Source organism: Haematobia irritans, chromosome 3, assembly GCF_050003625.1.
Source record: "Haematobia irritans isolate KBUSLIRL chromosome 3, ASM5000362v1, whole genome shotgun sequence".
NCBI classification, from domain to species: domain Eukaryota; kingdom Metazoa; phylum Arthropoda; class Insecta; order Diptera; family Muscidae; genus Haematobia; species Haematobia irritans.
In genome coordinates, this window is record NC_134399.1 from 163,793,202 (window position 1) to 163,915,097 (window position 121,896).

At 30.1% G+C, this 121,896-nt stretch overlaps 3 protein-coding genes and 2 long non-coding RNA genes across 13 annotated transcripts in view; 3 read left to right on the forward strand and 2 right to left on the reverse strand.

Moving 5' to 3' along the window:
• Positions 1–5,303, forward strand: part of Traf-like (TNF-receptor-associated factor-like) — a 17,184-nt gene extending 11,881 nt beyond the window's left edge. The window contains exons 5-6 of the mRNA XM_075300261.1: positions 4,787–4,902; positions 4,967–5,303. Of these exons, the coding sequence (XP_075156376.1) occupies positions 4,787–4,902; positions 4,967–5,275 (425 nt within the window). The 3' untranslated portion in view covers positions 5,276–5,303. The remainder of the gene's footprint in view (positions 1–4,786; positions 4,903–4,966) is intronic.
• A 2,556-nt stretch (positions 5,304–7,859) lies between these two features.
• Positions 7,860–9,440, forward strand: LOC142227928 (uncharacterized). The gene is made up of 2 exons (XR_012720016.1): positions 7,860–9,145; positions 9,205–9,440. It is a non-coding gene; the product is annotated as an uncharacterized LOC142227928 (long non-coding RNA).
• On the reverse strand, positions 9,167–10,656 carry LOC142227927 (uncharacterized). Its single transcript, XR_012720015.1, has 2 exons — positions 9,594–10,656; positions 9,167–9,538 (listed from the first exon to the last, which is right to left on the reverse strand). It is a non-coding gene; the product is annotated as an uncharacterized LOC142227927 (long non-coding RNA).
• A 142-nt stretch (positions 10,657–10,798) lies between these two features.
• AnxB11 (Annexin B11) lies at positions 10,799–117,361 on the reverse strand. 9 transcript variants are annotated; one of them, XM_075298160.1, is made up of 9 exons: positions 117,172–117,361; positions 33,925–34,011; positions 29,817–30,440; positions 24,569–24,700; positions 16,421–16,561; positions 16,106–16,346; positions 15,818–16,047; positions 11,626–11,835; positions 10,799–11,559 (listed from the first exon to the last, which is right to left on the reverse strand). In XM_075298160.1, exons 2-9 carry the CDS (start codon positions 33,934–33,936, stop codon positions 11,422–11,424), a joined length of 1,728 nt encoding a protein of 575 aa, XP_075154275.1. In that variant the 5' UTR covers positions 33,937–34,011; positions 117,172–117,361; the 3' UTR covers positions 10,799–11,421. The 9 variants fall into 9 exon arrangements, with proteins under 9 accessions (XP_075154275.1, XP_075154274.1, XP_075154272.1 ...); XM_075298159.1 differs by lacking the exon at positions 117,172–117,361 and adding an exon at positions 89,039–89,172; XM_075298157.1 differs by lacking the exon at positions 117,172–117,361 and adding an exon at positions 88,749–89,165.
• LOC142231264 (pickpocket protein 28-like) lies at positions 96,352–107,258 on the forward strand. Its single transcript, XM_075301879.1, has 13 exons — positions 96,352–96,477; positions 96,565–96,578; positions 96,889–97,044; positions 97,111–97,311; positions 97,610–97,727; positions 97,854–98,002; positions 98,143–98,321; positions 98,386–98,438; positions 104,852–104,880; positions 105,063–105,184; positions 105,247–105,335; positions 105,409–105,994; positions 107,149–107,258. The coding sequence occupies exons 1-13, from the start codon at positions 96,352–96,354 to the stop codon at positions 107,256–107,258; spliced, it is 1,932 nt and encodes a 643-aa protein (XP_075157994.1).
• Positions 117,362–121,896: the final 4,535 nt, after the last annotated feature.

The following is a 121,896-nucleotide window of genomic DNA, read 5'->3' on the forward strand; positions in this document are numbered from 1 at the left end:
TTCTGTAGAACATTTGGTCAAAAGTTTGTTTCTATAAAAAAGTTTGTTAAAATTTTATTTCTATAGAAAATTTTGTCAAAATTGTATTTCTGTAGAAAATTTTGTCAAAATTTTATTTTTATAGAAAATTTTGTCAAAATTTTATTTTTATAGAAAATTTTGTCAAAATTTTATTTCTACAGAAAATTTTAAATCTATAGAATATTTTATTAAAATTTTATTTCTAAAGAAAATTTGGTCAAAAGTTTATTTCTATAAAAAAGTTTGTTAAAATTTTATTTCTGTAGAAAATTTTGTCAAAATTGTTTTTCTGTAGAAAATTTTGTCAAAATTGTTTTTCTGTAGAAAATTTTGTCAAAATTTTATTTTTATAGAATTTTTTTTTCAAAATTTTATTTCATATTTGTTGTTTTGATTTTAACTTAAAACTATTGCATTGACAAATACAAGAGACTAAAATACAGAAGAAAAGTGTATTTGTCAAATTTTGAAATTTTAACTACCTTTTCAATAGAAATAACTTTTTGTCTATCTCTTGTATAGGAATAAAATGTTGACAACATTTTCTATAGAAATAAAATTTTGATAAAATTTTCTATAGATATAAAATTTTGACATAACTTTCTATAGATATAAAATTTTGCAAAATATTTTTTTGTTTGGTAGTTTTTTGGTATAATATTCTCCAAATTTTGGTAGATTACACTAGTTTACACTCAAAATGTATACTTGATGAAAATCAACATTTCTTATGTATTTTGGCCTGCTGAATTCGAAAAAAAATGTTTACAAATTTTGTATGGAACAGTTGATATATCCCGTTATCAATAGAAAATAATTAATCAAGCTTGAGATCGTTTTTTGTATGTATTGGTTTCTTTATTTTTCAATATTTCGCAATTACATTGAATTGCTTCATCAGGAGTCGATCTATAATAAAAGTGGTTTGATAATTTTTAATCAAGACATGTAAAATTCTTTCTCAAAATTGTTTTTCAAATCGCAAATAATTTTAGTGGTTTATGCTAATAACAGCTATTGGTTTTAGTTTACAAATTTTTTATAAATAATTAAAGATTTTAATAATTGTAATTAACAAGTATCAGGAGACCAGGTAAAACAAAAGGAATTACATTATACACTTACGTATGCAAAACATTCAAGTGTAACACAACAACAACACATAAAGCTTAAAACTAGAGTAGTATCACTACGTTCGTCTATTACTTTTATTGCACTGATTTCCCTCTTGCTTTCTCTGATGCTGAGTACTTGCATATCTAGTTGTCTTGTCTATGATGTGTCTGTATATGTGAGCAATGTTATCTGTATCTGATTTGTAGTTCATTCTCTTCTCTGTGGGTACATTGTTAATGTACAACATTTCTAATGTTAATCTTTTGCTGTTGCTACTCTCTCTCTCCAATACTCTCACATCGTCAAAGTTCGGGTGATGTTTCGTTGTCGCACAGTGTGTTGCAAGCGCGGTTTTTTGGAGTTTGTTGTTATTGCGGAGTTTTATGTCTGATTTGTGTCCCGACAGTCTTGTTTTTAATTTATTTTTCGTAGTTCCAATATACATTTTGTCACATGGTTCTTTGTTATCTCCATTGCATGTTATTTGATAGATAACATTAGATGTTTCCATAATAGGCGTCTTGTCTTTAGTTTTTGTGAAAATGTTTTTTAGTGTATTGTAATTTTTATGGGCAATATTGACTTTATTTTTGTCTACTATGTTAGAGTTTGTTATCCTTTCCGAAATTCCTTTAACATAGGATAAGGATCTGTAAATTTTGGGTTCTTTCTCTATTTTTTCTTTGTCCAAGTAAGGTTTGTAAGATGAAATTAGTTCTTTTATTAGTTTTGGTGGAAAATTATTTTCCTGAAGTATATTTTGCAGCTTTTTTCTGTTGTTTTTATGAAATTTATTATCGCTTATTGTCAGTACTCTGTTTACTAAGTTTTTGGCCGTATTTATTAGCATGGACCTTGGATGATTGGAAAAGAAGTTCATTATTCTTCCTGATGCTGTATCTTTCTGATACCAGTCTGTAATAAGTTTTCCATTTTCTTTTATTAGTAGTATGTCCAAGTAAGGCAGTTTATTATCCGTTTCTATTTCCATCGTAAAACTTATGCTTTTATGAAATTCATTAAGGCATTTTAATGTGTTATCTATTTCGTCCTCTTTTAATATCGCAAATAGGTCGTCAACGTACTTAGTCATAATTTTGGGTTTTTCTTTTAACTTGTCCATAGATGTGTCTAACAATTTTTCCATTAAAATGTCTGCTATGACCGGAGATGCCATTGCTATGACCGGAGATTCCATTTTAATGGAAAAATTGTTAGACACATCTATGGACAAGTTAAAAGAAAAACCCAAAATTATGACTAAGTACGTTGACGACCTATTTGCGATATTAAAAGAGGACGAAATAGATAACACATTAAAATGCCTTAATGAATTTCATAAAAGCATAAGTTTTACGATGGAAATAGAAACGGATAATAAACTGCCTTACTTGGACATACTACTAATAAAAGAAAATGGAAAACTTATTACAGACTGGTATCAGAAAGATACAGCATCAGGAAGAATAATGAACTTCTTTTCCAATCATCCAAGGTCCATGCTAATAAATACGGCCAAAAACTTAGTAAACAGAGTACTGACAATAAGCGATAATAAATTTCATAAAAACAACAGAAAAAAGCTGCAAAATATACTTCAGGAAAATAATTTTCCACCAAAACTAATAAAAGAACTAATTTCATCTTACAAACCTTACTTGGACAAAGAAAAAATAGAGAAAGAACCCAAAATTTACAGATCCTTATCCTATGTTAAAGGAATTTCGGAAAGGATAACAAACTCTAACATAGTAGACAAAAATAAAGTCAATATTGCCCATAAAAATTACAATACACTAAAAAACATTTTCACAAAAACTAAAGACAAGACGCCTATTATGGAAACATCTAATGTTATCTATCAAATAACATGCAATGGAGATAACAAAGAACCATGTGACAAAATGTATATTGGAACTACGAAAAATAAATTAAAAACAAGACTGTCGGGACACAAATCAGACATAAAACTCCGCAATAACAACAAACTCCAAAAAACCGCGCTTGCAACACACTGTGCGACAACGAAACATCACCCGAACTTTGACGATGTGAGAGTATTGGAGAGAGAGAGAGTAGCAACAGCAAAAGATTAACATTAGAAATGTTGTACATTAACAATGTACCCACAGAGAAGAGAATGAACTACAAATCAGATACAGATAACATTGCTCACATATACAGACACATCATAGACAAGACAACTAGATATGCAAGTACTCAGCATCAGAGAAAGCAAGAGGGAAATCAGTGCAATAAAAGTAATAGACGAACGTAGTGATACTACTCTAGTTTTAAGCTTTATGTGTTGTTGTTGTGTTACACTTGAATGTTTTGCATACGTAAGTGTATAATGTAATTCCTTTTGTTTTACCTGGTCTCCTGATACTTGTTAATTACAATTATTAAAATCTTTAATTATTTATAAAAAATTTGTAAACTAAAACCAATAGCTGTTATTAGCATAAACCACTAAAATTATTTGCGATTTGAAAAACAATTTTGAGAAAGAATTTTACATGTCTTGATTAAAAATTATCAAACCACTTTTATTATAGATCGACTCCTGATGAAGCAATTCAATGTAATTGCGAAATATTGAAAAATAAAGAAACCAATACATACAAAAAACGATCTCAAGCTTGATTAATTATTTTCTATTGGAAAAAAGAAAGATCGAATAAAATCAAAATTTCTAATTATATCCCGTTATTTTTAAATTTTCGCCTTTTTTCACTAAGTACCAACAACGTTATAATCGGACATTTCTAACTCGAGATATATTGTGTTTAGTTTAAAAAGAGCGAAAATTTAAAAATAACGGGATATCTCAAAAACTATTCCATATTTTTTTTTGATTTTTTTTTTTTAATTCAGCAGCTCAAAATACATAAGAAAAGTTGTTTTTCATCAAGTGTACATGATATTTTTTTAACTAGTGTTATTTTTTGCCTGCAACCGTGGTTACAATGCATTAAAATCATAAAGAATTATCAAAATTATTTATGTGGCAAAATATCACAATTTTTTTGAATTCACATACAAAATATTGAATTCGGATTACACCTAAAGAAGTGATGCAAATTCAGTGCAATGGCTGTGGAAATGGTGGACATCCGTCCTATGATAAGCCCATGTTAAACTCATCGTTTTTGCACCACTTCTGAATGCCAATGGAATAGTTTCACTACTTTTTTGGCGACGCTTTTTTGCTGGGTTGTTAAAAAAGCTTCATTGTTTTGTAATTTGTCTCTCTGGCTATATGCCTATCTGAGCTATAGTCCTGAAATGTGGCACAGATTCGGTTTTTTGTCTGTAGTCAGAATAACTTCGAAGGTGAGCTACATCGATACCCGTTTTGGGGTCTTGAGCTTTTAGAAACCTTAGGTTTTATTCGAATATACCTGAAATGACAAATCAAAAGGCATTTAAGGAGCACAAACATGGGTGCTAAAGTTGATGTACATGTTTTAGTATAGGCCGCATATATACCGATCTATCGATTTGACTTTTTGGGCTTCTAGAAACCTATTTTTCATCATATAGCCAAATTTCTTGCAGTATTTACTTGTTTTATTTTTTAATTTTTTAACTTTTTGAATTCTGATTGGTCATACAAGTAAATCCAAATATTTTTCTCATGTTTCAGGCCATTTGCTTTGGAGAATAAAGAATTTCTCCAAAAAACTGGAAGAAGCCAGACAATACGATACAATACTTCATAGTGCCATGTTTTCAAATAAACCTTTTGGTTATGCCCTTAGAGTAAGTAATAAAACATGCCATTTTTATGTCAAAAAAAAAATGTAATCAATTGTTTCCTCTTTAGCTCGACATCTACCTCAATGGTAAGGGTTCATGGAAAGGTCGCAATATGATTGCCTGCCTTAATGTCATTGCTGGTGAATATGATCCTCTATTGCCTTGGCCTTGCCGTTTGCAAGCGGATGTTATCATACGAGATCAAACCCTAAATCATCCAGAGCCAGAGGATTATGTGAAGACAGTAATGGTTCGCAAGAAGAGTGATGATTATATACAGACCAAACAATTCTTTCATATACCCCACAGCATACTAACCCAGAGTAGATATGTTAAAAATGATTCCTTATTTGTGGAAGTCCGAATTGTAAAATAGTCTAGTAAATGAAAATATTTCTTGGAGAGTTCATGTTTTTGAGGAATTACTTTTTTATTTTGGTACAGTGAGAATTGGTTATTTGTTGTTAGTCAATTCAATCTTCCATATTGGTAAAAATTAACTAACCGGCCAATATACTTTTGTTATCGAATTGAACTCATCGACTTGGAACATAAAAATCGTAAAATGAAAAACCAAATTAGATATTCGATATAGAACTTTAAGGGTAGCCTATCAGTGGTGGGCGAAAAAAAAACTTACAGACATACATGAAAACGTCAATACTTTTTTAAAAATGTCTGTTATTTATTTTTCAAAACAGTTTCGTTTGAACTCGACATAATTTTTTCCGGGACGATTCTATTTCTCTAAGCCGTCTGAAAATACATTTTCTCCATTCCTTCGTGGGGATAATATCCTCCACCTTTAATTGATATTTGTGCCTACTAAGTAAGTTTTTAATTTTGGAGTCCTAACTGGTCGTATTGAGCTAAAACAGAGTCTGACTTTTGATTTCGCAGCTTTCGATTTTTTAATGAGTTAACAGTATAAACTCAATAACTCGAAAAAAGGCGAAAAAGTCGCCTCCACCATAGAATGGGGGTATATTAACTTTGTCATTCCGTTTGTAACACATCGAAATATTGTTCTAAGACCCCATAAAGTATATATATATATATATATATATATATATATATATATATATATATATATATATATATATATATATATATATATATATATATATATATATATATATATATATATATATTCTGGGTCGTGGTGAAATTCTGAGTCGATCTAAGCATGTCTGTCCGTCCGTCCGTCTGTTGAAATCACGATAACTTCTGAACGAAACAATCTATCGACTTGAAACTCGGCACAAGTAGTTATTATTGATGTAGGTCGGATGGTATTGCAAATGGCCCATATCGGACCACTTTTACGTATAGCCCCCATATAAACCGACGCTCAGATTTGGCTTGCGGAGCCTCTTGGAGGAGCAAAATTCATCCGTTCTGGTTGAAATTTGGTACATGGTGTTAGTATATGCACGCAAAAAAATAATTATTTCCTCCCAAACGAAATTTTAGCAAACAAAGTTCGTTTCTCATTTGCTTTTCGCTGTAAGGAAGTGTATTTGGAAGAAAAGTATATACTTTTTGTGATAAACGTTTATTCTTTTCCAGGATTTCATAAAGACAAACTCAAAAAAAAAACATTGTTTTCTTGCTAATTGCATTTTCCCTCACATCTTTCTCACATCCACGAGGTTTTTTAGTTCTTAACACCTTTTCCTGTAATACCAACAATGTAGAAGAAATTATACGATTTTATACATTTTTAAAATTTTTTTACCTTTCGCCTGGACGGAGAATCGAACCGCCGACCATGCACTTTGTAAGCCAACACACTAACCACTGAGCTATGTACCTGTTATGGTCATCCATAGATAAATATCCATATAAGTTATATTTATATAGCATAGCTTGCGGCGCCCACGAATCGAATAAACAAAGTTTATTTAACAGAAACAAACATTTAGTTTGGCACCGTGGAGCAGTGGTTGCTACGTCCGACTTGTATGCCAAGGGTCGTGGGTTCGATCCCTGCTTCGACCAAAGTTTTTGTTTTTTGTTTTTTTTTTACGTATATTCCAGATATGTTCGGAAGATTCCGAAAAAATTTTCATTATTACATTGTAGTATATTAAATTTTGAACTGTAAAATGTGTCTTATTAAAGACTAAAAGTGAGAAAAGAACAGTGTTTGATATAAACGAAATGGACTGCGTTGTTGTTTCAAAAATAACTTTTTTTATTGAAAAAATAAAAATTTTGTAACAAACGATTTTTTTTGGTGATAAAAGTTTAAAATTTTCGAAGCAATTCAAAAAACTCTAACAAAAGAAAAACGTTTTCGGTACACGTTTTCCAAACGTTTTTGGTCCACATCGGTCCATAATTATATATAGCCCCCATATAAACCAACGCTCAGATTTGGCTTGCGGAGCCTCTTGGAGGAGCAAAATTCATCCATTCCGGTTGAAATTTGGTACGTGGTGTTAGTATATGGTCTCTAAAAGCCATGCAGGAATTGGTCCATATCGGTCCATAATTATATGTAGCTCCCATATAAAGCGATCCCCAGATTTGAACACTGGAGCCCCTTGGAAGAGCAAACTTCACCCGATCCGGTTGAAATTTGGTACGTGGTGTTAGTATATGGTCTCTAAAAGCCATGCAAAAATTGGTCCATACCGGTCTTAATTATATATAACCCCCATATAAACCGATCCCCAGATTTAACCTCCGGAGCTCTTGAAGGAGCGAAATTCATCCAAGCCGGTTGAAATTTAGTACGTGGTGAAATTTGGTACAAGATTTTATTTCTATAGAAAATTTTGTGAAAATTTCATTTCTATAGAAAATTTTGTCAAAATATTATTACTATACAAAAGTTTATTTCTATAGAAAATTTTGTCAAAATTTTATTTCTATAGAAAATTTTTTCAAAATTTAATTACTATACAAAATTTTAACAAAATTTTATTTCTATAGAAAATTTTGTCAAAATTTTATTTCTATAGAAAATTTTGTCAAACTGAATTATATACATAGTTAATCGGCTTTTTTTTTTTTTTTTGTTTAATATATACCCCGTAACTAACTTACAATTGAGAAGACGGTGTTAAGAAGTTTTAAGATACCTTGCCATCGGCAAGTATTACAGCAAACCAAGTAATTCGATTGTGGATGACTGTATTTAGTACAAAATCGGTCTATATGGAGGCCTTAGCAAATGGTCCAATAAAACTAAATCATATACACTTTGTTATGGGTCTAAAATGTCAGTATATTTTCACTTTGCGGCAACTCGGATAAAAACTACAATTTTTAGAACCCCTAGAAGATAAATCGGGAGTTCGGTGTAATGGGGGCTGAAGAAAGTAGTATGAGACTTTCTGCAAAAAAGAGAAAACTAAAACCTTGGCAGAAAGTGGCAGGGCACTTTCTTTTAACAAAAAAAGGGAGAAGTCATAGCTAATGACTTCTTAGGCGCGTAGATTTCAGAGAGTAGAAATCTACTACAAATCCTATCGAGCAGTGTAGGAAATGATTACCTATAGCGGGGAGAAAAATAAAGCGGGACCAAGTTCAGTTCTATAAGTACAATTTATTTTACCATCCTTTGAGCGATATTGATACTTCGGCTGACGTTGACAAAAGAGAAAGTTACATTTTGTATTTTAATTGAGAAACTTCGCATTGTTCGCAAAATTGACAGATAAAAATACTACCAAATTTATATTACATTTTTAGTATTTAAGAGCTTATACTAAGTAAAGTGTATCACATATATTATTGTTAAACAAGGTTTAACAGGGCTATATCAAAACATGGAAAGATACACACAGTATTCTGCACATTTAATTGTAGTTCTAGAACCTAGACCCCAAATCAGGGGGGTTACTCTGTATTGCGATACGAAAGCAAATGCGATGCGATAGTTAAATGCGTTAAGAGTACAATTCGGTACTCTGTATCACTTGCGCAAACGCTTTCGCAAAGTAAACTGAAAATATGGTAACGCTTTAGCAAAATAAAGCGAAAATATGACAACGCTGGCTGCACAATGTAAACAATAACGAAAATGATAAAAAGAAATGTCAAAAAATTGTAAATAAAAACATTTTAAACAATCTTCCGTTTGGTGCGTGTTCTTTTAAAACTTGCTAATCGTTTATAACAAAAAAGTAATAATTATGGATTCGATAGCGTTATGGTTTGAAGAAAATTAACATGAACGAATTACAAGAAGAATTTTGCGAGATCGGTCAAATATACTCTCCCTAAGTGACCACGGGTAAGAAAATGGAAACTCAAATTATGTGACAAACGTTTTCGAATATTTCATTTTTATAGATTTCGTCTTAATAAAGATGCGTTTATGTATGTATTAAACGCTATTAAAGACGACCTTGTCGTTCCAAATAAATCCACAGCCATTCCAACTCCAATAAAAGTGGCCGCTGCTTTGAAATTGCTTGGACAAGGTGGCTATCTACAAATCGGTCAAGACCATCTTTTAGGACTATCAGAGCAATCTATGTCGCGCTGCTTAAAAGAAGTTTGCGAGGTGATTGAACGAATACTTTGTCCCAAGCACATACAATTTGAGGTAACTGCGGAAGAGACCATAAAGTCTACCAAAGTTTGGAACTGACGTTGCTGTGTCTGTAACTTTTTTGGTTTTTCCCTAAAACAATAAACAATTTAGATACAAATATAAAAATTTAATTGTGCTTACTTACATATTTGTTACTTTGCGATTGCTATTTTGTTTGCGCACGATTTTTGCGATCAACGAACGAGTTTGACATACGCTTTCGCATTATAGAGTGCGGTGATGCCAGATTTGCGAAAACTAGATGCGCAAGGTAGATACGAAAACGAATTACTGAGTACCAATTACTAGATTCGCGACAATTTTTCTTACGCATCGCAATACAGAGTAACCCCCCAGAGGGCCGGTTTAAAAGGGGGCTATATCAAAAACTGTACCGATACTCAATATATTCGGCACACCCCTTTAAGGTCATAAAATACCTCTAGATTTCCAATTTCAAGCAAATTTGGCAAAAACTACGGATTCTAGAAGCCCAAGAAGTAAATCTGGAGATCGGCCTATATGGGGGCTATATCAAAACATGGTCCGACAATCACCATTTTCGACACGAGTCTTTATGGTCCAAGAATACCTCTAGATTTCAAATTTCAGGCAAAGTGGATAAAAACTACGGATTCTAGAAGCCCGAGAACTAAAATCGGGAGATCGGTCTATATGGGGGCTATATCAAAACATGGACCGATACACCCCATTTTCGGCACATCTCTTTATGGTCCTAGAATACCTCTAGAATTCCTATTTCAGGCAAATTGGATAAAAACTGCAATTTTTATAAGCCCAAGACCCCAAATCGGGAGGTCGGTTTATATGGGGACTATATCAAAACTTGGACCAATATATCCCAACTTCGAACTTGACCTGTCTGCAAACAAAAGACGAATCTGTGCGAAATTTCAGGACGATAGCGCCATTACTGAAGACTGTAGCGTGATTACAACAGACAGACTGACAGACGGACATGCTTATATCGTCTTAGAATTTCTCCCTGATCAAGAATATATATACTTTAAATAGTCGGAAATCGATATTTCGATGTGTTACAAACGGAATGACAAACTTATTATACCCCCGTCACCATTCTATGGTGGTAGGTATAAAAATTTAATTAAAAGAACTTCCAGTATAGTTAAAATAAATAACATCTTTGGGAGGACATTTTTGGAGGTGCTTTTAAATTGTACCTTTGGAACAACATCCAATTTTTTTTGCTGGTTTCCTAAATATTTTGTCTTAAATATTTTTTTTAATAAAAAGAAATTGTTGGTATAACATTTTATTCCAGAAAGAAAAGAAAAACTCTTCTTCCAATGTACGTGAACAACCCATAGCTATGTAGTAATTGTTACATTTATTTTGAAACATTTATTTTTGTTTTGTATTTATTTTTTAATTGTAGATATATAATATTTATGTAGTATGCAAGGACAGTATGACAATAATAGTAAAACCACTTGTTAAAAAAAAACAACTTTCTTTTCAACAGTTTTTAACTGTATATTTTATATAATAATTAATTAAGGAATTAATCGATATAATTTTGCAAAAACGACACTAATTTGAGATTTCATTTCAATCAGAGGGGAGTAGCGGAAGTTTGTGAGTGAACGAAAAAATGACATTAAATGCATTTTCTTTGTATTATTGATGTCAAAGTTATAATATTTCATAGAAGACTATTTGTGTGTAATTGCATTGCAATATTTTTGTTGTTTTGATTTTGGTTTTTCCAAAAAGGCCAATTTTTGTTCAATATCCATATTTTTGTTTTGTTTTGTAAAACAATGTAGCAAATATTTGTTTTTATAATACTTAATATCAGTAATTGAATTTAAAAAAAATTGTATAGAAAATATTCGATTAAATTTAATAAAATTTAGTTTTTCTTTCGAGAAAAATTTTCCTGGTTTTCTTTTTCTCTCTCGTTAAAATATTTTATGAATTCAATTGATCATTTAAGAATTTGAACGTTGTTCACCCACTAAAGCGTATAAAGCATGTTTGTAGTGTCCTGAGGTATCACCCTTAATCCAGCTTTTCAAGCTTTTGCCATACATGCGTTCAAAGGCGGCTTTAATATCACCCATATCGATCTGTTGGAATAAACAAATATTTTAATTAATTACTGGCTTATATGTTTTTTAATAAATCTACTTTACCTCACATCTTGTAATTATCACACGTATCAATTGTTTGTCATTAGTTCCTATACCAGCCATGCTTTTGTGTAGACGTGAAGCAAAGTATTCGGCCTTATTATTGACACAACGACAAATTGCAATGAGACCTTCCATTATATCCCCAGAGAATTCCTTTTTGATGGCCTTTTCCAATGAATGACCTGTCATTGTCTCATATTCTTGGAAGATCTGTAAGAAGATACAAAATAGTATTTATTGTAGATGTACTATAAATAGTACCATTATAGAATACAATTCAATACCGCGTTTGATACTATTTCTTTATTAGTTTCCTTACAAATTTATCGATGTCGAATAAACCGTGTATCAAAATTCGGTAGGAAATTACTCTCGGACAGTATACCATTTTGTGACCCGTTTTATAATATATTTTAGACTATTCAGCAAATTGCGGTACCATAGATGGTGAACCTCTTTCTTATCAATGAATGCTGACCGATTCTATGCTTAGTTCAAGGATCTCATTTTTATAACCGACTACTTCTACAAAAAGGGAAAACTTACTCACGGTGGATTTTGTATGATCTAACAAGAAAATTAAAAATTTTAAAAATCTTAAATTTATAAAAAAAATTTAACAGTATTTTATTGCTATAGAAAATTTTGTAAAATTTTTATTTCTATAGAAAATTTTGCAAAAATTTTATTTCTATAGAAAATTTAACAAGAAAATTAAAAATTTTGAAAATCTTCAATTTATAAAAAAAATTTAACAGTACTTTATTGCTATAGATTATTTTGTCAAAATTTTATTTCTATGGAAAATTTTGCCAAAATTTTATGTCCATAGAATTTTTTGTCAAAATTTTATTTCCATAGAAATTTTTATCAAAATTTTATTTCTATAAAAATTTTGGTCAAAATTTTATTTCTAGAGAATACTTTGTCAAATTTTCAATTCTATAGAAAATTTTATTAAAATTTAATTCTATAGAAAATTCTGTCGATATCTTATTTCTATAGATAATTTTGTCAAAAATTTATGTCTATAGAAAATTTTGTCAAAATTTTATTTCTTTAGAAAACTTTATCCAAATTTTAATTCTCTAGAAAATTTTCTCCAAATTTTATTTCTCTAGAAAATGTTGTCAAAATTTTATTTCTATAGAAAATTGTGTCAAAATTTTATTTCTATAGAAACATTTGTCAAAATTTTATTTCTTTAGAAAATTTTGTCAAAAGTTTATTTCTATAGAAAATTTTGTGAAAATTTTATTTGTATAGAAAATTTTGTCAACATTTTATTTCTATAGAAACTTTTCTCAAAATTTTATTTCTAAAGAAAATTTTGTCAAAATTTTCTTTAGAAATAAAATTTTATCAAAATCTTACTTCTATAGAAAATTTTGTCAACATTTCATTTTATTTTCATTTCACATATTTTTATTTCATAATCGAGAAGCCAAGTACAAGCCAAATATGATTATGCATAGCTACAATTTCTATAGAAAATGTCAAAAATTTATTTCCATAGAAAACTTTGTCAAAATGAATTTCTATGGAAAATGTTGCAAAATTTTATTTCTATGGAAAATGTTGTCAACATTTTATTTCTATAGAAAATTTTGTTAAAATTTTATTTGTATAGAAAATTTTGTCAAAATTTTATTTCTATCGAAAATTTTGTCAAAATTTTATTTCTATAGAAAATTAGGCCAAAAATTTATTTCTATAGAAAACTTTGCCAAAATTTTATTTCTATAAAAAATTTGGTCAAAATTTTATTTCTATAGAAAACTTTGTCAATATTTTATTTCTATAGAAAATTTTGTTAAAATTTTATTTCCATAGAAAATTTTGTTAAAATTTTATTTCTATAGAAAATTTTGTCAATATTTTATTTCTATAGATAATTTTGTCAAAAATTTATTTCTATAGAAAATTTTGTCAAAATTTTATTTCTAAAGAAAATTTTATCAAAATCTTACTTCTATAGAAAATTTTGTCAACATTTCATTTTATTTTCATTTCACATATTTTTATTTCATAATCGAGAAGCCAAGTACAAGCCAAATATGATTATGCATAGCTACAATTTCTATAGAATATGTCAAAAATTTATTTCCATAGAAAACTTTGTCAAAATGTATTTCTATGGAAAATGTTGTCAAAATTTTATTTCTATGGAAAATGTTGTCAACATTTTATTTCTATAGAAAATTTTGTTAAAATTTTATTTCCATAGAAAACTTTGTCAAAATGAATTTCTATGGAAAATATTGTCAAAATTTTATTTCTATGGAAAAAAATGTTGTCAAAATTTTATTTCAATGGAAAATGTTGTTAAAATTTTATTTCTATAGAAAATTTTGTCAAAATTTTATTTCTATAGAAAATTAGGCCAAAAATTTATTTCTATAGAAAACTTTGCCGAAATTTTATTTCTATAAAAATGTTGGTCAAAATTTTATTTCTATAGAAAACTTTGTCAATATTTTATTTCTATAGAAAATTTTGTTAAAATGTTATTTCTATAGAAAATTTTGTAAAATTTTATTTCTATAGAAAATTTTGTCAATATCTTATTTCTATAGATAATTTTGTCAAAAATTTATTTCTATAGAAAATTTTGTCAAAATTTTATTTCTAAACAAAATTTTATCAAAATCTTACTTCTATAGAAAATTTTGTCAATATTTCACATATTTTTATTTCATAATCGAGAAGCCAAGTACAAGCCAAATATGATTATGCATAGCTACAATTTCTACAGAATATGTCAAAAATTTATTTCCATAGAAAACTTTGTCAAAATGTATTTCTATGGAAAATGTTGTCAAAATTTTATTTCTATGGAAAATGTTGTCAACTTTTATTTCTATAGAAAATTTTGTTAAAAATTTATTTCCATAGAAAACTTTGTCAAAATGAATTTCTATGGAAAATATTGTCAAAATTTTATTTCTATGGAATAAAATGTTGTCAAAATTTTATTTCTATGGAAAATGTTGTCAACATTTTAATTCTACAGAAAATTTTGTTAAAATTTTATTTCTATAGAAAATTTTGTCAAAATTTTATTTCTATAGAAAACTTTGTCAAAATTATATTTCTATAGAAAATTATGTCAAATTTTTATTTCTATTGAAAATTTTATTTCGGTAGAAAATTTTCTCAAAATTAGATTTCTATAGAAAATTTCGTCAAAATTTTAGATTTATGGAATTTTCAAATTTTCAAAATTTTCAAATTTTCTTTCTATTGAAAATTTTGCCAAATTTTATTTCTGTGGATGGTTTTATTAAAATTTTATTTCTACAGAAAATTTTAGCAAAATTTTATTTCTATAGAAATTTTGTCAAAATTGTATTTCTGTAGAAAATTTTCTCAAAATTTTATTTGAGAAAATTTGATTTCTATAGAAAATTTTCTCCAAATTATATTTCTATAGAAAATTTTCTTAAAATTTATTTCCTATAGTTTTTTTTTTCAAAATTTATTGCTATAGCTTATTTTCAAAATTTCCTTTTTACAGAAATTTTTCTCAAAATTTTATTTCTATTTCTATTTTTTTTAATTTTATTTCTATAGAAAATTTTCTTAAAATGTTATTTCTACAGAAAATTTCCTTTTAGGAAATGAATATTTTGCCAAATCTATTGATCTTCAAGAATTCTGCCAATCTACCAAACAGCAAAAAATCTACTATTGTTGGTGTATGCCATATGGGCTTCACTCTGATTTTAGCAAAATTCGCATATTCATGATTAGCATCATCTACTAATTTGGTGGCATACATAGTTTTTCATGATTGTGAACGATTAATGGAAGGAATATGGCTTGGAGAATTACTTTTTTGAAGACGATTGAGTACCATTTCAACTACGCTAGTTATCATCCCTGGTAACGAGATGCCACTATACCTAATCTAACATAACCTTTATAAAATTATGAACCGATATAGACCAATGTTTGCATAGTAATTAAAAACCATAATCGCGCTTTTTTTAATCCAGAACATTATATAGCCTCCTTATGTGGAAACTTTAACTTCGGAAGCGTACCATTTGAACCGATCTTCATTAAAACCATCTGAAATTCTATGTATCTTCAATTAACACCCAACGATGAGATTATATTATTGTATGCGATTCATGGTTCGGCCCGGCTGAACTTACTGTTGTATATACTTGTTTTCCCATTATCTTACCAATTTCAATTGTTGGTAATTACGTTGACACAAAATCATATTGAACATGCTCTCATCTGTGCCGACACGCAATTCACCAGCCTTAAGAAGTTCACGAGCATCACTTTGAGCGGCTGTGCGATCAGTCAATCCACTTTCATTGCGTGCAGCTGTGCATAGGGAAACCAGCAAGCGTTTAAAATTACCGGAAGTTTCAGATTTCAATTCCGATTCCAAATGAGCACCATACACTGTAAAAAAATTGTTTTAGTCAAATAAAATGCATCAAAGCTAAATCCACAATCTTACATCTCAAATATTGATTTTTAATTGTATGAATTTCCTGATTTGATAGAGTACAAAGAATTTCAATGAGGACATCTTCATCGGTTCCAATACCAGCCATGGCATCATTTAACTCATGACAATAAAAATCCACTATAGGTCTTAGAAGACCCACTAGTAATTTTTCAAAATTTCCACTTGTCTCGGAACGTATATCCTCAATAAGATCTTTCCCAAAATGGGTTTTATATTGACGTTGTATTTCCTTAGAAAGAAAAGAAAACAAAATAAAGGAGGTTAAGAATTTTTTTTGGGGGATTTAAATAGTTTATTACTCACTTGTCTTTGCTCATTGGATCTCCGACATATGATGTTAATCAGAGCATCTTCATCTGTGCCAAAACCTTTCATGGCCTTTCGCAAATCGTGGGCATCTTTAACAGGATCAAAATTTTGAGCTGGAAATACAGTTGGAGTACCCTGAAAGTGATAACAAATATTTTAGTTTGATTTGGATAATTTTATATAAAATCTTATTCTATGGGAATTCACTAAACTATTTTAAAATCTAAATAAAATATGTTCTTATACAAATAGCAATATTTTGGGCCAGGGAAGAATATAGGAGCGAATGAAAAGTATACGAAATTTTAGACTTGCATAATTTTTTGATTGTAATTTTCAGCTAATTTTTTTTATTTAAATTTATTTATTTTATAACGTCATGTCAACAACAATATCTAAGATTTCTAGCTGCAATATTGCTACTTCAATACATTTGTCATATGAACATTTTTAGGGTTTGATAAATATTTTTTTTTTAATATCAATATTTAATATTAAATAAAATTTGTCTATATCTAAGTATGAACTGATATGAATTTCATATAAGGGTGAGTACTATGTTCGAGTTTTCCACCAAAACACTAACCCCCATATTCATAAAAGTTAAATAAACTTTAAACCTACTATTACCATAAAAATTCCTTCGATAAATCTACAGTAAATTATTATGAATATAGGCATAAATTAAAATAACTAAAATATATATGAAGACGATTGTATTTTTATCAAGCCTTGTCACACTATGGATGCAAAATATCCAAGGCATTGATTGCGAAACATTTAATATTTCTAAATTAGTTGAATCAAAAAAGTAACCATGAATATAATGCATGCCTTAAAAGCGAAATAAAAAACTTGGGAAACATTTAAATAAAATCGCCAAGGGATGGTATGGCATAATATGGCATTATGTATGCCGATCGCATACATAAATATGGTATTTTACAAAAAACGAATAGATTGGCAGAGCCAATGGAGGACATACAGAGCAATATATATTAACCCTTTGAGGACGAATGGGACACATATGTTCCATTTCGCATTTCCTTTGTAAAATCTACATTTATCAACCAATTTTATTTCTATAGAAGTTTTTTTCAAAATTTTATATCTATAGAAAATTTGTCAACACTTTATTTCTATAGAAAATTTTATCAAAATTTTTTTTATAGAAAATTTTGTGAAAACTTTATTTCTATTGAACATTTTGTCAAAACTTTATTTCTATTGAAAATTTTGTCAAAATTTTATTTTTTTTATAGAAAATTTTGTCAAAACTTCATCTCTATTGAAAATGTTGTCAAAATTTTATTTCTGTAGCAAATTTTGTCAAAATTTTAGGTAAGGTTAGGTGTCAGCCCGATGTGTCAGGCTCACTTAGACTATTCAGTCCATTGTGATACCACATTGGTGAACTTCTCTCTTGTATATTTCTATATATAATTTTTTTCAAAATTTTATTTCTATAGAACATTTTGTCAAAATTTTTATCAAAATTGTATTTCTATAGAAAATTTTGTCAAAATTGTATTTCTATAGAAAATTTTGTCAAGCGTTTATTTCCATAGAAAATTTGGTCAAAATTTTATTTCTATAGAAAATTTTGTCAACATTTATTTGTATAGCAAATTTCTAAATTTTATCTCTATAGAAAATTTTGTCAAAAATTTTATATCTATAGAAAATTTTTTCTAAATTTTATATCTACAGAAAATTTTGTCAAAATTTTATTTCTATAAAAAATTTTATAAAATTTTTTTATAGAAAATTTTGTCAAAACGTTATTTCTATGGAACATTTTTTTTAAATTTTATTTCTGTCGAAGATAATAGCAGAATTTTATTTCTGTAGCAAATTTTTTCAAAATATTATTTCTATAGACAAATTTGCCAAAATTTTATTTCTATAAAAAATTTTGTCAAATTTTTTTCTATAGAAAATTTTGTCGAAATGTTTACTTTTATAGAGTATTTTATCCAAATTTTATTTCTGTAGAAAATTTTGTCAAAATTTTATTTTTATAGAAAATGTTGTCAAACATTTTTTTATATCAAATTTTGTCAAAATTTTATTTCTACAGGAAATTTTGTCAACATTTTATTTCTATAGAAAATTTTTTCAAAATTTTATTTCTACAGAAAATTGTGTCAAACATTTTTTTCTATAGAAGACTTTGTCGCAATTTTAACTTTTATAGAGTATTTTTTCCAAATTTTATTTCAATAGAACATTTTGTCAAAATTTTATAAATATTTTATTTCTTCTAACTATACAATTATTCTTCGAGCTTTATGGACAGATATAGATTAAGGAACATGGTTAATAGAGCCATTGAAAAGAAAACGCCAGATACAAATTTATACACGCCTGGACTGTACATGTTTCGGTACGGGCGAATGAACCTTTCCACAGCTTTTAGTATAGATCTGGCTGGGAGAGATAACTCAATTTTGGGCCCTTTATGCTAACTCCTTATGAAGAAAACATTTGGGAAATTTCCTCTTACAAATTGAATCATCTTTTCTCCCACTGTACATCATCTTTTCATATAACTTACAAGTCTAAAGGCTGTGGAAAGGTTCATTCGCCCGAACCGAAACACACTGAAAAAAAAATTGTCGTGAGGTCAAAGATTTCATGTCTTTAAAATACGAATGCAAATTTAGCTTAGCATAGAAGACGAATTTCTCTAACATAAAGTTTTTTTCCTTTTCCAAAAGTCGATAAACTTTTCACTTAAGTCGTATTGTCCTTATAATTAAGTGATTTGACATAAAAATGGGTATCATAACATGAAAGAAAATATGTTTGGGCTAAGGCCAACTTGACTCTAATAATTCAGAAAAATTTAAAGACATTTTTTAATTGAAAACAAGTAAGGAAAGTCTAAAGTCGGGCGGGGCCGACTATATTATACCCTGCACCACTTTGTAGATCTAAATTTTCGATACCATATCACATCTGTCAAATGTGTTGGGGGCTATGTATAAAGGTTTGTCCCAAATATAACATTTAAATATCACTCGATCTGGACAGAATTTGATAGACTCTACAAAATCTATAGACTTAAAATTTAAGTCGGCTAATGCACTAGGGTGGAACACAATGTTAGTAAAAAAATATGGGAAACATATAAATCTGAAGCAATTTTAAGGAAATTTCGCAAAAGTTTATTTATGATTTATCGCTCGATAAATATGTATTAGAAGTTTGAGAAAATTAGGGTCATTTTTTCAACTATTCGACTAAGCAGTGGCGATTTTACAAGGAAAATGTTGGTAGTTTGACCATTTTTGTCGAAATCAGAAAAACATATATATGGGAGCTATATCTAAATCTGAACCGATTTCAACCAAATTTGGCACGCTTAGCTACAATGCTCATTCTACTCTCTGTGCAAAATTTCAACTAAATCGGAGCAAAAAATTGGCCTCTGTGGACAAAGGAGTGTAAATCGGGCGAAAGCTATATATGGGAGCTATATCTAAATCTGAACCGATTTGGATGATATTTTGCAAGTTTTTCGAGACTCATAAAATATTGAGATGTACGGAATTTGAGGAAGATCGGTTGATATACACGCCAATTATGACCAGATCGGTGAAAAATATATATGGCAGCTATATCTAAATCTGAACCGATTTTTTCCAAAATCAATAGGGATCGTCTTTGAGCCGAAACAGGACCCCATACCAAATTTTAGGACAATCGGACTAAAAGTGCGAGCTGTATTTTGCACACAAAAATACATCAACAGACAGACAGACAGACGGACAGACAGACAGACAGACAGACAGACAGACAGACAGACAGACAGACAGACAGACGGACATCGCTAAATCGACTCAGAATTTAATTCTAAGACGATCGGTATACTAAACGATGGGTCTCAGACTTTTCCTTCTTGGCGTTACATACAAATGCACAAACTTATTATACCCTGTACCACAGTAGTGGTGAAGGGTATAAATAGCATAATTTCTACTGGAAGTCGAGTCTTAATTTGCAAAATAAAGTTGTCGTTAACTCGTTTTTAAAGGACTTTCATAGCATATGAAGAAAAAAAGCTGAAAAAGCGAAAAATTAAAATTTGCTTCCTAGAACCCAAATTTAAAAGAGAATTGTATCTTAAAAGTATCCTTACTTGTATTCTCCGCTTCTTTGGCTCGGAATCAATACCAAAATTGTTAAAGTAAAGACAAAATCTTTGGAACCGGGCATGCTTTTTTTTCAGTGCATGTACAGTCCAGGCGTGTATAGATTTGTATCTGGCGTTTTCTTTTCAATGGCTCTATTAACCATGTTCCTTAATCTATATCTGTCCATAAAGCTCGAAGAATAATTGTATAATTAGATATAATGCATTTGGACGTCAATTGCCTGTTTCGGTATCAGGCTAATATGAAATATAAAAATTTTATTTCTATAAAGAATTTTGTCAAAATTTTATTTTTATAGAAAATTTTGTCAAAATTTTATTTCTATAGAAAATTTTGTCAACATTTTATTTCTATAGAACATTTTCTTAAAATTTTATTTCTATAAAAAATTCTGTCAAAATTTTATTTCCATAAAAAATTTTTGTCAATTTTTTTTTCTATAGAAAATTTTGTCGAAATTTTTATTTTTATAGAGTATTTTGTCCAAATTTTATTTCCATAGAAAATTTTGTCAAAACTTTATTTCTATAGAACATTTTGTTAAAATTTTATTTCTATAAAAAATTTTGTCAACATTTTATTTTCACGGCAAATTTTGTCAACATTTTATTTCAATATAAAATGTTGTCAAAATTTTATTTCTACAGAAAAATTTGTCAACATTTTATTTCTATAGAATGTTTTTTCAAAATTTTATTTCTGTCGAAGATAATAGCAGAATTTTATTTCTTTAGAAACTTTTTTCAAAATTTTATTTATATAGAAAATTGTGTCAAAATTTTATTTATATAGAAAATTTTGTCAAAATTTTATTTCTGCAAAAAACTTTGTCAACATTTTATTTCTATAGAAATTTTTGACAAATTTTTATTTCTGTCGAAGATAATAGCCGAATTTTATTTCTTTAGAATTTTGTTTTTTTTTTTAAATTTATTTATATAGAAAATTTTGTCAAAATTTTATTTCTATAGAACATTTTTTTCAAAATTTTATTTCTGTCGAAGATAATAGCAGAATTTTATTTCGTTAGAATTTTTTTTGAAAATTTTATTTACATAGAAAACTTTGTCAAAATTTTACTTCAATAGAAAATTTGGTGAAAATTGTATTTCTATAGAAAATTTTGTCAAATTGTATTTCTATAGAAAATTTTGTCAAAATTGTATTTCTATAGAAAATTTTCTCAAAATTGTATTTCTATAGAAAATTTTGTTAAAATTGTATTTCTATAGAAAATTTTGTCAACATTTTATTTCTATAGAAAATTTTGTCAAAATTTTATATCTATAGAATTTTTTTCTAAATTTAATATCTACAGAAAATTGTATTTCTGTAGAAAATTTTGTCAAAATTTTATTTCTACAGAAAATTTTGTTAACATTTTACTTCTATAGAAAATTTTTTCAAAATTTTATTTCAATAGAAAATATTGTCAAAATTTCATTTCCATAGAAAATTTGGTCAAAATTTTATTTCTATAGAAAATTTTGTCAAAATTTTATTTCTATAGAAAATTTTATAAATATTTTTTTTATATCAAATTTTGTCAAACTTTTATTTCTACAGAAAAATTTGTCAACATTTTATTTCTATAGAATGTTTTTTCAAAATATTATTTCTGTCGAAGATAATAGCAGAATTTTATTTCTTTAGAAACTTTTTTCAAAATTTTATTTATATAGAAAATTGTGTCAAAATTTTATTTCTGCAAAAAACTTTGTCAACATTTTATTTCTACGTAAAATTTTGTCAATATTTTATTTCTATAGAAATTTTTGTCAAATTTTTATTTCTGTCGAAGATAATAGCCGAATTTTATTTCTTTAGAATTTTTTTTTTTTTTAATTTATTTATATAGAAAATTTTGTCAAAATTTTATTTCTGTCGAAGATAATAGCAGAATTTTTTTGCGTTAGATTTTTTTTCAAAATTTTATTTACATAGAAAACTTTGTCAGAATTTTATTTCTATAGAAAATTTTGTCAAAATTGTATTTCTATAGAAAATTTTGTCAAAATGTTACTTCAATAGAAAATTTTGTGAAAATTGTATTTCTATAAAAATTTTTGTCAAATTGTATTTCTATAGAAAATTTTGTCAAAATTGTATTTCTATAGAAAATTTTGTCAAAATTGTATTTCTATTGAAAATTTTGTCAAAATTGTATTTCTATAGAAAATTTTGTTAAAATTGTATTTCTATAGAAAATTTTGTCAACATTGTATTTCTATAGAAAATTTTGTCAAAATTTTATATCTATAGAATTTTTTTTCTAAATTTAATATCTACAGAAAATTTTATTTCTGTAGAAAATTTTGTCAAAATTTTATTTCTATAGCAAATTTTGCAAAAACTTTACTTCTATAGAAAATTTTGTCAAAATTTTATTTCTATAAAATTTTTTTTTTAAATTTTCTCAAAACTTTATATCTATAGAAAATTTTGTCAAAATTGTATTTCTATAGAAAATTTTGTCAAAATTGTATTTCTATAGAAAATTTTGTTAAAATTGTACTTCTATAGAAAATTTGTCAACATTTTATTTCTATAGAAAATTTTGTCAAAATTGTATTTCTATAGAAAATTTGTCAACATTTTATTTCTATAGAAAATTTTGTCAAAATTTTATTTCTATAGAAAGTTTTGTCAAAATTTTATTTTTATAGAAAATTTTGCCAAAATTTTTCTTATATAGAAAATTTGGTCAAAATTATATTTCCATAGAAAATTTGGTCAAAGTTTTATTTCGATAGAAAATTTTGTCTTTATTTTAATTTTAATTTATTTCATAATAATTGGATTAGCCGAAACCTTGCTAACAACAAATACATATACAGACGGACGGATTCCAAGCAAGGAATTATTCAATTTATTTCCATTAAAAGTTTGCATATAAGTAAGTTGAGTTATGTTATCTCGCCAGACTGAAGGTTAGGGAAATTCGCTCTAGCCAGCGATGAAATATATATAGTCAGGCTTGTGTAGATAGGTAATTGATATTTTTTCTCATTAACTTAATATTATTAACTTGTTCAGCTTCGTGCTTCCGTCGTTGTTCAGCTTTGATGTAAGGCAAATTTTCATTAAAGTAAATGAAAATATGTTCGATCTAAGGAAATAATCTTTTAATTATTCTTTGGATATTAAATTTTTGAATTAACGATAAAATATATTCAAATATAGGCTAAGATTTATTTTGAATATTTGGTATATTTAATTTAAAGTTGTTTTTTTCTTTTTACTTTATAGAGATTATATAGAAACAAATATTATTTGACTGCAAGCTCGAAATTATTTGATTTAATTAAGTATGAAATGAAACAGCTTAACCTCGAGCATGAAGCAAATTAATTGATTATATTACGATATTATTTGGTCCAATCAATTTCTACTATTGACTTTTAGTTTAATTAAAAAAATAATTGATTCAATTAAATTGTTAAATGAATCTTCTAAAAATGTCAATGGAAAATATAATTTAAAGATGCCGCAACTTCGACCCACAATCAATATATAGTTCTTTAATAGGAAGTCGATATCGTTGGGCCCAAGTAAACTTTTTGTTTGTTTGTTTTTTTTTTTTTGAGTGTACAATTGATTGACTATTGTATTTCTAATTATACGCTATGAAAGGGAAATTATATACTACATGCTAGCGTGCTACAAACTCATACAACTACATTCAACTAAAACAATAATAATAATAATAGAAAAAAAATAGAAACAAAATAATTATTTCTATCCATAAACAATCAGTTGACAATCTTTTGCTCTCCATACAAAAGCAGCAGAGGCTTTGCCAAGTTCTAAATTAGAAAAAAAAACCCAGCTACATACATTCTTATCTTCATGGAGAAAATATTCATATATTTTTAGGTCTAATTATAATTATTAAAAATAATAATTTCTAGCCACAAACCTTCAAATACACATGGGGATTTTTTCAAGTTCTAAATTAGAAAAATAAAACCAAAGTACATACATTCTGATCTTCATGAAGAAAATATTCATCATATTCTAAAGATTTAATGTCATCTAAAGTATTCTCCGTAGAGATTTCATTATAGATCTCATCCTCATCAGGATCAAGAAGAGTTTGCGCAAACCCAATATCCTTTTCATGAGGAAGCAAAACAAAAATAATGGTAACTATTAATCATAAAATTAAAAAAAAAAAATTAAAATAATAATAAATAACTCCCAAAAATACTCTTAAAATTTTAGTACACACAGAGATTGTGATCACCTCAAACATGTTGTAGGAGCATAATATTATTTTTGAACAGGAAACACAGAGCTTTGTTATTGCAAAAATCACACACATAATTTCCGAGAAAATAATGTTATGGTTGCGACAAACATTTTGCATGTTACCCGTCCCAAAACAACCAGTATGCTCTTGAAGTGATGTTTCAGGAGATCATATTCCTTCTCTGGGTGCAGCAAGAATGACCTCTAAGATAGAGTCTAGCAAGAACACGGTGGTTCACGTGCACATAATTTACGTCTCGCGTTTTGGGATTGTATCACTAGAATTTCACCAACTTACTTACTTTTGGATACAAAATACTGATCTGCGACACAGGTGCTGTCAAGGAGGGTGGAGTTGACTTGGTAGAGACTCAGGGTGAGCAGAGAAAGCAAACTTAAAATAATCTATATTTATGGAATTTTATAAATTCCGGCAAAAACACTGGAAATTAATGTTTGGTTTGCACAACAACTAATAAGTATAAACAAAACATAGTCGGCCTCTTCTGTCATACCGGGCGACATCATTGTGATCGATAACATAATCGATAAAAGATTTATATGTCCCAATTATAGTGTATGGTAGTCAGAAGTTGAAGTCGACACATACGAAATATAGGTGGCGCCAAGCTAAAAAAAAGAAAAAAGGGTTACCATCAAACCGTCAAAGACATGCCACTAAATTCAGGCAATAATACTCAAGAGCCGTCACCAAAAATAAGAATATTACACAAATCTCCAAACACCCCACAATCGTTGAGGATGCCTGGAGCTATGGATCCTAATGATTTAATTTCAATTATCAAGGAAACTATAAATAATAATTTGGACGATAAATTGAAAAATCTTGCAACGAAATCAGATATAGATGATCTGAAGACGCAAATAATGTCCGTTAGCCAGGAAATTAATACTCTTAAAACTGAAAATGTTTGTTTAAAGGAAGAAATCAATATGTTAAAACAAGAATGTAGTAGGAACAGAGCAGATATAATCTGGTTAGAAAACCAAATAGATTCATGCAAGATTTTCATAAGAGGGTTGAACTCTTCGAACAAACCATTTAAAGAAGTTATGGATCTTTTGAAAAATAAGATGGAAATTCCTAACCCAAATTTAAAGTCGGTGTATAAAGTTGGAGATAGAAACGGAAAGATGACAGCAGTGGTAAACTTCGATTCCTTGGAATCGCGAAATAATGTTTTTAAAAATATTAAAAAACTAGCTGGTTCCAACATAACTGTGGAGAAAAATTTGGCACCATCTAAGCAAATTAAGAAAAGATGTATGTTGCACTTAAAACATAAACTAATTAATATTGCTAAGGAGCACACAGTTTTAGTTAAGGATGATAACCTAAAAGTCAATAACAAGTGGTTTAGGTGGAATCAAGATGGCATTCTAATGTGCGGTAAAATTCAAGCTATAGATGAACTGGCTAGGATTTATGGAGAGAAGATTAGAGAAGTTCCTCTTGTTTTTAGCACTATTTTAAAAGAAATAAATTCAAAAAACTAATTGCTTCTCGCAATCTACTTGGAAAAGATGCAAAAATTGAACATATTACCATTACGTCATTTAATATAAATGGTCTTGAAAACAAACTAATTTACCCATCTTTTTTCAATTATATTACTAAAATGGATGTATTTATCTTAATCGAAACTCATTTGTCACTTGATAAGTTTGAATCCTTAAAAAAATATTTCCCTGGTTTTGTCTTACACAATGAACCTGCAATTAGAACACAAAGATTTGGAAGAAGAAGCGGCGGAGTTCTAGTAGGGATAAACACCCAAATTAAAAAACTGGGTATTACTTATGAAAAGAAAGTGGAAAATAATATAACCTATTTCGAATTTAAAACAATAGAAACTTCATTCACTTTATTACCACTGTATCTAAAGCCCTGCACTTGGGAAGAGGATTTTATTTCTGTTCAAAACCTTTTCGAAAGCGTGAACTTGGAACAACCAATAGTAATTGGGGATCTCAATGCTAGGATCGGCGAAATAAACCAAGAAATTAATGAAATTGACTTTGAGATGTTCTCAGCTGGCTGTTCTTTTAGGCATTCTAAAGATAAAATTTTAAATGCAAAAGGCAAGAAACTAATAGAACTGTGTTCAAACCATAATTTGTTCATATTAAACGGAGTGACTAGAGGTGATGTAGATGGAGAGTTCACATATATAAGCTCGATCGGAAACTCTGTAAATGACATTTGCACTATCTCACAGGACTTATTGCCTTATGTACAATCATTTCAGGTCGATTTTAAATCCTGGTCAGACCATTTGCCAATTTTGTTGAGGTTAACTCTGGTAACAGAAGGACACACAAAGAAGTTAAACCTTTTACCAAAACTCTTTTGGCGAGATTCCATGAAGCAAAGATACAAATTAAGATTAGACCGAGCTCTACATGAAATTTTGAGCGACAATTCAGAACCGAAAATAGCTGATCTCAGCGAAATTATCAAACGATCCGCAACCACAACGCAACCTCATGCAGTCGACTTCCAGGCTAAGCAACCATGGTACAATGGAAACTGTAACAAAGCACGAAATAAAAGCTTTGATTTACTCAAAAACTTCCGTAGGTCGAACTATCCACAGGATAAAACAAATTACCTGAACGCTTTGAGTGAATATAAAGATACATGTAGAAGGGCCAAAACTAGCTACTATAACGAACTGATTGTGAGACTAAATTTCATTAATGATAGTAAAAGCTGGTGGAAACTTGCTCGTGAACTTCGTGGACAAAGCTTCAAAATAAGCAGTCAGATTGATGCAGTCGAGTTCAAATCCTATTTTGAAAACCTGTTAAACCCTAGCCGAATTGTTGAACCAATATTATATGCACCTATGTTAAACATAGATGAAGATTTGGACGCACCAATTACGGTGACGGAATTGAGAAAAGTACTGGATAATGTGAAAGCAAATAAAGCGCCAGGAGAGGATCGAATCCCTTACGAATATATTGCAAATGCTTCAGACTTATTTCATGAGTTATTAGTGAAATCTTATAATTCTATCCTAAATGGAGGATCTATTGAAGAAGCTTTTTGCAAAACAATCATATTCCCTATCCATAAAAAGGGAGATATTAATCAACCACAAAACTATAGGGGGATATCATTTATGAATTGTATAGCTAAAACAATGATGGGAATACTAAATGATAGATTATGCAAATGGACTGAGAAGTTTCAAGTTCTACTGGAGTACCAGGCTGGATTTCGACGAAATTACTCTACTGCTGATAATATATATAATTTGGCAGCTATAGTTAATATCAAGCTAGCAGAAAAAAGAAAAGTTTATGCGTTCTTCGTCGACTTTAAAGCAGCGTTCGACAAAATTTCCAGATCAGCTCTAATATACAAATTACACGCAATAGGCATCTCATCTAAGTTCGTGCAGGTAATCAAAAATATATATAGTAACACAATTTCTGCGGTGTGGACTGGAGATGAAATTTCAGAATATTTTCAAACAAAAGCAGGAGTTAAACAAGGGTGTCTTCTTTCTCCGTTGCTCTTCGCACTTTACATAAATGACCTGCATGAAATGCTAGGTGGAGGAATAACAATAGAGGGTCACACTATACGATTGTTACTCTATGCAGATGATATAGTGATACTGGCGGATGATGTGAAAATTATGCAGATGATGATAAATAATTTAGAGCAGTATTGCGAAATGTGGAACTTAGAGGTAAATACAACAAAGTCTGAGATAATGGTTTTCCGAAATGGTGGAGCACTCCGCAGAGATGAAAAATGGATATATAAAGGAACTGAAGTTAAAATAACAAACAAATATAACTACTTAGGAGTAATACTTACACCAAAATTGAGTTTCAGGCAACATATCGAAAATAGAAATAATCAATCAAAAAATGCCATAAATTGTACATGGAGGAATTTCTTGGGAAAAAAAGAAGTGCAATTGAGGATGAAATGGAATATCTACTTAGCAGTATGTAGATCAGTACAATCTTATGCGGCCCAAGTGTGGGGATTCAGTCAATTTGAAGAAGTTAACTCCTTGTTGAGATATTTTCTTAAAAAAGTATTAGAACTACCAAGTCATACTCCAAATTATGCCCTCATGTTGGAAACAGGTGTAGACGATGGTCACCAATACACATTAGGTCTACATCTTTCATATATCGGAAAAACTTTATATTTATATAATGATAGTAGACTTCCAAATAAGTTCACCAAACTGCTTTTGCAAAGGGAATTATTTTGGGTTAAGGAAATAAAACTACATGCTGCTAGAATGGGCGTTGAATGGCCAGGTCAAAATATTACGTACAACGAATGGAAACGATTCAGTAGAAATTTGCTGGCAGAAACCAAAGAACAGTCTCATAACACATATTTACAACAGAAGGAATCTAGCCAATCGAGAATATATCGGCATCTCAATCACAACCGAGCCCAATATTATATGAACGAGACATATTCACAAGACTGCGTTTCAATAATACTAAAGGCCAGAGCCGGTGTAATAAGCTTAAATGCTAATAAATTTGGTGCAACAGAAGAAGACAGAAAATGCAAGCTTTGTAATCTAAATGAATTGGAGAACATTAATCACCTAATTGGACGTTGTCCTGTAATGAATGAAAACAGAGTTAGCATTTTTGGAAAGTCATTGCTTTCAGATAGAGAAGTAATTGATATTTTGGATGGTCAAGAAGTTGAACACTGGAATAAATTAGCTCTTTATCTTAAATACACTCTAAGATACAGAAAATTTTTGATATCAGAATATAACTAAGATATATTATATATTAAATTTAAAGACAGACGTTACCATGTAGCATTGTCGTTACAAACAATATGTTTTGCACTTCTTTATGGCATACTTTTTAAAATTTTCAAATTGTAAAAAAACACTTTGTAATGAATTCAATAAAGAAGAACTACTACTACTACTACTACCTCTAAGAAAACAAACCTCTCTGCGTGGAGCAATATGGTGATGTATAGGATGACCTTGTCTTTGGGCCAATTCCTCAAAACAATGCTGTATATTGCCAGCCGGTGATTCTAGACCCGAAGAGGTTCTAACCGGGGTATAGCCATGATTGGGATTATATGCTGTTGGATGACTCACAGGCTGTTGGCTATAATGAGGATTATGATAATGAGATGGTGATCCTGCCGATGTGGGATAAGGAGCTTGATTAGGATTATGGGGATATGAAGAGCCTGGATAAGGTGCTGCCGAATTATTTCCATGCTGTGGCGGATAAGGGGCAGCTTGAGGATATGGTGATTGTGTTGGATAAGGAGCTGTATTAGTAGGAGGATATGGTGATGAATTATTAGTAGCACCAGGATAAGGTGCAGTGTTAGTAGGATAGGGTGTGGGATTCGATCCATAATGTGGTTGTTGTTGTTGTGGCTGTTGTTGTGCAGATGATAATGGTTGATAGTGTACATTTGTTTGTTGCTGTTGATGGGGATGCTGTGTGGGTGCTACCCAACCAGCACCGAATGGTACACCGGCTGGCATGCCCGGCTGTTGTTGATAACCATGCTGCGAGGGAGAGCCATGTGGCTGTGGCATACCGGAACCCTACAAAACACAGAAGAGTTCAAAGTGATCAGCCAATTGTTTGGAACATATGTTTTGTGGATAGGGGGGAAGTGGGTATGAGTTAGTAGTTTCTTGTTTTTTGTGGGGGGGGGGGGGGGGTATGGGGTTGAAAGGCCAAACAAGTGGTTTGATTGATAAATTTCAAAGAAATGCAACAATTTTGAAAAATATTTTTTCTTTTAAGTATACATACAAAACCAACAACAACATAGAAACACAAACATTATCTCAAAAAAATAAAGAAGAAAGTTGAGAGGTGATATGCAAAATGTACGAAACTCAACCGAAGCGACACAAGTCATATTTCGGAATGGTGTTAAGGTTTCTCAACAATAAAATTTCAAGAGTTTTCCAAATAGGATCAAAATTCTCACCAATGCGCTGTTTTTCAAATTTCAAAGAAAAAGTCCTCATTGTATTTTATAAAACAAAAAAATAGATAAATAAATGCAGGATTTTGCTTTTGTTTCTAGTTCCACGTATAAGCAAATCTCTGGTCCAAAAGATTTCAAATTTAATTTACGTCTTTTAAACATAAACTTTTTCATTTTTTTGTTTTCACAGGAACGGACTTAAGTTCGGCCGGGCCGAGTCTTGAATTAATCAAATTAAAAATAATATTGTCTCCTTTGAAAGCTCTTCGTCGGGCTACTTGAACATATATAGAATTTCAGATTGACTTGATGACATATATAGCAACACATGGAAATCAGAAGACTTAGCACATGGGGGCTATATCAAAACATGGACCTATCCACACCATATTCGCTACACCTATTTACTGACCTAAAATACCTCTAAATTTTGAATTTCAAATAGAATCCAAATTGCGGTGTCTAGAAGCCCAAGAAGTCAAATCGGGAGAAAGTCCATCGGGCTATATGGAGAATATAACAAAATTTGGATCGAATCACACCATATTCGGCACACTTAAGACCGAAATATAATGAAAAAAAGCAGGCTTTACCTTTGTTCTTTGCTTTAAAGCGGCTTTAGTTTTTCCAATGTCAAATAGTCAAATAGAAAAGCATAATGTCGCTACATAAAAATAAACAAACAAAAACTTATATTTCTATATACAAACTTGGAAGCAACAAATGTTTTTATTGCCAAAAGCAAAGCAGCCTGTAGAAGCCGAAAAAGTTTAAATTAATTTTCTTAGTTTTACGCTTCGGCGCCAAGTTTAACAGGTTGGCTGATAAGTCCCCGGACTAACAAAGAAAAACACATTTTTTGTCAAAATTCGTTTTTATTATTCAACATAGTTCCCTTCAAGGACGATACAACGACCTTCCACTTTTTTGATACCATTTTGGTAGTACTCCTTCGGTTTTGCCTCACAATAGGCCTCAGTTTCGGCGATCACCTCTTCATTGCAGCTAAATTTTTTCACTGCGAGCATCCTTTTGAGGTCTGAGAACAAGAAAAAGTCACTGGGGGCCAGATCTGGAGAATACGGTGGGTGGGAAAGCAATTCGAAGCCCAATTCATGAATTTTTGCCATCGTTCTCAATGACTTGTTGCACGGTGCGTTGTCTTGGTCGAACAACACTTTTTTCTTCTTCATATGGGGCCGTTTTGCCGCGATTTCGACCTTCAAACGCTCCAATAACGCCATATAATAGTCACTGTTGATGGTTTTTCCCTTCTCAAGATAATCGATAAAAACTATTCCATGCGCATCCCAAAAAAACAGAGGCCATTACTTTGCCAGCGGACTTTTGAGTCTTTCCACGCTTCGGAGACGGTTCACCGGTCGCTGTCCACTCAGCCGACTCTCGATTGGACTCAGGAGTGTAGTGATGGAGCCATGTTTCATCCATTGTGACATATCGATGGAAAAACTCGGGTGTATTACGAGTTAACAGCTGCATACGCATCTCAGAATCATCAACACGTTGTTGTTTTTGGTCAAATGTGAGATCGCGCGGAATCCATTTTGCACAGAGCTTCCGCATATCCAAATATTGATGAATGATATGACCAACATGTTCCTTTGATATCTTTAAGGCCTCTGCTATCTCGATCAACTTCATTTTAGGGTCATTCAAAATAATTTTGTGGATTTTTTTGATGTTTTTTTGGTCGGTAACCACCTCTTTCGGGCGTCCACTGCGTTCACCGTCCTCCGTGCTCATTTCACCATCACAATCAATTATTGTTCGTTCATTTCCCTCGGGCAGAGTCCCGTCACTCATTATCAAGCCAAGTTTTTGCTTCGTATTTTTTCCCTTCAGAAAACAGTATTTTATCAAAACATGAAATTCCTTTTTTTTCCATTTTTTTCACAATAACAAAGGTTGCTTCACAAAAGACGCTCTATCTCAAAAACTAATTGACTTACAGACGTCAAATTTTGACACGAATTATTTGAAGATGGGTACTATATAAAAATAATATGCATTTAATACTAGCGACGCCATCTATGTGTCAGACCGGGGACTTATCAGCCAACCTTATATCTAAATCGAAAAATATTTACTTAATCAAGCTGTTCTTTGAAAATAGGTCACAATTTATGTTATAATTTTCAACTGGTATAATTAACCCAATCACACTGAAGAAACAGTGAACCGACCAAGAAGAAAACATTTAGTTCTTTTTAGAATTTTTTAAATATTTTTAGCAACTGCACTCAAATCGATGATTTGACGGTGGCAAAGGAAAAGAGATATGTTTGTACGAATTTATTTCGGCATAAGCCGGCTATCATGTAAAACCTTTTTTCGGAAGGTTCAATTGTGGTTCATTGTTGGGTTTAATGAACTGCCAGAATTTATTATGATAATTGATTGATAGTTTTGCTGCAAGTAGAGGATGCTGATGAGAAATGTGGTAATTCCGAAACGTGCGTCCATCCAACCATCTTGCAGTCTATAGGGCTTTGCCAAATAAATTTGACAAACATTCTTTTCCTCTGTTGGTTAAGCTACACTTGTAGTTTAGTCATGGCATGGTTTTAAGCTGAAATCAAAAACTACAACAATGATTAAAGAACAAAACCAACAATAACAAAACAAAACGAATGAAAAAAGAGGAAGCACGCTCAAAATAAACTGCACTCAAATCGATGATTTGATGGTGTCAAAGGAAAAGAGATATGTTTGTACGTATTTATTTCGGCATAAACCGGCTATCATGTAAAACCTTTTTTCGGAAGCGATATCGATATATTTTATAAGACGTCATGTGTTTCCTTAAAATTGCTTAAATTCAAATAACCACAATCAATACCAAAATTTGTAAACGAAGCTCAAATGTTAAATTTTTTAAGTACAGATATTAAATTATTACTAACATATCAATTCATTTCTTTTGAGGCCCAAAACAATTGTATCATAAACGCTGATAATATTATCAGCTTTGCCATTGATATTTAGTACATAATTTATTACCTTATCAGATGGCATGCACTAAAAAGAATTTAAAAAACAAATATGTATTTGCTAATATTAATACTTACAAATGGATACATTTTCTTTTGTTTTTTACTTTATTCTATAAAAGGGGAAAACGATTGGGTAGACAATCTAAAGATTCCAAATTATATCTGTAAAGAAAGAAAGAGCAAAGGAATTAATTTTCAAGTATTTTCTAATTAATAGCAATTAACTTATAACAATTTATAATCGAATTCTTATCAATCATTTGAACCATGTGTATAGGATGGTCGTGGTTCAACAAAATTTCAATGCAGTAGAACGTAGTTATAATGACCAGCGTTTTAGGTTTCTCATAACCGTTTAAAGAACGTAACGATTTGAAAAAGTCGCATAATGATAAAAAAAGTCACTCTTTTTATTACATAAAATGTTCTATAAAACAACACAAAAACAATAAAGGAAGAGTCCCCTTAACATAAAAATATATTTTACCAATTTATTGTAACATAAAATCCGGTAAACGTAATCTTGCAAGGGAGTAAAAATAGATTTTCTCCCTTTGCTAAAATTAGCAGAAATGTATGCGAACGGCATCCAGTACCAATTTACCATAAGCTAATTTAAAGATTTTAAATCAATTAAAATAATAAAAATAATAAAAATATTTATGATTTGTTTATGACAAACTCTTGCAAGTTTTTGCTGGCAAAAAAATCCTTACTCTCTCTATTTCTCAAATGTCTCTCTGGTTCCCTTTTGCTGGGGTTTTGCAGTAAACGAACGATTTCCAGTAAACATTTGGGATAATTATCAAAATTTATTTGGTACTAGAACGGATCTAGTGGTCCAAATGGTATGTAATAAAACAATGATTGAACAGACCAGAACACCGTGTAGGTTAGGTATCGTAAGTACTTAGAGAAGCTTTGAAACACTCAAAAACCACCGCTGAAACACAATTTGCAGTTTGGTCGAAACTGGGGTTGAATCCATGACCAAGGAGGGCCATTTCTCAACGGCGGCTCCAACGTAAAGCTCACGGCGATGAATTCCCATTTATAAAAATTGCTTAAAATTGAAGCACTTCCCATGCGTGCGACTAAAGTCGCACATTTTGCATATTTTAAAAAAGTCGCGCACAATCTCATGACTTCAGAAAGGTTGCAAAATGCGACTACAGTCGCACAACGGAAACACTGGCCGTAATGGTCACTCAACAATTAAAACACAAATTTTATCAGTCGTTCTTCTCAATAGAACTTGAGGTAATTTCACTTTTATTGGTAACGGTGACATGTATTGCCAATTAGTCATTACATGACTGCTTATTCGTACGATAAGGAATATAAATAAAGGGTGATTCTTTTGAGGTTAGGATTTTCATGCATTAGTATTTGACAGATCCCGTGGGATTTCAGACATGGTGTCAAAGAGAAAGATGCTCAGTATGCTTTGACATTTCATCATGAATAGACTTACTAACGAGCCACAACGTCGAATTTTCAGTGAATGGGCCCTAGAAAAGTTGGCAGAAAATCCGCTTTTTTATCGACAAATTTTGTTCAGCGATGAGGCTCATTTCTGGTTGAATGGCTACGTAAATAAGCAAAATTGCCGCATTTGGAGTGAAGAGCAACCAGAAGCCGTTCAAGAACTGCCCATGCATCCCGAAAAATGCACTGTTTGGTGTGGTTTGTACGCTGGTGGAATCATTGGACCGTATTTTTTCAAAGATGCTGTTGGACGCAACGTTACGGTGAATGGCGATCGCTATCGTTCGATGCTAACAAACTTTTTGTTGCCAAAAATGGAAGAACTGAACTTGGTTGACATGTGGTTTCAACAAGATGGCGCTACATGCCACACAGCTCGCGATTCTATGGCCATTTTGAGGGAAAACTTCGGAGAAAAATTCATCTCAAGAAATGGACCGGTAAGTTGGCCACCAAGATCATGCGATTTGACGCCTTTAGACTATTTTTTGTGGGGCTACGTCAAGTCTAAAGTCTACAGAAATAAGCCAGCAACTATTCCAGCTTTGGAAGACAACATTTCCGAAGAAATTCGGGCTATTCCGGCCGAAATGCTCGAAAAAGTTGCCCAAAATTGGACTTTCCGAATGGACCACCTAAGACGCAGCCGCGGTCAACATTTAAATGAAATTATCTTCAAAAAGTAAATGTCATGGACCAATCTAACGTTTCAAATAAAGAACCGATGAGATTTTGCAAATTTTATGCGTTTTTTTTTTTAAAAAAAAGTTATCAAGCTCTTAACAAATCACCCTTTATCATTGTTTGTGTGGTTGCAATCCCTCTTTTATTTCTTGTCACACACTTTTATGAACATCCAACCCCTCCTTATTACACTTTAAGGTGCATTGCCTTTTAGTCATAAATAAAACAAAAAAATATTTTTGCACGTTTCGAAAACAAACAAAAAAATTTTGGCAATTTTGCCAAGCAACCTGTTTACTTTGTGCTCTTCTTTCTTCTATTCTTTCATTTGGGGAATTTCATATAAAAATAGGCCTGTGATTTGTTGATGTTATTCGCATGAGACATGTAAAAAAACATTCGTAGCAATTACCCTGTCCATCAAAGTCACTGCACAAAGGCATTAGCTGGGCATATCGTGACAGGGAATAATAAAAATGTGATGTGATGAAATTGGTACATGGTGACATAGGGAGGATAGCAAAAATGGTGGAGGAATTATTATTGTATTGTATTAACCGGTACTGTGGACTCGAGCCAATTTTGCTCGATTCCGACTTCGGAGTCGACTCCGGGTAATTTAACTAAATTTCATTTTAATACCACTAAATTGTAGTGCTATTGTGGGGGTATCGTAAATGGATCGATATAAATTATCGTTTTTATTTATGTGTGCAAAACAGAACCAAATTTCATTTTTGATGTCAATTGAACTCTATATTTCAAATTTAAGGCAATGTCGGTCCTATGTTTAATAAATAAAATAATGATATAAATACCCATCACAATGTGAGCAGATACCAACAGTCTTCAGTAAATATATTTATAGACAAGTAATGAAAGTTCAAAGTCGGGCGGAGCTCATTGTATTATACCCTTCAACACATTGTGGACCAAAATTATTGATACCATCTCAAATCTTTTGAATTTGTTTCGAAATATGTATGTAAAGGTTTATATTCCCATATGCATGAATTTGAATCTGAACCGATTTAGTCACAATTGTACATACTTCTACTAAATCTATGTATTTAAAATATATGTGAAATATTTTTAATTTTTCTATAGAACTAAAATTTTCACAAAATTTTCTATAGAAATAAAATTTTGATAAAATTTTCTATAGAACTACAATTTTGACAAAATTTTCTATAGAAATAAAATTTTGACAAAATTTTCCATAGAAATAAAATTTTGACAAAATTTTCTACAGAAATAAAATTTTGACAAAATTTTCTACAGAAATAAAACATTGACCAAAATATCTATAGAAATAAAATTTTGACAAATTTTTCTACACAAATAAAATTTTGACAACATTTTCTACAGAAATAAAATTTCGACAAAATTTTCTATAGAAATAAAATTTTTACAAAATTTTCTACAGAAATAAAATTTTGACCAAAATATCTACAGAAAAAAATTTTGACAAAATTTTCTATAGAAATAAAATTTTGACAAAATTTTCTACAGAAATAAAATTTTGACCAGAATATCTATAGAAATAAAATGTTGCCAAAATTTTCTACAGAAATAAAATTTTGACCAAAATATCTATAGAAATAAAATTTTGACAAAATTTTCTATAGAAATAAAATTTTTACAAAATTTTCTACAGAAATAAAATTTTTACAAAATTTTCTACAGAAATAAAATTTTGACCAAAATACCTACAGAAAAAAATTTTGACAAAATTTTCTATAGAAATAAAATTTTGACAAAATTTTCTATAGAAATAAAATTTTGACAAAATTTTCTACAGAAATAAAACATTGACCAAAATATCTATAGAAATAAAATTTTGACAAATTTTTCTACACAAATAAAATTTTGACAACATTTTCTACAGAAATAAAATTTCGACAAAATTTTCTATAGAAATAAAATTTTTACAAAATTTTCTACAGAAATAAAATTTTGACCAAAATATCTACAGAAAAAAATTTTGACAAAATTTTCTATAGAAATAAAATTTTGACAAAATTTTCTACAGAAATAAAATTTTGACCAGAATATCTATAGAAATAAAATGTTGACAAAATTTTCTACAGAAATAAAATTTTGACCAAACTATCTATAGAAATAAAATTTTGACAAAATTTTCTATAGAAATAAAAATTTTACAAAATTTTCTACAGAAATAAAATTTTGACCAAAATATCTACAGAAAAAATTTTGACAAAATTTTCTATAGAAATAAAATTTTGACAAAATTTTCTACAGAAATAAAATTTTGACCAAAATATCTACAGAAAAAAATTTTGACAAAATTTTCTATAGAAATAAAATTTTGACAAAATTTTCTACAGAAATAAAACATTGACCAGCAAATCTATAGAAATAAAATGTTGACAAAATGTTCTACAGAAATACAATTTTGACCAGCAAATCTATAGAAATAAAATGTTGACAAAATGTTCTACAGAAATAAAATGTTGAAATAAAATTTTTACAAAATTTTCTATAGAAATAAAATGTTGACAAAATTTTCTATACAAATAAAATTGACAAAATTTTCTATAGAAATAAAATTTTGACAAAATTTTCTACAGAAATAAAATTTTGACCAGAATATCTATAGAAATAAAATGTTGACAAAATTTCTATAGAAATAAAATTTTGACAAAATTTCTATAGAAATAAAACGTTGACAAAATTTTCTATAGAAATAAAATTTTGACAAAATTTTCTATAGAAATAAAATTTTGACAAAATTTTCTATTGAAATAAAATGTTGACAAAATTTTCTATAGAAATAAAATGTTGACAAAATGTTCTATACAAATAAAATTTTGTCAAAATTTTATTTCTATAGAAATACAATTTTGACAAAATTTTCTATAGAAATAAAATTTTGACAAAATTGTCTATATAACTAAAATTTTGACAAAATTTTCTATAGAAATAAAATTTTGACAAAATTTTCTATAGAAATAAAATTTTGACAAAATTTCTATAGAAATAAAATTTTAACAAAAATGTTTAATGAGGCAAAATTTTGAAAAAAGTTAATATAGTAAAAAGAATATTATTTCTATAAAAATAAATTTTTGAAAAAATGTATATGCCAATATTCGACATATGTACATAGGTATATAGTCTTAAAATAATGTTAAAAAAATAAAATCGATTGTTCGAAATATTTCAAATAAATTGTTATGGTGTTGGATATTAAAATGGATCGATTCGGGCCATCTGCTAGTCTAACATTCTATGAAACATAAAATGATCTCCTTAATTGGAAGTTGCTTTTCATTTACAGTCATATTTAACATTGATCGAATGAATAACGCAATATAAACTAATTTGCGTAAAAACTTATTTAGTTACAAAAATGTGAAGTGTTTTAAAAAATTTAGTTTAACCGGAGTCGAGCAAAATTTTTACGACTCCGACTCCAGCAAAATCTTCAGACTCCGACTCCACAGACCAGATCTGTGGAGTCGGAGTCTCATGCCATGTATAAACATACTATAATTCATTCTTACTATTTTTTGAAATCGTAAGAAAATGTTCTGCTTTAAGGTGGGTATTAAGTTCGAGTTTAGCTGCTAAAACCGAAATTAAATCAGTAAAAACAGTATAAAATTGTCCCTCTTTGATGCAAATTTTATTAAAGCTTGATGGGGGGAAATCCCAAAGCAACTTTTCACAAAGTTTATATTCTTTTCAATGGATTATTAGAAAAAAAAAAATAAGCGTGGAAAAATAACGATTTTATCAGCTTAACTCGAACTTAATACTTACATAAGTTCAATATAAACTAAATATTGAACATATGTATATGGCCATTTAACTTTATACCCACGCTTACTTCATAAATTTTTTGAGATATTTTGTGATGTAAATATTTAACTACAAACAAATATATTTGTTTGTAATAAAAATACATTAAATTTATGGTTGGTTTAACTACAGATTTTTCCGGAAAATAATTCCTCCCAAAGGCAAATTCGAACATATCTAACCCGAATAAAAAAGCCGACAATAAAATTTAAAAAAATAAAAATTTAACTTTTTCGTTGTTTCAATATGTATTGATGCATAGAAATCGCGAACATGTATATAAATAAAAGCCTTGTTCACTATCCCTAAAGCATCGCTAAATGATTAATACACATTTATTTCTATTAACTTTAAGTAATGCAGTAATTCTTGGAAATTAAATCTCAATGATTCGTGTTCTATTTTTTCCATTTCATCTCCTATTTATCTACTGCAACGATGTGAAATGATTGTATAAACTATTGAGAATAACATACATGCAATTTATTTGCCAACATTTCGAAATCCAACATCTAAGCACCAACACATGTTGCTTGGATAATTGCCAAAATTTGTAGAATAATGTTCAAATGTCAGATCGGTAAATACTAGACTACCCGTGAGGCAAACATGTGCATACCTAATAATTATATCAACACAAAATTTTATAAAAAGCAGCCACTTGTTTGCATTATTTATTTATTTTCTATTTTATTTTCCTAATAATAACGATGATGTACAGATTTTTTTTCAGTTTTTTGTTTGTAGATCAGACTCTTTTTCAAGATCAATAAATTTGTTGAGTTGTAATGTTATTAGTTTATCAAAAGATGACAAAGATGTTCGTATAAGATATGAGAAAATAATAAAGTATGGTCCCTTATTGGCCATCACCAAAATGGATTTCTAAAATCGTTGACAGTGGTTATACCAAAAAATGTCATATTTATTTTTTTTTTTTTAATTCGTTTATAATTTATGGTAATTTTTATACCCTCAACCATAGGATGGGATGTATACTAGCTTTGCTTTTCCCTTTCTAACGCATCGAAATATTGATTTCACACCCCATAAAATCGCGGTGAAATTCTGAGTCGATCTTGCGAAGTCCATCCATCTCTTGAAATCAGGCTAGCCTCGGAACGAAAGGAACTATCGACCTTAAACTTGGCACAAGTAAATGCTATTGATGTAGGAATAAAAATAGATAAAAATGTCTTTCCAATTTTTGGGAAAAACTCCTGTATTGATACAAGTACACACATAATATGTATAGCAATTAATAAAGATTTTAAATCGAATGCATTAAAAATATATATAAAAGTGAAAATTCGGTTTATAATGAAGAAAAGTTGAGAAAATAAAATTCAGTAAATATATATCCAAAAATTTTGACCTTCTCTTAAGTATATTAGTATTGATTCCGATCCAAGGAGTTATTTGTTTTTAAATCTACACAGAAAAAATATTTACATGATATTAAAGATTACGAAATCTAAATTTTAGGATGCGATATTTAAAAAATATTAAGGACAAATTTCTTTAAAATAATGAAATTTTAATTAAAATAAAGTTTAAAATCTTTGCTTCAAAAATTTTTTTCATTAAATTTAGGACACAAATTTTGTAAATTTGCGTCCCTCCGTTAAAGTCGCATATGTTTAAACTAAAGTAAAGAAACGCATTTCTGATTTGAAGAAATTGTTCTTAAATTAACTGAAATATTGAAACTTTAGATTGAAGATAAAAACGCTATACTAAGACTTATTTTGAGGATTTAGCGTCTTCGGTTTAAAGTTTTTTTGGAATTAAGAAAACATTTTTTACTTTGAGGTATCCGTTATAATTTGGATTTTTAAACTGGCATTTGTTTGTACGTGAGTACCTTTTTTAATAAACCGCGAAAAGAGAATAAAAAATGTTACTGAATTTCTATAGAAAAGCCTCGTTGCTTGTTTTTTTTTTTACAAAGACTTGTCAAAAATGATTGGTAGAAGAATTTTAATTTAAATTTTGGACAGGAAAGCTTTCTAATTTGGGGAGAAGGGCCAGAAAAATACTGACAACACTGGATACAACCGTTAATTTTATGTTAAAATAATAATACTTTATGTTAAAATAATAAAATATATAACTTTCAGCAAATGAACGAAATCTCCATTTTTTTGTCAATATAAACGCTTGAGATTTGTAAAGAGGTCAGGGTTGACCTGTCGAAAACTGATACTTTTGCGACATACGTTTACGACGGTTTAATATGTATGTCGCAAAAGTCGTAAACCTAATTATACCCTGCGCCACACTGTGGAACAGGGTACACTGAAAAAACAGTGAACCCTTTTCCATTGCAAAATGAACTAAACTGTAGTAATATTGACCATGATTTAGCCCTTAAGATTTTTTTCAACTTGTCTAGTTTATAAATCTCTTAAATGTTAGTTCATCTATAACATTGTAGTTTAGTTCATTTTTACAACACCATAAGATTTATATACCTCTAACAAGTTAAAAAGTCAGTATTATTTTGTTTTATTTGCTTATTTTGTGGGAAACCCGATAATAAAAATTGGTTAACAGTCTCTTTAAAATGTCGACGATTAAACTATTTTTAAATCAATCATTCCACAGTACAGAGAAATTAAATAATTAAAGAAACAACAAACCGTTTTACTATTATGAAAATTTTCATACATTAAAATTCTTTAAGCAAAAGTACTTTATTATAAAAACTTATGATGAAAGTTCTTAATACAATTTTTTTGTGAATAAAAATTATGACCACGTGGAACAGAGAGTAGTTCATTTGAACCCGCGGTTTGGACATTTTGACTTATCCTTTTTTTATTCATCGTAGGTTATGTTTTCACATATCTTGCTGGAAAAAATGGAAACAATAATGAAAATTGTTAAAAATTAACACCATGTAATGAAATATAATTTTTAATTCTTCACTTTAGCTTGTAACTTACCATATTTGGGGGCATTTTATCAAATGGTGTAAGGAATTTCTTTTTTTCGTTGGAAAACGTATCTCATAAAATTTGTAACTGAAACAATTAGAGAAATAATGAAGTATTCTAAATAAACTCATAAAACTGTGTTGTTATCGCTGTGAAGGATATAATAAAATAAATATTCTATTTGAAAGAAAGCCAAAGTTTTAATATAAAACATACGAATTTTCTATTAAATTGTACGCTGAGGGGAAATATAAAAGTTGTCCAAATTAATTTGGGTTACTCTGAAATTAAATATTTATTTTTTACATTAAATAAAATTATTAAATAGGTTTTCAAAAAATCTAATGAAAAAAATAATAATATGCTTAAAAAACCAAATATTCTTGATAACCTTAGACAGTCATCATTCGTCAAAATGACGACACGTAATTTCATTTTCCATTTAAAATGCATTTTAGTCTATTGGGAAATGGTAAATTTAAGTTATACTAATTCGACCGTTTTATGAATTTTTGTTTTATACTACTTAAAATCAAATTGACTAAGAAAATAAATTCAAGTTTGGTCCACTTTTTCGCTCACGATGAAAATTATAGCGTCTTGAAATGAGCCGTAGTCAAAATGACGAAGGATGACGTTAATGTACAAAAAATAAGGATGGTTGTCCAGGGTTAAAAGAAAGTTAAAGAAAACTTACCAATTCACTATTAAATTACAGGCAAAGGAGTACTAAAAATTTGTCCAAATTTTAAGGGGTTATTCTGAAATTAAATATTTATTTTTACATTAAAAATATTACATTAGTTTCCAAAAAAATTAATTAAAGAAATACTAAAATAAGGTATTAAAAACCTGTAATTTTGATGATAAAAAGGTCATAAAAACGTAAATATTCTAGTTGAAAGAAAGCCAATTTTTAAAAGAAAACTTACCAATTCTCTACCTTTTTAAATTTGTTTTAATCCGTCTGGAGTTGCTCTGAAATTAAATATCGCTTTTACAACAAAGAAAAACATTAAACTGGTTTCCAAAAAAAAAAATAATTAACAAATAATAATATACATAAAAAATATTCTTTTCAAAAGAAAGCCATATTAAAAAAATACTTACCAATTTATGAATAAACTATACGCTGAGATATTACAAAAATTTTCCAAATTCATCTGGAATTGAATATTAATTTTTTACATTGAATAATGAAAATTTCAATACACTTTCAATTTCAACATATTTTACTAAATATTCTTAATAACTTTTTTCTAAACTACCGATAAAATATTAATAACTTTCATTTAAAAGGTTTAATAAACAAACACCAATATATGACTTAAAAATCCAAAATATTCCATGCCTTTATATTCCCTTGTTGCATACCTACTTAAAAGATGCAACAGCCCACGCCAACGCCAACTATACAACTGAAGCATGCCAAACAAAACCAAGCAAAGCCAAAACATTCCTACAACAACAAAAACACATGTGCCTTTATTGAAAACAACACCTCATCCAGCCAAAAACCATCAACGAATAACAAACACACACACACAAGCCACTAAATGAACAAAAATAAAAACAACCCCACGCTCATGTATACACAACAAAACTCAAGTAACATCATCTTTACATTAATCACATTCCACTATGCCGATAAAGATCTCTGTACTATGCATTAGTTCATCGCATCTGCTGACAATTTACTCTGAGAATAATATTCGTAAAAGCACACCAGTTTATGAACGATGAAACGTTTAACTTAAAATTTGCAAAATTTTCAAGAAATGTTATCTACCATTTTTGACGAAAATGTCTATAAATTTAATTACATGTGAACTAAAAATATTTCATTGGGTAATTTTTTACCAACAATTATTAACTATAGGAATTGTCAGTAAGAAATTGCTATCCACTTTCAAGTTCATTTTTCGTAAAAAAATATTTTCTCATACAAAAAAATCTTATAGTAAATTGCACTTATTGTTTAGAAAATACTTTACATTTCACAAGTAGTTTTATAGCATGACAAACGAATTTTTAACTACCAGTTAAGAAATTTTTTAAGGAAATTTCCATCGTATTTTGTAGGCCATGAACTAAACGATTGCTACTTAGAATTTGTAAAATTTCCTTTCAAGTAGTTAATTTTCGTTGAAGATACGAAAAATGAACTAAAATTCTGGAAAATTCTTGTAATAAATTATTGTAAAAATCTTCTTAATTTTACGAGACACTTTTTTTTCTGTGTATTATAAGTTAGTGCATATGTTTGTAACACCCAGAAGGAGACGAGATAGACACATGGTGTCTTTGGCAATAATGCTCAGGGTTGGTCCCTGAGTCGATATAACCATGTCCGTCTGTCCGTCCGTCCGTCCGTCCGTCCGTCTGTCCGTCCGTCCATCCGTCCGTCCGTCTGTCTGTGAACACATTTTTGTGATCAAATTTGGCACGTGTTCCTTTTTTGGGTCAGAATAGAACCCTATTGATTTTGGAAGAAATCGGTTCAGATTTAGATATAGCTCCCATATATATCTTTCGCCCGATATGCACTTATATGGCCCCAGAAGCCAGAGTTTTGGCCCAATTTGGTTGCAATTTTGCACTAGGAGTACAATTAGTAGTATAGTCAAGTGTGCAAAATTTGATTGAAATCGGTTCAGATTTAGATATAGCTCCCATATATATCTTTCGCCCGATATGGACTAATATGGTCCTAAAAGCCAGAGTTTTGGCCCAATTTGTTTGAAATTTTGCACAGGGAGTAGATTTAGCATTGTAGCTATGCGTGCCAAATTTGGTTGAAATCGATTCAGATTTAGATATAGCTCCCATATATATCTTTCGCCCGATATGCACTTATATGGCCCAGAAGCCAGAGTTTTATCCCGATTAGCTTGAGTACAGGAGTACAATTGGCAGTATAGTCATGTGTGTCAAATTGGATTGAAATCGGTTCAGATTTAGATATAGCTTCCATATATATTTTTCGCCCGATATGGACTTATATGGCCCCAGAAACCAGAGTTTTGGCCCAATTTGGTTGAAATTTTGCACTAGGAGTACAATTAGTACTATAGTCATGTGTGCCAAATTTGATTGAAATCGGTTCAGATTTAGATGTAGCTCCCATATACATGTTTTTCTGATTTCTACAAAAATGGTCAAAATACCAACATTTTCCTTGTTAAATCGCCACTGCTTAGTCGAAAATTTGTAAAAATTACTCTAATTTTCCTAAACTTCTACTACATATATATCGAGCGATAAAACATAAATAAACTTTTGCGAAGTTTCCATAAAATTGCTTCAGATTTAAATGTTTCCCATATTTTTTTTTACTAAAATTGTGTTCCACCCTAGTGCATTAGCCAACTTAAATTTTGAGTCTATAGATTTTGTAAAAGTCTATCAAATTCTGTCCATATCGAGTGATATTTAAATGTATGTATTTGGGACAAACCTTTATATATGTCACCCAGCACATTTGACGGATTTGATATGGTATCGAAAATTTAGATCTACAAAGTGGTGCAGGGTATAATATAGTCGGCCCCGCCCGACTTTAGACTTTCCTTACTTGTTTTTAATTAAAGAAATGGTGAAAATTTTTAAATTTAATTTAGTTAGGCCTCCCGATAAAAGGAATGCAATAATGCCCTAGCAAAAAAAGCGTCTCCAAAAAAGCAGTGAAAATGTTCTTTTTGGATCCGGAAGTGGTGCAAAATTGACGCAGAAGCGATGATTTTAACATGGGCCTGTCATAGGACGGATGTCCACCATTTCAACAGCCGTTGCACTTCTTAAGGTGTGAAGCGAATCCAATGTTTTGGATGCGAATTAAAAAATTTTGTGACATTTTGACGAATAAATAATTTTTAAAATATTTTTAATGCATGATAGCGCTTGTCTGGAACGTTTGATATCAAATATTTTCAAAAATCGCAATTTTTCTAAAAAGGATTCAGCATTTTTTTTGCAAAATTTAAATAAATTGCACTATTTTATTATTTCTTAATCCGTTTTTAACCTTTTTGAAACAATACAATTTTAAATTTCCCTTTAAAAATATGAAAAACGAGTTATAAAAAAATTGACTCAAATAAACTTCCTGTGCAGTTAAAATAAAGAACATCTTAGGGAGGACATTTTTGGAATTGCTTTTAAAGTTGTGCCTTTAGAAGAACTTCCATTTTTTTTTGCTAGGGCTTTATATTGTACTTATTCAAAAATCTACTAGTATTACATCTCTTATTCGCAACTTCAAACTATTCTTGGAGTGCGTGGTTCATCCAAGTTTTAGTTGCATCAGCGAATTACCAGCTACAATTTTGAACATTTTTAATTAGTATGGAAATTGGCTCTAATAAGCCAAAAATTGAGTTTATAAAATTCTCTATAAAAAGCAATTCACTTATGCAATACTTAAGTATTGTACTTCCGTTTCTGCAGATATTTGTGAAAGGTTAATTATGAGCGAGTAATGACCGTCACGTTTACTGAACCATCGAGTAGTTCATAATGATTTAGGCATGGAGTCTCCAATGGAAATAACTCTCTCAAGTTTTGTAACCTCGTTAATAATTTTTTTAACATTCCTGAGAATTAACATAAAATTTCATCGCACATATCATTATATTGGATATCATTCACTTCCTAGCTGAAGGGACTGAAGTATTGAGTTTGAGACGTTTGCTACTTTTTCTACATTTAAGACGCGTACATCCTCAAAAAAAATCGCTTGTGTAACATATACTCCAAAGACATTTTGCTTCAAGCATATATATTTTCAGGATTGGTCCAAACAAAACATTGTTTGTATGGATCAAACATGAAATTGTTTTTGTGTGTATATATTTTTAAGGCGCCAATTGGTTACTTCCATTATTTTATTTGCAGCATACTCTATAGGTCTCTCTTTCTAAACACATATATGCTTGTAAGCTATTTCCAAATTAATATATGTTTGCATCTAATGTTTACAAACATTTTATGTCCCAAACAAAATATGTTCTAACATATTAACATATATGTCCCAAACATGTTATGCTGGTTTATGAACATTATATGCTTGCATTTAAAAATATTGTGTTAATAAATTTGAGTTCCAAACTTATAATTTCTACACCCAAACATATGAAAAACAGTCTTTTTCGTCCGTGTATGTGACGCTTACGACGTTTACAACTTTGCGACAGTCGCAAACCTAAAAAAGTTTGATACAGACCATCTCTGAAAGTGATTTTGATGCTAAAAGTCGAGATCTCGCGCAAATAAAATCCTTTTATCTTTCCGTCGAAAATAATCTCTATCCTATCTAAAATATTCTTATTGCACAGTTTTCATAAAATCACAATTTTTTATGATAAACAAAAGAAACCCCCACACATTTTCATATTAATGGAATGACGTGTCCATATACTCATGACTCTGTGATGTTCTAAATAAGGAAAACATAAAAAATTATTTCATCAGTAACAATCATTAAAAATTTGCGGTATACGCGGAGTAGTCTTGTCATTCATTAGGTTATTCTTGGATCGCTTATTTGTTTCTTCTTTAAGTACCGCTCAAAAAATATTAAGTTCTTACTATCCTATCAGAAATTAATATCGAACTTGTATTTCACATGAAACCCCACCTTTGTTGATATGTTGGCAAATTGATGGAAACGGTAGATCCATGGAATTCTACGTAAATAGATACTCAAATGAGGTAGAAAATAAAAAACAAAAAGTAAACACCAGTTCATTGTAATCAGATATGAGAAAAAAAATTGAAAAACCAGACGATGATGTAATTTCAATGTAGATATTTTTAACATATTTTTCTTCGTGCTGAATAAGAAGATTATTTTAAGAGAAGAGAACTTTGCGTGCCTCTTGTGACGTTATAGGCCTAGCCACAAGTTAGAGGCAAAACAAAAAAAAAACTCCAAAACTAATTTTGGGTCAAGTGGATAAAGAGAAGTTGATTGGTGGAGATAAATTTTTCTAATATTTCTACTATTTTTTTTTATAATAACTACCTTCAAATTAATGACTTACTAATACGAAGGTTACATTGTTTAGTCTTAATTAGTACTGTAAGGTGTTGGAAATCCAATTTCGTATATGTTTTCTAAGCACGTGCTATGGGATTTTCCCACCTTTGAATGTAGCAAAGCTAAACTAATATTTTGTTGTGTTAACAAACAGTTTTTGTACACTGCAACAAATATTGAGCTTATATGAAAGATTAAGCAATCTAAACTTTATTACTAAACTTTACCAGGAAAAAAACAAAGTTATAATCCAGCAGAAAGAAATAATTTGGAGGACTAAGTTTCAAAAGATAAAGTTGTCTCTTCCACAAGTATCCCGAAGTCACAATTTGGGGATCAGTTTATATGGAGACTATCCTATCCCCAAATATAATATTTGGGGATCGGAGACTATAAATAGTACCAAATCTAGGGGACCTACATAAAAAAAACTACGACGGACGGATATCGCTAAATCGACTCTAAATTTCACCACCGTCCAATAATATACAGTGTAAAACAAAGCAAATGCACGAACTCATACATGATTCGCTAGCTAGGTAATAACTAATGGCGATTTCGATTGGGAAAAAAGGTGCAACATTCTCGAAATTGATTGCCACATATGAAGGACACTGTCATATATTTTGTTTCCTGTACCCCTCAAAATGTTGTGAATTAATAATAACTTTGGAATGACACTATCATTTGGGCGAAAACACAATGAGGGAAAAAAGTAGTGTAACACCAAGGCAACATTTTTTTTGCGAAACGAAAACGCCCTAAGAAAACTTATCTGGATTAATTTTTGTTACTTTATTTATAAAATTAATTATTTAAATTTTTTCAATTTTAGTTCTCTTTATTCATAATCGATAAGCCAACATTGGTCAAAATGATTACACAGTAAAATACTTAATGACACTACCAAATTTTGAATTCAAATAACTTATTCTATAACAACCTAACATACATCTTATAAACTATATATCTAAACTGACTATAACAAGCGCACTGCATCTAACTCACTCTAATAATCAAACTGGCTCTCACAGGAAAAGGATTTCAAGTTTCTTCTATATATGCTAAAAGATAATAATAATAATAAAAATTATACATGAGCAAGCAATAATGATTGACATTCGCTTGGAGAATATGAAAATTTTCTTTCATTGTAAGGCACAATAATATTCCAAAACATGCAAACTATAAAAGAATGGTGCATTAGAAGCGTTGAAAATCGAGCGCATATTAAGGAGTGAGCTCTAGACGATGCTGAAAAAGAAAAATTTAAAGTGAGATACCTGGGAACTCCGCTCTTTATAGCCTTATAAAATAACAACAAAGATCGGATATTGACGAAACCGTTGAAAGAACATCCTAAAAAATCTATTACATAGAAGGAAACATAGTCATGTACAGAGAATGAAGCCGCCGAGTCGCGCCGCCGATTTCAGTCGCCGCCGACCATTTTTTGCCAGTCGACGCCGCCGCCGAATATGTCGACTCATCTCGACTCAAATTTAGCCGCCAATTAATCAAAAATATCGATTTAAATCAGAAAAATTTATATATGATTGTCGTATTTTTTCCAAAATTTTGAATACAACCAAACATATTTAAGCTGCTATAATAATTTAGCAAAAATTTAGCTCAGAAAATTTGAACGAAAAGTAAATTTGTTTGTAAGATAGGTTGTACAACTAATCTCATTACCATTCGATTAACATCAAATTGATTTTATAATGTTTAATTGTCCGCCGCCGAGTGAACAAATTTATATCGGCTCAGTCGTCAAGCCGCCGCCGCCGAAGGCAAAAATTTAGTGTCCGCCGCCGCCGACAAAAATGGGTCGGCTTCATTCTCTGGTCATGTATATGCAAGCCATAAACGAACCGGGTACATGGGTACCAGTAGTCCCAGCAAAAAGTTCAATACCCTAAATTATTCGTGGCATAATGTGAGAATGAGCAATTTGTTTACGGGTATTTAGGGGGAACCTGCATCATGTGCAATAAATGCCCTTCAAGACAAAAGAAAGTCGAGATATAACAAATTTAATTAAACAAATCAAAAATTACCCTATTTATATATAAACAAGTAAGGGAAGTCTAAAGTCGGGCGGGGCCGACTATATTATACCCTGCACCACTTTGTAGATCTAAATTTTTGATACCATATCACATCCGTCAAATGTGTTGGGGGCTATATATAAAGGTTTGTCCCAAATACATACATTTAAATATCACTCGATCTGGACATAATTTGATAGACTTCTAGAAAATCTATAGACCCAACATTTAAGTCGGCTAATGCACTAGGGTGGAACACAATATTAGTAAAAAACAAGTATATACGGCCGTAAGTTCGGCCAGGCCGAATCTTATGTACCCTCCACCATGGATTGCGTAGAAACTTCTACGAAAGACTGTCATCTACAAATTTCAACTCACATGGTTGTTAACTATCAAATGCTACCACCAGGTACAAAATTTCAACCATATAGGATGTTTTTTGCTTCTCCAAAAGGCACCGGAGGTCAAATCTGGGGTCGGTTTATATGGGAGCTATATATTATTATCGACTGATAGGAACCAATTCCTGCATGGTTGTTGGATACCCTATAGTAACATCACGTACCAAATTTCAACCGAATGGGAAGAATTTTGCTCTTCCATGGTGCTCCGGAGGTCAAATCTGGGGATCGGTTTATATGGGGCCTATATATAATTATGGACCGATATCGACCAATTTTTGCATGGGTGTTTGAGGCCATACATTAACATCACGTACCAAATTTGAACTGAATCAGATGAATTTTGGTCTTCTAAAAGTTGCTAGAGACCATATACTAACACCATGTACCAAATTTCAGCTGGATCGGATGAAATTTGCTTCTCTTAGAGGCTCCGCAAGCCAAATCGGGGGATCGGTTTATATGGGGGCTATATATAATTATGGACCGACGTGAACCAATTTTTGCATGGTTGTTAGATACCATATACTAACACAATGTACCAAATTTCAGCCGGATCGGATGAAATTTGTTTCTCTTAGAGGCTCTGCAAGCCAAATCGGGGGATCGGTTTTTATGGGGGCTATATATAATTATGGACCGATATGGACCAATTTTTGCATGATTGTTAGAGACCATATACTAACACCATGTACCAAATTTCAGCCGGATCGGATGAAATTTACTTCTCTTAGAGGCTCCGCAAGCCAAATCGGGGGATCGGTTTATATGGGGGCTATATATATTTATGGACCGATGTGAACCAATTTTTGCATGGTTGTTAGAGACCATATATTAACACCATGTACCTAATTTCAGCCGGATCGGATGAAATTTGCTTCTCTTAGAGACTCCGCAAGCCAAATCGGGGGATCGGTTTATATGGGGGCTATATATAATTATTGACCGATCTGAACCAATTTTTGCACGGTTGTTAGAGACCCTATACTAACACCACGTACCAAATTTCAGCCGGACCGGATGAAAATTGCTTTTCTTAGAGGCCTCACAAGCCAAATTTGGGGGTCCGTTTATATGGGGGCTATACGTAAAAGTGGACCGATATGGCCCATTTGCAACACCATCCGACCTACATCAATAACAACTACTTGTGCCAAGTTTTAAGTCGATAGCTTGTTTCGTTCAGAAGTTAGCGTGATTTCAACAGACGGACGGACGGACATGCTCAGATCGACTCAGAATTTCACAACGACCCAGAATATATATACTTTATGGGGTCTTAGAGCAATATATCGATGTGTTACAAACGGAAGGACAAAGTTAATATACCCCCCATCCTATGGTGGTGGGTATAACAAGTAAGGAAAGTCTAAAGTGGGGCAGGGCCGACTATATTATTCTCTGCACCACTTTGTAGATCTAAATTTTCGATACCATATCACATCCGTCAAATGTGTTGGGGGCTATATATAAAGGTTTGTCCCAAATACATACATTTAAATATCACTCGATCTGGACAGAATTTGATAGACTTTTACAAAATCTATAGACTCAAAATTTAAGTTGGCTAATGCACTAGGGTGGAACACAATTTTAGTAAAAAAATATGGGAAACATTTAAATCTGAAGCAATTTTAAGGAAACTTCGCAAAAGTTTTTTTATGATTTACGGCCATTTTCATGTAGCTCCGTTCGTTAGGCTTTAACTGCCAGTTAACAGAAAGTAAATTGAAAATATCTTCTCTCCAGTTAACTTTAACTGAAAATTTTTCGTCAGTTAAGTTCCTTACTGGCATATGGAATATATATGCAAGATAACAGCTTCCTCCATAATACGGTTTAAAAGTTTGTTAGTTAACGGAACACTAACGGAGCTTTATGAAAATGGGGGTTAGAGTAATTTTTAAAACTTTTCGAATAAGCAGTGGCAATTTTACAAGGAAAATATTTTAAGCAAGTTACGTTGATGAACAGAAAATTCGTTATAATAACGAACAATTTCATTGCATTAACGAATTTGTTTCATTGGCTCACTTTTAATGAAATATTTCGTTAATATAACGAAACTTTTTCTATCAGTGTATGTAATGTATTCATTTTTAATTTGATAAATTCGATTCGATTTCGATTAAGTTGTTTCTTTTTATCAAATACATACTAGTTAAAATTTATTATTATTTTTTTTTGTTGAGATATGAGATACAGTATACACGTACGTCTGCTCCACATCCAAAACCAATGAGTCATCTTTAAATATTCTTGATGGCAGACAACTTGGCAATTATTATTCATTGTGGTTTGTTTGTATTGTTCATTGTTCCTAAAAAAAAGATTTACGTATTTGGTAAACCCTTACGCTAAAAATAGATTCACTTACAGTAAAAAAGAAAAAACAAAAAACAGATGGCCATGATTTTTTTATGGAACTAGACTGAATGACCGGCTATAGTTTACAATATATACACATAAAAACTGCATTAAATATTCCATAAAACAATTAAACAACAATTTTACAAACAAACAAACAATAAATGAATACCATTGCATGCCAAATGATAAAGTAGAATGTATCCCAATATGCTTTCAAATCAGAATCCACATGCATTTATGAATGGCATAAGCAATGTAAACAATATGCGTTTAACCACCCACTCACGGTCGTGTAGTTATCCATACAGGGTGACACAACTATTTTTATGTTTGTCGGTTATTGCTTCTCATGTGCATCAGAGTAAAACGATGACGTGTTTGGATTGTCGGACTGAAACGATTTCACAAGAATATTCAAGTGTGAATAAATTATAACAGGGTAGCAATCAGTACATCTCTCTACATACATACGTATACGTGTCTATTTGTAATATAATAATTGCTCACATACATCTGTAGATTCCCAGTATTTTAATAGGCGTCTACAATTAACATTCTGGATGACTACACTGTTAGAAAAATATGTTTTTCATATGTTTCGATATAAACAAAATGTGTTTCGGGCAAAATTTTTAAACACAATATATTTAAGTGCAAACATGTAATGTTCTCAAACTAACACTAAATGTTTGGAACACATATGTTAATATGTTAGAATATATTATGTTTGGGGCATGCATGTTTCATAAAAATTATATGTGTGAATGCAAACATATATAAATTTACAAATTTCGAGTAAACATATATATGTTGTGATATTTTATTCAGAGAGCGACAGAGAGAGAGAGAGTATAGAGAAAGAAATAGAGATAAAAACCGGGAGGGTCGACGAAAGATATAAAATTAACACAGCGAGAGAATCAAAAGAGAGCAATTTCTGTGAAACAGTTTATATGTTGTTTCGGAAACTGCTTTATGATAAGGCCAAAAATTGTATATGCTTAAGTCTCACTATTATTTAATTTAAGCCTAATTATTATTTAATTTGTGTATATTATAAAATTATTTATGTATGTTTATACTCGACCCCACGTTCTTCCTTTGTTAGAGTTTTTGAATTCCTTCCAAAATTTGTTATTGTTATTTTTGCAATAAAAAAATAACATCCTAGCCAAAAGCTCAGTCCATTTCGTTTATATCAAGCACTGTTTCTGACTGTAAATCTTTAATAACCCACATTTCGAAGTTTCATTATAAAAATTTAATATTGTATAAATATAACTGTGTAAATTAAAAAAAATTGGTGTTTGGTCGGAGCAGGGATTGAACCCACGACCCTTTGCATGTACGGCACACATGCTAACCACTGCTCCACGTTGCCAACACATGTATGTTTCTGTTAAATAATGTTATGTTTGCATGGGCTCGTGGGCGCTGCAAACTATGCTATATAAATGTAACATATAACGATAATTGTCTACTGGTGACTATAACAGCTACGTAGCTCAGTGGTAGTGTGTTGGCTTACAAACTGTATGGTCCTCGGTTCGATTCTCCGTCCAGGCGAAAGGTAAAATTTAAAAAAGATATAAAATTGAATAATTTCTTCAACATTATTTGTATTACAGAAAAAGGTGCCAAGAACTAAAAAATTTCGTGGAAGTGAAAATTATGTTAGGGAATGAGCACAATCTTCTTTGGGGAAAATTCTTCCAAGCATATAATATTTTTGGGCTCAAAATGCTTCCAAACATATTATATGTTCACATAAAACAAACATATTAATGTTTCGGCAGTATCCAATAATATATGTGCTTCCTGCAAAATATGTTTGGAACATATGTTAGAGAGGCGATTTTTTTTGAGGGTGTAGAGTGAAAAATATTAGTCATAATTTTTGCTCTGTTTACAGATGTCAAATCTTAATTCTTCGCCAGCACTCTCACTATGCAAACACCGGGTGTTATCAGTGATAGTAAAATGTGTGTTTCTTTTATGGATAAAGCGAATAGATAGAGGGAATGTATAGAAAAATAAACATAGTTTTTATTATTAAAAGAAAGGCATTGAAGACCCTAGACCAGATATTTTCTACATACATACCTCCAGAAATGTCGTGTACTCTTTTTTAATTTCAGAACAAATGTCAAGAAAAGTGTCATTAATGCCAGTATTATTCATTGTAATATAAATGATTTTTTCATTATTATTATGTGTATTATCATACACATCGAAATGTGGATCTCAGATCTCATAAAGTATGTACAGTATGCGAAAAAACATATTTACGATGTTGCATTTTCTATAATATAACTTACTACACTGAAAAAATATTGTCGTTGGCGAATTTTGCTTAGTATAAAAGGGGCATTCCTCTGATATGTTTGTTTTATTGTCCAAAAGTCGAAAAACTTTTCAATGAAGTCGTGTTGCCCATATAGTTAAGTGGTTTGACTTGAAACAGGGTATCTCTAAATGAGCCCTGCAAAAAATTGGAAGTTGTTCCGCAAACATTTAAAGCGCATCCCGGAATCCCTCATCGATTTTTTTTTCACTTCCGATGCAGTCCTTTTGAACAAGTCTTGAAAAGTACGGAATTAGGCCGTTTTAAGTACAAATTCAAGTTTTGGACAATTAAATTTCCCAAAAAAAGAATAGAAAATCAATAAAAAAAGTAAAAAGTAATATAAAAAAAAAACAATAAAAAATCATCCCCGCATGATTTGAACCTGCACCGTTTAACTTTTTCACTTCCATGGAAGTTCTTTTGAGAAGGTTTTACCAGTTACGATAATTTTTTGTAGATTTTTAAGGGAAAACAATTCATTTATATTATAAGATATGCAAAAAAAAAAAAAAAAAAAAAAAAACAAAATAAAAACGATGTAATTTTTTTAGAAAAATATTTATTAAAAAAAGTCGCTGGTGAGATTAGAATAACTAAGGGATATTGATAGAATATCCGTTGATAGAATATCGAATTTAATTGAGTCCATTTCACGCAGATGCGAAGAAGATTTAAAAAATAAGATTTTCGCTACAAAATACCAGTAGAAAATTTAATATAATTAATATATTATGCGCAATTGTTTTGTCGCATACAAAAATCTTTCCTATAACCAAATACGAGTTTGTTATTTTTATACCCTTCACCACTACTGTGGTACAGGGTATAATAAGTTTGTGCATTTGTATGTAACGCCAAGAAGGAGTAATCATAGGCCAACCTTTAAGTATACGGATCGGCTTAGAATTAAATTCTGAGTCGGTTTAGCTATGTCCGTCTGTCTGTCTGTCTGTTGATGTATTTTTGTGTACAAAGTACAGTTCGCAGTTTTAGTCCGATTGTCCTAAAATTTGGTATAGGGTCCTGTTTCGGCTCAAAGACGATCCCTATTGATTTTGGTTCAGATTTAGATATAGCTGCCATATATATTTTTCACCGATCTGGTCATAATTGGCGTGTGTATCAACCGATCTTCCTCAAATTCCGTACATCCGAATATTTTATGGGTCTCGAAAAACTTGCATAATATCAGCCAAACCGGTTCAGATTTAGATATAGCTCCCATATATAGCTTTCGCCCGATTTACACTCATTTGCCCACAGAGGCCAATTTTTTGCTTCGATTTAGTTGAAATTTTGGCATAGGGAGTAGAATTAGCATTGTAACTATGCGTGCCAAATTTGGTTGAAATTGGTTCAGATTTGGATATATCTTCCATATATAGCTTTCGCCCGATTTACACAAATATGACCACAGAGGCCAATTTTTAACTCCGATTTAGTTGAAATTTTGCACAGGGAGTAGAATTAGCATTGTAGCCATGCGTGCCAAATTTGGTTGACATCGGTTCAGATTTAGATTTAGCTCCCATATATATGTTTTTCTGATTTCGACCAACATTTTCCTTGTAAAATCGGCACTGCTTAGTGGAAAAGTTGTAAAAATGACTCTAATTTTCCTAAACTTCTAATACATATATATCGAGCGATAAATCATATATAAACTTTTGCGAAGTTTCCTTAAAATTGCTTCAGATTTAAATGTTTCCCGTATTTTTATACCCACCACCATAGGATGGGGGGTATATTAACTTTGTCATTCCGTTTGTAACACATCGAAATATTGCTCTAAGACCCCATAAAGTATATATATTCTGCACACAAAAAAAATTTTTCTGATTCAATCACCAAATTAATTGATCCAATTAATTTTTTAATTGAAATGTCTTCAATCACGAAAATGATAGTATCAATCACAGTTTTAATTGGGCATAGAAAAAATTCTTGATTAAAGAATAAATTGATTTTTTCAGCAAATTTCAATTAATTTTTTAATTGATTCAATTAAAAATTTAATTGATGTTGATTGCAAAACTCAATTAATTTATTAATTAAAAAAGGTAGCTATTTTTAATTACTTTCTGAATTGACTTAGAGTTTTTATTTGGATTAACAAATCATTGTTTGAAATACATTTTTAATTAAAAATTAAAAAAAAATCAGCACTTTTTTTAACTGAATAAGTCTTCCGAATTTGATAAAAAAGTTAATTGTATCAATTAATTTTTTAATTAAAAATTTTAAAATTTTCAATCACTGGCTTAATTAACTTAATGTTTCTATCATGATTAAAAAGTTAATTGTATCAATTAATTTATTAATTGAAAACACTTTCAACTTCAATTAACTTTTTAATTGGAAATATTTTGGTGATATTTTTTTCTGTGTGGGTCGTGGTGAAATTCTGAGTCGATCTGAGCATGTCCGTCCGTCCGTCCGTCCGTCTGTTGAAATCACGCTAACTTCCGAACGAAACAACCTATCGACTTGAAACTTGGCACAAGTAGTTGTTATTGATGTAGGTATGATGGTCTTGCAAGTGGGCCATATCGGTCCACTTTTACGTATAGCGCCCATATAAACGGACCCCAAAATTTGGCTTGCGAGGCCTCTAAGAGAAGCAAATTTCATCCGATCCGGCTGAAATTTGGTACATGGTGTTAGTATATGGTCTCTAACAACCATGCAAAAATTGGTCCACATCGGTCCATAATTATATATAGCCCTCATATAAACCAATCCCCCGATTTGGCTTGCGAGGCCCCTAAGAGAAGCAAATTTCATCCGATCCTGCTGAAATTTGGTTCATTGTGTCAGTATATGGTCTCTAACAACCATGCAAAAATTGGAACACATCGGTCCATAATTATATATAGCCCCCATATAAACCGATCCCCAGATTTGGCTTGCGAGGCCTCTAAGAGAAGCAAATTTCATCCGATCCGGCTGAAATTTGGTACGTGATGTTAGTATATGGTCTCTAACAACCATGCAAAAATTGGTCCACATCGGTTCATAATTATATATAGCCCCCATATAAACCGATCACCAGATTTGACCTCCGGAACCTCTTGGAAGACCAAAATTCATCTGATTCAGTTGAAATTTGGTACGTGGTGTTAATATATGGCCTCAAACTCCCATGCAAAAATTGGCCGATATCGGTCCATAGTTATATATAGGCCCCATATAAACCGATCCCCAGATTTGACCTCCAGAGCCCCTTGGAAGACCAAAATTCTTCCCATTCGGTTGGAATTTGGTACGTGATGTTAGTATATGGTATCCAACAACCATGCAGGAATTGGTTCCTATCAGTCCATAATTATATATAGCACCCATATAAACCGATCCCCAGATTTGACCTCCGGTGCCTTTTGGAGAAGCAAAATTCATCCGATCTGCTTGAAATTTGGTACGTGGTGGTAGTATATGATATTTAACAACCATGCCAAAAGTGGTCCATATCAGTCCATAATCGTACATAGCTCCATATAAACCGATCCCGAGATTTGGTTTTGGAACCTCTTGGAGGAGCAAATTTCATCCGAGTGAGTTGAAATTTGGTACATTGTGCTAGTATATGGTCGTTAACAACCATGCTTAACTAGGTCCATATCGGTCTATAGTTATATACGGCCCTCAGATAAATCGATCCCCAATCACACAAAAATTGGTCCATGTCAAGTTCATAATTGTATATAGCCCCCATATAAGCAACCCCCATATTTCAATTCTGGCTCTCTACGTACAAAAAGTCCATATCGATTCGTAATTATTTGTAGACTTACATACATTTTTGTCTAATATATACCACGTGTGGACTAACTCACAATTTAGAAAACGATGTTAAGAAGTTTTAAGATACCACAACCCAAGTCTTTCGTAGAAGTTTCTACGCAATCCATTGTGGTGGGTACATAAGATTCGGCCTGGCCGAACTTGCGGCCGTATATACTTGTTTTTACTAAAATTGTGTTCCACCCTAGTGCATTAGCCATCTTAAATGTTGAGTCTATAGATTTTGTAGAAGTCTATCAAATTCTGTCCAAATCGAGTGATATTTAAAAGTATGTATTTGGGACAAACCTTTATATATAGCCCCCAACACATTTGACGGATGTGATATGGTATCGAAAATTTAGATCTACAAAGTGGTGCAGGGTATAATATAGTCGGCCCCGCCCGACTTTAGACTTTCCTTACTTGTTTTTTACTAACATTGTGTTCCACCCTAGTGCATTAGCCGACTCAAATTTTAAGTCTATAGATTTTGTAAAAGTCTATCAAATTATGTCCAGATCGAGTGATATTTAAATGTATGTATTTGGGACAAACACATTTGACGGATGTGATATGGTATCGAAAATTTAGATCTACAAAGTGGTGCAGGGTATAATATAGTCGGCCCCGCCCGACTTTAAACTTTCCTTACTTGTTGAAACAAAAAATTTAAAATTGCCCATTGAAAATAAGAAAAAAAATCGAGTTATAAAAATTTGTATTGAAAGAACTTCCTTTGTAGTTAAAGTAAAGAATATCTTTGGGAGGACATCTTTTGAAAGTGCTTTTAAAGTTGAGCCTTTGGAAGAACTTCCAAATTTTTTGCTGGTTACGTAAGTAACATTAGTTTATTTTCGGTTAGATATAGAGACAGCCTATTAAAGTCAGTCAGAATTTACTGAAAGTGTATAATCCACAATCTGCGGACACTGGGATTGAACCAATGATCCCTTGTATGGAAGGCAAGCAATCTAACCATTGTACCATGGTGGCCCCCTTGATACCTAGAGTATCAAAAAGTCCTCTCCATCGAACTCAAAGCTCATTGTCATTTCTTGTGATCCCATATTATTCCATATTTTGATTGGAAATGGTATTCCCCTGCCCATTGACATTTCGCTCACAAAAGTCAATACAAAAGCCCACCAAGGATGTATATAGACAACTTATATAATGACCTTTTATATTACAATACATCAGTGTAGAAGGATAAAGAAAATTATTATCAAAACTTCCGACCATATCTCAGGTCCAGTTCAGTAAAGAACTACGAACTACAATAACAAAACTTTTTATACTAAACAATAAAAAGAAAGGCAAATTACGAACAACCATGGAATGGCCTTAGTTATGCAAGAAAGAAGATTTATTCTGTGTGATTATGCAGCGAAATAAAATAAAGCAAATTAAAAGGGAATAAAAATACAAAGAAAATTATTTTTTACTTAGATAAAGTTAAGAATCTAAAAATAGGGTTATAATTAAAAGGCATTATGTAAATTCAAACCCACCATTGTCCAAGGTTATTACTCTGGGAGACCGGTGCATATGTAAAGCGGTAAATTAGAGCCGACATAGTTGATATAGTGCAAATTTAAGTAATACCTCACTTATTACTTGATTACAAATTTAAATAAGACCTGCACACATATGAGATTAATAGGGCCATTGTGGCAATAATTGAGTGATATAGTTAAGAAATGAAAACAAGGATTCAAAAAGAGAACTTCTAGGTTCAAAATCTGGCGTCGCTAGTACTAAATGCATATTATTTTTATATAGTACCAACCTTCAACTGATTCGTGTCAAAATTTGACGTATGTAAGCCAATTAGTTTGTGAGATAGAGCGTCTTTTGTGAAGCAACTTTTGTTATTGTGAAAAAATGGAAAAATGGAATTTCGTGTTTTGATAAAATACTGTTTTCTGAAGGGAAAAAATACGGTGGAAGCAAGAACTTGGCTTGATAATGAGTTTCCGGACTCTGCCCCAGCATACCAATCAACAATAATTGATTGGTATGCAAAATTCAAGCGTGGTGCAATGAGCACGGAGGACGGTGAACGCAGTGGACGCACGAAAGAGGTGGTTACCGACGAAAACATCAAAAAAAATCCATAAAATGATTTTGTATAACCTAAAATGAAGTTTATCGAGATAGCAGAGGCCTTAAAGATATCAAAGGTATGTGTTGGTCATATCGTTCATCAATACTTGGATATGCGGAAGCTCTGGGCAAAATGGGTACCGCGCGAACTCACATTTGACCAAAAACAACAACGTGTTTATGGCTCTGAGCGGTGTTTGCAGCTGTTAACTCGTAATACACCCGAGTTTTTCCTTCGATATGTGACAATGGATGAAACATGGCTCCATCACTACACTCCTGAGTCCAATCGACAGTCGGCTGAGTAGACAGCGACCGGTGAACCGTCTCCGAAGCGTGGAAAGACTCAAAAGTCCGCTGGCAAAGTAATGGCCTCTGTTTTTTGGGATGTGCATGGAATAATTTTTATCACTTATCTTGAGAAGGGAAAAACTATCAACAGTGACTATTATATGGCGTTATTGGAGCGTTTGAAGGTCGAAATCGCGGCACAACGGCCCCATATGATGAAGAAAAAAGTGTTTTTCCAAGACAACGCTCCGCGCCACAAGTCATTGAGAACGATGGCAAAAATTCATGAATTGGGCTTCGAATTGCTTCTGCACCCACCGTATTCTCCAGATCTGGCCCCCAGCGACTTTTTCTTGTTCTCAGACTTCAAAAGGATGCTCGCAGGGAAAAATTTTGGCTGCAATGAAGAGGTGATAGCCGAAACTGAGGCCTATTTTGAGGCAAAACCGAAGGAGTACTACCACAATGGTATCAAAAAATTGGAAGATCGTTATAATCATTGTATCGCTCTTGAAGGGAACTATGTTGAATAATAACAAGTAAGGAAAGTCTAAAGTCGGGCGGGGCCGACTATATTATACCCTGCACCACTTTGTAGATTTAAATTTTCGATACCATATCACATCCCTCAAAAGTGTTGGGTGCCATATATAAAGGTTTGTCCCAAATACATACATTTAAACATCACTCGATCTGGACAGAATTTGATAGACTTCTACAAAATCTATAGTCTCAAAATTTAAGTCGGCTAATGCACTAGGGTGGAACACAATGTTAGTAAAAAACAAGTAAGGAAAGTCTAAAGTCGGGCGGGACCGACTATATTATACCCTGCACCACTTTGTAGATCTACATTTTCGATACCATATCACATCCGTCAAATGTGTTGTGGGCTATATATAAATACATACTTTTAAATATCACTCGATCTGGACAGAATTTGATAGACTTCTACAAAATCTATAGACTCCCATATATAAATATGGGACACATTTAAATCTGAAGCAATTTTAAGGCAATGATTTATCGCTCTTTATATATGTATTAGACGTTTACAAGGAAAATGTTGGTATTTTGAGTATTTTTGTCGAAATCAGAAAAACATATATATGGGAGCTTTATCTAAATCTGAACCGATTTCAACGAAATTTGGCATGCATAACTACATTGCTAATTCTACTCCCTGTGCAAAATTTGAACTAAATCGGAGCAAAAAATTGGCCTCTGTGGTCATATGAGTGTAAATCGGGCGAAAGATATATATGGGAGCTATATCTAAATCTGAATCGATTTCAACCAAATTTGGCACGCATAGCTACAATGCTAAATCTACTCCCTGTACAAAATTTCAACCAAATTGGGCCAAAATTAGGAACATGTGCCAAATTTGAAGGCGATTGGACTTAAATTGCGACCTAGACTTTGATCACAAAAATGTGTTCACAGACAGACGGACGGACGGACAGACGGACATGGTTATATCGACTCAGGGACCCACCCTGAGCATTATTGCCAAAGACACCATGTGTCTATCTCGTCTCCTTCTGGGTGTTGCAAACATATGCACTAACTTATAATATCCTGTTCCACAGTGTGGCGCAGGGTATAAATATGGGAAACATTTAAATCTGAAGCAATTTTAAGAAAACTACGCAAAAGTTTATTTATAATTTATCGCTCGATATATATGTATTAGAAGTTTAGGAAAATTAGAGTCATTTTACAACTTTTCGACTAAGCAGTGGCGATTTAACAAGGAAAATATTGGTATTTTGACAATTTTTGTCGAAATCAGAAAAACATATATATGGGAGCTATATCTAAATCTGAACCGATTTCAATCAAATGTGGCACACATGACTATATTAAAAATTGTATTCCTAGTGCAAAATTTCAACCAAATTGGGCCAAAACTCTGGCTTCTGGGGCCATATAAGTACATATCGGGCGAAAAATATATATGGAAGCTATATCTAAATCTGAACCGATTTCAATCAAATTTGGCACACATGACTATACTACCAATTGTATTCCTTGTGCAAAATTTCAAGCTAATCGGGATAAAACTCTGGCTTCTGGGTCCATATAAGGGCATATCCGGCGAAAGATATATATGGGAGCTATATCTAAATCTGAATCGATTTCAACCAAATTTGGCGCGCATAGCTACAATGCTAAATCTACTCCCTGTGCAAAATTTCAACCAAATTGGGCCAACACTCTGGCTTGTAGGACCATATTAGTCCATATCGGGCGAAAGATATATATGGGAGCTATATCGAAATCTGAACCGATTTCAATCAAATTTTGCACACTTGACTATACTACTAATTGTACTTCAAGTGCAAAATTTCAACCAAATTCGGCCAAAAATCTGGCTTCTGGGGCCATATAAGTCCATATCGGGCGAAAGATATATATGGGAGCTATATCTAAATCTGAACCGATTTCAATCAAATTTTGCACACTTTATTATACGACTAAGTTGTACAAAATTTCAAGCAAATCGTTATAAAACTCTGGCTGCTGGGTCCATATTAGTGCATATCGGGCGAAAGATATATATGGGAGCTATATCTAAATCTGAACCGATTTCTTCCAAAATCAATAGGGTTCTATTCTGACCCAAATTAGGAACATGTGCCAAATTTGAAGGCGATTGGACTTAAACTGCGACCTAGACTTTGATCACAAAAATGTGTGCACAGACAGACGGACGGACGGAGGGACGGACAGACGGACATGGTTATATCGACTCAGGGACCCACCCTGAGCATTATTGCCTAAGACACAATGTGTCTATCTCGTCTCCTTCTGGGTGTTACAAACATATGCACTAACTTATAATACCCTGCTCCACAGTGTGGCGCAGGGTATAAAAATTGCTTCAAATTGAAGCACTTCCCATACGTGCGACTAAAGTCGCACATTTTGCATATTTTAAAAAAAGTCGCTCAAAATCGCATGACGTCAGAAAGGTTGCAAAATGCGACTACAGTCGCACAACGGAAACATTGGCCGTAATGGTCACTCAACAATTAAAACACAAATTTTATCAGTCGTTCTTCTCAATAGAACTTGAGGTAATTTCACTTTTATTGGTAAATACGGTGACATGTATTGCCAATTAGTCATTACATGACTGCTTATTCGTACGATAAGGAATATAAATATCATTGTTTGTGTGGTTGCAATCCCTCTTTTATTTCTTGTCACACACTTTTATGAACATCCAACCCCCCCTTATTACAGTTTAAGGTGCATTGCCTTTTAGTCATAAATAAAACAAAAAAATATTTTTGCACGTTTCGAAAACAAACAAAAAATTTTGGCAATTTTGCCAAGCAACCTGTTTACTTTGTGCTCTTCTTTCTTCTATTCTTTCATTTGTGGAATTTCATATAAAAATAGGCCTGTGATTTGTTGGTGTTATTCGCATGAGACATGTAAAAAACATTCGTAGCAATTACCCTGTCCATCAAAGTCACTGCACAAAGGCATTAGCTGGGCATATCGTGACAGGGAATAATAAAAATGTGATGTGATGAAATTGGTACATGGTGACATAGGGAGGATAGCATAAATCAAAAATGGTGGAGGATTTATTATTGTATTGTATTGAACAGGGCTGTGGAGTCGATCCAATTTTGCTCGACTCCGATTCCAGCATTTTTCTTTCGCCCCGATTCCGACTTCGGAGTCGACTCCGGGTAATTTAACTAAATCTCATTTTAATACCACTAATTTGTAATGCTATAGTGGGGGTACCATAAATGGATCGATATAAATTATCGTATTTATTTATGTGTTCAAAAAAGATCTTAATTTCATTTTTTATGCCAATTGAACTCTATATTTCAAATTTAAGGCAATGTCGGTCCTATGTTTAATAAATAAAATAATGATATAAATACCCATCACAATGTGAGCAGATACCAACAGTCGTCAGTATATATATTTATAGAAAAGTAAAGAAAGTTCAAAGTCGGGCGGAGCTCATTGTATTATACCCTTCAACACATTGTGGACCAAAATTATTGATACCATCTCAAATCTTTTGAATTTGTTTCGAAATATGTATGTAAAGGTTTATATTCCTATATGCATGAATTTGAATCTGAACCGATTTAGTCAATTTTTTATATACTTCAACAAAATCTATGTATTTAAAATATATGTGAAATATTTATATTTTTTTCTATAGAAATAAAATTTTCGAAAAATTTTCTATAGAAAAAAAATTTCGATAAAATTTTCTATAGAACTACAATTTTGACAAAATTTTCTATAGAAATAAAATTTTGACAAAATTTTCTATAGAAATAAAATTTTGACGACATTTTCTACAGAAATAAAACATTGACCAAAATATATATAGAAATAAAATTTTGACAAAATTTTCTATACAAATAAAATTTTGACAACATTTTCTACAGAAATAAAATTTAGACAAAATTTTCTATAGAAATAAAATTTTAACAAAATTTTCTACAGAAATAAAATTTTGACCAAAATATCTACAGAAAAAAATTTTGACAAAACTTTCTATAGAAATAAAATTTTGACCAGAATATCTATAGAAATAAAATTTTGAAAAATTTTCTACAGAAATAAAATTTTGACCAGAATATCTATAGAAATAAAATGTTGACAAAATTTTCTACAGAAATAAAATTTTGACCAAAATATCTATAGAAATAAAATTTTGACAAAATTTTCTATAGAAATAAAATTTTAACAAAATTTTTTATAGAAATAAAATTTTGACAAAATTTTCTACAGAAATAAAATTTTGACCAGAATATCTATAGAAACAAAATTTTGACAAAATTTTCTATAGAAAAAAATTTTGACAACATTTTCTACAGAAATAAAGTTTTGGCAAAATTTTCTATAGAAAAAAATTTTGACAAAATTTTCTACAGAAATAAAATTTTGACCAAAATATCTATAGAAATAAAATGTTGACAAAATTTTCTACAGAAATAAAATTTTGACCAGAATATCTATAGAAATAAAATTTTGGCAAAATTTTCTACATAAATAAAATTTTGACAAAATTTTTTATAGAAATAAAATTTTGACAAAATTTTTTATAGAAATAAAATTTTGACAAAATTTTCTATAGAAATAAAATTTAGACAAAATTGTCTATAGAGACAAAATTTTGAAAAAAAAAAATTATATAGTAAAAAGAATTTTGGAAAATTTTCTATAGAAATAAAGTTTTGTAAAATTTTCTATAGAAACAAATTTTTGAAAAAAAAAAATTCTGCCAATATTCGACATATGTACATAGGTATATGGTCTTGAAATAAAATTAAAAAAATAAAATCGATTGTTCGAAATATTTCAAATAAATTGTTGTGGTGGTGGACATTAAAATGGATCGATTCAGCCCATCTGCTAGCGTAACATTCTAGGAAACACACGCACAGAAAAACCATGTTTGGACATGGTTGTCGCATACATTTAATGCTTATCTAGAGCATGTAATTGCCGCGAAAACCATGTATTTTGTCTTTGTAAAAATAGTTTTCGAGCGGAGAAAAATGTATGGTGGCAATAAGCATTTGAATGGTTATCAAATACCGCAAACATGTTCTATCATTTAAATGATAGAATTTGAGACTATTAAATGGTCGGGAAAATCATGTACCTGACCATTCAATTTTTTTGTACTTTTTTACAGGGGAAAAAGTATTTTTATAGGTAAGTATAGATATGTCTAGAACCATTGCATGACCATAAAGACCATTTACATTTTTTCGTGACCATTTAATTTTTAACTTTTTTTCAGCGAAAAGAATTTTATAAAAACATTGAGCAGGTACACAATTTTCATTTTGCGCGTCAGTCGTGTGTTGATTGTTTCTTGGAATGGACGGAGAATACGGATTTACTGTGTTTTGTGTTAATTTATTTATTCATAAGTGGCACGTGGTTTTATGTGAACACAAAAAAGGAAAGTGTAGTTGAAAAATATACCTGTTTTTATACCCTCCATCATAGGATGGGGGTATATTAACTTTGTCATTCCGTTTGTAACACATCGAAATATTGCTCTAAGACCCCATAAAGTAGATATATTCTGGGTCGTGGTGAAATTCTGAGTCGATCTAAGCATGTCCGTCCGTCCGTCTGTTGAAATCACGCTAACTTCCGAAGGAAACAAGCTATCGACTTGAAACTTGGCACAAGTAGTTGTTATCGATGTAGGTCGGATGGTATTGAAAATGGGCCATATCGATCCTCTTTTACGTATAGCCCCCATATAAAGGGACCCTCAGATTTGGCTTGTGGAGCCTCTAACATTAGCATATTTCATCCGATCCGGCTGAAATTTGGTACATGGTGTTGGTATATGGTCTCTAACAACCATGCAAAAATTGGTCCACATCGGTCCATAATTATATATAGCCCCCATATAAACTGATCCCCAGATTTGGCTTGCGGAGCCTAAAACAGAAGCAAATTTCATCCGATCCGGCTGAAATTTGGTACATGGTGTTGGTATATAGTCTCTAACAACCATGCAAAAATTGGTCCACATCGGTCCATAATTATATATAGCCCCCATATAAACCGATCCCCAGATTTGGCTAGCGGAGCCTAAAAGAGAAGCAAATTTCATCCGATCCGGCTGAAATTTGGTACATGGTGTTGGTATATGGTCTCTAACAACCATGCAAAAATTGGTCCACATCGGTCCATAATTATATATAGCCCCCATATAAACCGATCCCCAGATTTGGCTTGCGGAGCCTCAAAGAGAAGAAAATTTCATCCGATCCGGCTGAAATTTTGTACATGATGTTGGTATATAGTCTCTAACAACCATGCAAAAATTGGTCCACATCGGTTCATAATTATATATAGCGCCCATATAAACAGATCCCCAGATTTGGCTTGCGAAGTCTCCAAGAGAAGCTAATTTCATCCAAGCCGGTTGTAATTTGGAACATGGTGTTAGTATATGATCTTTAACAACCATGCCAGAATTGGTCCATATCGGTCCATAATTATATATAGCCCCCATATAAAACGTTCTCCAGATTTGACCTCCGGAGCCTCTTGGAGGAGCAAAATTCATCCGATCCGGTTCAAATTAGGAACGTGGTGTTAGTATATGGTCGCTAACAACCATACCAAAATTGGTCCAATCACACAAAAATTGGTCCATATCGGTTCATAATCATGGTTGCCACTAGAGCCAAAAATAATCTACCAAAATTTTATTTCTATAGAAAATTTTGTCAAAATTTTATTTCTATAGAAAATTTTGTCAAAATTGTATTTCTATAGAAAATTTTGTCAAAATTTTATTTCTAGAGAAAATTTTGTTAAAATTTTATTCGGTTCATAATCATGGTTGCCACTCGAGCCACAAATAATCTACCAAGATTTTATTTCGATAGAAAATTTTTTCAAAAGTTTATTTCTATAGAAAATTTTGTTAAAATTTTATTTCTGTAGAAATTTTTGTCAAAATTTTCTTTCTATAGAATATTTTGTCAAAATTTTTATTTCTATAGAAAATTTTGTGAAAATTTTATTTCTATAGAAAATTTTGTTAAAATGTTATTTCTGTAGAAAATTATGTCTACTTTATCAAACTGAATCGATCGATCGATCTTTTTTGATTTAATATATACCACGTATGGACTTACGTACAATTTAGAAGATGGTATTAGGAGGTTTTAAGATACCTTGCCATCGGCAAGCGTTACCGCAACTTAAGTAATTCGATTGTGGATGGCAGTGTTTAGAAGAAGTTTCTACGCAATCCATGATGGAGGGTACATAAGCTTCGGCCTGGCCGAACTTACGGCCGTATATACTTGTTTGTTCTGCATTTTGCTATATGGATCATTTATTTTTATTTGCAGTTACATGATGTCTGCGTTTGTACATTTGATGGGCACACGATGTAAATATGGAATGATTACTTATTGTTGAAATTGAAATAAAATAGTGTGTGTAAAAATATGTGATGTTTGACATTATAAATACAAACAAACAATGAATTAGTTTATAAATAAATAAAAACAAATACATAAAGTTAATTTTGTGTTTTCTTTTCTCAAGTGGCGTCCTTTTTTCGACGATGAAAAAAGTTTTTTCATAAAGATCAAAACATTTTAGGTTGTGACCATGTTCTTTTAACTAGAAGAAAAACATTTTGAATGAATACCATAACATTTTAAATCGTGACCATTGTATTTTCATTCAAACAAAATTCTTTTTATCAATATAATAACATTTTAGATGAGGACAATTATATTTTTCTTCGAACCATGTTCACTGATCCAACATGGTTGCAGGTTAAAATGTTACATGGTCGCCGCAAAAATAGCTCCTATCATATTAGTTTGCTCTTCGAATATGATTGTGACAATCATGTTTCTTCTCTGCGTGCATAAAATGATCTCCTAAATTGGAAGTTGCTTTTCAATTACAATCATACCTTACATTGATCGAATGAACAATGCAATAGAAACTAATTTGCGTAAAAACTTGTTTAGTTACAAAAATGTGAAGTGTTTAAAAATAATTTAAACACTTCACAAATCTTCAGACTCCGACTCCACAGACCAGATCTGTGGAGTCGGAGTCTCATGCCAATTATAAACGTACTATAATTCATTCTTACTATTTTTTGGAATCGTAAGAAAATTTTCTGCTTTAAGGTGGGTATTAAGTTCGAGTTTAGCTGCTAAAACCGAAATTAAATCTGTAAAAACAGTACAAAATGGTCCCTCTTTGATGCACATTTTATTAAAACTTGATGGGGGGAAATCCCAAAGCAACTTTTCACAAAGTTTATATTCATTTTAATGGATTATTAGAAAAAAAAAATAAGCGTGGAAAAATAACGATTTTAGCGGCTAAACTCGAAATTAATACTTACATAAGTTCAATATGAACTAAATATTGAACTTATGTACACCCAGAGAAGGAATATGATCACCTCAACCATGTTTCAAGAGCAAAATGTTATTTTTGAATGGTGACCATGTAACATGTTTGTCGCAACCATGTTATTTTCTCGGAGGTTATGTGTCTGATTTCGGCAAGCATATTATTTTTGGCGAGAAAAGAACATTTTTGCCATAACCATGTTACATGGTCACCATCCAAAAATAACATTTTGCTCTTGAAACATGGTTGAGGTGATCATATTCCTTCTCTGCGTGTATATGGCCATTTAACTTTATACCCACGCTTACTTCATAAATTTTTTGAGATATTTTGTGATGTAAATATTTAACTACAAACAAATATATTTGTTTGTAATAAAAATACATTAAATTTATGTTTGGTTTAACTACAGATTTTTCCGGAAAATAATTCCTCCCAAAGGCAAATTCGAACATATCTAACCCGAATAAAAAAGCCGACAATAAAATTTAAAAAAATAAAAATTTAACTTTTTCGTTGTTTCAATATGTATTGATGCATAGAAAACACGAACATGTATATAAATAAAAGCCTTTTTCACTATCCCTAAAGCATCGCTAAATGATTAATACACATTTATTTCTATTAACTTTAAGTAATGCAGTAATTCTTGGAAATTAAATCTCAATGATTCGTGTTCTATTTTTTCCATTTCATCTCCTATTTATCTACTGCAACGATGTGAAATGATTGTATAAACTATTGAGAATAACATACATGCAATTTATTTGCCAACATTTCGAAATCCAACATCTAAGCACCAACACATGTTGCTTGGATAATTGCCAAAATTTGTAGAATGATGTTCAAATGTCAGATCGGTAAATACTAGACTACCCGCGAGGCAAACATGTGCATATCTAATAATTATATCAACACAAAATTTAATAAAAAGCAGCCACTTGTTTGCATTATTTATTTATTTTCTATTTTATTTTCCTAATAATAACGATCATGTACAGATTTTTTTTCAGTTTTTGTTTGTAGATCAGACTATTTTTCAAGATCAATAAATTTGTTGAGTTGTAATGTTATTAGTTTATCAAAAGATGGCAAAGATGTTCGTATAAGATATGAGAAAATAATAAAGTATGGTCCCTTATTGGCCATCACCAAAATGGATTTCTAAAATCGTTGACAGTGGTTATACCAAAAAATGTCATATTTATTTTTTTTTAATTCGCTTATAATTTTATGGTAATTTTTATACCCTCAATCATAGGATGGGATGTATACTAGCGTTGCTTTTCCCTTTCTAACGCATCGAAATATTGATTTCACACCCCATAAAAACGCGGTGAAATTCTGAGTCGATCTTGCGAAGTCCATCCATCTCTTGAAATCAGGCTAGCCTCGGAACGAAAGGAACTATCGACCTTAAACTTGGCACAAGTAAATGCTATTGATGTAGGAATAAAAATAGATAAAAATGTCTTTCCAATTTTTGGGAAAAACTCCTGTATTGATACAAGTACACACATAATATGTATACCAATTAATAAAGATTTTAAATCGAACGCATTAAAAATATATATAAAAGTGAAAATTCGGTTTATAATGTAGAAAAGTTGAGAAAATAAAATTCAGTAAATATATATCCAAAAATTTTGACCTTCTCTTAAGTATATTAGTATTGATTCCGATCCAAGGAGTTATTTGTTTTTAAATCTACACAGAAAAAATATTTACATGATATTAAAGATTACGAAATCTAAGTTTTAGGATGGGATATTTAAAAAATATTAAGGACAAATTTCTTTAAAATAATGAAATTTTAATTAAAATAAAGTTTAAAATCTTTGCTTCAAAAATTTTTTTCATTAAATTTTGTAAATTTGCGTCCCTCCGTTAAAGTCGCATATGTTTAAACTAAAGAAACACATTTTTGATTCGAAGAAATTGTCCTTAAATTAACTGAAATATTGAAACTTTAGATTTAAGATAAAAACGCTTCAAATATATACTAAGACTTATTTTGAGGATTTAGCGTCTTCGGTTTAAAGTTTTTTTTTTGGAAATAAGAAAACATTTTTTACTTCGAGGTATCCGTTATAATTTGAATTTTTAAACTGGCATTTGCTTGTACGTGAGTACCTTTTTTAATAAACCGCGAAAAGGGAAAAGAAGCCACATATTTGGCTCAATACCAAAATCAATACCAAAATCCTTAAAGGAAGGTCAAAATCTTTGAATCCACGTAAACTTTTTTTGTGTGTATGCCCTATAAAATTAAAATTGCGATACAGACTTGATCTATCAAATTTTCTTTTTCTTTTTGTATTATATTAACAAAGTTTTTAATGTACAAATAAAAAGAACAAAATATTTTCTAAATTAAAAAAAAAACAAGTATATACGGCCGTAAGTTCGGCCAGGCCGAAGCTTATGTACCCTCCAGCATGGATTGCGTAGAAACTTGTACGAAAGACTGTCATCCACAATCGAATTAATTGGGTTGCGGTAACACTTGCCGATGGCAAGGTATCTTAAAACTTCGGCAAGGTATCTTAAAACTTCCTAACATCGTCTTCTAAATTACAAGGTAGTCCATACGTAGTATATATTAAACTAAAAAAGGCCGATTAAATACGTATAAAGTTTCTATAGTTTAAAGTTTCTATAGAAATAAAATTTTGACAACATTTTCTATAGAAGTAAAATTTGGAAAAAATTTTCTATAGAAATAAAATTTGGAAAAAAATTTCTATAGAAATAAAATTTTGCCAAAATTTCTATAGAAATTAAATTTTGACAAAATTTTCTATAGAAATAAAATTTTTACAAAATTTTCTATTGAAATAAAATTTTTACAAAATTTTTTATAGAAATAAAATTTTGACAAAATTTTCTATAGAAATAACATTTTGACAATGTTTTCCATAAAAATAAAATTTTGGTAGATTATTTTTGGCTCGAGTGGCAACCATGAATATGAACCGATATAGACCAATTTTTGTGTGATTGGGGATCGGCTATATATAACTATAGACCGGTATGGACCAATTTTGGCATGGATATTAGCGGCCTTATACTAACACCACGTTGCAAATTTCAACCGGATCGGATGAATTTTGCTCCTCAAAGAGGCTCCGGAGATCAAATCTGGGGAACGGTTTATATGGGGATTATATATAATTATGGACCGATATGGACCAATTCTTGCGTGTTTGTTAGAGACGACATTCTAACACCATGTTCAAAATTTCAACCGGACCGGATGAATTTTGCTCCTCCAAGAGGCTCCGGAGGACAAATCTGGGAATCGATTTATATGAGGGCTATATATAATTATGGACAGATATGGACCAATTTTTGCATGGTCATTAGAGAACATATATAAACACCTTGTACCAAATTTCAGCCGGATCAGATGAAATTTTCGTTTCTTAGAGGCTCCGCAAACCAAATCGGTTTATATGGGGGCTATATATAATTATGGACCGATGTGGACCAATTTTTGCATGGTTGTTAGAGACCATATACTAACACCATGTACCAAATTTCTGCCGGATCGGATGAAATTTGGTTCTCTTACAGGCTCCGCAAACCAAATCGGGGGATCGGTTTATATGGGGGCTATATGTAATTATGGACCGATATGGACCAATTTTTGCATGGTTGTTAGAGACCATATACTAACACCATGTACCAAATTTCGGCCGGATCGGATGAAATTTGCTTCTCTTAGAGCGATCGCAAGCCAAATTTGGGGGTCCGTTTATATGGGGCTATACGTAAAAGTGGACCGATATCGTCCATTTGCAATACCATCCGACCTACATCGATAACAACTACTTGTGCCAAGTTTCAAGTCGATAGCTTGTTTCGTTCGGAAGTTAGCGTGATTTCAACAGACGGACGGACATGCTCAGATCGAGTCAGAATTTCACCACGACCCAGAATATATATACTTTATGGGGTCTTAGAGCAATATTTCGATGTGTTACAAACGGAATGACAAAGTTAATATACCCCCATCCTATGGTGGAGGGTATAAAAATGCAAAATCCTTAATATAGATCAAAGCCTATATTTGAAGTTTTTATCTTTAATCCAATGATTCAATATCTCAGTTAATTTAAAGATTATTTCCTTCAATCAAAAATGATTTTCTTTTATTTAACGAAAATTGCCTTACTTCAAAGACATGCGACTATAACAGAAAGACGCAAATTTCAAAGATTCGTGTCCTAAATTTTAAGAAGAATTTTTTTAAACCGAAAATTATAAACTTTCTTTTGATTAAAATTTCTTTATTTAAAAAAATTGCCTTTAATGTTATCTAAATTGCGGAACCTAAAATTTATTTTTTTTAATTTTTAAATTTTACTGATTTTCTACAGGAAGGCCTCTTTGCTTGTTTTTTTACAAAGACTTGTCAAAAATGTATTCGAAGAAGAACTTTAATTTAAATTTTGAACAGGAAAGCTTTCTAATTTAGGGAGAAGGGCCAGAAAAATACTGACAACACTGGCTACAACCGTTAATTTTATGTTAAATAATATTTTATGTCAACATAATAAAAAATATAACTTTCAGCAAATGACCGAATTCTCCATTTTTTTTTTGTCAATATAAACGCTTGAGATTTGTAAAGAGGTCAGGGTTGGCCTGTCGAAAACTGTGAATTTTTCGACATACGTTTACGACGGTATAATACATATGTCGCAAAAGTCGTAAACCTAAATTTTAATTAAAGAAAGGGTGAATATTTTTTTAATTTAATTTAGTTAGGCCTCCCGATAAAAGGAATACAAAAATGTTTCTGTAACATATACTCCAAACATATTTTGCTTCAAGCATATATATTTTCAGGATTGATCCAAACAAAATATTGTTTGTATAGTTCAAACATATTATGTTTCACCTTAGGACATACACTGGTAGTAAAAAATGTTAAAGAAATTTTCTTTGTGTGGATATATTTTTAAGGCGCCAATTGGTTACTTCCATTATTTTACTTGCAGCATACTCTCTAGGTCTCCCTTTCTAAACACATATATGTTTATAAGCTATTTCCAAATTAATATATGTTTGCATCTAATGTTTACAAACATTTTATGTCCCAAACAAAATATATTGTAACATATTAATATATATGTCCCAAACATGTTATGCTGGTTTATGAGCATTATAAGCTTGCTCTTAAAAATATTGTGTTAAAAAATTTGAGTGCCAAACATATAATTTTTACACCCAAACATATGAAAAACCGTCTTTTTCGTCGGTGTATGTGACGCTTACGACGTTACAACTTGGCGACAGTCGCAAACCTAAAAAAGTTTTATACAGACTATCTCTGAAAGAGATTTTGATGCTAAAAGTCGAGATCTCGCGCGATTAAAATCCGTTTATCTTTCCGTCGAGAATAATCTCTCTATCATATCTAAAATATTCTTATTGCACAGTTTTCATAAAATCACACTTTTTTATGATAAACAAAAGAAACCCCCACACATTTTCATATTAATGGAATGACGTGTCCATGTACTCATGACTCTGTGATGTTCTAAATAAGGAAAACATAAAAAATAATTTCATCAGTAACAATCATTAAAAATTGGCGGTATACACATAGTAGTCTTGCCATTAATTACGATATTCTTGGATCGCTTATTTGTTTTCTTCTCTAAGTACCGCTCAAAAAATATTAACTTCTTACTATCCTATCAGAAATTAATATCGAACTTGTATTACACATGAAACCCCACCTTTGTTAATATGTAGACATATTGATGGAAACGGTAGATCCATGGAATTCTACGTAAACAGATACTCAAATGAGGTAGAAAATAAAAAACAAAAAGTAAACACCAGTTCATTGTAATCAGATATGAAAAAAAAATTGAAAAACCAGACGATGATGTAATTTCAATGTAGATATTTTAACATATTTTTCTTCGTGCTGAATAAGAAGATTATTTTAAGAGAAGAGAACTTTGCGTGCCTCTTGTGACGTTATAGGCCTAGCCACAAGTTAGAGGCAAAACAAAAAAAAAAAAAATCCAAAACTAATTTTGGGTCAAGTGGATAAAGAGAAGTTGATTGGTGGAGATAAATTTTTCTAATATTTCTACTATTTTTTTTATAATAACTACCTTCAAATTAATGACTTACTAATACGAAGGTTACATTGTTTAGTCTTAATTAGTACTGTAAGGTGTTGGAAATCCAATTTCGTATATGTTTTCTAAGCACGTGCTATGGGATTTTCCCACCTTTGAATGTAGCAAAGCTAAACTAATATTTTGTTGTGTTAACAAACAGTTTTTGTACACTGCAACAAATATTGATCTTATATGAAAGATTAAGCAATCTAAACTTTATTACTAAAATTTATCCGAAAAATAAAAACAAAGTAAACCAGCAGAAAGAAATAATTTGGAGGACTAAGTTTCAAAAGATAAAATTTTATCTTCCACAAGGATCCGGAAGTCACAATTTGGGGATCGGTTTATATGGAGACTATAAATATTACATATATATTATATTTGGGGATCGGATACTATATATAGTACCAAATCTAGGGGACCTACATAAAAAAAAAACTACGACGAACGGACATCGCTAAATCGACTCTAAATTTCACCACGTCCAATAATATACAATGTACAACAAAACAAATGCACGAACTCATACATGATTCGCTAGCTAGGTAATAACTAACCAAATTTATCTGGATTAATTTTTGTTACTTTATTTATAAAATTAATTATTTAAATTTTTTCAATTTTAGTTCTCTTTATTCATAATCGATAAGCCAACATTGGTCAAAATGATTACACAGTAAAATACTTAATGACACTATCAAATTTTGAATTCAAATAACTTATTCTATAACAACCTACATCTTCTAAACTATATATCTAAACTGACTATAACAAGCGCACTGTATCTAACTCACTCTAACAATCAAACTGCCCCTCACAGGAAAAGGATTTCAAGTTTCTTCTATATATTTTAAAAGATAATAATAATAATAATAAAAATTATACATGAGCAAGCAATAATGATTGACATTCACTTGGAGAATATGAAAATTTTCTTTCATTGTAAGGCACAATAATATTCCAAAACATGCAAACTATAAAAGAATGGTGCATTAGAAGCGTTGAAAATCGAGCGCATATTAAGGAGTGAGCTCTAGACGATGCTGAAAAAGAACAATTTAATGTGAGATACCGGGGAACTCCGCTCTTTATAGCCTTATAAAATAACAACAAAAATCGGATATTGACGAAACCGTTGAAAGAACATCCTAAAAAATCTATTACATAGAAGGAAACATGGTAATGTATATGCAAGCAATATACGAACCGGAACGAACTACTGGGTACCACTAGTCCCAGCAAAAAGTTCAATACCCTAAATTATTAGTGGCATAATGTGAGAGTGAGCAATTTGCTTACGGGTATTAAGGGGGAACCTGCATCATGTGCAATAAATGCCCTTTAAAACAAAAGAAGATATAACAGATTTAATTAAACAAAATAAAAATTACCCTATTTATATATATAAACAAGTAAGGAAAGTCTAAAGTCGGGCGGGGCCGACTATATTATACACAGCACCACTTTGTAGATCTAAATTTTTGATACCATATCACATCCGTCAAATGTGTTGGGGGCTATATATAAAGGTTTGTCCCAAATACATACATTTAAATATCACTCGATCTGGACATAATTTGATAGACTTCTAGAAAATCTATAGACCCAAAATTTAAGTCGGCTAATGGACTAGGGTGGAACACAATATTAGTAAAAAACAAGTATACAGTCGACTCCGCTTTACTGAAACGTTTAAAATGCAGCCATTTAATTTCAGTTATCCGAAGTTTTTGCTAAAGCGGACTACGGATAACTGAAAAAAACTTCCAGTAATGCGAACTTCGGATAACTGAAAAAGTTTCAGTAAAGCGGACTCCGTATAACTGGAAAAAAATCCACTCAATTTCAGTTAACCGAACTTATGACCAATGCTATGTACATAAAATAATAAAAACAAGGTGTTTGATTCCGTGTGTGTGCCATCTACAATTTTACCTTTCAGTTGATTTTATTTACAGAGTGATTTAAACTGTTTGAAAGTGCCATCTTCACTTGAAATAAAGCGTTCTCAATACGGAGAAGAAAATGTACTCTCTCTCAATAGCGAGAATGTGGCATTTTCAGTAAAGCGAAGTCATACTAATGTGACGAAACTCATTTGAACACAAAAAACTTTTCAGTAATCCGATTTTTTCAGTTAAGCGGAGTTTCACTAAAGCGGAGTAATTTAAATGAAATGGACAGAAAAAACAACTGGGGAATTCGATCGATTTCAGTTATCCGAGGTTTTTCAGTAAAGCGCATTGCGCTAAAGCGGAGTCGACTGTATACGGCCGTAAGTTCGGCCAGGCCGAATCTTATGTACCCTCCACCATGGATTGCGTAGAAACTTCTACGACCATGTACAAAATTTCAACCATATCGGATGTATTTTGCTTCTCCAAAAGGCACCGGAGGTCAAATCTGGGGTCGGTTTATATGGGAGCTATATATTATTATCGACTGATAGGAACCAATTCCTGCATGGTTGTTGGATACCCTATACTAACATCACGTACCAAATTTCAACCGAATGGGAAGAATTTTGCTCTTCCATGGTGCTCCGGAGCACCAAATCGGTTTATATGGGGCCTATATATAATTATGTACCGATATCGACAAATTTTTGCATGTGTGTTTGAGGCCATACATTAACATCACGTACCAAATTTGAACTGAATCAGATGAATTTTGGTCTTCTAAAAGTTGCTAGAGACCATATACTAACACCATGTACCAAATTTCAGCCGGATCGGATGAAATTTGCTTCTCTTAGAGGCTCCGCAAGCCAAATCGGGGTATCGGTTTATATGGGGGCTATATATAATTATGGACCGATGTGAACCAATTTTTGCATGGTTGTTAGATACCATATACTAACACAATGTACCAAATTTCAGCCGGATCGGATGAAATTTGCTTCTCTTAGAGGCTCTGCAAGCCAAATCGGGGGATCGGTTTTTATGGGGGCTATATAGAATTATGGACCTATATGGACCAATTTTTGCATGATTGTTAGAGACCATATACTAACACCATGTACCAAATTTCAGCCGGATCGGATGAAATTTACTTCTCTTAGAGGCTCCGCAAGCCAAATGGGGGGATCGGTTTATATGGGGGCTATATACAGTGGCTCACATTGAAAGTCGGGCAAACTATGTGAAAAAATTGTACACCTCACAAAAAAGTTTTTTTTTTTTTAACGTTTTCGGAAATAGTTTTTAAAATTAAATAAAGCATTTATTAAGGAATATAATAATGTAAAAAAATATATACTCCAGTGTAGTTATAACAAGCTTAAAAACGAAATATTCAGAAAAACCTTAAAACTAGGCTCACAGCGAAAGTCGGGCAAACTCATAATTTTTATTTTGTATGCATTATCTAGTATTTTGTTGCATATCCTTTTTGAGTTTCGACATCTTTTAGTCTCTTTGGGATAGATTCAACCAATTTTTTACAGACATCAGGACTTATTTGGCCCCATTCTTCCTGTAATGCAGCTTTTAATTGATTTTTATTAGTGCACAGTCTATTTTGCATTCGGCGCCCAAGTTCATCCCACAAATGCTCGATTACATTAAGGTCAGGACTTTGAGCAGGGGTTTTAATTACCTTAGGACAATTATACAATAGCCAGGTTTTTGCTATCAGCGATGTGTGTTTTGGGTCATTGTCCTGATAAAATTTAAAATTATCGGCAATACCCAACTTGCGTGCGCTTTCCTTAACATTTGCTTTCAAAATGTCGAGATAAATGTTTTTATCCATTATACCTTCTATAAAATGAAGGTTTCCGACACCTGAAGCTGACATGCAGCGCTACACCATCACTGATAAGCCTCCGTGCTTCACTGTCTTCTTAGTGTTCTTATGACAAAATTCTTCATTCCGCTTACGCCAAACATAACGACGACCATCGGAGCCAAACAAGTTAAATTTGCTCTCATCAGTAAAGAGGACCTGTAAAATATGAAAATACTAATGGAAATATTCGGCTAGCATGTTTTACAAATTCTACCGTGCTCCAAAATGAAAAATCCTTCGAAATGTGCTCACGTGCGAATTCTAACCGATCTTTCCTATTTTTCTCACTGATGCATGGCTTTTTACGGGCTACTCTGCCATTTAAATTATTTTTCCGTAGTACCCTTCGCACCGTTTCTGCATGTACTTCTATTCCAAAATTATTTTTGACGATTGTGGCAAGTTTTGGAGCGGAAATAAATGGATCCTTTTGTACTTCACGTACTATGAACTTTTCGTCTCTTGGACTGAGTTTCTTTTTTACTGCTGCACGTTGTTTGTTTGATATTCTTTCGTCTTCCTTATATCTTTTGATAATGTCATGGACTGTCGACTTGCTTTTGCTAACGATATTAGCAATTTCGCGCTCGGTCTTTCCTTCTAAATAATTATTAATAACAATTTTTCGTTCTTCCAATGTGGACTGTTTAATTCTACGCGACATTGTATTAAAAATTTGAGTAAATTTCGGAACTTTGTATTTGGACGGCGGCTTGAGATCAACTAATGATTTTCCAAACCAAAAATAATAAGTGATGCTCAAATATAACGGTAGAACATGTGCCATTTTCTTCGAATTTGCTTTGCCCGACTTTCGGTGTGAGTATATTTCTTAGTTTTTTTTTCAAATAAGCTTTTGTAGTACAGTTACAAACAAAAGTTACAGCGATATTTCAATTTAAGTTTGTTGTATACTAAGTAACTTTATAAATGTTTGAAATGAATTTGAAAAAAAAGTGAATCAACAGGTTTAAACTAGGTGATAACTTGTTTATAATAATTTGCCCGACTTTCGATGTGAGCCACTGTATAATTATGGGCCGATGTGAACCAATTTTTGCATGGTTGTTAGATACCATATACTAACACAATGTACCAAATTTCAGCCGGATCGGATGAAATTTGCTTCTCTCAGAGGCTCCGCAAGCCAAATCGGGGGATCGGTTTATATGGGGGCTATATATAATTATTGACCGATGTGAACCAATTTTTGCATGGTTGTTAGATACCGTACACTAACACCACGTACCAAATTTCAGCCGGATCGGATGAAAATTGCTTTTCTTAGAGGCCTCACAAGCCAAATTTGGGGGTCCGTTTATATGGGGGCTATACGTAAAAGTGGACCGATATGGCCCATTTGCAATACCATCCGACCTACATCAATTATAACTACTTGTGCCAAGTTTTAAGTCGATAGCTTGTTTCGTTCGGAAGTTAGCGTGATTTCAACAGACGGACGGACGGACATGCTCAGATCGACTCAGAATTTCACCACAACCCAGAATATATATAGTTTATGGGGTCTTAGAGCAATATTTCGATGTGTTACAAACGGAAGGACAGAGTTAATATACCCCCATCCTATGGTGGAGGGTATAACAAGTAAGGAATGTCTAAAGTCGGGCAGGGCCGACTATATTATTCCCTGCACCACTTTGTAGATCTAAATTTTCGATACCATATCACATCCGTCAAATGTGTTGGGGACTATATATAAAGGTTTGTCCCAAATACATACATTTAAATATCACTCGATTTGGACAGAATTTGATAGACTTTTACAAAATCTATAGACTCAAAATTTAAGTTGGCTAATGCACTAGGGTGGAACCATAAGCGTAGGAAGGCCTCTGGGGAGGGGGCTTAGACCCCCCCAGAAAAGTTTTAGCCCCCCCCGAGAATTTGAAACTCTATTTATGATTTTCCATTTTTCAATAAATGTCAATAGTTTTTTTAATTTTTATAAAAATTAAACAAGTATATACAATCGCACAAAGTTCCGCTAAATACTTTCATGAACAATCGAATTACTTGGGTTGTGGTAGCAGTTGCCGATGGCAATGTTTGAAGTCAGATATTTATGAAATAAAGATGTGGTTGAACTTATGATTGATTTAGTTTAGTCAATTTAATTAAAAAAATAGTAATTGATATTAAAATTATTCTTTCATAAATTAATATCTTAATAATGCTGCGAAAAAGCGTTGCCAAAAAAGTAGTGAAAATGTTCTTTTTGGTCTAGAAGTGGTGCAAAATTGGCGGAGAAGCAATGAATGTAATATGAGCTTGTCATAGGACAAATGTCCACCGTTTCAACAGCCGTTGCAATGAATTTGCATCACTTCTTAAGTTGTGATCCAAATTCAGTGTTTTGAATGTGAATTAAAAAATTTTGTGATATTTTCCCAAATAAATAATTTTTATATTGTTTTTATGATTTTTAATGCATTCTGACGCTTGTTTGAAAGGTTTTTCCTCGAATAATTTCCAAAATTAGCGATTTTTCTATAATGGATTTAGCAGTTTTGTGACAAAATTTTAATAATTTTTTCCAATTTATTTATTCTTACTCTTTTTTTAAACTATTTGAAATAAAAAGGAAACAAAAAATTACACATTAAAATATGAAAAAAAAAATGAAGTAAAAAAACTTCCTGTGTAGTTAAAATAATTGAGGACATTTTTGGAAGTACTTTTAAAGTTGTGCCTTTAGAACAACTCACAATTTTTTTGCTGGGAAAAGTGTGGAACTACTTTTAGTTGCTTTATTATAAATTAATTGTCGAGTTATTTTGATGTCTAATTTTTTATTCAATTTTATGAAATAAAACATTAATTGAACCTATAAGTTCCGTCAATAAATTTTTAGCTAGGGGGGCTATAGCCCCCCCTAGGAAAATTGTCTAGCTACGCTAATGGGTGGAACACAATTTTAATAAAAAAATATGGGAAACATTTAAATCTGAAGCAATTTTAAGGAAACTTCGCAAAAGTTTATTTATGATTTATCGCTCGATATATGTATTAGAAGTTTAGGAAAATTAGAGTAATTTTTAAAACTTTTCGAATAAGCAGTGGCAATTTTACAAGGAAAATATTTTAAGCAAGTTACGTTGATTAACAGAAAATTCGTTATAATAACGAACAATTTCATTGCATTAACGAATTTGTTTCGTTGGCTCACTTTTAATGAAATATTTCGTTAATATAACGAAACTTTTTCGATCAGTGTATGTAATGTATTCATTTTTAATTTGATAAATTCGATTCGATTTCGATTAAGTTGTTTCTTTTTATCAAATACATACTAGTTAAAATTTATTATTATTATTTTTTTTTTTGTTGAGATATGAGATACAGTATACACGTACGTCTGCTCCACATCCAAAACCAATGAGTCATCTTTAACATATTCTTCATGGCAGACAACTTGGCAATTATTATTCATTGTGGTTTGTTTGTATTGTTCATTGTTCGTAAAAAAAAGATTTACGTATTTGGTAAACCCTTACGCTAAAAATAGATTCACTTACAGTAAAAAAGAAAAAACAAAAAACAGATGGCCATGATTTTTTTTATAGAACTAGACTGAATGACCGGCTATAGTTTACAATATACAGTATGTCAAGAAAGTGTTTTGACAATAGGATAAAACTTATGTTTTGTTCCAAAATTAAATATAATTTAATTTTAAAAAATATTTTATTATGTATTTTGCAAAGTATACATATTTTATTTTTCTCAAAACGAATTAACAACTCGATTTTTCCTTCAATTATTTCTGGAATTTGAAATATTTGGCAATGTCAAAAGACTTTCTTGACATACTGTATACACATAAAAACTGCATTAAATATTCCATAAAACAATTAAACAACAATTTTACAAACAAACAAACAATAAATGAATACCATTGCATGCCAAATGATAAAGTAGAATGTATCCCAATATGCTTTCAAATCAGAATCCACATGCATTTATGAATGGCATAAGCAATGTAAACAATATGCGTTTAACCACCCACTTACGGTCGTGTAGTTATCCATACAGGGTGACACAACTATTTTTTTATGTTTGTCGGTTATTGCTTCTCATGTGCATCAGAGTAAAACGATGACGTGTTTGGATTGTTGGACTGAAACGATTTCACAAGAATATTCAAGTGTGAATAAATTATAACATGGTAGCAATCAGTACATCTCTCTACATACATACATACGTTACGTGTCTATTTGTAATATAATAATTGCTCACATACATCTGTAGATTCCCAGTATTTTAATAGGCGTCTACAATTAACATTCTGGATGACTAGAGTGAAAAATATTAGTCATAATTTTTGCTCTGTTTACAGATGTCAAATCTTAATTCTTCGCCAGCACTCTCACTATGCAAACACCGGGTGTTATCAGTGATAGTAAAATGTGTGTTTCTTTTATGGATAAAGCGAATAGATAGAGGGAATGTATAGAAAAATAAACATAGTTTTTATTATTAAAAGAAAGGCATTGAAGACCCTAGACCAGATATTTTCTACATACATACCTCCAGAAATGTCGTGTACTCTTTTTTAATTTCAGAACAAATGTCAAGAAAAGTGTCATTAATGCCAGTATTATTCATTGTAATATAAATGATTTTTTCATTATTATTATGTGTATTATCATACACATCGAAATGTGGATCTCAGATCTCATAAAGTATGTACAGTATGCGAAAAAACATATTTACGATGTTGCATTTTCTATAATATAACTTACTACACTGAAAAAATATTGTCGTTGGCGAATTTTGCTTAGTATAAAAGGGGCATTCCTCTGATATGTTTGTTTTATTGTCCAAAAGTCGAAAAACTTTTCAATGAAGTCGTGTTGCCCATATAGTTAAGTGGTTTGACTTGAAACAGGGTATCTCTAAATGAGCCCTGCAAAAAATTGGAAGTTGTTCCGCAAACATTTAAAGCGCATCCCGGAATCCCTCATCGATTTTTTTTTCACTTCCGATGCAGTCCTTTTGAACAAGTCTTGAAAAGTACGGAATTAGGCCGTTTTAAGTACAAATTCAAGTTTTGGACAATTAAATTTCCCAAAAAAAGAATAGAAAATCAATAAAAAAAGTAAAAAGTAATATAAAAAAAAAACAATAAAAAATCATCCCCGCATGATTTGAACCTGCACCGTTTAACTTCACTTCCATGGAAGTTCTTTTGAGAAGGTTTTACAAGTTACGATAATTTTTTGTTGATTTTTAAGGGAAAACAATTCATTTATATTATAAGATATGCAAAAAAAAAAAAAAAACAAAACAAAATAAAAACGATGTAATTTTTTTAGAAAAATATTTATTAAAAAAAGTCGCTGGTGAGATTTGAATAACTAAGGGATATTGATAGAATATCCGTTGATAGAATATCGAATTTAATTGAGTCCATTTCACGCAGATGCGAAGAAGATTTAAAAAATAAGATTTTCGCTACAAAATACCAGTAGAAAATTTAATATAATTAATATATTATGCGCAATTGTTTTGTCGCATACAAAAATCTTTCCTATAACCAAATACGAGTTTGTTATTTTTATACCCTTCACCACTACTGTGGTACAGGGTATAATAAGTTTGTGCATTTGTATGTAACGCCAACCTTTAAGTATACGGATCGGCTTAGAATTAAATTCTGAGTCGATTTAGCTATGTCCGTCTGTCTGTCTGTCTGTTGATGTATTTTTGTGTACAAAGTACAGTTCGCAGTTTTAGTCCGATTGTCCTAAAATTTGGTATAGGGTCCTGTTTCGGCTCAAAGACGATCCCTATTGATTTTGGTTCAGATTTAGATATAGCTGCCATATATATTTTTCACCGATCTGGTCATAATTGGCGTGTGTATCAACCGATCTTCCTCAAATTCCGTACATCCGAATATTTTATGGGTCTCGAAAAACTTGCATAATATCAGCCAAGCCGGTTCAGATTTAGATATAGCTCCCATATATAGCTTTCGCCCGATTTACACTCATTTGCCCACAGAGGCCAATTTTTTGCTTCGATTTAGTTGAAATTTTGGCATAGGGAGTAGAATTAGCATTGTAACTATGCGTGCCAAATTTGGTTGAAATTGGTTCAGATTTGGATATATCTTCCATATATAGCTTTCGCCCGATTTACACAAATATGACCACAGAGGCCAATTTTTAACTCCGATTTAGTTGAAATTTTGCACAGGGAGTATAATTAGCATTGTAGCTATGCGTGCCAAATTTGGTTGATATCGGTTCAGATTTAGATATAGCTCCCATATATATGTTTTTCTGATTTCGACAAAAATGGTCAAAATACCAACATTTTCCTTGTAAAATCGCCACTGCTTAGTCGAAAAGTTGTAAAAATTACTCTAATTTTCCTAAACTTCTAAAACATATATATCGGAAAAAAATTGCGGTGTCTAGGTTAGGTTAGATAAAGTGGTAGCCCAATATTTGAGGCTCACTTAGACTATTCAGTTCATTTTGATACCACAATGGTGAACTTCTCTTTTATCACTGAGTGCTGCCATATTTAGCTCAATGACAAGGACCTCCTTTTTATTAAGAAGCTTGGAAACACGCAGTAATGTCACCAGCATTAATGAGAGAGGATAATACACCGCTGAAAAATTAACATTAGGGCTGTTTTCTTTTTGCACTGGATGCAACATTTCTATGGGCTATCCAGAACATCGTTGCACTGGTGTTCTATCCAGAAAATCTCATCAGTGCAAGTAGCGCCGATGTTGCCAGATTGTATTTGAATCTTCGATTCACAATAGCAATTTATTGTGACTATTTTATCGGAAAACATGAAATTCAAAGTGATACAGTGTCAGAAATAATCGCAGCAGTAAATATTTATTACTAATTGAAGCATTTCATACATTAAAAATGCAAGATTTCACTTCTTTTCTGTGATTGTTTCTAAACAGCTGATGACAGTGTTGCATATTTTTGGAGATGTCCTGGATAAACGAGTACTCTGTTTTATTTTAGTCCTTAACGGCTTAGCATATCCAGTGCTAAAAGAAAACAGCCCTATTTCTGCTTTCCTTTTTTCAGTAGACTTTCTGCTTTAGCCGATTTTTTTTTTTTGTTTCAGCAGACTTTTCTACTGTGTTTACTAACCAATTTCTTTGGGTGTACGGGAACGAAAAAATCAGCCATTTGAATGACAAAATGCCATTGAGATGGTCACAAAGTTATATTTTGGAAATCTTATATCAATTGGAAAATCTTATATCCCTTATCCAATGGTGTCGGCTTAAAGATCACTCACAAAACCCAATTTAAACCATGGACGTGGCCTTTGCTTACACACTGTCTTCCGCATATTTTGAAATTTACTTTCACTTTACTCTAAGCGTAACCAAACTGAAGTGTGGAATACAAACTGAATTACCAAATATAACGTCGACAAAAATGCACAAAAGACAAACAAAAACATAACAAAAGTGTTGCGTCAAATATCGATTCACTGTGCATATTACGCATCTGGATGCCGGTATAAATGAGGCTCAAAAACCGGTTTTGAATTCGAACACAAAAAAAAGAAATATTAAAAAAATTGTTTCAGATTGATGGGGAACTCAATAATGAATAAAAATACCACAGTGATAAATGCAGGGTGGAGAATAACCACAAAATAAAATAAAAACACACAAAAGTCCCATAAATTAATTACTTACTGTTAAATATAAATTATGAAAACAGTTGAAAATAGTAGTTATTTTTTGGAAATATTTTTAACAATTTGCAACGTAAGCACTTGTTTCCAACTTAGAATTTATCTTGAATGGCTATAATACGTTCAGATCAATTATTTTTCTTTTATTCTTTAATATTCTTCTCCAACTTGGTCAAACATCAGTAATTTTGCTTTGTTTTTCTGTTGCTGTACTCGGTTTTGTTTCTCATGTACCCGTCTTAATGGTTTTTGCTTTTCTATTGTTGTATTTTGTTTTCTTTTGTCATTTACCGGCTATTGAAGGCACACGAACGCTCAATTAAATAATGACGTAGTATCTACAATTGTAATGATTTAGTCGTACTCGCACGATACGAAGCTAACTCTTCGAAGAGAAACACCAGACTGATTTTTTATATGTTAAAAATTTACCATCGCCATACAGCTGGTTTTATTCGAATTGTGTTCAATGGACCTTTTACGCTCTGTGGGCAGAGTAGACGAAAATGTGAACGAGAGTATTCGAATTTCGAATTGCTTGCCAGCTGTTTGTGAAGTATGGGAGCAGAGAGGCAACAATTGTGAACTGATGGCTTTACTATTTTGGTGGGGGGAAAAATTAAGATTGTCACATATAGAGGGCAGTGTTAAAGCTTTTTAAGATAATAAAGAGATTGTATTTTGCGAAAGGCAGGCACGGTGAAATAAAATAAAAGTGCATTATGAAGTTACTTAAGTAAAAATAATAATAATAATAAAAATTTTGCCATTTTTATCGCACACGTATGAATACGTATTTGGAACTCTATTTTAACTTAAAACAAAAAAATTTAATTAAAATAAAAGTTCCCAATTTTTGTTCTAAGAATAGTTTCCATTTCATTTCATCTTTATTGAGTACTTACACAACAAAATTAAAATCTTATAATTACAGTGCAGGATTATAAATGTTAAAACATCTCCGATTTATAATAAATATATACACAAATTCAATTTTAAAGATAAGAAGAAAATAAGTTAAAAGTAAATAAAATTAATATTAATATTAGTAGAAAAAAAATATAGAAAATTACTTTCAATATTCAATTACATTTCCATATATTTGATGATTGACATTATGAGTCAATATATCAACAAACAAAATTTTAATATTATATATTCCAATTATGAAATAAATTTTGAATATTCTTTTTCTCTTCTGATATATACACATGTACCAGAATATGTTGGATATAGTTATGCTACCATAGGCCGAGGAAAATATGCCACTTGTTTGGAGATTTCAGCAGGATAACTACCCGAAACACTCATCAAAGTTGGTGAGTGAATGGTTTTGGGTTCATAATTCGAATGTTGTGGCCAAGTCTGTCCACCGACCTCAATCTCATTGAAAACCTTTGGGGGCGTCCCTGCAGCAAAAAAATAGTTGTGTGAAAATATTCAAAAATTATAGTATAGGTAGAGATTTGCCGTAAGTTAAGTTCAGGTATTTTGGGACCATAAAGAGGTGTGTCGAAAATGGTCCGTATCAGTCCATGTTTTCGTATAGCCCCCATATAGACCGATCTCCCGATTTTATTTCTTGGGCTTCTAGAAACTCTATTTACTATCCGATTTGTCTGAAACTTGAAATCTAGAGGTATTTTATGACCACAAATAAGTGTGCCGAAAATGGGGTGTATCGATCGATGTTTTGGTATAGCCCCCATATAGACCGATCTACCGATTTTATTTCTTGGACATCTAGAAACGGTATTTTCTATCCTATTTAAAGAGGTGTGTCGAAAATGGTCCGTATCGGTTCATGTTTTGGTATAGCCCCCATATAAACCGAACCGATTTGCCTGAAATTTCAAAGATAGAGGTATTTTATGACAAAAAATAGGTGCGCTAAAAACAGGGTGTTTCTGTCCATGTTTTGGTGTAGCCCCCATATAGACCGATCGCCCAATCTACTTCTTTGGCTTTTAGAACTGGAGTTTTTATCCAATTTGCCAGAAATTAGAAATCTAAAAATAAAGAGCCCCCATATAGACTGATCTCCCGATTTTACTTTTTGGGCTTCTAGAATTCGTAGTTTTTACCCAATTTGTCTGAAATTGGAATTCTAGAGGTATTTGAGAAACATTAAGAGGTGTATCGAAAATTGTGAGTATTGGTCCATGTTTTGGTATAGCGCCCACACGCAAAGAAAAAACGTTTGGAAAACGTGTACCGAAAACGTTTTTCTTTTGTTAGTTTTTTGAATTGCTTCGAAAATTTTAAACGTTTATCACCAAAAAAATTCGTTTGTTAAAAAATTTTTATTTTTTCAATAAAAAAAAAGTTATTTTGAAACAACAACACAGTCCATTTCGTTTATATCAAACACTGTTTTTCTCTGACTTTAGGTCTTTAATAAGACACATTTTACAGTTCAAAATTTAATATACTACAATGTAATGTTGAACATTTTTTTTCGGAATCTTCCGAACATATCTGGAATACATGTAAAAAAAAAACTTTGGTCGAAGCAGAGATCGAACCCACTACCCTTGGCATGCAAGTCGGACGTAGCAACCACTGCTCCATGGTGCCAAACTAAATGTCTGTTTCTGTTAAATAAACTTTGTTTATTCGGTTTGTGGGCGCCGCAAGCTATGCTATATAAATATAACTTATATGGATATTTATCTATTGATGATCATAATAGGTACATAGCTCAGTGGTTAGTGTGTTGGCTTGCAAAGTGCATGATCCGCGGTTCGATTCTCCGTCCAGGCGAAAGGTAAAAAAAATTTTTTAAATGTATAAAATCGTATAATTTCTTCTACATTGTTGGTATTACAGGAAAAGGTGTTAAGAACTAAAAAACCTCGTGGATGTGAGAAAGATATGAGGGAAAATGCAATTTGCAAGAAAACAATGTTTTTTTTTTTAGTTTGTCTTTATGAAATTGTTTTTACATCCTGGAAAAGAATAAACGTTTATGACAAAAAGTATATACTTTTCTTCCAAATACACTTCCTTACAGCGAAAAGCAAATGAGAAACGAACTTTGTTTGTCTAAAATTTCGTTTGGGAGGAAAGAATTATTTTTTTGCGTGCATATAGACATACCTCCTGAAATTATTTCTTGGTTTTTATCCAGTTTGCCCGAAAATTTAAATATATGTTACTGGTATTTTAGACCCTCAAAATCTGTATCGCACTTATTTTTACAGCTACATTATGTAAGGCATCGATATGGACCGAATTCACTTCTTGCGGGTATAGCAGGCGCACTGATGATAAAAATTGCTTGAAACTAAAAGTAAAATTTCCAGATTTTACTCCTCATAATCATTTAAATAATGGCGGTAAAAAACTACAGATTTAAGATTTCAAATCAAGGCTTTATTTCATCATTTCACACGATATGTTTACACCCAAAGAAAAAATTCTTTCCGAAATTTTAGACAAACGAAATTTCCCTTTGAAATAAAGTATTTTCATTGAGAGTAAATAAACCAGGATTCATGACTAACGTTATAACAATGGTCTCTAATCTGTTTTTTTTTTTTTGCTTCTAAAGAAAATTGTTTAGCGTCAAAAGAAATCTTCGTTTGTCTAAAACTTCGTTCCTCAGAAAAGAAATCTTTTCTTTCAGTGTATGATTTCTCTAAAACTCAAATAAAATTGGTTCTTATAAATCCAGAATCTGGCCTAATCTTCATAGGTAGAATCTTTAAATTTATCTTCGGGAATCGTACTGGTTGAATTGATCTGCTTGGGAAAATATCTGTGATCAAATCCCCTGAAATTCTATATATTATCAAGTAATCCGCTTTGGGTCATGGTGGTGGGTATTTAAGATTCGGCCCGGTCGAACTTACTACTGTATATACTTGTTAGATTTACATGTAGCTCCTCTTACATAAATATATCTCCCGATTTTCACAAATTTGGATTTATTATCCACACTAATTGGGCGATTTTGTATGTTTTTAAGATTAGTGGTACACCCTCAAAAAAAATCGCTTCTTTAACATATGTTCCAAACATATTTTGCAGGAAGCACATATATTATTGCATACTGCCGAAACATTAATATGTTTATTTTATGTGAACATATTATATGTTTGGAAGCATTTTGAGCCAAAAATATTATATGCTTGGAAGAATTTTTCCCAAACACGATTGTGCTCATTCCCTAACATACTCGTAATTTTCACTTCCACGAAATTTTTTAGTTATTGGCACCTTTTTCTGTAATACAAATAATGTTGAAGAAATTATTCACTTTTATAATTTTTTTAAATTTTACCTTTCGCCTGCACGGAGAATCGAACCGAGGACCATACAGTTTGTAAGCCAACACACTATCCACTGGGCTACGTAGCTGTTATAGTCACCAGTAGATAATTATCGTTTTAAGTTACATTTATATAGCATAGTTTGCAGCGCCCACGAGCCCAGGCAAACATAACATTATTTAACAGAAACATACATTTGTTTGCCACGTGGAGCAGTGGTTAGCATGTCTGCCTTGCATACAAAGGGTCGTGGGTTCAATCCCTGCTCCGACAGAACATTTTTTTTGTTTTTTTTTTTTTTAATTTACACATTTATATTTATACTATATTAAATTTTTTTAAATGAAACTTCGAAATGTGTGTTATTATTTATAGTCAGTAACAGTGCTTAATATAAACGAAATTGACTGATTTTTGGATAAAATATTATTTTTTATTGCAAAAATAACAATTTTTTAATAAAAAACTGTTTTTGTACAAAACTTTAAAATTTGGAAGGAATTCAAAAACTAACAAAAGAAGAATGTGGAGTCGAGTATAAACATTTATACATAATTTTATAATATAAACATAAATTTATTTGGGAGTGAACAGTTTTTTACTAGCATTTAACACCATCGCTCTAAAATTCTTTTATTTTTCTTTAATAATTCATTTTAAAGAAAATAAACTTTTTAAATTGTTTTAGCTGTAAAACTCGAACTTAATGCCCGCTTTTATATTTGATGGTGTCCGTCAACTCCTCGTGGACTACTTTTTAATAAAGAGGAACTAAAGTTTGTTTTTTTACATTTTACTGTGTAATTTTTCACTATTTCCTCCTTATTTCATTTTACTGTCCCAACTCTAAAAAGAGTATAGTGCCCTTTCGTTATTTTTACGAAAACCCCTGATTTATTTTAACGAAGAATTGTGCCCATAATGCCAAAATGATAAACAAAACACATGTTCACACATGCATAAAATGCTGCTCTCAAGGCGAAAACATATGCAGTTTGTTTTTCAAATGTCTATTCTCTTGGTTCCGAATGTCTATTCTCTTGGTTCCGAATGTCTATTCTCTTTATTCAAATTAAATAATATTTAGACTTAAGCATATCAAATATTTAGTCTTATCATAAAACAGTTTTCCGAAACAACATACAAGCGGTTTCACAGAAATTGTTCTTTTTTCATTCTCTCGCTTTGTTCTGTTGATATCTTTCGTCAACCCTCCCGGTTTCCATCTCTATTTCTTTCTCTATACTCTCTTTTTGTCGCTCTCTGAATAAAATATCACAACATATATATGTTTACTCGAAATTTGTTAATTTATATATGTTTACATTCACACATATTATTTTTATGAAACATTCATGCCCCAAACATAATATATTCTAACATATTAACATAGATGTCCCAAACATTTAGTGTTAGTTTAGGAACATTACATGTTCGCACTTAAATATATTATGGTTTAAAATCGTGCCCGAAACAAATTTTTTTTATATCGGAACATATGAAAAACATATTTTTCTAACAGTGTAGATTGTGATAAAAATCCCATAAACATGTATGTTACACCTTAATGTTCTTACATATGGAAATTCGGTTTATCTCCCAAACGTATACCAATGACACCCCACAAACGCTTATGTTTACTAATTCAGTAGGGGTGGTTTAGGGTATGATATAGTCGGTCCCGCCCGACTTTCTTCTTTACTCACTTTTTTATAAATTGTTAACTATTACGTTTTCAGATCACGAATGCTGGTTGTTGTTTCCACAAAGCATGGTATAATTTTGTTATACCCTCCACCATAGGATGGGGGGTATATTAACTTTGTCATTCCGTTTGTAACACATCGAAATATTGCTCTAAGACCCCATAAAGTATATATATTCTGGGTCGTGGTGAAATTCTGAATCGATCTGAGCATGTCCGTCCGTCCGTCGGTCTGTTGAAATCACGCTAACTTCCGAACGAAACAAGCTATCGACTTGAAACTTGGCACAAGTAGTTGTTATTGATGTAGGTCGGATGGTATGGCAAATGGGCCATATCGGTCCACTTTTACGTATAGCCCCATATAAACGGACCAAATTTGGCTTGCGAGGCCTCTAAGAGAAGAAAATTTCATCCAATCCGGCTGAAATTTGGTACATGGTGTTAGTATATGGTCTCTAACAACCATGCAAAAATTAGTCCACATCGGTTCATAATTATATATAGCCCCCATATAAACCGATCCCCCGATTTGGCTTGCGAGGCCTCTAAGAGAAGCAAATTTCATCCGATCCGGCTGAAATTTGGTACATGGGGTAAGTATATGGTGTCTAACAACCATGCAAAAATTGGTCCACATCGGTCCATAATTATATATAGCCCCCATATAAACCGATCCCCGATTTGGCTTGCGGAGCCCCTAAGAGAAGCAAATTTCATCCGATCCGGCTGAAATTTGGTACATGGTGTTAGTATATGGTCTCTAATAACCATGCAAAAATTGGTCCACATCGGTCCATAATTATATATAGCCCCATATAAACCGATCACCAGATTTGACCTCCGGAGCCTCTTGGAAGACCAAAATTCATCCGATCTGGTTAAAATTTGGTACGTGGTGGTAGTATATGATATTTAACAACCATGCCAAAAGTGGTCCTTATCAGTCCATAATCATATATAGCCCCCATATAAACCGATCCCGAGATTTGGTTTTATAGCCTCTTTGTACATTGTGCTAGTATATAGCCGTTAACAACCATGCCTAACTAGGTCCATATCGGTCTATAGTTATATATAGCCCTCAGCTAAATTGATCCCCAATCGCACAAAAATTGGTCCATATCATATCATAGCCCCCATATAAGCGACCCCCATATTTCAATTCTGGCTCCATACGTACCGTGCAAAAGTCCATATCGATTCGTAATTATTTGTAGACTTACATACACATACCTTTTTTGTCTAATATATACCACAATTTAGAAAACGATTTGAGATACCACAACCCAATTAATTCGATTCTGGATGACAGTCTTTCGTAGAAGTTTCTACGCTATCCATAGTGGAGGGTACATAACAATCGGCCTGGCCGAACTTACGGCCATATATATTTGTTTTTTTTTTTTTTATAAATTCATAACCATTACGTTTTCAGACCATGAACGCTGGTTGATGTCTTGACAACGCATGGTATCATTGTGTTGTTTTCAAATTGATACCGCCTGTTCTCCGTTTGACATCTGTGTTGATTCACTTTCATTAACGGATCGATTTGAAACGTGCACGCCGTTCATGATATTGTCTATTGGTGTATATACTTTAAATGGAATGACAAAGTTAATATGGTCCCCATCCTATGGAAAGAAACCAAATGTGACGGTAGGGACTATCTCGGTACTTTCTTTACTCTAAAAGTACCAAAACTGCACAAAGGTCATCTTTATAAACTTTCCAACTTCTATGTCCCAGTAACCTAACATTTTGTCATCTTGGTCCGACTGTGGCATTTTCTTATTTGTTGAGCAAATATCCAAACCACTCCTTCAACAATTTAGTATCGTAAGCAAGTGTAATTGATTGAAATCAATATCTTAATTGAATAGACATCACAACAAACAAAGATTTTTGTTTACAATATAGACGACGAGACCTATTCACGTGACCATAAAGTCCTAATGAATGTTTAACCATTAATGCCTTTAGTTGCATAAATAATTAACTCTTATATAATTAATCTAGCCAAAGATACTTAATGGTTAATTATTCTATTTATAAAACATTTTGTTTGGCACCCCCAAAAGAACCTTCAACCGAAGTATATACTCTACGACTGATTCATTCTTTCGTAGTATTTCATTTAAATTACATTGAATTTTCAGTATGCAATATCCAAGGACATTGAATCCAGATAATATAAAACCAAAAAGACAAAAAGTTTTAAAATATTTCAAAACAAATTTGAAAAGATTTCTTCTTGAAACATCTTTGAATGGTTTAAAATATGTCAATGATAAGGAACGTAATCAATGGGAGAGGTATTATTCCAGAGCTAATAAGCTAATGAAGAAAATATTTTGTAATTTAAAGTTTATCTTTAACAGATCTTATTATCTGGTATCCTTTATAATAACTTTTATAATGGGTATATATATGGCTGTTTATTTTCTCAATAAATGGCAAAGTACACCGGTAATAATCAGTTTAAATTCGGAGACAACATCAATTAGTGATATCCCTTTTCCCACTGTGACCTTTTGTAATATGAATCAAGTTACTCGCAGTAAAGTGGAAGATTACCCGGAGTAAGTATCTTTAGTTTACTGATCATCCAAGCAATTGTTATCAGAATAAAAAGAAAACAATTTTGGAAAGTCTACATTTCGACTTTGGAAAAAATAAATTTACAATAGTCGGAATTTCAATTTTTTTTTAAATATATAGGTGGTGAACTTCTCTCTTATTTATTAGTGTTTCTCGTTAGTTCATATATAAGGGACGTCCTCCTTATAAAAAAAATAATGTTTTTTTTTACACTATTCATAAAATAAATGAACTATTTTTTCTGTGTATTGTGTGTAATTATACAATTTTTTCTTTCAGAGATACACCCGAGTATGCTATACTGCAAAAGGTTTGTTTTCGGGAGTATAATTTTACACGGTTTAAGAACTTCAAACCACGCTTTGCAGGAGATACGTATTCAAATTTCGTTGTCAAGGTAGGTGTGGTAAAATAAAATAAATAGTTACTTGTCAATCACCTTGAAAATGTAAAGGCAAATAAACAAATCGGTATTTAGAAAAACTTAAAGTGTATAATCCCTTCAATTATTTTATAACTTCAGCATGCTCAAAGTTGTGAGGAGATGTTCGTATTTTGCAAATATGGTCCCAATGAAGAAACATGTACGGATTTATTTCGTGAAATTATATTGGACGAAGGTCTATGCTGCGTTTTCAATCAAGTTCATCCGCTGTATTTGTACAAAGGAGAGTAAGTTCAAAAAATATAAAATATTATTTTGATTTTCACCGGTAAATCGCTCTCATTTTCCTTATAACAAGTATGTCTCAAAAATTTAATGAACAAAACGTCGGTATCTAAATTCAATGACCGTACACATAAGTTCCCAGTCGTAATATTTCTAAGAATGGTATAAGTCCATTACAAAGTCCATTCGAAGTAATCGATATTCTAGTGAAGGCAATACACTCCACGAATACTTCGATTAATGAACAAAATAAATCCACTCTAAAGCGATTACAGTGTCAATCATTGCAGAGCCATCACATTCAAGAGGAATCGTTATACAGTTCTTTTCAATATTTTGGTTTTGAAGTAATCGTCACGATACGAGTAAATCAAAACATTTTTAGTGAAGATAGAATACTTTGCTTTAGCAACGACGAAACTTCGTATGAGACACGAAGTAACTATCAAACAATAGACAAACACAATCGTCGATCAGTTGATTGGCAGAAGCAGTGTTGCAGTGTTGTTTTATGAAGTTATGATCCGCTATTCAAGTATACACCTTGATCAGTTTATCAGTTTTAATGCTTTCATCCAATTCAGTTTGATCCGTAATGTCTTTCAACTTTCACAATATTAATATATGGAAGGAGTCTATTGCCTATTTCAGTTGTGCGTGCTTTTGTGAATTTAATACAAAAGTTTTTAATAACAACTTTATCAAGTTCCAAAATTCAGCACTCGTCGCTAGAATTTTCTACAGAATATCCCCAATAACAATATTAATTAAAAATAATCAATACCATCTTCATAACAATCAAATTCTATATTTGGCAATAAAGTTGAGTATCTTAAGCTCCTGAAAGTCTAATCCTAATTTGTTTATAAATTAAACTTAATAGTGTTCAAAATGAAAAAAAGCACCAAAAGCACTAAATGAAAATGTCAGAAAGCTCCAAGTTGGTGCTTTTTTTGAAAAGGCACTAAAAAGGCAATTTGGTGCTTTTTAGAAATCAAAAAGCACTAAATTTGGTGCTAAAAGCACCAAATTGGCATCACTGGGCAGAAGTCCATGAATGCAGGCTGTGAGCGGGCTGCGCTTTTTATTGTATGTGCCAACAATAAACAAAATAGGAATGGTGTGTATGGGTGTGTAGCATCCCAGCAAACAATTTTGGAAGTTCTTCCAAAGGCACAACTTTAAAAGCACTTCCAGAAGATGCACTCCCAATGATGTTCTTTATTTTAACTACCCAGGAAGTTCTTTTAATTCAATTTGGTTTTTTCATACTTTTAATGGTTTTTTCCTACTTTTAATGGGTACTTTTAACTTTTTTTGTTTCAAATAGGCTAAAAAAAGAGTAAGAATTCATAAAATGGTACAAATCATTTAAATTTTGTCGAAAAAATTGCTAAATCCAATCTGAAAAAATTGTGAATTTTTGAAAATATTTGAGGTGAAACGTTTCCGACAAGCGTTAGAATCCATTAAAAATTATAAAAAATTATAAAAATTATTTATTTGACAAAATATTACAGAATTTTTTGATTTACATCCAAAACATTGAATTCGGCTCACACCTAAAGAAGTGATGCAAATTCAGTGCAACGGCTGTTGAAATGGAGGACTTCCGTCCTATGACAAGCTCATGTTAAATTCATCGCTTCTGCGTCAATTTCGCACCACTTCCGGATCCAAAAAGAACATTTTCATTACTTTTTTGGTGACGCTTTTTTTGCTGGGACACTCTTATAGTTGAGAAAACGAAATAACTTCATCTACTCAGAAATGGAAATTATAAAACGAATGGATTTGGAATTCTGATTACATTCGAATACTTCAAAACATTGTTTGGTGCTTGCTTTACTGGGTTCTGTTTGTTTTGGTTCACAATGTGCAAGGTTTATATTTCACTCGTTTGAGAAATGGACAATGAAGTTACTACTCGAATTGTAAGGCGTGTGCTTGAAGTATTCGCTTGTGTATTCGTTGCAGAGGTTTGGTCCATTATCATCTTCAGGGCTCTGGTTGACAGTCATCTCTTTGGCTCTTCCAACGCAGTTTCCTCTCTGTCCCCTAAGTACTTTATTGTCAAAATTTTAGTTCTATAGAAAATTTTGTCAAAATTTTAGTTCTATAGAAAATTTTGTCAAAATTTTATTTCTATAGAAAAATTTTGTTAATCTTTTATTTCTATAGAAAATTTTGTCAAAATTTTATTTCTATAGAAAAATTTGTCACAATTTTATTTCTATAGAAAATTTTTTCAAAATTTTATTTGTATAAAAAATTTTGTCATAATTTTATTTCTATATAAAATTTTGTCATAATTTTATTTCTATAGAAAATTTTGCAAAATTTTATTTCTATAAGAAATTTTGCCAAAATTTTATTCCTATAGGAACTTTTATCAACATTTTATTTCTATTGAAAATTTTGTCAAAATTTTATTTTATCGAACATTTTGTTAAAATTTTATTTCTTTAGAAAATTTTGTCAAAATTTTATTTCTATAAAAATTTTTGTCAAAATTTTATTTCTATAGGAAATTTTATCAAAATTTTATTTGTATAGAAAATCTTGTCATAATTTTATTTCTATATAAAAATTTGAAATATTTTATTTCTATATAAAAATTTGTCATAATTTTATTTCCATATAAAATTTTGTAAAACATTTTATTTCTATAAGAAATTTTGTCATAATTTTATTTCTATAGAAAATTTTGTCAAAATTTTATTTCTATAGAAAATTTTGTCACAATTTTATTTTTAGAGGAAATTTTTGCATAATTTTATTTCTATAGAAAATTTTGTCAAAATTTTATTTGTATAGAAAATTTTGTCATAATTTTATTTCTATATAAAATTTTGTCATAATTTTATTTCTATAGAAAATTTTGTTAAAATTTTATTTCTATCGAAAATTTTGCCAAAATTTTATTTCTACAGAAAATTTTCTAAAAGTTTTATTTCCATCGAAAATTTTGTCAAAATTTTATTTCTATAGAAAATTTTGCCAAAATTTTATTTCTATAGAAAATTTTGACAAAATTTTATTTCTATAGAAAATTTTGCCAAAATTTTATTTCTATAGAAAAATTTGTCACAATTTTATTTCTATAGAAAATTTTTTCAAAATTTTATTTGTATAGAAAATTTTGTCATAATTTTATTTCTATATAAAATTTTGTCAAAATTTTGCTTCTATAGAAAATTTTATCAAAAATTTATTTCTATAGAAAATTTTGTAAAAAATTTATTTCTATAGGAAATTTTGTCATAATTTTATTTTTATAGAAAATTGTGTCAAAATTGTACTTGTATAGAAAATTTTATCATAATTTTATTTCTATATAAAATTTTGTCATAATTTTATTCCTATAGAAAATTTTGTAAAACAAATTATTTCTACAGAAAATTTTGTCAAAATTTTGTTTCTATAGAAAATTTTGCCGAAATTTTATTCTTATAGAAAATTTTGCAAAATTTTATTTCTATAAGAAATTTTGCCAAAATCTTATTCCTATAGGAACTTTTATCAACATTTTATTTCTATAGAAAATTTTGTCAAAATTTATTTTATCGAACATTTTGTTAAAATTTTATTTCTTTAGAAAATTTTGTCAAAATTGTATTTCTATAAAAATTTTTGTCAAAATTTTATTTCTATAGGAAATTTTATCAAAATTTTATTTGTATAGAAAATCTTGTCATAATTTTATTTCTATATAAAAATTTGAAATATTTTATTTTTATATAAAAATTTGTCATAATTTTATTTCCATATAAAATTTTGTAAAACATTTTATTTCTATAGAAAATTTTGTCAAAATTTTATTTCTATAGAAAATTTTGTCACAATTTTATTTTTATAGGAAATTTTTTCATAATTTTATTTCTATAGAAAATTTTGTCATAATTTTATTTCTATAGAAAATTTTGTCATAATTTTATTTCTATATAAAATTTTGTCATAATTTTATTTCTATAGAAAATTTTGTTAAAATTTTATTTCTATCGAAAATTTTGCCAAAATTTTATTTCTACAGAAAAATTTCTAAAAGTTTTATTTCTATAGAAAATTTTGTCAAAATTTATTTTATCGAACATTTTGTTAAAATTTTATTTCTTTAGAAAATTTTGTCAAAATTTTATTTCTATAAAAATTTTTGTCAAAATTTTATTTCTATAGGAAATTTTATCAAAATTTTATTTGTATAGAAAATCTTGTCATAATTTTATTTCTATATAAAAATTTGAAATATTTTATTTTTATATAAAAATTTGTCATAATTTTATTTCTATAGAAAATTTTGTTAAAATTTTATTTCTATAGAAAATTTTGCCAAAATTTTATTTCTATAGAAAATTTTGCCAAAATTTTATTTCTATAGAAAATTTTGCCAAAATTTTACTTCTATAGAAAATTTTGCCAAAATTTTATTTCTATAGAAAATTTTGTCAAAATTTTATTTCTATAAAAAATTTTGCCGAAATTTTTTTCTATAAAAAATTTTGTAAAAATTTTATTTCTATAGGAAATTTTATCAAAATTTTATTTGTATAGAAAATTTTCTTTTTATTTCTATATAAAAATTTGTCATAATTTTATTTCTATATAAAACTTTGTCAAAATTTTATTTCTATATAAAATTTTGTCAAAATTTTATTTCTATAGAAAATTTTGCCGAAATTTAATAGAACATTTTGTTAAAATTTTATTTCTATAGAAAATTTTGCCGAAATTTGATAGAAAACTTTATCAAATTTTTATTTCTATAGGAAACTTTGTCAAAATTTTATTTCTATCGAACATTTTGTAAAAATTTTATTTCTATAGTGATTGTTGCCAAACGTTTATATCATAGAATATTTTGTCAAAACTTTATTTCCATAGAAAATTTTGCCGAAATTTTATTTTTATAGAAAATTTTGTCAAAAGTTTACTTCTATAGAAACTTTTAACGAAATTTTATTTCTATCAAACAGTTTGTTAAAATTTTATTTATATCGAACATTTTGCTAAAATTTTATTTCTTTAGAAATCTTGTCAAAATTTTATTTCTTTAGATAATTTTGTCAAAATTTTATTTCTATAGTAGATGTTGTTAAACTTTTATATCTATAGAAAATTTTGCCGAAATTTTATTTCTATAGAAAATTTTGTCAAAATTTTATTTCTATAGAAAATTTTGCCAAAATTTTATTTTTATAGAAAATTTTGTCAAAATTTTATTTCTATAGGAAATTTTATCAATTTTTTTTCTATATAAAATTTATCAAAATTTTATTTCTTTAGAAAATGTTGTCAAAGTTTTATATCCATAGTAGATTTTGTCAAAATATTATTTCTTTAGAAAATTTTGTCAAAATTTAAATTTTAAATGTTGTCAAACTTTTATATCTATAGAAAATTTTGCCGAAATTTTATTTCTATAGAAAGTTTTGCCGAAATTTTATTTCTATTGAAAATATTGATAAAATTTTATTTCTATAGAAAATATTGATAAAATTTTATTTCTATGGATTTTTTTTAAATTTTATTTTCATAGAAAAATTTGCCAAATATTATTATTATTAAGAATCTGTGTTAGCTGGAGAGGAACGTTTTGCGAAATCTTTTAAAACATCGAGAATTCTACCAATCTACCAAACATTAAAAAATCGACCATGTTTGGTAGAATTCTGGCAATTGTGGCAACCGTGCCATGGTGTCAGCCACGCGTTCCATTGTCTTCAGCATAAATGAAGTTTTTAAGATGTGTGTATAGCAGAAGCGAGGACCAAGTAACAATTGGAAGAGCTAACGCCACAGCCAATCGCCTCGAACCATCACATTCCAGTTATAACAACCCAAGAAACGTTTATGATCAATTGATATAAATGAAGTTAGACTTTTAGGTGCACAGAAAAAAAATATCACCAAAATATTTCCAATTAAAAAGTTAATTGAAGTTGAAATTTTTTTCAATTAATAAATTAATTGATACAATTACCTTTTAATCATGATAGAAACATTAAGTTAATTAAGTCAATGATTGAAATTTTTAAAATGTTTAATTAAAAAAATAATTGATACAATTAACTTTTTAATCAAATTCGGAAGACTAATTCAATTTAAAAAAGTGCTAATTTTTTTTACTTTTTTAATTCAAAATGTATTTTAAACAATCGTTTGTTAATCCAAATAAAAACTCTAAGCCAATCTAACTAAGTAATTAAAAATAGTTACCTTTTTTAATTAATAAATTAATTGCGTTTTGCAATCAACATCAATTAAATTTTTAGTTGAATCAATTAAAAAATTAATTGAATTTTGCTGAAAAAATCAATTAATTTTTTAATCAAGAATTTTTTTCTATGCCCAATTAAAACAGTGATTGATACTATCATTTTCGTGATAGAAGACATTTCAATTAAAAAATTAATTGGATCAATTAATTTGGTGATTGAATCAGAGAAAAATTTTTTTGTGTGTGTGCATGCATTTGGATTTGCATAATGCGCCATTTCAATATAAGTTTATTCAGACGGAATGTCTGTATTTGTAAAGAATCTTAGAGTGTGCCCAAACGCTAAGAATTGTAGGTGATAACTAAATAATCGATAAATGTGTTATCGATCACATTCACCAGCTGCAGTATCGATTATGCATTCGAACATAACTTATAGTCGAAATGTTGGACACGGGAGTTATCATCCGTATAAACTTATAGTCTGAACTGCGCATAACTCACTTTTCTTGGTTTGCGGAGTGAAGGCAACCCTTGCCTCCTACCAGGAGTTTGGTGTATATGTGAATCTAAAGTATGCCGTATAAATTTCGGTTAAGTGGGGCGCTATACAGCCCACCTGCTGATGAAGTAGTGCCGGAAATATCTCAAGCGATTTAAATGGTAATATGATTTTATAGCCACTTTGTCTGGCTATCCCCGTTTGTAATAGTGTCTCCTCCCGGACTGGAACTCTAACAGGCCAATGTCGATTCATGACCAGAAATATAGTATCCGTGAAACTATCGATTACATTCACCAACCATAGTTTGTAGATTTCATCATTTCTAAATTTTTTTCCATAGCTACAACTTCATTCGTGCTTATACATCGTCAAATGGCCGTACAGTAATACCCGTTAAATGGACATTTGAAAATGGTTATTCCAAACCTTTGCCTAAACACTATTCTCCACGTGCAGCTGCAGGTGATTCATTTAGATCTTGTTCCCATCACCATTAGAGAAATTTGTAATAAATTCTTTAACAGGTTTAGGAGTATCTATGGGTCTTACGGTGGTACTGAATGCCAGTCTCAATGATTATTTTTGCTCATCCACAAATGGTCCAGGATTTAAGGTAGGCATTTCTTAAGTGCTTTCATTAATCTGGGAGCCTGTTAAATATTGCACTTATTTATTTTTTGCCACAGATGCTTCTCTATAATCCCATCGATTTTCCCCATATCAAAGAGGCTGGTCTACCCATCGATTTAGGCAATCAAATACGTGTACGTTTAAATACCAAAATAACTTCATCATCACCATCATTGCGTAGCATTTCACCCAAGGATCGTCAGTGTTATTTTAGCGACGAAAAGGAGTTACTCTTCTTCAAATACTACACTCGTCGTAATTGTGAAATGGAATGTAATACGAAATTAGTATTTCGGCTATGTAATTGCATACCCAATTACATGCCTACGATTGTGGCTAATTCCAGTGTATGCTTCTTGCAAGATATGACATGTGTTTCAATGGCTGAACGTGTTGTTGCAGATAAGGAAACGGAATTGTGTAAACACGAATGTTTATCGGGATGTAATGAATTGACCTATTTTCCCGATTTATTTGCAACACCCTTAACCCAACGTAACTACAAGGTACAGGAAACATTTTTTGCGAATTTTTCATTGGAGGAAATTCAAAGAGATCTGGTGCAAGTGTCGATTTTTCATAAATACAATTATATTCGTGGCAATGTGAAGGCTCCCTATACGGGATTAACGGAATTTATGTGTAAGTAAAACAAGTATATACGGCCGTAAGTTCAGCCAGGCCGAATCTTCTACGAAAGACTGTCATCCACAATCGAATTACTTGGGTTGTGGTATCTTAAAACTTCTTAACATCGTTTTCTAAATTGTGAGTTAGTCCATACGTGGTATATATTAGACAAAAAAGGTATGTGTAGGTAAGTCTAGAAATAATTACGAATCTATATGGAATTTTGCAAGGTACGTAGAAAGCCATAATTTAAATAAGGGGGTCGATTATATATGGGCTTAGAGCAATCGCAAGCCAAATTTGGGGGTCCGTTTATATGGGGGCTATACGTAAAAGTGGACCGATATGGCCCATTTGCAGTACCATCCGACCTACATCAATAAAAACTACTTGCGCCAAGTTTCAAGTCAACAGCTCGTTTCGTTCGGAAGTTAGCGTGATTTCAACAGACGGACGGACATATTCAGATCGACTCAGAATTTTACCACGATCCAGAATATATATACTTTATGGGGTCTTAGAGCAATATTTCGATGTGTTACAAACGGAATGACAAAGTTAATATTCCCCCATCCTATGGTGGAGGGTATACAAAATTGGAGAAGTTTTTTTTATGTCAATTAAATGTACTCGCAGAAAAGGAATATGATCACATTCAAGAGCAAAATGTTCTTTTTGGATGAGGTGAAAACAAATTGTTTTTTGGCGCAAAAATTTTGTTTTCTCGCCAAACATAAAATGGTTGTCGAAATTAGACACATAATATTTGAGAAAATAACATGGTTGCGACAAACATTTTACATGTTTACCGTCCTAAAATAACATTTTGCTCTAGGAGATGATCATATCCCTTCTCTGGGTGTACTCACTGCTACGAAAATTGTTCTATCAGTGCGTAATTTCCGGTAGATAAAGGGTGATTTTTTTTAGCTATTATCTTTTGTAGCAACTCTGGTTTAAACAGTTGACCCACGCTTCGTGTTTTTTCTTTCTCTGTCAAATATCTTCGAACCACTAACAGCCAATGTAAAATTTTCTTGGGAACATGACTACTTTTGTCTTTGCGGGAGTGACCCCCAGACCACTCTTCTTCGCTCATTTCTCGATCATCCGGAGGGTTCTCTGTATAATATCTCTAATTGTGGATGGGTGTTTTCCCCTGGCAGTTAGAGCCACATTATCTGCGTATGCCACCACTGTATCCTTTCTTTTTCTAGAGCAATCTGAATTGTTTATAGCAACGTTCCAAACAAGAGGGGATATTGCTCCTCTTTGAAGAGTCCCTCTGTTCACATACCATTAAATGTTTTCTTAGCCTAGTGTGGCTGAAATACGTCTCATCATCTAGAAACTTTGATCACCATTCAGAGTTGTCAAACCATTTAATATCCGATATTAGATAGATGTTATTGAATTGTCTAAAAAAGCCGAAAAATCGTATTGATTGACACAAATGCGATGGGTTACACCCACGGTTGCCACTCGAGCTATAAATAAACTAACATAAATTGGAGAAAATTTTACAAACTCTTTAGTAGTTTGTTTGTAAAATTTTCTCCAAAATGTTATTTCTATAGAAAATTTTGTCAAACTTTTATTTCTATAGAAACTTTTGTAAAAATTTTATTTCTATACAAAATGTTGTCACAATTTTATTTCTACAGAAATTTTTTGGCAAAATTTTATTTCTATAAATTTTTTTTTTTGGCAAAATTTTATTTCTATAAAATTTTTTTTGGCAATTTCCATTTCTATAAAATTTTGTGGCAAATTTTGTTTCTATAGAAAATTATATCAAAAAATTATTTCTATAGAAAATTTTGTCAAAATTATGTTTATTCGTTTTGTTTTGTTATTGTTGTTTCTTTCCTTTAATCATTGTTGTTGTTTTTGATTTCAGCTTAAAACCATGCATTGAGTAAACTACAAGTGTAGCTTAACCAACAGAGGAAAATAATGTTTGTCAAATTCATTTGGACAAAGCCCTATAGACTTGAAGATGGTTGGATGGACGCACGTTTCGGAATTACCACATTCCTCATCAGCATCCTCTACTTGCAGCAAAACTATCAACCAATTATCAGAATAAATTCAGGCAGTTCACTAAACCCAAAAGTAAACCACACTTGAACCTTCCGAAAAAAGGTTTTACACGATAGCCGGCTTATGCCGAAATAAATTCGTACAAACATATCTCTTTACCTTGCCACCATCAAATCATCGATTTTGAGCGTGCTTCCTCTTTTTTCATTCGTTTTTTTTTTGTTATTGTTGTTTTTTTTTCCTTTAATCATTGTTGTTGTTTTTGATTTCAGCTTAAAACCACGCATTGACTAAACTGTTGGTTACTCTGTTGGTTAAGCTACACTTGTAGTTTAGTCCATGCATGGTTTTAAGCTGAAATCAAAAACAAAAACAAAAATTGTATTTATATAGAAATTTTTTGGCAAAATATTATTTCTATAGAATATTTTGTCCAAATTTTATTTCTATAGAAAATTTTGTCAAAATTTTATTTATGTAGACAATTTTATTTTTATATAATTTTTTTTTTTTAATTGAATTTATATAGAAAATGTTGTCTAAATTTTATTTCTATAGAAAATTTTCTCAAAATATTATTTTTATAGAAATTGTTGTCAAAATCTTATTTGTATAGAAAATTTGGTCCAAATCTTTTTTCGATAGAAAATTTGGTCAACATTTTTTTCTATATAAAATTTTGTGAAAATTTTATTTCGATAGAAAAATTTTGTCAAAATTTTATAACTACATAAAATTTTGTCAAAATTTTATTTCCATATAAATTTTTGTCAAAATTTAATTTCTATAGAAATTTTTTTGGCAAAATTTTATCTTTATAAAATTTTCTTGGCCAAATTTTACTTTTATAGAAATTTTTTGGCAATTTTCATTTCTATAAAATTTTGAGGAAAATTTTTCTTTCCCTGGCAAATTATGTCAACATTTTATTTCTATAGAAAATTTTGTCAAATTTCAATTTCCATAGAAAATTGTGTCAATTTTTTTTTCTGCAGAAAATTTTGTCAAAATTTTATTTCCATATAAATTTTTGTCAAAATTTTATTTCTGTAGAAATTTTTTGGCAAAATTTTATCTTTATAATTTTTTTTTTTGGTCAAATTTTATTTTTATAGAAATTTTTTAGCAATTTTCATTTCTATAAAATTTTGAGGAAAATTTTTTCCCTGTAAAATTATGTGAAAATTTTATTTCTATAGTCAATTTTGTCAAATTTCAATTTCCATAGAAAATTGTGTCAAAATTTTATTTCTATAGAAAATTTTGTCTAAATTTTATTTATATAGAATTTGTTTGGAAAAATTTTATTTCTATTGAAAATTTTGGCCAAATTTTATTTCTATTCTGATTATTAATTTTGTTCGGCTTGAGGTCATAGAAACAATCGATTATTGATTTGTTTTAATATATATTTCCAATATTTCGGTTTTGTGAAAATTTTTTTCTATAGAAAAATTTTGTCAAAATTTTATACCTACAGAAAATTTTGTCTAAATTTTATTTCCATATAAATTTTTGTCAAAATTTTATTTCTATAGAAATTTTTTGAAAATTTTATCTTTATAAAATTTTTTTCGCCAAAGTTTATTTTTATAGAAATTTTTTGGCAATTTTCATTTCTTTAAAATTTTGAGAAAAAAAAATTTGTTCCCTGGAAAATTATGTCAAAATTTTATTTCTATAGAATATTTTGTCAAATTTTTATTTCTATAGAGAATTTTGTCAAAATGTTGTTTATATAGAAAATTTGGTCAACATATTATTTCTATAGAAAAATTATTTCAAATTTTTTTTCGATTGAAAATTTGGTCCAAATGTGTTTTCTATAGAAAATTTGGTCAAAAATTTTTTTATATAAAATTTTGTCAAAATTTCATTTCTATAGAAAATTTTGTCAAATTTTAATTTCTATAGAAAATATTGTCAAAATGTTATTTCTATAGAAAAATTTTTTTGGCAAAATATTATTTCTATAGAATATATTTTGTCCAAATTTTATTTCTATGGAAAATTTCGTCAAAATTTTATGTCTATACAATATTTTGTCAAAATTTTATTTCTGTAGACAATTTTGTCAAAATTTTATTTCTATAGAAAAGTTTGCCAAAATTTTATTTCTGTAGAAATTTTTGTCAAAATTTTATTTGTATAGAAAATTTTGTCAAAATGTTATTTCTATAGAGAACTTTGTCAACATTTTATTTCTATAGAAGGTTAGGTTAAGTATTGTGACAGCCCGATATTTCAGGATCACTTAGACTATTCAGTCCATTGTGTGAGGTACCTTCTAGTTGAAGATGAATGTTTTGAAAAATCTACCATAGCATCAAAAATTTTTCCAATCTATCAAACAGTAAAAAATCTAAAATTTTTGGTAAAATTCTACCAACTGTGGCAAATTTTGTCAAAATTTTATTTCCATATAAATTTTTGTCAAAATGTAATTTCTATAGAAATTTTTTGGCAAAATTTTATCTTTATAAAATTTTCTTGGCCAAATTTTATTTTTATAGAAATTTTTTGGCAATTTTCATTTCTATAAAATTTTGAGGAAAATTTTTCTTTCCCTGGCAAATTATGTCAAAATTTTATTTCTATAGAAAATTTTGTCAAATTTCAATTTCCATAGAAAATTGTGTCAAATTTTTTTTCTACAGAAAATTTTGTCAAAATTTTATTTCCATATAAATTTTTGTCAAAATTTTATTTCTGTAGAAATTTTTTGGCAAAATTTTATCTTTATAATTTTTTTTTTTGGCCAAATTTTATTTTTATATATAAATTTTTTAGCATTTTTCATTTCTATAAAATTTTGAGGAAAATTTTTTCCCTGTAAAATTATGTGAAAATTTTATTTCTATAGTCAATTTTGTTAAATTTCAATTTCCATAGAAAATTGTGTCAAAATTTTTTTTCTATAGAAAATTTTGTCTAAATTTTATTTATATAGAAATTTTTTGGAAAAATTTTATTTCTATTGAAAATTTTGGCCAAATTTTATTTCTATTCTGATTATTAATTTTGTTCGGCTTGAGGTCATAGAAACAATCGATTATTTATTTGTTTTAATATATATTTCCAATATTTCGGTTTTGTGAAATTTTTTTTTCTATAGAAAAATTTTGTCAAAATTTTATACCTACAGAAAATTTTGTCTAAATTTTATTTCCATATAAATTTTTGTCAAAATTTTATTTCTATAGAAATTTTTTGAAAATATTATCTTTATAAAATTTTTTTCGCCAAATTTTATTTTTATAGAAATTTTTTGGCAATTTTCATTTCTTTAAAATTTTGAGAAAAAAAATTTTTTCCCTGGAAAATTATGTCAAAATTTCATTTCTATAGAATATTTTGTCAAATTTTTATTTCTATAGACAATTTTGTCAAAATGTTGTTTATATAGAAAATATGGTCAACATATTATTTCAATAGAAAAATTGTTTCACATTTTTTTTTTCGATTGAAAATTTGGTCCAAATGTGTTTTCTATAGAAAATTTGGTCAAAAATTTTTTTTATATTAAATTTTGTCAAAATTTCATTTCTATAGAAAATTTTGTCAAATTTTAATTTCTATAGAAAATATTGTCAAAATGTTATTTCTATAGAACATTTTTTTGGCAAAATATTATTTCTATAGAATATATTTTGTCCAAATTTTATTTCTATGGAAAATTTCGTCAAAATTTTATGTCTATACAATATTTTGTCAAAATTTTATTTCTGTAGACAATTTTGTCAAAATTTTATTTCTATAGAAAAGTTTGCCAAAATTTTATTTCTGTAGAAATTTTTGTCAAAATTTTATTTGTATAGAAAATTTTGTCAAAATGTTATTTCTATAGAGAACTTTGTCAACATTTTATTTCTATAGAAGATTAGGTTAAGTATTGTGACAGCCCGATATTTCAGGATCACTTAGACTATTCAGTCCATTGTGTGAGGTACCTTCTAGTTGAAGATGAATGTTTTGAAAAATCTACCATAGCATCAAAAATTTTTCCAATCTATCAAACAGTAAAAAATCTAAAATTTTTGGTAAAATTCTACCAACTGTGGCAAATTTTGTCAAAATTTTATTTCCATATAAATTTTTGTCAAAATGTAATTTCTATAGAAATTTTTTGGCAAAATTTTATCTTTATAAAATTTTCTTGGCCAAATTTTATTTTTATAGAAATTTTTTGGCAATTTTCATTTCTATAAAATTTTGAGGAAAATTTTTCTTTCCCTGGCAAATTATGTCAAAATTTTATTTCTATAGAAAATTTTGTCAAATTTCAATTTCCATAGAAAATTGTGTCAAATTTTTTTTCTACAGAAAATTTTGTCAAAATTTTATTTCCATATAAATTTTTGTCAAAATTTTATTTCTGTAGAAATTTTTTGGCAAAATTTTATCTTTATAATTTTTTTTTTTGGCCAAATTTTATTTTTATATATAAATTTTTTAGCATTTTTCATTTCTATAAAATTTTGAGGAAAATTTTTTCCCTGTAAAATTATGTGAAAATTTTATTTCTATAGTCAATTTTGTTAAATTTCAATTTCCATAGAAAATTGTGTCAAAATTTTTTTTCTATAGAAAATTTTGTCTAAATTTTATTTATATAGAAATTTTTTGGAAAAATTTTATTTCTATTGAAAATTTTGGCCAAATTTTATTTCTATTCTGATTATTAATTTTGTTCGGCTTGAGGTCATAGAAACAATCGATTATTTATTTGTTTTAATATATATTTCCAATATTTCGGTTTTGTGAAATTTTTTTTTCTATAGAAAAATTTTGTCAAAATTTTATACCTACAGAAAATTTTGTCTAAATTTTATTTCCATATAAATTTTTGTCAAAATTTTATTTCTATAGAAATTTTTTGAAAATTTTATCTTTATAAAATTTTTTTCGCCAAATTTTATTTTTATAGAAATTTTTTGGCAATTTTCATTTCTTTAAAATTTTGAGAAAAAAAAATTTTTCCCTGGAAAATTATGTCAAAATTTCATTTCTATAGAATATTTTGTCAAATTTTTATTTCTATAGACAATTTTGTCAAAATGTTGTTTATATAGAAAATTTGGTCAACATATTATTTCTATAGAAAAATTGTTTCAAATTTTTTTTCGATTGAAAATTTGGTCCAAATGTGTTTTCTATAGAAAATTTGGTCAAAAATTTTTTTATATAAAATTTTGTCAAAATTTCATTTCTATAGAAAATTTTGTCAAATTTTAATTTCTATAGAAAATATTGTCAAAATGTTATTTCTATAGAAAAATTTTTTTGGCAAAATATTATTTCTATAGAATATATTTTGTCCAAATTTTATTTCTATGGAAAATTTCGTCAAAATTTTATGTCTATACAATATTTTGTCAAAATTTTATTTCTGTAGACAATTTTGTCAAAATTTTATTTCTATAGAAAAGTTTGCCAAAATTTTATTTCTGTAGAAATTTTTGTCAAAATTTTATTTGTATAGAAAATTTTGTCAAAATGTTATTTCTATAGAGAACTTTGTCAACATTTTATTTCTATAGAAGGTTAGGTTAAGTATTGTGACAGCCCGATATTTCAGGATCACTTAGACTATTCAGTCCATTGTGTGAGGTACCTTCTAGTTGAAGATGAATGTTTTGAAAAATCTACCATAGCATCAAAAATTTTTCCAATCTATCAAACAGTAAAAAATCTAAAATTTTTGGTAAAATTCTACCAACTGTGGCAAATTTTGTCAAAATTTTATTTCCATATAAATTTTTGTCAAAATGTAATTTCTATAGAAATTTTTTGGCAAAATTTTATCTTTATAAAATTTTCTTGGCCAAATTTTATTTTTATAGAAATTTTTTGGCAATTTTCATTTCTATAAAATTTTGAGGAAAATTTTTCTTTCCCTGGCAAATTATGTCAAAATTTTATTTCTATAGAAAATTTTGTCAAATTTCAATTTCCATAGAAAATTGTGTCAAATTTTTTTTCTACAGAAAATTTTGTCAAAATTTTATTTCCATATAAATTTTTGTCAAAATTTTATTTCTGTAGAAATTTTTTGGCAAAATTTTATCTTTATAATTTTTTTTTTTGGCCAAATTTTATTTTTATATATAAATTTTTTAGCATTTTTCATTTCTATAAAATTTTGAGGAAAATTTTTTCCCTGTAAAATTATGTGAAAATTTTATTTCTATAGTCAATTTTGTTAAATTTCAATTTCCATAGAAAATTGTGTCAAAATTTTTTTTCTATAGAAAATTTTGTCTAAATTTTATTTATATAGAAATTTTTTGGAAAAATTTTATTTCTATTGAAAATTTTGGCCAAATTTTATTTCTATTCTGATTATTAATTTTGTTCGGCTTGAGGTCATAGAAACAATCGATTATTTATTTGTTTTAATATATATTTCCAATATTTCGGTTTTGTGAAATTTTTTTTTCTATAGAAAAATTTTGTCAAAATTTTATACCTACAGAAAATTTTGTCTAAATTTTATTTCCATATAAATTTTTGTCAAAATTTTATTTCTATAGAAATTTTTTGAAAATTTTATCTTTATAAAATTTTTTTCGCCAAATTTTATTTTTATAGAAATTTTTTGGCAATTTTCATTTCTTTAAAATTTTGAGAAAAAAAAATTTTTCCCTGGAAAATTATGTCAAAATTTCATTTCTATAGAATATTTTGTCAAATTTTTATTTCTATAGACAATTTTGTCAAAATGTTGTTTATATAGAAAATTTGGTCAACATATTATTTCTATAGAAAAATTGTTTCACATTTTTTTTTTCGATTGAAAATTTGGTCCAAATGTGTTTTCTATAGAAAATTTGGTCAAAAATTTTTTTTATATAAAATTTTGTCAAAATTTCATTTCTATAGAAAATTTTGTCAAATTTTAATTTCTATAGAAAATATTGTCAAAATGTTATTTCTATAGAAATTTTTTTTGGCAAAATATTATTTCTATAGAATATATTTTGTCCAAATTTTATTTCTATGGAAAATTTCGTCAAAATTTTATGTTTATACAATATTTTGTCAAAATTTTATTTCTGTAGACAATTTTGTCAAAATTTTATTTCTATAGAAAAGTTTGCCAAAATTTTATTTCTGTAGAAATTTTTGTCAAAATTTTATTTGTATAGACAATTTTGTCAAAATGTTATTTCTATAGAGAACTTTGTCAACATTTTATTTCTATAGAAGGTTAGGTTAAGTATTGTGACAGCCCGATATTTCAGGCTCACTTAGACTATTCAGTCCATTGTGTGAGGTACCTTTTAGTTGAAGATGAATGTTTTGAAAAATCTACCATAGCATCAAAAATTTTTCCAATCTACCAAACAGTAAAAAATCTAAAATTTTTGGTAAAATTCTACCAACTGTGGCAATCGTGGTTATTCCCCGTCAATCGGACGTGCACATTTTGGTCGTACGATTTAACGCCTTTAGACTATTTTTTGTGGGGCTATATTAAAGTTAATGTCCATACAGACAAACACGCTTCATTTAACGCATTGGGGGAGCATATTGAAGCATTTTTTTCTTGTGAATACTGGCCGAAATGTGTAAAGAGTATGACAAAATTTGACTATTTCATTTGCATGAAATAATCTTCAAATAAAGATTTCATGCATTTTTCTTAAATTTATTTGTTTTCAGCTCTTAAAAATCACCCTTTACTATAACATCTTTGCAAGCTTTTGCGAATCGAATAATTTCTTTTACTAAGTAAGGGTGCCATCTATCATAATGGACTGAATAGTCTAAGTGAAGCTAAAACTTAACCGGGCTGCCACTTTAACCAAAGGGTAACTAAGATTCGACAATGCAATATTCTTGACTTTATTAATTGGTTGTCCATTGAATATTCACAGCTCAAACTGGGGGCGTTCTTTTTTTAAATTTATTTGTTTTTAGCTCTTAAAAATCACCCTTTACTATAACATCTTTGCAAGCTTTTGCGAATCGAATAATTTCTTTTACTAAGTAAGGGTGTCATCTATCACAATGGACTGAATAGTCTAAGTGAAGCTGAAACTTAATCGGGCTGCCACTTTAACCAAAGGGTACCACAATTAAGGGTACCTAAGATTCGAGCATACAATATTCTTGACTTTTTTAAATTGGATTTCCATTGAATATTCACAGCTCAAACTGGGGGCGTTCTAAGTCTTATGGTTGGATTCAGTGTAATTTGTGTTGCAGAGGTTTTCTATTTTGGGATGATAAAATCATTTTTAGATTTATTACTTCGGAGATCGCCACGCAAGCTAGACACAAAAGATGATGATGAGAATGAAACTAATATGGCAAAGGTATAGAATATCTCTAAAATAAATTATAAAAAATATACATGTAACACTAACGATTCTTCATTTATAGGATGCACCCATGGATAAGCATCATTTTCGAATGCTGACAAAACGTCGCAAACCCATTCGTATACGTGCAATGGTTTGGGATGTGGATGATTTGAAAAAATATCAAAACAAATTGGATGATTTGAAGCAATCACGAGACAAATTTTAGAATGAACTATGAACGTGAATTACTAATTGATAATAACTATTGGATGAATGAATTATTATATTGCACAATTGGAATTTGTTAATTGTACACTTATAAATCCATAACAAATAAGAAAATATTATTATTAACTCGCTATCCACATCACTTGAATAAACACCGGAATATATTCTCACTTATATAGTCTTATCCTTATTTACTAACATACATCCCCTCCTAGAGCAAAATGTTACTTTTGATAGTGAACATGTAATATATTTGTCGCAACTATTTCATTTTGTCGGACATTATGTATCTGATAGCGACAACCAATTTAGGTTCGGTAAGAAAACAAAATTTTGGCGGCAAAAATATTCCATGTTCCGCATCCAAAAATAACATTTTGCTCTAGAAGGTTATGATATTCCTTCTTTGCGTGATGGTGGCTGATATGATTGGCAACCAATTTCAGATTGCTATAATTTCTAACAACTGAAACTATTCGACATGTCATGGTATTATGGTTTGCAACAAAGAAAAAAAGAAACCAAAAGAAATATAATAATAAAGATTTTGGGTCTGAAACTACTTACAAATTTCATTCTACTATATTTCCATAAAGATTTCATACTTACCTCCAAATAATTGATTATAATTCACTATTTTTCCTCTCAAAGTATTTTTTTATTTTATTTTTATATAGGAAGCACTTAAATATGTGTATTTTTGTAGATATTTTTCCTTTTCCTTTTCTTTCTTTCTCAATAAATTCAGATCTTTCTTTTTTATAATTTTATGAGACCGACAAATTTCTTTATATGATAAATTAGTTTTAATTAATATACAAAACCCACTATTGTAGAATAATTTACTCTTACGCTGATATCTTTACGTTGATCAACACATTCCTTTTGTATGCGCGAGAGAGATTTTTTTGTTATTCCGTTCGATTTGTTCAAACCATCGAGACGAGTTTCAATATCGAACTGGGTAACGCCACTCTATTGCTTCTTCATCATGTGGTAATTCTGCCATGATGGTTAAGTTGGATCGTAGAACAAACATGTTGTAAGGCATTAGCAACCAGCGTTGCCACAATGAATTTTTTGTCTGGCCCAAAATTAGACCATAATTCGTACCAGAGGACCATTTTTCCAAATTAAATTACTTTAAAAGTTGAAATCTTTTATTTCGATAGAAAATTTTGTCAAAATTTCATTTCTATCAAAAATTTTGTCAACATTTTATTTCTATAGAAAATTTTGTCCAAATTTTATTTCTATAGAAAATTTTGTTAAAATTTTATTCCTATACAAAATTTTATCAAAATTTTATTTCTATAGAACATTTTGTCAAAATTTTATTTCTAAGAAATTTTTGTCAAAATTGTATTTTTATAGAAAATTTTGTTAAAATTTTATTCCTATACAAAATTTTATTTCTATAGAACATTTTGTCAAAATTTCATTTCAATAGAAAATTTGGTCGAAATTTTATTGCTATCGAAAAGTTTGTCAAAATTTTATTTCTACAGAAATTTTTGTCAAAATTGCATTTTTATAGAAAATTTTGTCAAAATTTTATTTCTATAGAAAAATTTGTCAAAATTTTGTCAAAGTTTTATTTCTAAGAAATTTTTGTCAAAATTGTATTTTTATAGCAAATTTTGTCAAAATTTTATTTCTACAGAAAATTTTGTTTCTATAGAAAATTTTGTCAAAATTTTATTTATACAGAAAATTTTGTAAAAATTTTATTTTTATAGAACATTTTGTCAAAATTTTATTTTTATAGAAAATTTGGTCGAAATTTTATTGCTATCGAAAAGTTTGTCAAAATTTTATTTCTATAGAAATTTTTGTCAAAATTGTATTTGAATAGAAAATTTTGTCAACATTTTATTTCTATCGAATAATTTGTCAAAATTTTATTTCTAAGAAATTTTTGTCAAAATTGTATTTTTATAGAAAATTTTGTCAAGATTTTATTTCTACAGAAAATTTTGTTTCTATAGAAAATTTTGTAAAATTTTATTTCTGCAGAAAATGTTGTAAAAATTTTATTTCTATAGAAAATTCTGTCAAAATATTATTTCTGTAGAAAATTTTAACAAAATTTTATTTATGTATCAACTTTGTTAAAATTTTATTTCATTAGAAAATGTTGTCAAAATTTTATTTCTATAGAAAATTTTGTTAAAATTTTATTCCTATACAAAATTTTATTTCTATAGAACATTTTGTCAAAATTTTATTTCAATAGAAAATTTGGTCGAAATTTTATTGCTATCGAAAAGTTTGTCAAAATTTTATTTCTACAGAAATTTTTGTCAAAATTGCATTTTTATAGAAAATGTTGTCAAAATTTTATTTCTATAGAAAAATTTTTCAAAATTTTGACAAAGTTTTATTTCTAAGAAATTTTTGTCAAAATTGTATTTTTATAGAAAATTTTGTCAAAATTTTATTTCTACAGAAAATTTTGTTTCTATAGAAAATTTTGTCAAAATTTTATTTCTACAGAAAATTTTGTCAAAATTTTATTTCTACAGAAAATTTTGTAAAAATTTTATTTTTATAGAACATTTTGTCAAAATTTTATTTCTATAGAAAATTTGGTCGAAATTTTATTGCTATCGAAAAGTTTGTCAAAATTTTATTTCTATAGAAATTTTTGTCAAAATTGTATTTGAATAGAAAATTTTGTCAACATTTTATTTCTATCGAATAATTTGTCAAAATTTTATTTCTAAGAAATTTTTGTCAAAATTGTATTTTTATAGAAAATTTTGTCAAGATTTTATTTCTACAGAAAATTTTGTTTCTATAGAAAATTTTGTAAAATTTTATTTCTGCAGAAAATGTTGTAAAAATTTTATTTCTATAGAAAATTCTGTCAAAATATTATTTCAGTAGAAAATTTTAACAAAATTTTATTTATGTATCAACTTTGTTAAAATTTTATTTCATTAGAAAATGTTGTCAAAATTTTATTTCTTTAGAAAATTTTATCAAGATTTCATTTCTATAGCAAATTGTGTCAAAATTTTATTTCTAAGAAATTTTTGTCAAAATTGTATTTTTATAGAAAATTTTGTCAAAATTTTATTACTACAGAAAATTTTGTTTCTATAGAAAATTTTGTCATAATTTTATTTCTATAGAAAATATTGTCAAAATTTTATTTCTATAGAAAATTTTGTCAAAATTTTATTTCTATAGCAAATTTTATCAACTTTTATTTCTGTAGAAAATTTTGTCAAAATTTTATTTCCATAGAAAATTTTGTCGAAATTTTATTTCTATAGAAAATTCTGTCAAAATATTATTTCTATAGAAAATTTTAACAAAATTTTATTTCTGTATAAACTTTGTTAAAATTTTATTTCATTAGAAAATTTTGTCAAAATTTTAGATCTATAGAAAATTTTGTCAAGATTTTATTTCTATAGTAAATTTCTATAGAAAATTTTAACAAAATGTTATTTCTGTATAAACTTTGTTAAAATTTTATTTCATTAGAAAATTTTGTCAAAGTTTTAGTTCTATAGAAATTTTGTCAAGATTTTATTTCTATAGTAAATTTTGTCAACATTTTATTTCTACAGAAAATTTTGTCAAAATTGTATTTCTACAGAAAATTTTGTTTCTACAGATAATTATACCCTGCGCCACACTGTGGAACAGGGTATTATAAGTTAGTGCATATGTTTGTAACACCCAGAAGGAGACGAGATAGACACATGATGTCTTTGGCAGTAGTGCTCAGGGTGGGTCGCAATTTAAGTCCAATCGCATTCAAATTTGGGACATGTTCCTAATTTGGGTCAGAATAGAACCTTATTGATTTTGGAAGAAATCGGTTCAGATTTAGATATAGCTCCCATATATATCTTTCGCCCGATATGCACTAATATGGACCCAGCAGCCAGAGTTTTATACCGATTTGCTTGAAGTTTTGTACAAACATAACACTTAGTCGTATAGTCAAGTGTGCAAAATTTGATTGAAATCGGTTCAGATTTAGATATAGTCCCATATATATCTTTTGCCCGATATGGACTTATATGGTCCTAAAAGCCAGAGTTTTGGCCCAATTTGGTTCAAATTTTGGACAGGGAGTAGACTTAGCATTGTAGCTATGCGTGTCAAATTTGTTTGAAATCGGTTCAGATTTTGATATAGCTCCCATATATATCTTTCGCCCGATATGCGCTTATATGGACCCAGAAGCCAGAGTTTTATCCCGATTAGCTTGAAATTTTGCACATCCAGTACAATTGGTAGTATAGTCAAGTGTACAAAATTTGATTGAAATCGGTTCAGATTTAGATATAGCTCCCATATATATCTTTCGCCCGATATGGACATATATGGCCCCAGAAGCCAGAATTTTGGCCCAATTTGGTTGAAATTTTGCACTAGGAGTACAATTAGTAATATAGTCATGTGTGCCAAATTTGATTGAAATCGCTCAGATTTAGATATAGCTCCCATATATATGTTTTTCTGATTTCGACAAAAATGGTCAAAATACCAATATTTTCCTTGTTAAATCGCCACTGCTTAGTGGAAAAGTTGTAAAAATGACTAATTTTCCTAAACTTCTAATACATATATATCGAGCGATAAATCATAAATAAACTTTTGCGAAGTTTCCTTAAGATTGCTTCAGATTTAAATGTTTCCCATATTTTTCTTTTTACTAACATTGTGTTCCTCCCTAGTGCATTAGCCGACTTAAATTTTGAGTCTATAGATTATGTAGAAGTCTATCAAATTCTGTCCAGATCGAGTGATATTTAAATGTATGTGTTTGGGACAAACCTTTAAATATAGCGCCCAACACAATTTGACGGATGTGATATGGTATCGAAAATTTAGATCTACAAAGTGGTGCAGGGTATAATATAGTCGGCCCCGCCCGACTTTAGACTTTCCTTACTTGTTTTGTCAAAATTTTATTTCTACAGAAAATTTTGTCAAAATTTTATTTTATAGAAAATTTTGTCAAGATTTTATTTCTACAGAAAATTTTGTCAAAATTTTTATACCCTGCGCCACACTGTGGAACAGGGTATTATAAGTTAGTGCATATGTTTGTAACACCCAGAAGGAGACGAGATAGACACATGATGTCTTTGGCAATAATGCTCAGGTTGGGTCCCTGAGTCGATATAACCATGTCCGTCTGTCCGTCCGTCCGTCTGTCTGTGAACACATTTTTGTGATCAAAGTCTAGGTCGCAATTTAAGTCCAATCGCCTTCAAATTTGGCACATGTTCCTAATTTGGGTCAGAATAGAACCCTATTGATTTTGGAAGAAATCAGTTCAGATTTAGATATAGCTCCCATATATAT

Excerpts from the sequence above, each read along its gene's own strand:
- AnxB11 (XM_075298160.1), bottom strand. Across the intron at positions 24,701-29,816 it reads ATATTGCTCCACGCAGAGAG|GATATTGGGTTTGCGCAAAC; the intron begins GTTTGTTTTCTT and ends CCTCATGAAAAG. Across the intron at positions 16,562-24,568 it reads TTCTTCATGAAGATCAGAAT|GGTACTCCAACTGTATTTCC; the intron begins GTATGTACTTTG and ends TATCACTTTCAG.
- LOC142231264 (XM_075301879.1), top strand. The coding sequence starts at position 96,352 with ATGGTCCCCATCCTATGGAAAGAAACCAAATGTGACGGTAGGGACTAT. Across the intron at positions 97,312-97,609 it reads AAAGTGGAAGATTACCCGGA|AGATACACCCGAGTATGCTA; the intron begins GTAAGTATCTTT and ends TTTTTCTTTCAG. Across the intron at positions 98,003-98,142 it reads CTGTATTTGTACAAAGGAGA|TCGTAATATTTCTAAGAATG; the intron begins GTAAGTTCAAAA and ends ATAAGTTCCCAG.